Here is a 144179-nt window from a genome sequence, read left to right on the forward strand (position 1 = left end):
CATCCGATTGGCTCTATCATAGGATTCACGTTGCTCCTTGGCCTTGAGATGGATAAGTTTAAAATGCGAAGGCTAAGCAGGAGGCGCGAGGTTTTGGTTAATGTGCGGGCCACACACGGCACCAACATGACACGAGCTTTGTCTGCCTGGTGTGCAGTCCGGTGAGTTGTCCAACACAACCAGGCCCTGCTTGGTATCTGCGCCTCGACTTATGCGTAGAGAAATTAGGGTCGGAGGGAGTACTACTAGTAGTAGTACTACTTTGATGTGTCGCATCAACTCGCACAAGTACGAAACACTTCGTGAACAAACAAGCAAATACTCCCTCCGTTCCAAAATACTACTCCATCCATTCGGAATTACTTGTCACAAAAATGGATGTATCTACAACTAAAATGCATCTATATACATTCATTTCTTGGACGAGTAATTCTGAACGGAGGGATTACTTGATATCCATTTGTCCAAAAATGGATGTACCTATATACTAAAACATGTCTAGATACATCTATATTTTGATAAATGGAAGGCATGTATTGTGGAATGGAGGGAGTACTTGTCGTCAAAATGGATAAAAAGGGACGTATATAGAACTAAAATACGTATACATACATCTCCTTTTATCCATTTTGATGACAAGTAGTACTTCTTACCCAAAGGAACTTTATATCCAACAGACACAAAATATCTATTCGACTGTTGGAAATTACTGATCTGTTGTCAAAGTAAATGCTACATCGCCACCAAAGCCCACCATTTATTAAGCTAAAGTAGACCGAGCTAATCCCTATATTAGCATATTACTAAGATAAACAGAAGGCACTGTAGAAACATTTAGGACTTGAGATTGTCAATCTGAATGTGGAGGGACATTAGCTTAGCCCCGGCCAGCAGCTTGGGCGGAACTGTGAAGAACGTCAGCTCCTGCACGGCGATGTTGCCGGGATCCTTGCTCCTTGTCACCTCCATTTCCACCTTGACGGCGTCGGTCGTGCCTTTGGGCTCCCACAGCGGGCCATTCTCCCACAGCTTGCCCATGTAGTGCGGCAGTGGGGACCCTCCCCCCCCCCCCGCTCTGATGCAGACAGCCGACACGGTGATAGGCGCGCCGATGTCGAGCACGCCGCTGACCAAGAAAAATGTGTAGTCGTCCTCCTCCACGAACAGCAAGAGTTGTGGCTCCGGCAGTGGCACTTGCAGCTCGAGCACCTTGCCATACTGGATCATGTGCATGAGCATGGGATGCGTGGTGCTGATGTGGTGGTAGAGTGCCAGCGGCGGGCCTTCGTAGCTGCAGACGGGCACGGGGCATTTGCAGGGCGCAAGCGGACACACGCTCTGGTGATCGGCGAGCTTGTGGTAAGTGACGTAGAGCCCACAGCCTTCGTGTGGGCACTCCACCCTCACAAACGAAAGGACGGCGTCCACCACCGTGTTCGCACGTCGAAGCCACCACCGTGCTCGCACTTCTGGCACTGTCGCTGGTTCCCGGGGTGCTCTACGTGGCAGTCCCTGTAGGCCAGGTGCCCTCCCTTGCACTGCAAAAATCAATCGAACAACACATCAATCAAGAAACCTGCACCTTGCTCGATCAGCCGAACGGACGAGGTGTATTCGAACCTCATACACTGGAGGCGTCAAGGGGCGGAGGCACAAGGGGCAGTGGAGCACGGTGAGGTCCATCAAGACCTTAGAGAGCTCCATCGTCGGGTCCTATTCTGTCTGCATGATCTCGCCCTCCTCGTGCACAACCATCTCTCGCTTCAGGGCCAGGGCATTACAAAGATTTACCGTCACATATTTATACTACTTCAAGGTTGTCAGGACCCCGACTCAATGCCACATCGATCTAGCATGTAACACCTCATATCACTTTGCGGCCTCACACACGGTATTCCCAGGGGTGTCGCCTTACCTTTGCCCGGGACCGTTTGCGCCTTTTGGCACACGTATATGACAGTGTCGCTAGCATCCATATGATAAGGAGCCCGGGCTGACATGGCTAGTCGTAAACCCAAAGCGGCACAGACTTACAGAGACAGGCATCCATGACCCAGCATCGAACGTGTCGGTCATCAGCGAGTGAATCCAGGCTGTAGCACTGGGCTAGCAGGACTCCGGTAAACTGGGCTGTAGCGGGCTAACAGGACTCCGGTATTCATCGCGTGACATTTCCCCGAAGGGACAGACACAGGAACGAAGAAGGACACATGCCGGCCAGCCTAAGTGTTCCGGAGCAGTAGCAAGCTACCATGGCTCGGTGGAAACACTAGGAGACATTTCCCCGTAAGAGAGGCTACTAAAGATAAACAACTAGATGGTCAGATCCCACACATACCAAGCATTTCAATAACATACACACAATATGCTCGATATGTGCAAATACAACATGGCATCACAACATGACTCTACGACTCAAGTATTTATTCAATAGGCTCCGAGGAGCGAGATATTACAAACATGGGTCTCATGACCCAACACTCAGAGCATACAAGTCAAAGCACAAGCGGAAGCTATCATGTCTGAGTACAGACATCTATAAATGAAAAAGGCTGAGAAGCCTGACTATCTACCAGATCCTGCCGAGGGCACAAGATCGTAGCTGAGGTATCAAGCTAAACGTCGAAGTCCACGTGAAACTACTAGCGAGACCGAAGTCTCTCTGCAAAAACATAAAATAGGCAAACGTGAGTACAAATGTACCCAGCAAGACTTACATCAGAGCTATCTACATATGCATCATTATCAACAAAGGGGTGGTGGGGTTTAACTGCAGCAAGCCAGCTTTGACTCGGTGGCTATCCTAAACTACGACTGCGAGTAACTCTTTTGAGGTGGCGCACACGAGTCCACATATTCACCATATCAATACACCACTATGGATCCGCTCCCGTCTCCCTACGAAAACGCCATCCATAGCACTCACGCTTATCTTGCGTATTTTAGAGTATCCACTTTCACTTGTCTATGAACTGATATAAGCAACCCAGAAGTCCTTTTCCGCGGACACGGCTATTCGAATAGATGATATTAACCCTGCAGGGGTGTACTTCTTCATACATGTTTCCACCACTTAGCGTCTGCACACGACATGTGCTCGGCAGACTTCAAGCGAAAGCCGACGTGGGTGTAGACCACGACCTACCTAAACACTTAAGCCTCTAGTCCAGGTTTATCGCCTATTCAGGTTCCATCCGCAGGGAGTCCGGCCGAGGTTTCCCATACGGCCCCGAACGATGTGAACAGGGTTCCCGAGATACCTAACGGGTATTCGGTACACCCGGCCCCGTACCTACCGCATCACAGCCCACCCCTACGGTCAGCGCTGTCCACGGCCTCCAGTAGGCTACAAACACCAGAAACTACTTGCAACTCCTGGACGGAGAACTAGGGTGAATAAGAAGTCGAGAGGGTCCATTGGTTTCGGGCCCAATGCATGGTAGTAGCTGATTCTTAAATCACACATACAGATCTCAGTGCTTAAGGTCGGCTTCAATGAAACAACCCACCATGTACTCCTACATGGCCTCTCATCGATACCTTTACCAAATCGTGTTCACCACACCACTCTCATTACCGACATAATCATTTCACTCTAGCCCATCACCCAGATGAACCAGACCTGACACGACTCTAAGCATAGCAGGCTTAGGAAGGTAGGAACAACACATACATATGGCTCAATCAACTCCTACACATGCTAGTGGGTTTCATCTAGTTACTGTGGCAATGACAGGTCATGCAGAGGAAATGGGTTCAACTACCGTAACACACAGCAGTTTGAATCGCGTTGTCTTAATGCAGTAAAAGAGAGCAGGAGCGAGAACATGGGATTGTATCGATATGATCAGATGGTTGGTTGCTTGCCTGATGGTTCGTTGCACGGATACGGTTCTTCGTTAGGGTAATCACGGTACTCCTCGGGGACAGATCCTGTCGCAAAGGACATCGATACACAAACATCACCAAACAATATGCAACAATATGATGCATGCATGAAACATGGCAATATGAGTGTGTTGGGCTAATGCAACTAAAACCAGAAGGGTTTGAACAAATTTGAATCAAGGATTCAAATTTCAAATTCAAATATGGCCTTTTAAAGTGCCTTTTCTTGTTCTGATTAAAACATCAACTTAACTTGTTTGATCATGCATGGAAATGGTACAGATGGATAGATTGGATTTTTCTGATCATTTTTCATATATAATTTGTCCAATTTGGAGTTACAGAATAAAAGTTATGAATTTTTGAAGTTTAATTAATATTCTGGAATTTCCTGATTTAATTCAACGCTGTCAGGACCCCGACTCGATGTCACATCGATCTAGCCGGTAACACTTCATATCACTTTGCGGCCTCACGCACGGTATTCCCACGGGTGTCGCCTTACCTTTGCCCGGGACCGTTTGCGCCTTTTGGCTCACGTATATGATAGTGTCGCTAGCATCCATATGATAAAGAGCCCAGGCTGACATGACTAGTTGTAAACCCAAAGTGGCACAGACTTACAGGGACAGGCATCCATGACCCAGCTTCGAACGTGTCGGTCATCAGCAAGTGGGTCCGGGCTGTAGCACTGGGCTAGCAGGACTCCGGTAAACCGGGCTGTAGCGGGCTAACAGGACTCCGGTACTCAAAGCGTGACATTTCCCCGAAGGGACAGACACAGGAACGAAGAAGGACACATGCCGGCCAGCCTAAGTGTTCCAGAGCAGTAGCAAGCTACCATGGCTCAGTGAAACACTAGGAGACATTTCCCGGTAAGAGAGGCTACTAAAGATAAACAACTAGATGGTCAGATCCCACACATACCAAGCATTTCAATAACATACACACAATATGCTCGATATGTGCAAATACAACATGGCATCACAACATGACTCTACGACTCAAGTACTTTATTCATTAGGCTCCGAGGAGCGAGATATTACAAACATGGGTCTCATGACCCAACACTCAGAGCATACAAGTCAAAGCACAAGCGGAAGCTATCATGTCTGAGTACAGACATCTATAAATGAAAAAGGCTGAGAAGCCTGACTATCTATCAGATCCTGCCGGGGCACAAGATCGTAGCTGAGGTATCAAGCTAAACGTCGAAGTCCACGTGAAACTACTAGCGAGACCGAAGTCTCTCTGCAAAAACATAAAATAGGCAAACGTGAGTACAAATGTACCCAGCAAGACTTACATCAGAACTATCTACATATGCATCATTATCAACAAAGGGGTGGTGGGGTTTAACTGCAGCAAGCCAGCTTTGACTCAGTGGCTATCCTAAACTACGACTGCAATGTAACTCTTTTGAGGTGGCGCACACGAGTCCACATATTCACCATATCAATACACCACTATGGAATCGCTCCCGTCTCCCTACGAGAACGCCATCCATAGCACTCACGCTTATCTTGCGTATTTTAGAGTATCCACTTTCACTTGTCTATGAACTGATATAAGCAACCCAGAGGTCCTTCTCCGTGGACACGGCTATTCGAATAGATGATGTTAACCCTGCAGGGGTGTACTTCTTCATACATGTTTCCACCACTTAGCGTCTGCACACGACATGTGCTCGGCAGACTTCAAGCGAAAGCCGACGTGGGTGTAGACCACGACCTACCTAAACACTCAAGTCTCTAGTCCAGGTTTATCGCCTATTCGGGTTCCATCCATGAGGAGATCCGGCCGGAGTTTCGCTCACAGCCCCAAACGATGTGAACAGGGTTCCCGAGATACCTAACGGGCATCCGGTACACCATGCCACGTACCTACCGCATCACAGCCCACCCCTACGGTCAGCGCTGTCCACGGCCTCCAGTAAGCTACAAACACCAGAAACTACTTGCAACTCCTGGACAGAGGACAAGGGTGAATAAGAAGTCGAGCGGGGTCATATTTCAGGGCCCAATGTATGGTAGTAACTGAATCATGGATCACAAACACAGAACTCAGTTCCTGAGGACGGCTACAATGAGACAACCCACCATGTACTCCTACATGGCCTCTCACCGCTACCTTTACCAAATCGTGTTCACACACTTAGCTCACACACAGTAGGACATGTTCACACGCCTCTGATTCATCCCCGATGAATCAGACCTGACTCAACTCTAAGCAGTAGCAGGCATGACAAACAAGCATGAATGAGTAGGCACAACAGGGCTCAAACAACTCCTACTCATGCTAGTGGGTTTCATCTATTTACTGTGGCAATGACAGGTCATGCAAAGGATAAAGGGGTTCAACTACCGCAGCATGTAACAGTTGAATCGGTGTTGTCCTAATGCAGTAAAAGAGAGCAGGAGCGAGAGAGTAGGATTGTATCGGAATGACCAAGGGGGTTTTGCTTGCCTGGCACTTCTGAAGATAACATTGAGTCTTCATCAGTGTCAACGATCACAACGTCGGACATCGTCTACCGAGAGGGGACAAATACCGGCAACACAGAAGGGAACACAATCAATGCAGTGCACAATATGATGCATGATCATGACATGACAATATGAATGTGTTTTGAGCTAATGCAACTAGCAACAGATTAAATGAAGTTGGTTTGAATACAAGATTCAAATTCAAACTCCATATGTGATTATTTAAATGTCATTCACTTCATTTGCTCTAAACAGTAGTGATAAGTTGTTCTAACATGCATGAAAATGGTACAGATGGATTCCTTGAATTTTTCTGATAATTTTTCATATATAAATTATTTAATTTGGAGTTACGGTTAATTTTCTATGAATTTTGGAAGTTTTTAGGCATTTTCTGGAATTTCAGAATTAAGTTAAATCCAGAAAATGAGTTATGACATCAGCACTGCGTCATGCTTGCATCAGCAAGTCAACAGGGCTGCCCCGGGTCAAACCTGACGTGTGGGGTCCACACGTTAGTGACACAGGGACTAATCCCGGTCAAACCCAGCGCTGACTGGGGTTTGACCAGGGGTGGGGCCCGCTGTCAGTGGCCTAGTGGGTGATTAGCGGGGTAGTTAGTCCCTAATGACCGGCCACATCAGCTCCTGCCGGAGTTTCGCCGGCGGCGACCATTCCGCATGGCGGGGGAACGCCGGACTTGCGCTAGGGGCATCGGATCGACGCGCCAAGGGCACCAGGAGGTAGCCCGCGCCCGTGCGCATCTAGGGGGACCAACGGGAGGTGCGGGGGTGGCCGGAATCAGCAACGGCGGCGAGCGAGGCGGCGGCCGGAGCTCGGGCGAGGTCGGGTTTGGCGTTCGGGGGCACGGGAGGGAAGCTAGTGGCGGCTACGGGCTCCTAGAGACGTGTTGGGTGCGGTGGTGTGCTCGGCTTCGAGCTGCAACGGCTCCAGCCACGGTGGTGACGAGGCACGGCGGCGGCGAGCTCTCGGGTCCGGCGGAAAGGCGGCTAGGGTACGGGAACGAGCGCGAGGAGGAGGGGGAATGGAAGAGTAGCTCACACGGGTTGCGACGGTGGCCTCGGGGAGCTCGGGGAGGCACCCGAGCCGACGAATTTGACGAAGATGGCCGGCGGTCCCGAGGTTGAAGAAGCCGGCGGTGGCGACGTTGCAGGGGCTCCCGCGGTGCGCTTCTCGGCGAGGAGGAAGAAGTGGTCGAGGCGGATCCCCTGGGTACTTCGGGTGGCAGCGAGGAGCACGGTGGCTACGGCGAACGGCGTCGGCGACGACGAGCTCCGCTCGGGCGCGTGCAGGGAGGAAAGCAGAGGAGAGAACGGGGTCCAGGGGAAGAGAGGGAGGGCTGGACGGCTCCGGGCGGCTGCGTGGCGTCTCCACGCATGGATAGGCTCGAAGGGGGAGGCCTCCAGCGCGAAGCAGGAGGTGGCCGGCGTCGACGCGCGCCACGCCTCGCCTCTGCTCGTCCTCCTGGCAGAGGAGGAAGAGGACAAAGGAGGAGGGGGTGTGCTGGGCCGGCTGGGGGAACTGGGCTGGCTCTGGTGGCTGCGCGGGTAAGGCCAGGTAAGTGGCCCAGGTGGCCTTTCTCCCCTTTTTTTTCTATTTTGTTTCTCTTTTCTATTTCTGTAGTTTTGTTTCTGATTTAGTTTATAGCCCAAATCATTTTAATAAATCCTGCAAATAATTGTGGCCATTAAATGAATTATTACAGAGGCCCTTAACTATTTTCAGAATTGTTGGAGCATTTAAAAATATTAATAGTATTTAAATGCCCCAATTCAAATACAATATGGATTATTCAAAAATCCATAATGGCCCAAAAATATTGGCATCATTTTTGGTAGAGGTTTTTCACCTTTGTCAAAAATCATGAACATTTTTGAAAGCCATTTGGACTTGCTTGAAAGTATTTTAGGTGAACCTAGTGAATTCCTTTAATGCTAGGGTTTGAGCAATCCCCATTTCAAATTTCATAAAATTTAAACATGTTGCATGGATGCTAAAGCAAAAACAAACAAGGGCTGATCTGGGGCTGTGACAGCTCACCCCCACTAACAAAAATCTCGTCCCGAGATTCAAGCGTAGGGTAAGGTGAAGGGGAAACGCAACTAGTACAATCTTCACGATCCAGGGTGCACTTCATAGGAACGTTGATTCGATCACCATTATTGCCTTGAAATCCTGCTCTGAGAAATCCTGTCAACATGACATGGAGGGAAGAAGACTCTAGAAGGATTAAACTTCTTAAAGAACGAACAACTCAGGATTAACTCACGGAATGGAACATATGACCATCTCTCAGTTGAGACACGAGAGACACATCAAGAGGGGTGGAGAGAAACGGATGACGAAGGTTCACTAGGTAGACAACAATTCCACACCTAAGAAGGTGGTAAACGATTGTCAACGTAGCGAGGAGTTGAGTTGCCATGATACCACAATGAGACACCTTCGGAACCGAGACTCGTAGATATCTCCCCTTAAGTGGCAAAAAGAATTACCTTTGATTCAGAGATCATTGAAACTCTTCATACCAGCATAAGGCAATTCACAACGATCGTTTGGAGGGGGTCTGTAGAATGGCATACTCGGACTTGGATGATGTGGATTACCTTGTTGAAGACAACGTAATGGATGAATTTGCTTATCACCGGAGGTGGAAGAGACCCATGGTAGAATGGCACATTGGCGGTGCAAGCTAGGAACAAAAATGCAAATGCTAGGAATGATTCTAGTAACTGGGGAGAGGCTCAACAATAGAGAGTTATTCCACTATTGGAATGGTTATAGCATAACCGAGGAAGTTGAGAGCAAACCTAGTTAGTGTCGACGGTAACACCTAACGCTTGTGCGTGCTCTCAAGAACTTGAGCATTTCCATATTCATCAAGGTTTTACCAACATCCGTGTCAAGGATCCTGGCAACACAACTTGCTACCATGATGAATGATGATGGATGATGCAGATGCAAAGGAGGATAACATCATCTCAGATTTCACCCTTGACGGGGCCAAGGAGATAGAATCTGGATGATCGACCGAGAGACATTTAGCACTCCGCTTCTAATGTTCTCCTTGATGTGCTAGTGTATCCCATTCATTGAAATGGTTTGGTATCTAGAACATCAAGTAAAAGGTCGGACCTCGGGATCTCAGAAATCCATAGGGGCAACTAGGGAGTAAATCCTACGAAATCCCTATGGGGGGGTGGCCAACTTCCTCAATCAAGATATTATAATAGCAGGTCTTCCGGCTGGGTGTGTTGGCCACGACATCCACTTTACCGATTATCGAGGGACCAATATTATAATTCTTGGGAAATGTTCCATCCATCACATCTGCCTGAGATTCAGATCTGGTTGGTGTCAGGATATTCCAAACTCATCGAGTCTAGGAAGAAAAATAAAAGTTTGCAACACAAATCGACGAGATGACGTTGCGAGATTCTCGGGAGACGAACTACGATAGCAAGCTCCAAAACATGAGCTGGTTCTGCTACAAACATGTGAACATGTTGTCCAAGACAAGCATGACCACAAAGTAGTCTTATAATAAAACACTACCGAATTCAGGAGGGGAACCATCATCGAGGATATCGAAGTCCTTGCATAAGGTATACTCTTAAGAAGGAACTTCTTCTCCTTGAACAATTCAATCAGTGGCTTGGTGTGCTAGGGACACATATAGATTGAAGGTTGCAAGTCTTCAAACCACAGAATTCTTCGCACATGTGCATGACTGATTTGGAATGATTCCAAGAAAACAACATTGACTTTCTCGAATCCACGGCGGCAACTTGCATCAGATGCACATGAATTAAAGGAAGTCACTTCTTTTATCCAAACATATACTTCATGAACGGGCATGAAGTAAATGCTTTCAAAAGTTTCCAACACTAACTTAATGTTCAACAACATCATGGAGGAGATAAGAATGTTGTCAATGGGCTCAACAACAACTCATCAGAATTTCCATATCACTGGACTTCCACCATCGTGTGAACACGGTGATAGCATTGGTCAGCCCCAAAGATATAATGGTGTATGCTCGAGGGATCAACCACGAGTAAGACAACATTACGAACATCGTTGGTTCTGACTTGATTTGACGATAGCCCACACTCAAATCAAAGGATTGATAAGACAATAGGTCCAGCAACTGATCACAGGGACCAATCGATGAAGATATCATCTTTCTTCAATACACACTACACAAGAATATCCCTTTGGAACGAACTAAGTCAGGCAAGCTTTTATCTTCCAACCCTCCAAGTTATTGTTTAGCTTAACCAACTAGCTCACGGATACCTAACACCGATTCTTGGAGAGAAGGTGGTTCACAAGAAACCAACTTGATCACGAGCTCAACATAGCGGTCAGGTGACAACCTGGTAATACTTCTGAGAAGATATTCAGAAAATCACGAGCCACCGGTATGTTACTAAGCTCGAGAACAATCTTGCTTTTCAGGGCAAGACGATATGATCAATAGAGCAAGAATTTGAAATAATCCTAACCCATCGATCGAGGAGGGCACTGAGAACAAGGACTAGGTAGCATGATCAACCTTAGAATGATGATTCGAAAACCAACATACTAAGAATGAAATTATTATCCTTTAACTACCAAGCAACAGAGTTTCTAGCAGTATTGATTTCACACATCACAATTCATTTGTCGGTATTCCGGTTGCATCAACACGAGGGCCGAGGAATGAACAGTGATGGCAAGAAGTATCACTGTACCAAGAGTTCATGGGATGGTGTGCAATTCCTATAATAATCTCGATATAAAATATGTAATACTCCAAGGTAGAGCAGAACCAAAAGCTGGATTGGCATTTGATCTGCGGAATACAACTACTTTGACCCAATCCTAGATATGGATGAGGTACTGGAGTTTTTTTCTCCTAGTCATTCTGCAATAGAATGGCTTGACGGATCACAAGAGTAATAGGCATCGATAAACGAATGCATGCATACTCTTGATATCAATTGATAGACGAGGGTCAGAATGCAACTAAAGAGAACAACTCAAAGGAACATATAACTTTCTGAGTTGTGGATGCATAGATTAGTATGTCGAACCAAGTTCAACATATTTCTTCCGGATAACCCATGCAGAAAGGTAAAACTGGCAGAGTCACGATTTATGAATGGAGAACTCCTCAAGAGTACTCTAATTATGATCTTTTGATCCAATAAACATCTGCCATAAGCGGTTCATAGTATTTGGAAGAAGGAAATACCACGGACCTCGAGGACTATCACAAAGTTACTAATATCCTGAAGGAATTAGCAAACACTATCAACATGAAGTAAGTAGAGTGAATCTCGGGTTCAAAACCCAAGGAGTAGAATACCTACTACTAAGTGGCATCACGGGATGCTTTCGAGAATAAAAGCCAGAATCATCACACTGGGACACAAAACATGGCTAGACTACTAGATGATCCCCTGAGACACCTAGGGTCATAGTAATAACTCTAACATAAAGGTTGAGGCAGTAGAGTACCTCAACTCAACAATTTGTGTGATTAATCTGACCAAAGGCACATCGGAAACAGGAGGAAGGGATTTGCAAATGCATCAGACTGTTTGGAAACCTGGGATGACTCGGACAGCATAACGGCTGTAAATGCTCAGAAAAGATTTGAGACATTCACAAAAATGGTGGCATAACCACTCAAAGGCACAATATCAAGGTTTCAAGATCAACGATTAACATACGGAAGTAATAGGAGCTGAAACGAGGCTTAATTCCAACAATTCTATAAGTCTACGGATTAGTAACACGTGATCCTGATAGAAAGAAGAGATAGCCTAGTTCTTAATCCCCGTAGAAGAGAAGATGATGACTCAGATCAGAAGGCATAAGGTATAAGGAGTAAAAAGAGCCTTACGTTCCATCCCACAATCAATTCCCTTATATAACTAAAGAATTTCTAGACTCAACTTCGACCAGTTTGGCTTGATAATCCTACAGGCAGTCAAGCTCTGATACCAACGCTGTCAGGACCCCGACTCAATGCCACATCGATCTAGCATGTAACACCTCATATCACTTTGCGGCCTCACGCACGGTATTCCCACGGGTGTCGCCTTACCTTTGCCCGGGACCGTTTGCGCCTTTTGGCACACGTATATGACAGTGTCGCTAGCATCCATATGATAAGGAGCCCGGGCTGACATGGCTAGTCGTAAACCCAAAGCGGCACAGACTTACAGAGACAGGCATCCATGACCCAGCATCGAACGTGTCGGTCATCAGCGAGTGAATCCAGGCTATAGCACTGGGCTAGCAGGACTCCGGTAAACCGGGCTGTAGCGGGCTAACAGGACTCCGGTATTCATCGCGTGACATTTCCCCGAAGGGACAGACACAGGAACGAAGAAGGACACATGCCGGCCAGCCTAAGTGTTCCGGAGCAGTAGCAAGCTACCATGGCTCGGTGGAAACACTAGGAGACATTTCCCCGTAAGAGAGGCTACTAAAGATAAACAACTAGATGGTCAGATCCCACACATACCAAGCATTTCAATAACATACACACAATATGCTCGATATGTGCAAATACAACATGGCATCACAACATGACTCTACGACTCAAGTATTTATTCAATAGGCTCCGAGGAGCGAGATATTACAAACATGGGTCTCATGACCCAACACTCAGAGCATACAAGTCAAAGCACAAGCGGAAGCTATCATGTCTGAGTACAGACATCTATAAATGAAAAAGGCTGAGAAGCCTGACTATCTACCAGATCCTGCCGAGGGCACAAGATCGTAGTTGAGGTATCAAGCTAAACGTCGAAGTCCACGTGAAACTACTAGCGAGACCGAAGTCTCTCTGCAAAAACATAAAATAGGCAAACGTGAGTACAAATGTACCCAGCAAGACTTACATCAGAACTATCTACATATGCATCATTATCAACAAAGGGGTGGTGGGGTTTAACTGCAGCAAGCCAGCTTTGACTCAGTGGCTATCCTAAACTACGACTGCAATGTAACTCTTTTGAGGTGGCGCACACGAGTCCACATATTCACCATATCAATACACCACTATGGAATCGCTCCCGTCTCCCTACGAGAACGCCATCCATAGCACTCACGCTTATCTTGCGTATTTTAGAGTATCCACTTTCACTTGTCTATGAACTGATATAAGCAACCCAGAGGTCCTTTTCCGTGGACACGGCTATTTGAATAGATGATGTTAACCCTGCAGGGGTGTACTTCTTCATACATGTTTCCACCACTTAGCGTCTGCACACGACATGTGCTCGGCAGACTTCAAGCGAAAGCCGACGTGGGTGTAGACCACGACCTACCTAAACACTCAAGTCTCTAGTCCAGGTTTATCGCCTATTCGGGTTCCATCCATGAGGAGATCCGGCCGGAGTTTCGCTCACAGCCCCAAACGATGTGAACAGGGTTCCCGAGATACCTAACGGGCATCCGGTACACCGTGCCACGTACCTACCGCATCACAGCCCACCCCTACGGTCAGCGCTGTCCACGGCCTCCAGTAAGCTACAAACACCAGAAACTACTTGCAACTCCTGGACAGAGGACAAGGGTGAATAAGAAGTCGAGCGGGGTCATATTTCAGGGCCCAATGTATGGTAGTAACTGAATCATGGATCACAAACACAGAACTCAGTTCCTGAGGACGGCTACAATGAGACAACCCACCATGTACTCCTACATGGCCTCTCACCGCTACCTTTACCAAATCGTGTTCACACACTTAGCTCACACACAGTAGGACATGTTCACACTTTACTCAAAGGCACAATATCAAGGTTTCAAGATCAACGATTAACATACAGAAGTAATAGGAGCTGAAACGAGGCTTAATTCCAACAATTCTATAAGTCTACGGATTAGTAACACGTGATCCTGATAGAAAGAAGAGATAGCCTAGTTCTTAATCCCCGTAGAAGAGAAGATGATGACTCAGATCAGAAGGCATAAGGTATAAGGAGTAAAAAGAGCCTTACGTTCCATCCCACAATCAATTCCCTTATATAACTAAAGAATTTCTAGACTCAACTTCGACCAGTTTGGCTTGATAATCCTACAGGCAGTCAAGCTCTGATACCAACGCTGTCAGGACCCCGACTCAATGCCACATCGATCTAGCATGTAACACCTCATATCACTTTGCGGCCTCACGCACGGTATTCCCACGGGTGTCGCCTTACCTTTGCCCGGGACCGTTTGCGCCTTTTGGCACACGTATATGACAGTGTCGCTAGCATCCATATGATAAGGAGCCCGGGGCTGACATGGCTAGTCGTAAACCCAAAGTGGCACAGACTTACAGGGACAGGCATCCATGACCCAGCATCGAACGTGTCGGTCATCAGCGAGTGAATCCAGGCTGTAGCACTGGGCTAGCAGGACTCCGGTGAACCGGGATGTAGCGGGCTAACAGGACTCCGGTATTCATCGCGTGACATTTCCCCGAAGGGACAGACACAGGAACGAAGAAGGACACATGCCGGCCGGCCTAAGTGTTCTGGAGCAGTAGCAAGCTACCATGGCTCGGTGGAAACACTAGGAGACATTTCCCGATAAGAGAGGCTACTAAAGATAAACAACTAGATAGTCAGATCCCACACATACCAAGCATTTCAATAACATACACACAATATGCTCGATATGTGCAAACACAACATGGCATCACAACATGACTCTACGACTCAAGTAATTTATTCAATAGGCTCCGAGGAGCGAGATATTACAAACAGGGGTCTCATGACCCAACATTCAGAGCATACAAATCAAAGCACAAGCGGAAGCTATCATGTCTGGGTACAGACATCTATAAATGAAAAAGGCTGAGAAGCCTGACTATCTATCAGATCCTGCCGAGGGCACAAGATCGTAGCTGAGGTAACAAGCTAAACGTCGAAGTCCACGTGGAACTACTAGTGAGACTGAAGTCTCTCTGCAAAAACATAAAATAGGCAAACGTGAGTACAAATGTACCCAGCAAGACTTACATCAGAACTAACTACACATGCATCATTTTCAACAAGGGGATGGTGGGGTTTAACTACAGCAAGCCAGCTTTGACTCGGTGGCTATCCTAAACTACGACTGCAAGCGACTCTTTTGAGGTGGCGCACACGAGTCCACATATTCACCATATCAATACACCACTATGGATTCGCTCCCGTCCCCCTACGAGAACGCCATCCATAGCACTCACGCTTATCTTGCGCATTTTAAAGTATCCACTTTCACTTGTCTATGAACTGATATAAGCAACCCAGAAGTCCTTTTCCGCGGACACGGCTATTCGAATAGATGATGTTAACCCTGCAGGGGTGTACTTCTTCATACATGTTTCCACCACTTAGCGTCTGCACACGACATGTGCTCGGCAGACTTCAAGCGAAAGCCGACGTGGGTGTAGACCACGACCTACCTAAACACTCAAGTCTCTAGTCCAGGTTTATCGCCTATTCGGGTTCCATCCATGAGGAGATCCGGCCGGAGTTTCGCTCACAGCCCCAAACGATGTGAACAGGGTTCCCGCGATACCAAACGGGCATCCGGTACACCGTGCCACGTACCTACCGCATCACAGCCCACCCCTACGGTCAGCGCTGTCCACGGCCTCCAGTAAGCTACAAACACCAGAAACTACTTGCAACTCCTGGACAGAGGACTAGGGTGAATAAGAAGTCGAGCGGGGTCATATTTCAGGGCCCAATGTATGGTAGTAGCTGAATCATGGATCACAAACACAGAACTCAGTTCCTGAGGACGGCTGCAATGAGACAACCCACCATGTACTCCTACATGGCCTCTCACCGCTACCTTTACCAAATTGTGTTCACACACTTAGCTCACACACAGTAGGACATGTTCACACACCTCTGATTCATCCCCGATGAATCAGACCTGACTCAACTCTAAGCAGTAGCAGGCATGACAAACAAGCATGAATGAGTAGGCACAACAGGGCTCAAACAACTCCTACTCATGCTAGTGGGTTTCATCTATTTACTGTGGCAATGACAGGTCATGCAAAGGACAAAGGGGTTCAGCTACCGCAGCAAGTAACAGATGAATCGGTGTTGTCCTAATGCAGTAAAAGAGAGCAGGAGCGAGAGAGTAGGATTGTATCGGAATGAACAAGGGGGTTTTGCTTGCCTGGCACTTCTGAAGATAACATTGAGTCTTCATCAGTGTCAACGATCACATCATCGGTATCACGTCTATCGAGAGGGGACAAATACCGGCAACACAGAAAGGAACACAATCAATGCAATGCACAATATGATGCATGATCATGACATGGCAAAATGAATGTGTTTTGAGCCAATGCAACTAGCAACAGATTAAATGAAGTTGGTTTGAATACAAGATTCAAATTCAAACTCCATATGTGATTATTTAAGTGCCCTTTATTTGATTTGTGCTAAACAGCTGCTATAAGTTGTTCTAACATGCATGAAAATGGTACAGATGGATTCCTTGAATTTTTCTGATAATTTTTCATATATAAATTATTTAATTTGGAGTTACGGTTAATTTTCTATGAATTTTAGAAGTTTTAGGCATTTTCTGGAATTTCCTGAATATTTAGAATTAGAATAATTCCAGAAAATGAATTATGGCGTCAGCAGGTCAACGTGGCTGGTCCAGGTCAAACCTGGCCAGTGGGTCCCATCCGTCAGTGACTAACCTAACTAATCTAATTCAGTTAGCGGCCTGGGGCCCATTGTCAGTGTCTATTAAACTAACTAATATTTAGTTAACACTAATCCTAGCCTAATTAACAGGCCGGCCCCACATGTCATGGACACAGGGGGGGTCAAAGGGTCAAACCCCCTGGTCGGCGGGGTCAACTCGCCGGCGTTTAGCCGCCGGCGAGGCTAAACGCGGCGGTGCAGGTGCGGGTTTCACGTACAGGGCACCGTTCGGGGCGCCGTTGGGCGCTATGGATAGCTGGGAGTGGCCCGCGGCGAGTGGTGCAGGTAGTTGGGTTCGGGGTCGCCGGAAAAGGCGCCGGCGACGAGCTTTGGCGGTGGTGGTGGTCGGTGATGCACGGGCGCGTCGCTACGATGCGTCGGTGAGCAAAAGGAGAGGCTGGGCAGCACCTGCTAGGCACGGGGAGCACCACGAGCAGCATGGTGAGGCCAGAGGGGCATGGAGGCTATGCGTGCAGCAGCAATGGCGGACGGTGGCTTCAGTGCTCGTGGGGAACGGCGCTACAGCACGGGGGCGAGCACAAGGAGTTAGGGGATAAGGTAAGTGGCTCACGGCGAGTCAGACGGTGCAGACGGCGGGGCCGGGGAGGCTCTGGATGCGGCGAATCAAGCGACGGAGATCGCCGGCACCGAGGTTGAAGAAGACGTCCGGGGCGGCGATGCAGCGCTCCCCTGGTTGCTTGGCTCGGGGTGGACGAGGAGGACGATGATGCGGAGCTCGGGGATACGAAGAGGGAGCGAGGGAGTGGTTGTGGCTGCGGCGGTGACGAACGGCGGCGACGATGGCGTTCGGCCGTTCGCGGGAGAGGGAAACAGAGGAGGGGGAGGAGCACAGGGAGAATGAGAGGGGCCAGGGGGTGCGTGGCGTCTCCGTGGCGCAGGTCAGGACGAGGGAGGGCAAGCAGGAGGTGGCGGGAGGACGTGGCCGCGGTCGCTCGCGTGCGGGCACGCAACTGCTTCGGGGCGAGGGGAGGAAGACGACGGAGGGGCTGCGGTGGTGGGCTGGGCCAGTTGGCCAGGCCGCCTGCTGGGCCGGCCAGGTGGGCTGCCAGGTAGGTCCAGGTGAGTTCTCTCTCTCTCCTCTATTTTCTGTTTTCTATTATTTCTGCAACTGTAGGGCTTTATTAAAAATACTTAGGCATCTTAAAAAAATCCTGGAATAATCAAGGGCTCTATTTAGATTATTTCCAACAGCCCACACTTATTTTCAGAATTATTTGGGCATTTAGAATATTTTATAGCATTTAAATGCCCAAATGCAAATAGAGTATGATTTAATTCAGAGCCCAATATGTCCTGCAAAAATATAAATCATTTTTGGTAGATGCTTTCACCTCTAACCAGAAATGTTGAACATTTTTAGAGGGCATTTTGGGTTTAATGAAAAAGATTTTATTTTGACCCTAGTTGAATTCATTTGGTGCTAGGGTTTAGTCAATCCCCATTTCAGGTTTAAATGAAATTTAAACTGTCAGGACCCCGACTCGATGTCACATCGATCTAGCTGGTAACACCTCATATCACTTTGCGGCCTCACGCACGGTATTCCCACGGGTGTCGTCTTACCTTTTCCCGGGACCGTTTGCGCCTTTTGGCTCACGTATATGATAGTGTCGCTAGCATCCATATGATAAAGAGCCCGGGCTGACATGACTAGTCGTAAACCCAAAGTGGCACAGACTTACAGGGACAGGCATCCATGACCCAGCTTCGAACGTGTCGGTCATCAGCAAGTGGGTCCGTGCTGTAGCACTGGGCTAGCAGGACTCCGGTAAACCGGGCTGTAGCGGGCTAACAGGACTCCGGTACTCAAAGCGTGACATTTCCCCGAAGGGACAGACACAGGAACGAAGAAGGACACATGCCGGCCAGCCTAAGTGTTCCAGAGCAGTAGCAAGCTACCATGGCTCAGCGGTAACACTAGGAGACATTTCCCGGTAAGAGAGGCTACTAAAGATAAACAACTAGATAGTCAGATCCCACACATACCAAGCATTTCAATCACACACACAGTATGCTCGATATGTGCAAATACAACAAAGCATCACAACATGACTCTACGACACAAGTACTTTATTCATTAGGCTCCGAGGAGCGAGATATTACAAACATGGGTCTCATGACCCAACACTCAGAGCATACAAGTCAAAGCACAAGCGGAAGCTATCATGTCTGAGTACAGACATCTATAAATGAAAAAGGCTGAGAAGCCTGACTATCTATCAGATCCTGCCGGGGCACAAGATCGTAGCTGAGGTATCAAGCTAAACGTCGAAGTCCACGTGAAACTACTAGCGAGACCGAAGTCTCTCTGCAAAAACATAAAATAGGCAAACGTGAGTACAAATGTACCCAGCAAGACTTACATCAGATCTATCTACATATGCCTCATTATCAACAAAGGGGTGGTGGGGTTTAACTGCAGCAAGCCAGCTTTGACTCGGTGGCTATCCTAAACTACGACTGCAATGTAACTCTTTTGAGGTGGCGCACACGAGTCCACATATTCACCATATCAATACACCACTATGGAATCGCTCCCGTCTCCCTACGAGAACGCCATCCATAGCACTCACGCTTATCTTGCGTATTTTAGAGTATCCACTTTCACTTGTCTATGAACTGATATAAGCAACCCAGAGGTCCTTTTCCGTGGACACGGCTATTCGAATAGATGATGTTAACCCTGCAGGGGTGTACTTCTTCATACATGTTTCCACCACTTAGCGTCTGCACACGACATGTGCTCGGCAGACTTCAAGCGAAAGCCGACGTGGGTGTAGACCACGACCTACCTAAACACTCAAGTCTCTAGTCCAGGTTTATCGCCTATTCGGGTTCCATCCATGAGGAGATCCGGCCGGAGTTTCGCTCACAGCCCCAAACGATGTGAACAGGGTTCCCGAGATACCTAACGGGCATCCGGTACACCGTGCCACGTACCTACCGCATCACAGCCCACCCCTACGGTCAGCGCTGTCCACGGCCTCCAGTAAGCTACAAACACCAGAAACTACTTGCAACTCCTAGACAGAGGACAAGGGTGAATAAGAAGTCGAGCGGGGTCATATTTCAGGGCCCAATGTATGGTAGTAACTGAATCATGGATCACAAACACAGAACTCAGTTCCTGAGGACGGCTACAATGAGACAACCCACCATGTACTCCTACATGGCCTCTCACCGCTACCTTTACCAAATCGTGTTCACACACTTAGCTCACACACAGTAGGACATGTTCACACGCCTCTGATTCATCCCCGATGAATCAGACCTGACTCAACTCTAAGCAGTAGCAGGCATGACAAACAAGCATGAATGAGTAGGCACAACAGGGCTCAAACAACTCCTACTCATGCTAGTGGGTTTCATCTATTTACTGTGGCAATGACAGGTCATGCAAAGGATAAAGGGGTTCAACTATCGCAGCATGTAACAGTTGAATCGGTGTTGTCCTAATGCAGTAAAAGAGAGCAGGAGCGAGAGAGTAGGATTGTATCGGAATGAACAAGGGGTTTTTGCTTGCCTGGCACTTCTGAAGATAACATTGAGTCTTCATCAGTGTCAACGATCACAACGTCGGACATCGTCTACCGAGAGGGGACAAATACCGGCAACACAGAAGGGAACACAATCAATGCAGTGCACAATATGATGCATGATCATGACATGACAATATGAATGTGTTTTGAGCTAATGCAACTAGCAACAGATTAAATGAAGTTGGTTTGAATACAAGATTCAAATTCAAACTCCATATGTGATTATTTAAATGTCATTCACTTCATTTGCTCTAAACAGTAGTGATAAGTTGTTCTAACATGCATGAAAATGGTACAGATGGATTCCTTGAATTTTTCTGATAATTTTTCATATATAAATTATTTAATTTGGAGTTACGGTTAATTTTCTATGAATTTTGGAAGTTTTTAGGCATTTTCTGGAATTTCAGAATTAAGTTAAATCCAGAAAATGAGTTATGACATCAGCACTGCGTCATGCTTGCATCAGCAAGTCAACAGGGCTGCCCCGGGTCAAACCTGACGTGTGGGGTCCACACGTTAGTGACACAGGGACTAATCCCGGTCAAACCCAGCGCTGGCTGGGGTTTGACCAGGGGTGGGGCCCGCTGTCAGTGGCCTAGTGGGTGATTAGCGGGGTAGTTAGTCCCTAATGACCGGCCACATCAGCTCCTGCCGGAGTTTCGCCGGCGGCGACCATTCCGCACGGCGGGGGAACGCCGGACTTGCGCTAGGGGCATCGGATCGATGCGCCAAGGGCACCAGGAGGTAGCCCGCGCCCGTGCGCATCTAGGGGGACCAACGGGAGGTGCGGGGGTGGCCGGAATCAGCAACGGCGGCGAGCGAGGCGGCGGCCGGAGCTCGGGCGAGGTCGGGTTTGGCGTTCGGGGGCACGGGAGGGAAGCTAGTGGCGGCTACGGGCTCCTAGAGACGTGTTGGGTGCGGTGGTGTGCTCGGCTTCGAGCTGCAACGGCTCCAGCCACGGTGGTGACGAGGCACGGAGGCGGCGAGCTCTCGGGTCCGGCGGAAAGGCGGCTAGGGTACGGGAACGAGCGCGAGGAGGAGGGGGAATGGAAGAGTAGCTCACAGGGGTTGCGACGGTGGCCTCGGGGAGCTCGGGGAGGCACCCGAGCCGACGAATTTGACGAAGATGGCCGGCGGTCCCGAGGTTGAAGAAGCCGGCGGTGGCGACGTTGCAGGGGCTCCCGCGGTGCGCTTCTCGGCGAGGAGGAAGAAGTGGTCGAGGCGGATCCCCTGGGTACTTCGGGTGGCAGCGAGGAGCACGGTGGCTACGGCGAACGGCGTCGGCGACGACGAGCTCCGCTCGGGCGCGTGCAGGGAGGAAAGCAGAGGAGAGAACGGGGTCCAGGGGAAGAGAGGGAGGGCTGGACGGCTCCGGGCGGCTGCGTGGCGTCTCCACGCATGGATAGGCTCGAAGGGGGAGGCCTCCAGCGCGAAGCAGGAGGTGGCCGGCGTCGACGCGCGCCACGCCTCGCCTCTGCTCGTCCTCCTGGCAGAGGAGGAAGAGGACAAAGGAGGAGGGGGTGGGCTGGGCCGGCTGGGGGAACTGGGCCGGCTCTGGTGGCTGCGCGGGTAAGGCCAGGTAAGTGGCCCAGGTGGCCTTTCTCCCCTTTTTTTCTATTTTGTTTCTCTTTTCTATTTCTGTAGTTTTGTTTCTGATTTAGTTTATAGCCCAAATCATTTTAATAAATCCTGCAAATAATTGTGGCCATTAAATGAATTATTACAGAGGCCCTTAACTATTTTCAGAATTGTTGGAGCATTTAAAAATATTAATAGTATTTAAATGCCCCAATTCAAATACAATATGGATTATTCAAAAATCCATAATGGCCCAAAAATATTGGCATCATTTTTGGTAGAGGTTTTTCACCTTTGTCAAAAATCATGAACATTTTTGAAAGCCATTTGGACTTGCTTGAAAGTATTTTAGGTGAACCTAGTGAATTCCTTTAATGATAGGGTTTGAGCAATCCCCATTTCAAATTTCATAAAATTTAAACATGTTGCATGGATGCTAAAGCAAAAACAAACCAGGGCTGATCTGGGGCTGTGACAAAGGTGCATTAAATCAACACATGCAAGTATCAAAAGGAGAGTCACGGCATGCATGCATGCGTTGTAATTAATGCATCGGTAGACGCAAATTATTGAAATATATCGAGTGCAGTTCTTTGATGTGTCATGTCAACTCGTACATCAGCGAGAAGTTTGATTATCCTCTCCCTCACGGACTTAACTGCACCTGCCTTTGGCTGTATGACAGGTTGGCCACCCACCTGTTGGGCCCACCTATCATACACGCAAAGGCAGGAGCGTCCCTCCCTCGCCCATGAGCGTGGTGGCTGACAGGACTAGGGGAAGCTTTCGCTACACGCTCTCCCTCCTGCACGCACTGGACATGCAGCAATTCAATCAGTGTCAGATGGCCAGAAGCATACTGTAGTACTCCTTGACTGTAGTAGTACTCCATCAATGTTCGACTTCCCGAATAGGCGAAGAGCCAAGCGCAGCCCGCACGCTCATGTGGCAGTTTCATGTGTAGAGTAGTTTAGGATAGCATGTACCGTTCCTGTAAGCTTAAAATCATTGGGGTCGGCTCCATGCTATGTGGCCGTCTTGTAGTTTTTTTTAAGTTAAAATAGTCTTCCGGCCCTACCTGTCATCCTGGTGATTGTAGTTTGTATGCTCATCTAGTCAAGACAAGAATATATATATTAATCTGTGGTGGGTAAATGTTAGAGGTTGCAGCAAATATATTGTACACTGCGGGTCTTTCAGCCAAGTTTAGAGGCAAGCATGTGGGGCCAGTGCTATGATTTGTCGCGTCAACTGATATGACAAGGAGAAGCTTGATTTTACTACTACACGCCTTCTCCCTCGCCCATGCGCGCGGTTGCTCACAAACGAGGACATGCTTTTACTCCTACAACAAGCTATCCCTCCCGCTTGCGGTGGACGGACATGCAGTAGTGGATTCGACACTGTAGAAGCAGTAGTAGTAACATCATTGTTCGTCTTCTCTAAGAGGTGAAGAGCCAAGGGCAACCCGAACGTGGCAGTTGCGAACATTGGAGCGTGCATATAGCCAGGATCTTGCATGAGACCAAATTGCTATGTGAGCCCACTATTGTAGTACGTACTTGCTAGTATAGCCCTGTAAACCAGAAAGGAGTATTTGCCTTTCTAGAGATTTCAACAAGTGACTAGACTAAACTGAGACGGAGTACATATGGAGCAAAATGAGTGAATCTGCACCATAAATAAATACGTAGTTATCTCGTTTTCCTCTCCGAGGTGCACAATATTGAGTATACTGACTAGTCTCTTTTTGACACGCATTTACATTTTTTTGACACAGTACAGAAGCAAGTGCTCATATACACGCGCATACACTCACCCCTATGAATTCAAACACGCACACCCTACCCCTATGAGCACCTCCAAAAGACTGAGCCGACACTATCATCTTGAAATTTATGAAGTCACCATAGGCACCTCGTCATCGACGGGAACGTCTCCTGACACGCGATAGACGACGCGAGCGGTAGTCGCCTCCATAGGTGCTTGAATGCCAAGGAGGGAGAGGGTAGCGGTTCCTAAGATGTTGAACGGTCAACGATCCTCAATTAAATGCAGAGGGTATTAATTGGAGAAGCAGAATAGAGCCAGCACAATGTCAATGCAACAGAGTTTGGACTCTCACATAAAGGCACCCTACCACTCCAATCCATCTACTCCTAAGTCTCTGCGCAACACTGCTCACTCCAATCCAAGACCAAGTGACCAGAAGCCACAAGCACCTATGGAGGCGATGGACGCGAGCGACAGTCGGCTGTGCCAAATCATCCAAGGCGCCGTCCTGCGGCCCCGCACCGCACAGCGCTTCCAGACGATGCTAGCGACCGTCGGCATCGTAGCACTTGCCGACGCCGGCTTCGCCTCTCACATGGACGACATGATGGTCAACTCCATCCGCAAGTTCACCGCTGTCAAGAAGCGGGCGTACGACCTTGCCGTACTGCTCCAGCCCGCGCTCCCAGGCTCCTCATTGCCTACCACCCTCATCAGCCTCCATGGTGACGAACTCTTCCAAGCCCTGGTGGCCCTGCAGGTGCTGGAGGTCGCGACGAAGAATATGCACCTCGAGGCCGCACTTGCCGCGCAGCACCTCTCCATGCAAGAAACCGTCAACCTACACATCCACGTTTATGAGGAAATCGTCTAGATAGGCCACTACAAGGCAAGCGAGGACAGAAAGACGTTGGCCTTCTTCCAGCGACTGGAATCTTTGTACTCCATTTTTCAGATGCACTTCGACCTGGCCATGAAAGCCGCTGCTAATTAGGCGTCGTTCGGTGGGTCGGCGCCCTGAGTCGAGGAGGTAGACGTCGTCGATGGATGCATCTCTTGTTCTTGCCTCCTGTAACCAGCACTGCATCTCCTTGTGGCCTTAATGTTTTATTAGTATAGTACTCCCTCTGTTTCCAAATATAAGTCTTTCTAAAGATTCCAGCAAGTGACTACTACATACGGAGCAAAATGAGTGAATCTACACTCTAACTATGTCTACAAAAATTTGTATGATGTATTACATTTGAAATAGTATCTAAAAAGGCTTATATTTAGGAACGGAGGGAGTATATGGCATTTTTATTCCAGTCGTAACGTTTTCACTGTGAGGTGGGGCCGCAGTTGAGCAAACCCACCCCGCCCACCGGGCGTCGGCCGAGTTTTTTTAAAGAAGTACATATTTTTCACGCATTTATCCTCCTATATGTACTCCTAGGCTATTTCCACGTGCTCCCATTTGCCGACATGTGGGACATAGAGCATCTGGGTCGTAGTGCATGCACGACTCGGAGCATATGCCGGGGTACTTTACATTTTAGACCTCACGAATTACATGCAAACCCCCCGTAGAAGAATAAATAAATGAATGAATTACTATACGAAATCGGATTATTTTCATAGAAACCGGAGCACATTCATTAAATTTTGGACATAACACGTTTATAAAAAATGACCGGGCCTAAATCAGTCTAAGGGCCTCTTTGATTTTACCCGCAAAAAAAAGGGCCTCTTTGATTCACAGGATACTGAAAACACAGGAATGGAGAAAGTATGATGGCGATGAACCGAGACGAGGAGAACTCTAACTCAGTTAGAGGTTAGAGTTAGATTCTAACCCTGAACTAACCTCGAACTAACTCTAAACCAAAGAGGTGTATGGATGGTAGGGTTAGATTAACAATAAATGCTCTTTCTCAATCATTTGACTACTTTGGACCCTATTTCCTGCCGGATTTGGTGTGGCCGGCTCTTGTTTGGCCTCCTCCCGCTCACAATTGGCATAAACGAACCATCTTTACAAATCAAGCATGCCAAACATGATAATTTTTACTTTGTCCATACATATCAGATATCCCACTTAAACATACAAGTCGTCAATCAAGCTTCACAAAAAAACACTTCATGAAACAAAGCATGAGCTAACTCATCACGGAAGTCATTCACGATAGGGAGGGAGCCCGGAGCCCCTCACGCTCCGAGGGAGGAGCTCGTCATCGTCACTCTGGAGAAAGGCTCTGTAGAGCCCAAGCCCCGAGAACCCCTCCGACGCCGGCGCTTGCAAGTTGAGGTCGACACCGACATGGGTAGCAGGGCCGCTTGCCGCCGACTGGGAACTTAATCTTTGGGCTTCTAGAAATAATGCAAGCCTGAAACTAAAATACCTAGAAAGGTGAACTGAATCTTTGGGCCTCTAGAAATAATGCAAGCCCGAAACTGAAATACCTAGAAAGGTGAACTGAATCTTTGGGCCTCTAGAAACAATGCAAGCCTGAAACTAAAATACCTAGAAAGGTGAACTGAATCTTTGGGCCTCTAGAAAGATTTATTACCTCCTCAAGCAGCATCAAACAATTCCATGCGTGCACCATAAATCTATACCAAGTTTGATCAGGATCTACTTTTCCAAATCAGAATTAGTGCTAGAGCGAGCAAGATCAATGATATGGCTGTGAGACAGAGAAGGAACGAACAAACTCACCCCTCTCGCGACCTCCCTGGTAGATGCGCCGTTGTCGTGCACGGCAGAGGGAGAAAAACGACCGGCGAAGGGGGAGCGGGGTGACCTTCGAAGGCCGGAGGGAGAGGGCAGCCGGAGTAGGGCGTTGGAGGCCAGAAGGAGAGGGCGGCCGGAGGAGAGAGAGGGCGAGCGGCGCTTGGGCGGGCGGCCCTATGGGGAACATAGAGGAGTCGTGCGAGAGGGGGGAGCGATCTGGTGCGGGCAGGGGAGATTTTTTTAGTTCTCTTTTAGTGGGCCCGAGGATAACTAACCCAATTAGAACCTCTCCACCGGGCTAGTTTTTTAGCTGGGTTAGAGCAAACTAGCTCTAACTAACCCCTCCTGTTTCGATAATTTGAGGCTATTTCAACCCAAACTAGCTCTAACTCAGGGATCCAAACAAAGAGGAGTAGTACTGTACATGCTACAGTCTGGACCGTAGCTCATTGTTTTTTATGGCCATATCACCACATTGTTTTCTACTGCTGGTTCACTGGGCTACCGTGGTTCGCACTGCTGGTTCACTGGGCTGCCATGGTTCACACTCCTCTGACCTGGGTAGTAGTAGTAGTAGTAGTATATACCGCATCATTCTTTGCTCCTTCTTACTACGTACTTCACAGACATGTGGGAGAGCCAGCATCCGGGTCGACGTGTCATGCACCAGATTAGAGTGCGGAACGGAAGGGGGGCATCACCTCGGTCGTAGCGCCAGTAATCCATGACTATAGTGAGTAGTCATATCACAAGTCTTTCCAGCAGTAACGCGTCGTCAAATTGCACAGCCCGACCTTTCCAGCAGTAAGTTTGAGAATCCCCCACTCACTCACCCTCCTTGCCCCTCTGTCAAACCGCCTACCCGAAAACTGCCGCACATACTGCCTGGGAAAAGCCCCGCCCTCAACTTTTAACTATGCAAAAATAGTTCGAGCTTGTTCGTTCTATATAAATACTTACTATATGTTTATTCACCCATGGGGTTGTTCAATGAATGGAGGGCCGGGGAGCACAAGTGAACAATACAAGTACTACTAGTAGTAACTAGGAGTCGTATAGTTGTCACCTTAATAGAGAGTTTCTTTTCTTTAATGCCACGTACACAAATTGAAACGCTTGTTGTGGAGAGAAAAAGATAATCACTCCACTATATATGTATGCAGGGGCCTGAGCGCTTGCTTTACTAGGGTTGCTCTGTTCATTCTCTCATCCTCTCCAGATCTAAACAAGACAGCAGTCGCAACATTTTCTCTTTCTCACCGCTGGTCACAGATGCGGCCGGATCCCTTCGGCCAGTGTGTGTAGAGGACTAAAAGGTGCATCGTTCACGCGGTCATCGCCCCCGAGGGAGGAAAACCACAGCTGCCGGCGGGGCCCGATCCTCTGCCCATGTCGTTCTCTCCGACACAGCGCCGGCTCGGGAGGTCCTCCGACCCTTTTTCCTCCCTGCCGTATTATGCGCAAATCGGACCTGTCGCCGCCGAAATCCCAATGAACCTCGGGTACAAGTTCTTCGAAAGCGGCCTTGCTGTACTGCCCCAGCTCCCAACGTGTCTGCATGTGCATCTTTTCCTACTTCCATCAGCTCTTCCAAATCCACCTAAATTTTTAGTATTATTAGAGGTAAAGCTACTTCATGCATTCGAATCTAGGACTTGGTTCAAACAATGAAGAAAGGGGAAAAATCATAGCATGAATCTAGGACTTGATTCAAAGAGGAAATAACAGGGGGAAAGTAGTAGAGACCGGGTACCCAACCAGTCTCTTGGTTGAAAAGGGAAATAATGGGAAAATTCAGTACAAACTAGATAAGGAACAGATCTATTATTGGTTGAAAAATGGATAGAAAGTGGCGGCTGGTGGACAAGTCAACAGAGTATGTCCAGGATTAGATTTGCTGCCCTCACATAGTAAAAGGTCTCCAGGATTAGATTTGCTGCCCTCACATAGTAAAAGGTCTCCAGGATTAGATTTGCCGCCCTCACATAGGAGAAGTTCTCCAGGATTAGATTTGTTGCCCTCACAGAGCATGAACAAACTCGGCATCACCACTTTATGCCTCCTTGTAGGTACATTGTGCTGATGCGTCCACTGTCGCATGTCCTTATACCAACCTTTTGTTGTTGTTAATGTAAGGGCACATGTAAAATGAAGCAATCACAGTATTACCTTAAGGACATGTCTAACCAGTGTTATTGTTAATCTAATGCCTCCAGTGATATGATGCAATTAAACTATGTTAACAAATGGTACTCGTGCTGTATTCCCAAGTATGATAAGTAAGTTGCTTCTTTACGCTGCTGAGTGACCTGGTGTCCCCATGGTCCCATGCCCTTAAACCAACTCTTTAGCTACTGTTGATTTACTATGTCTGGTAAACAAGCAATGCCAGCATTAAAGTAATCCCATATTTGACGAATGTCATAGTTGATCGTAATGCTTCCGGTAACATGAAGCATTGCAGGCGGTTTAAAATTTCTACTGTCCTTGCGTGATTGCCATGAACATAATTAATATGCTTCTTTTCATTTCGTGTATGTTTCGTATATTCTTATTGACCAGCAACTATTTACTTTCTATCTTTTTGTGCAGATAGGGATATCCATTTCACCTGTTGCTATTGTGACCTTTTGGTGAACTGCACAAAACACTTTCTTTTGGAATGAGTGTCTTTTGTAGTTCAACTAAAATGTCACGTGGGCAACATCTCTCAATTTGGTGGAACTGCACAAAATGGTGATTGGAGTTTCCAAAATCTCCATCAAATTCTGCTGGTAATCTCGTGCAACATTTTATTAGCTTTTGCAAGATGAGTCGTCACTGTCACCACAATGGCACTTTATTTTAGTGGAACTGCACAAAAGGATAAGAAAATTATAGTTTCACCTTACATGAGCAGGACACCCAACCTCAATGTTGCTGAATTTTAATGCAACTACAAAGAAGAACCTGCCAGCTCACGAGAGCAAGTACTTCTTGCTAGTTGAATGATGCAATCTTTGCTTCATTTCAGGTGAACTGCAGAAAAAGGAGCATGAATTGAATCATGGATCTGCAGGTTGACCTCATCCGAGTGGAGTTGCAGGTTCACCACATCGAGTCGTGGCGGTATAGGGCCACTCACACCAGTTGCTTAAACTAGTGCCACTATTATAGTAATCATGCTCTTTCTTATCTGTGCAAACAGGAATACTCTACTACAGATGTTGTGATGGTCAAGAGCATTCGCCAAGTTCTTGGGTTGTATGATATGACTAGCCAAGATGGATTTAATACCGATATTCACTTTATCAAAAGGCTCTAATGGGTTGGTTCTGAATCTTGCAAGCTGGGAATCAATGAGATGTGTAGGCATCTTTGTTGTACTTATTATTTGAATCTTATTTGTTGGTTCTAAATCTTGGAAGCTGGGAATCAATGAGATGTGTAGGCATCATTGTTGTACTTATTACTTGAATCTTATTTGTTGGTTCTGAATCTTTCAAGCTGGGAAACACAGCATGATGATGCAGAGGACAGCAACCATAACAAATTGTTCAAACTTGGTAGTATTTTCTGTGTGGAAGTGCGGCAAATGTGCTGATCATGTGCGTCCTTAGAATAATAATTCTAATTGTTGTGCATGTTGATCTTGTGGAACTGATAGAACGAGCCAATGCATTTCTTGTTTTAAGAATACATTTTAATTAAAGCTAATTAAATTTAAGTAAAGTGACCACTAACACTTGTTATTACAGTACCAATACAGACCCACTCGTGAACCGACGTATGTGGCCGGAATAGGTTTCTTAATGGAAGCGTTTGAATGCGTCGAGGGTGCATATTCTGCCGGGCGTGCAACGGGGAAGGAGGGGTAGTAACTGTTGTCGCCTATACACACTCGGTTTACTATTGAATCCAGTTCCCCAAGAGCTGAAAAACGAACTGCTGCTACTGCCTGCTCCTCGTTCACTTGAAGAGACTCCAATGGCGATCCGAGGGGTGAGCCTGCTGGATATGGACTTTAGCAAGGAGTTCACCTTTGAGTTCTCCGCTTAGTCCCATGGCGGCACCAAGTTGAATGTGATGTACACCAACGATCCAGACTTGGTGAAGCTCTGCCTCGCCGAGTTCAAGCAGTACCTACAGGACGAGAAAGCACAAGGTCGCAGGACTAGACCTTGTGCACATCCATTCGTTTCCTGACAGGGACCAGCGGATCACGGTCGCCCAGGTATGCGTGCGAGACGAGGTTCTCGTCTACCACTACTGTAGGGCCATCAGAAGTTCTAGAGCATTCTCCCGTTTCATCGGCAGCGCCAACTGCACCTTCGCTACGGTGGAGAGAAGGAAGAACGCGACGATTCGGCCATCTGGTGCAGCAAGCTTGTCGACATCCAGAAGCAATACAAGATCGTCGGCAATGGGTAGGAGACGGACTCCGTGGTTGACCTCGCCGAGACCATCATCAACCCCTGCTACGCCAACATGAAAGAAGACAATGATACCAAGGAGCTCCACCGGCCACCCTGCATCCGAACAAGTCAACCCTCGTACTCCCCTCCGCCTGCGTCTTCCCCTGCTTCGGTTCGTTCGGTCCACGGTCTCGACGTCGTCCTCCACCTTGGTGCTCTCGCCGTGGTGCCGCCGTCTGTCGTTCCCAACATGGTCAGCAAAACAAGAGGAATCGGGAGACAACTGTTCGTCAAGAGGCTGACAGACCCGGGCCCACCAGGTCCATGGCCTAGGTTTTGTTGTTTAACATGGGCAGCCCACGACATGTTTCAACGTTTTTTGGATCAAGCGGCCTCTGGGCCTCCCAACCTAGCTTGTCTATAACATCAGCAGCCCAAGTTATGTTTGTTTTTTCAAGACGACGCACAGCTCAGTTCTTTTTTCTATAAGAATGCAAAACTGAACCTATGTTTTCCCTTCAATAATAGTATGTGTGTGTGTGTCTATATATAAATAAATATATATATATATATATATATATGATAGATTTGCTATCCACACTAACTCAGGAGGTGGCTATCGGAACCGTTCGTGTGCTTCAGGATTCGCACTTTTTGGTGGATAAGGTTCTGACTTATTGTTTTGTTGAATTTCGCCATGATGAGAGTGGAATGCTGCGTTGGACCTTTATGAGTAGACAGGCCCTGAAACGGCAGCCTAGTGTCTGCGGTCCTCAGAACATGTCAGAGCAAGGTTTCTACTACCTTTCACCTGGCTCGGATGGTCAAGGCCCTACTTTGGGTAAGCGTGTGGATTTTACTAAAAATTTGGACTGCGTCTCGCTGGTTGGGGTGTGCAAATCGTGCCAGTTTTCCTGCCACTTTCGTCGCCCAGAGGATACAGTTCCGCACCGTTACAATTTTTGTGATGAACTAATTTTTCGCCCGTGCCCTCATTTAATTGCTTCCGCATCCATTGGGGAGCGTGTTTCCATATACGACACTCCGTCCTACTGCACTCGTCAGTTATTCGGACGGAGGTTCTTGGAGCTGGCCGTGCAACTCTGTCATGCACATATGCATGTACTCCGAAATGTATGTCGCACGTGATGCGATGCGTCTGTTCAGTAGTTGACTGTATCTCTGAAACTGAAAACAAACACGCTGCCATGTCTTATCTTTGCAGTTGTGACAGTCTACAATGACATCACTCTGTTTCCTCTATTGCACGAGTATATATGCTCACTTGGATCTCCAGAAGAAGGCAAGAACTTGCATCGGCATTAACAATAACCATGTCACGTTTTTTACTGACACTACTAGGCATGTCGACAGTACAAGGCTAAGCAAACGGTGATGCATCGACGAGATATGGCTGTAGCCGCTCACAAGCGCTCCGCTTCGGTGCAAAATGGCATCACCAACACGCTCTTCGACGATGTGCTGAGTGTTCTATCGTCCAGGAATTGTGTGAGTGTCCATTTTTTCCGCTTACATGTTTGTTTCCCTTTTTCTTTCCGGGTATATACTGAAAAAGAGTTTCCTTCCGCTTTATATATAAAGCACCATCATCGATTATAACTGTTAGACCGAACAACGCATACAACGCACACACCCAAGGCAAGATATAAAGGTGCCGTGCACGGACACACCACCCCACCGACAACACAATAGAGAGATGAAACGGACAACAACGGAGCCAGGCCTCCAAAGCGATGCCTCCAAGAAGGGTACGACCATGGATAGTCGCCACCGCCCGATCCGGGAAGATCAGGTTTTCACCCGGAGCAAGGCGACAAGAGTGGGAACGCCGCGACGAAGCCTTCAAGACGGGTACGATGTCAATTGCCACCGCCATCGTCAGCCAGTCAGAGGACTGGGCAAGTGTTGTACCCCGACACCCACACCCCACCGTCGCACCCTAACTCCGTCAAACACCCGCAACCACGCCACCCACGAGGCCATGGTTACCCGCCCACCCGCTGCTACGTGCAAGAAGGGAGATCTGGTGATGTCCGCGGGGGAGATGCCCTCCGTGGGGGAGGGGGAGGGGCTTGATTGCTTTTTTAATCCAGAGAGTATATGTCAATTTGTTGCCAAATCCTCTCCTTACATTCCGGCCCCACTCGTCAGAAAGTGGTTAAACGGGCTAAATCACCTGATCGGTACTTTTTGCAAAATGTTTACTGAATGCGCGGTGATTTTTGCAAATGATTAGCAACCTGGTGGTTTTCCGCATATGAAGCCCCAAATATGATGATTTTTTGCAATTCACTCGATTCCAAAACACGCATGCAGAGAACAACACGTCTCAGCTCTATGAACAAAGGCCCCGGCAAAAAACAAAGCTCTATGAACAAAGGCGGTTTCTAAATCCACTCAGGTGACAGCTATCGATGGTATGCCTGCCTTCCGCATGAGTATCGCCAGTGGCTATATCTGCCACGTGAGCGTGATCACGGACCACCGTTCATGTGTGCCGAGAAAGTTCAACGGAGCACCGACAAAAAACGACAGGCACTCTCTGATCCCCAGATTCCTTGAGCCACCACCGGGGCGTTTTGTTTCGGCGGGTGAACATTTGACCTTTTCCATTAAAAATTTGTTGTTTCTATTAACAACCTATGGTAAAAACATTAGAGCATCTTTTTTTTGAGTGGTAAATGTGAGAGCATCTACAACCGGATCCCATACCCGTTCCAAAGGACCGGGCAGGCTGCCCGACCCAAAAAACGCACCTAAAGGCATGTACAATGGTGCTATCTTAGTACTGACAAGTAGGATAAATGATGAGGTAGAAGAGTGAGAACTCATAAGAAAAGGATTGTCTTATCTTATTTAAGAGAAGACAAGAGATGATCTCTTAGCACAATATGTCTCACCACATTTTTAGGATTTGTTTTGTTATTGAAGAAAAGGCTAAGATATGACCCATTGTAGACTCTTTTTTGTAATCTCTAGATTACATGCAAGGCCTAAGACAAGACTATCTTATCAATAATTATACATGTCCATAACCATGCCCCTTAAAACATGCCCAAACGTCCTGACTGACCGACAGTCTTCATATTCGACTCATATTTGGGGTGGATACGCAGATGTCCAGACATCCCTAGGCACCGTTGCCACGTCAGATCGGCCCACTCTGGCCTACCCCGTCCCCACTAGCTTCCCCATAAAAAACACACTCGCTGGTAGAGACATGTCGTTGTCGTCTAGCTGGACTAGCAAATGAACTGGGCGTGACGAAGTCGTTTTTACAGACGAGAAGGCGGACCTGTAAACCGCCTGCATCCATCCGATCTGCGCCGTTCGAACCACAGAAGCCATTCAACACGGTCCTGTATCGGTCAGCGGGGCGGTCCGGGCGCGTTTTCTCCTGCAAATTGGAGACAAAGTGGGGAGATGTTTGTGGCAGTCCGGACACCCGAAACATAGGACTCCAACACCCTCGGCCCACCTTATAGAGAAGGTTCTCATGCGCAAAAAAAGCGAGCCCTCGGGTGGGCATGCATGGTTCCGCCAATGTAGCACGAAGGTTCTTGTGTAATGTAAGTGTTGCGGTGATGATCTCTCTCTCTCCCTCTCTACTCCTTTAACATTTGATTTAACGCATATGCATCATAAAAGACTTAACAAGGTCGATGGTGTTGGCGGGTGCAGCGACCACCTTATAGAGAAGGTTGTCGTGCGCAAAAAGTGGGAGCCCTCAGATGGGCATGCATGGTTCCGTCAATGTAAGATGGAGGTTCTTGTGTAGTATAAGTGTTGTGGTGATGATCTCTCTCTCTCTCCTTCTCTACTTCTTTAACATCTGATTTAACGCATACGCATCATAAAAGACTTAACAGGGTCAATGGTGTCGGCGGGTGCAACGACCACCTTACAAAGAAGGTTCTCATGCACAAAAAAGGGAGCCCTCAGATGGGCATGCATGGTTCCGTCAATGTAAGATGGAGGTTCTTGTGTAATATAGGTGTCATGGTGATGATCTCTCTCTCTCTCTCTCTCTCAATCTCTCCCTCTCTACTTCTTTAACATCTGATTTAATGCATACGCATCATAAAAGACTTAACAAGGTCGATGGTGTCGGCGGGTGCAACGACCGCCTTATAGAGAAGGTTCTTGTGCGCAGAAAAAGGGATCCCTCGGATGGGCATGCATGGTTTCGTCAATGTAAGATGGAGGTTCTTATGTAATATAAGTGTTGCGGGGATGATCTCTCTCTCTATCTCTTCCTCTCTCTCTCTACTTTAACATCTGATTTAACACATACGCATCATAAAAGACTTAATAGGGTCGATGGAATCGACGGGTGCAACAACCACCTTATAGAGAAGGTTCTCGTGCGCAAAAAAAAGGGAGCCCTCAGATGGGCATGCATGGTTCCGTCAATGTAAGATGGAGGTTCTTGTGTAGTATAAGTGTTGCGGTGATGATCTCTCTCTCCCTCTCTCTCTCTACCTCTTTAACATCTAATTTAACGCATACGCATCATAAAATACTTAACAAGGTCGATGGTGTCGGCGGATGCGACGAGCACCTTATAGAGAAGGTTCTCGTGCACAAAAAAGGAGCCCTCGGATGGGCATGCATGGTTCCGTCAGTAATTGCCCGCGTTCGCTCTGGCCGGACATGAATGCGGGCACTGACGCTCTGGAGCGATGCTGACTGTTTCGGATGGGAAGCGCATGGGCGATATAGGGGGTTTGGGTGGACCATGGCAGTCACAAGCTGACATGGCACCGGTCCAGACGCCTGCAAAGACCCCCCATGTTTGTTTCAGGCTTGCGGGAGAAAACACGTCCGGACTCCCTGCGGACCGATACAAATCCGTATTGATTTCCGCGGTCCGGACAGCGCAATCCAGATGTAAGCGGGCGGTTTGAGGATCGGTGTTGAAGATGTATTTATTTATTAGACGAAACAAGCTAACTATGTGCCTCTTTTTTGAATTATTTGTTATAGGTCAAACAATACCATGAGCAAGTTCTCGAAGCCGTCTGACCCCTGGAGCTAGATAACGGACGACACGACATCGCCCTGACAATGCTAGTTCGGGTGTCTGCGCATCCATGCTCCATCGCAAGAGTCTCAGCGATATGCAGATCATGGAGAATGCTCGTGAGGACCAACCACTCTCAGAACACTAGATGCCAGCCACTAGCGCGAGTATCCGCTGATGGAGGCACATGGATCGTTCTATGCATCTCCTCGCCTTTTTGGTGATCACTATCATGGATTTCCGCAATCACTATCATGGATTACCCATGAACGTAGTGATCAGTAACATGCATTAATTTGCGGTGCCTGCCCGACAACAACTCGCGCCGACGGCCATGGACTGTTTTTTAACGGGAGGCCATGGACTGGCTTACAAGTCTATAGTACACCGGCGGTAGATGAAGGTCAACGCCCAATTGATTCTTTTACTATGAAGCGTTTCTTGTTAAGCACAGTCATGACACATTCAGCGATAAGAATATACGCAGCAACCGCACCAAATTCAGGCAGCCTCTGCCCGGTAAAAGACAGCCGGACCCCCCGTAGTCTTAATCCCCGTGCTACTACATTTCAAGGTCAAAGCAAAATTTACAAAGGCCTTCCTTCAGTGGATAGATAATAATTTCTAAGTTTCATGTTTTTTTCTCCTAGAGCAGGAATTGGTTGACCTTTTTTTGATCAGGCCTTGGTTCCTTTTTTTGTTCTTTTACTACTCACTTCTTTTTTCTTCCGCCCTTCCTTGTTTTAGTTTTTTCTTCTTATGTTTAAAAATCGTCCAGCCGATGGAAAATGCTAATTTTGATTGTCCGATGATCCTTATCTATGAATTATGCCCGAATTGAAGTAGGTTTGTTGCTAGTTCATTGATCTACGTATTTTAGTTCATGTGTTGCATGGATATGAGGGGCCGAATCTGTGGTACAGAGCTGCGGGCATTTGAGGGGCCTATTTTGATGTCATTGTAGAAGCTCTAAAGGGCTGTTTAATTCGTTCACACCTTTGCCTTGTGAAATCCTTGTTGGCATGCCAAATAATAGGCGAGCGATTTGGCCGCCCGGTTTCCGCTAGCAATTTGACGCAAAAGAAATGGGAGGGAGCTGAGGCGGGTTGGCTACCAATATTTTGGAGCCGATCCAAACGCCCTTTTGAAGCCTGGTCAATGACTGATTTTTGGCTGGGTAGCTAAAGGCTCCAAACCAAACAGCCCCTAAGTCTGCTCTCTCTCTCTTTGTCTACTTTGCCCATAGTGAACATTGGGTGCTGTGAAAAGGGCGGCAGGAATTGTCGTGTGATGGGCACGGGTTGACTTCAAACGTGCTGAATATCAGAAGACCAAGAAATGTGCGTGACAGTCAAAGGGCTTGGGGTTGAGTAGTAGTACACCTTAAGGAATACTCCATGGATACAATTAGGAGTCTGCCATGGCCTAAACAACAAGGTCCACCTACGAATAATGTTTGTAGTGCAGGTGCTTACACTATGTGCATAAGGACGGTTTCGGTAGCGGTGCTTTAAAAAAAGAGAATAAACCCCCGGCCTCTGCATCTGGACTATGCATGCGGCATCTTATTAATTATTCACAGAGACCATACAAAATAATACATCAGTGAGCCTGGAGCCACCATCACATGTTTTTGTCACAAAAAGGTCGTAAATGAAAAACAATGATCATTCAGTGACCAATAGTGATGATCGCAAGTTGACATATTTCTTGTAGTGAACGCGCCAAATTCACAGCCATCGGGGCCACCCATGTGCCCGCGGCCACCACACTGCCAGCCATGTAGGTTCCCATCGCCGCCCTGCAGCAGGGGTGCCGCCCTGACTGTCGCCCCCGATCTTCGCGCGTGAGACGCTGCCTCCGCCTTACCGGATCTGCCGCGGCGACCACCCGCCCTGGATCTGCGGTGCAGGGCCCACCGCCACCGTGGCCCTTGCCGACGGCGGCTAGGGATGGAGGACCGAGGAGGGGCTGGTGGCGCGGGATCGGGGGCCCCTGGCATCGCCCGAGGGAAGGCGACGCGATGGGGAGGGGAGAGACCGAGGCCGATCGACTATTCCAAAGGTGGACCTGCTTCCCTTGCCGGTGGTCTCTCGATCGCCCCTAGCTAATGGTGAGAGGCGACCAGGTTAGCGGTGACAATAGATAATCGACGGTGCATCATACATACTTCTTGTGGGCATGATACATTAGCTACCAATGAATACAAAGCAGGAATTCTCATATGCTTGCATCATATAGACTACCTAGTGTCGTGGGCACGCTGCCTGACACGACACTATCTAGGACTAGAAATCGCTGCTACACTCTTTTCTTCAAGAACATGCAAGAGAGTTGTTACACTCAATAGCTAACAATACTTGCATCTTCCTGACAAAAATTCCCATACAAATCCAACATTGCTTTCCCGATGAGTCAAGTGCACACAAATGATTTTAACGCACCGGTCCAGTGTCAGCGAGTAGCGGAATATGGATACACATGGAGGCGGTGCAAGGTTCATAACAACCGGAAGGATCATGATGGAGGAGAGCAACAACGGACTGGATACTGAAAGTGCCACGGTTGATGCCTTGTTGTGGCCTGCAGAATAACACCAAGCAAGTGGCTCGCATCATTTGACTCCGGTGAGAGACCGGTAGCTGAGGCGTGCCGAGCAGGCTGTGCTTGCTCGTGGGTGCAGGCATGATGCAGCCGGATGCTCGGTTCCCGAACGCCGGCACGGGTATCTTTCTAGTGATCGCGCCGTGAACAAGGATGTCACGCTGCCTTCCAAAAGGCTGTGACCCACACAGGGGCCCAGGAAGCAGGTCGTCTTGTCCTGGAGCAGCACAGGGAGACCTCCGCCTGACATTTTATTATAATCCAAGGACAAACTACAACGTCAACAGCAGCCCACTAGAGTACGATCGATGCTACACATGAAAATAAAAGGTGTCATGCAAACCAGGCAGGTAAGCTGAACGAGGCTAGGCCCAAGTCTGGCCACCTGCCAGTGTGCAGCCTATGACCTGCCGCTACTGGGCCGTTTGCAGCGCCGGCGGTCCTGTTTAGTCTATATAAGGAAATAACATTTAATCATTCAATATAAAATAAATTAAAAGAGGTAAAGGGTAGGGACCAGATCCCAACATGAATGAGCGCTCGTGATTGCAGCCGCCCGAGCGAAGTTTCATTGGTTTGCTTTTCCTATGACGGTCTATTCTGTTAATATTAGCAGAATAACAATTCTGCACACCACTTCCGCACTGCACGCTGAACGCAAGTGCACGTCATTCTTTGAACCAGGTGTGCTGCAGTACTCACACGAGTGAACTTCTCGTCGAAAAAAACTGCACGCGTTGTTTTTTCGGTACTGTTTTCGCTCTAATTTTTTGACCATTTATCGGAATGAGGCATGTAATATACCGTTGAAAAGCTATTGATTAGGTGCAACTTCGACATGTTGAACACTTTTCGAGATTCCACACGGTTTAAGATCAGTTTTGAAATTGGCGCGTCCCATGATGAGTGGCAGCAAGCGTTTTTTGGCGATTTCTTCTAAACCACTCGTCGGAATGAAGCAAACGATACGCCTTTGGATAGATATCATCGAGGCGCATCTTTTTCATATATAAATGTTTCTCTAATTCGTTACGGTTTAAGAGCAGTTTCAAATTTACTAAATAGCGGAAGTCTGTTTTTCAAACTTTTTGAAATTTTTGGTACTGTTTTTGCTCTAGTTTTCTAACAGCTTGTCAGAACGAGACGTATCATACGCTGTTGGAAAGCTATGGACAAGGCGCAACTTTCATATGTTGAAATGGTTTTGAGATTTCTTACGGTTTTTAGTTAATTTTGAAAATCATGCGGCTGACTTCGAGAGGCAGCGGCTGTTTTTTCGTGAAATTTTTACGAACGGCTGGTCGGAATAATTCAAATCATACTCCCTTGGAAAGATATCAACAGGACGCAACTTTTTCATGTAGAACACTCTCTCTAATTCCTTATGGTTTAAGAGCAGTTTTAAATTTACCGAAATGCGGACACTGTTTTTCGCGACACCCAAATCGACGTGGGTACTTCATCCGGCTGAAAACCGCACTGCATCGGACGAAAAACCGCATTACATCAGACGGGTAAGAGAACTGCATGGTTTATTTTATTCAAACGTAATTTTTTTCAAAACAAGAAAAGTGGAGTGCACTTCACATCGGGTATAAGTGGACCACAACTCTATAGAGAAGCGAACTGCATTACTTTTTTTCGCTTCCGTAACAATATTTTTGCACTTATGAGATGAACATCAAGCGGCCGATCGCGCTGCTTTAGAATGAAAACCGCACTGCATCGGGCGGGCAAGCGAGCTGCATAATTTCTTTTGTCGGACGTTATTTTTCTCATACGAGTTTTTGTTGTCTTTTTTTCAACTTTCTTTTATGAACGAGAGTGGACCGTAAAGACAAGGGCAAGTGAGCCGCAATATATATCAAAGTGTACCGCATTACCATCTTGTTGTTTCACTATTTTTTTTGCATTTTCATGTTGAGGGCAAGTGAACAACATCACTCTCAAAAGTGAATAGTCTCATCGCAAACACAAAATGAGTCCCTGTAATTTTTATACATAAATCCTCAAAACAAAAAATGCACCATTTGCATTGCTTGATCACATGCTCCAATCTTCATGCTGTGATTCGAAGGAAGAGTGGTGGTGCCGCGCACAGGAGGTCGCCATGGGCCGAGAGGAGCTCCTGGATGCCTGGTTCGGGTAGGGGTGCATGGACTCCTCGTCGGGGGAGAGGAATTGAGCCAACTCCAGGAAACTTGGCGCAGTTTTTCCATAGCTAACTGCAAAACAAATTTCAGTGAGCTTCAATAAAACATCAAATGAACTGCAACAGTTGTAGTAGCTCGTGGACGCACATCCGGGGACCGGCCATGGAGGTGGAGGTGACGAGGGGAGGGAAACTTGCTGCAGAGTGCCATGCCGCTCATGCTCGGAAGCCAACCTCACGACGGCAAGGGACGACCTGCAGCCCGCCGAATCTCGCGCGAGGGGGGGGGGAGGGGGAGTGTCGGCGTGCTGCATACTCCCAGGTAGTGGACTACACGGGCGCCCTTGGATCGACCAGGGCAGAGCCACAGCTGCCGGCGCTTCCTCTGCGTCGCTCGTGGTCCTTCCTCTCTGAGGTTGGGCTCCCTGTCATGGCCAGCAGCCAGTGGAGGGGGGGAGATGGAGACAGATCCGGGGGGTAACCGTTCGCACCGTCCGTGCTGCAAGTCGCGTTGCCGGTGGAGCCGTTGAACTGCGGCGGGGCAGGGGGGAGAGGCAGCTGGAGAAGGGGGTAGAGCAACAGTGGTCGTTGGCGCTGGCCAAATCGCCAGCAGTTGGTCGCCGCAAGAAGGCCATCTGGAGGGGAGATATGGTAGCGACGACCCTCCCCATCGGCGGATCCGGCGCGTACTCCACTGGATGTGGTTGGGTCGGGGCGGGAGCAGGCAGGGCGGTGATGCGCCATGTCGGGCTGGGCGGTGGTGTGTCGTGGGTGGGGAAGAAGGTGGAAGGAGGAAGGGATTGAGGGGCGGCGGCGGTGTCGAGTGTGGTGGCGGCAGAAGGTGGAGAGGTTGGGGATCGAGAGGTGGATGCGGTAGTGGGAGGCGGGGGTGAGGGTGGGTGTCATGGGCGACGCCCAGATCCATGGCCGGGGAGGGGGTGGGTTGGGGGCGCAGGAGATCGGGGGGTTAGGGGTGGTTGCCCATGTTGTGGATGAAAGCAGGGGTGGGAGTGGAATCGTGCGGGTTGGAGTCGGGGTGGGCAGAGTTTGTAGCTTCGGGGTGGGCGACGGGTGTTAGCAGAATAAGCCCCGGGTGTGCAGAATAAGGTCTTAGGTCTTAATGGGGTGTTATCATAATAGACCCACCCTATTATATATATATATATATATATATATATATATATATATATATATATATATATATATATATATATATATATATAGAAACAACATAAGGTTCCGTTAAACCTGTCGTTCGTCCAACCATTTTATAGACCTTCCCACTTCTTTTATTGTTTGTTTTCATTAATCCTATATCTGAATTTTCTTCCTCTTTTCTTTTTCGATGTAAACTGAGTTTTCTCTCAGTACTTTTCCATAGAACCAACTCAACCGTCCCATGTCTAGCCTAAAAAGTAATAATACCCCACGTCCTATTAACTTATCAAATTAAAATGATATTTTATTTTGTAAATTGAAAGTTTTACAAAATAATAATAATAATTGTTTATATGTAACTTGGCAAGTTAACTCCTAGTGATTGCGTACATAAGCTTGCAAAGATTTTACTAACCAATGCAATAATAGACGTGCAATCATGTGTTTATGTTTTATAATATTTCTCCGTCTAGCCCAACATGATATTTTCACACAGCCCAGCAAGTCGCGGATTTCAAGAAAAATGCAAATGGGCTTTAAATTTTACCATATATATAAATGGGTTGCATAGATACTACATTATTGTTTCACCCAGCCCACCAAATGGACTAAAAAACAAATGGACTGGCTGACATGTGGGCCAGAAGGTCGAATCCTAAGCAAGGTGTTGGATTTACATCCAACAGCCAGCATTCTTCTTCAATCTCTCGTCTTCTTCCCCCAACGCTGCCGGGACCGCCTGCTCCAGCCTCCGGCATCCAGCGGTGTTGTTTTGTGCGCCTCGCAGCGGAACGCTACCCCGCCGACGGACAGGCCATCCCTCCACTCCGCACCTCCTGTTATTCTCTGCCGAGTGTAGACCCACCCCGCACCTGAACCAGTCAAGTTTCTCGCTCCTCTCCGTCTGCGACTCCACTGCCGCGTCTTACCCATCTCCGTGTCGTTCCAATCTGGGGCCTCGCCGTCGTCCACCGCCTTGCTGCGCTCAGCACGGTGTGGTCAACAAACGAGAGTCATCGGAAGAGGACTGTACGTGAGAGCCTGACGGCTGGGACCCACGAGGTCCATGGTCGCACGCAAGGAAAGTTCCTCCTTATTAAGTTGTTTCCTTCCCCTGACAGCTGGGACCCATCGGTTGTACCTTCACACTATCGTGTCTTCCCCATCTCCGCGTCGTTCCAGTCTAGGTCCTCTCCGTCGTCCACCGGCCTTGGTGCGCTCGGCACGGTATGGTCAACGTGGTCAACAAACGAGAGTCATCGGTAGCCTCACACCGCAGCCGAACTAGTGAACCATTGTACTCCTCTTCGCGTGGGCATCCACTACCGCATCTTACTCGGCTCCGCGTCATCCCCTTCCTAGGCCTCGCCGTCGTCCACCGCCTTGGTGCTCTCGGCGCGGCGTTGTCAATGTGGTCAACGACCGACTTCCATCGGAAGAGTACTGTACACGGAGAGGCTGATAGCTGGTTCCACGGCCGCAGCAAGGAAGTGCCTCCTTATTATGCGGAAAATAATGATTCCTCCACCTGACAGCAGGGACCCACCGGATGGGCAACCATAGTTCGCGAAAAAAACGATTCGCCCCCCTGACTGTTGAGACCCACCAGCTACATCTTCGCACGCAAGGAAATGCGTCTCGGCCAAAAAAGATTTGCCCCCCTGACTGCTGGGACCCACCAGCTACATCTTCGCACGCAAGGAAGTGCCTGACAGTCGGGACCCACCTGGTCGAAGCATATGTAGCGTTGTCATTCTGGTCGTAAACGTGTACGTACATACTGGTCGATGTAGAGGCGCGCACGTAGCATGTACACGTACGTACAGCGGCCAGGGTGCAAGAAAGTAAATACGGCCACATACGTACATACGGGCGGGGTCTCGAACGCCTACTCGCACATAGGTACGGCCAGGGCTCGTGTACATGGTTGGGTCGGAACAGAGAAACTGCGTCATCGTCGTGTTCATTGGGAGGCAACGGAATGTGTCGTGTTCATGGGGAGGCAACGAAATGCATGGGAGCCAACCGGCTTGGACGGAACAGCCAATGGAAACGAGGCCTGGCAATACCGCAAAATGAAAGAAACGGCCTTGTGTTCGACCGGCCACGTTTGAAACTGGATCCTATTCATCGGGAGGGATCTGGCGTTCTGCAAAATAGATGAAACGGACTTGTGTTGGACCTCCTACGGTCGAAACAGGGTCCTTTTGATCGGGAGGGGTGTGGCGTACCGCAAAACAGAGGAAACATACTTGTGTTGGAGCGCTACGGTTGAAATGGGGGTCATGTTCACCGGGAGGGGTGTGGCGTACCGCGAAACGGGACTCCACGGGGATATTGTTCATCTCCACCGTCGACCTCCTCCAGCCTCCACGGGCTACTGTTCATCCACCGTCGACCTCCTCCAGCCTTCACCTGCGACTGTTCATCCACGGGCTCCTGATCATCCAGCCTCCAGGACGCGCTACTCCACCGGTACTGTTCAACCAGCCCTCTTCATGGGCTCCTATTCGACCACCCCTCCACGAGCTACTGTTCATCCAGCACTCCACCGTCTACTGGTCATCCAGCCCTCCACGGGGTCGTCCTGTTCATCCAGCCCTCCATGGGATCCTGTTCATCCAGCCGCAACCAGCTCGATCGATCAGGGTCCTGTTCATCCAGAGGCAACACCACAGGGTCATGTTCATCCACCCCCACCGGGAACAGTTCATCCAAACCCCCTAGCAACGCTCACTGTTCATCTAGAGGAAGCATCGATCAGCTTCAGTTAGCAGCAGTAGCGAAGGAATCGCTCGATCGGGTTTAGTTAATAGCCATCGATCGATCGCTCGGGTTCAGTAACGCGTAGCCTACAGTGCAATCGCTCGGGTTCAGTAGGCGAACGCCTCGCTCGGGTTTAGTTAGAGGCCAACTCCTTGCTCCCACGCGCGTGCGTGTATGAGAGAAATGCACAAACCTTCATGCATCGCTCGGTCCCGACCACCCAGGGTAATGGGGAACACCCCGATATTTTCCTCGCCCTCGGTTCTACCATGGTTTTTTCCGTCATGGATGGCCCAAAGAATGTCATGCAGCTGCGTCTCCGGCCCGCCCAGGACAAAAAGCCCATTCTCTGTCATGATTTTTTGTCATAGAAGTAGGAGCCCACCACATTTATGATGATACCGGGTTTTGTCACAATTATCGTCATAGAAGTGTCATAAGTATGACAAAAAAATCCGTTCGGCCCAAAATGTCACGGATGTGTCTTTTTTTTGTAGTGCAAGTACAAGAATAAGATGAGAAGCTACGCAAACGGTCGCAAACTAGTAATGATCAAGAAGTGATCCTGAACTACTTACGTTCAAACATAACCCTAGTGTGTTCTCTTCTCGACCCACTCGAAAATAGACTTTCACGGTTACACACGCGGTTGGGTATTTTAGTTTGAATCTGGTGTCAAGTTCTTTACAACCGGATATTAAAAACTCCCATCTGCCACATAACCGCGGGCACGGCTTTGGAAAGATCAAACCCTGCAGGGGTGTCCCAAGTTAGCCCATTACAAGCTCACGATCCGCGGAGACAATCCTCCATCGCGGGACATCCGATCAGACTCGGGATCCCGGTGCACAAGACATTTCGACAATGGTAAAACAAAACCAGCAAGACCTCCCGGCTTGCTGACAAATCCTGATAGAAGCCACACGTATCTTGTTCTCAGGGCACACAGATGGGCAAGACGTCGGGTTGGCTGAGACCCTGGTTGCCCAGGGGGCGCCGGACATCACCTAGGTTGGACCAACACTCGGAGAAGCATTGGCCCGGGGTTGATTAAAAATACTAGGGGTCCATAGAAAATCCCCTATTTAAGTTTTATTTTTATTAGGTAAATGGAAAACCAATGTTGGGCCTTGCTGGAAGAGTTTTATTTAAAGCGAACTGTCAAGAGGGCCCCATACCCCTCACCGTGTTAGGGACGCAAAATCAAGGAACATAACACCCGTATGACGGAAACTAGGGCGGCAAGAATGGAAGAAAACACCAGGCATAAGGCTGAGCCTTCCATCCTTTACAAAGTATATAGATACATTAATTAAAATAAGAGATATTGTGATATCCCGAGATATCCATGTCCCAACATGGAACAACCTGCAACTGCACCTGCAACTAGCAATGCTATAAGGAGGGTTGAGCAAAGCGGTAACATAGCCAAACAACGGTTTGCTAGGACGGGTGAAAAAGGTTAGAGGATTTCATGGCAAATTGGGAGGCTTGATAAACAAGTGGTAGGAAGCGCGACATAGAGATAGCATCGAGACAACTAGCATAGCAATGATAGTAGTGAGATCCAGGGTAACAATCATCTTGCCTGAGATCCCGCTAGGAAGAAGAACGAGTCAATGAATAAGACGAACGGGCGTAGATGAACCAACCGTAGTCGAACGAATCCTCACGATCGCAACGAAACAGGATGATGAGGACATGACTACCTTGGATATGACCAAAAATATTGCATATATGCATATTTGTCATGTGATTTCTAGTGCAAACTATTCAATAATCTACTTATGTTATCCAGAACAAAAATACTTCACACACTTTTGTGTTTTGTCTAATTGCAGGTGTATGGGACATTTGTACAATCCACATATGAAGATAAGGAAGAAAAAGATGTTTATTTGCTGTCCAAAAAGTTCTCTCACGTCACTTTTGGCCCAAGAGAAGATAGAGTCCAAGTCTCTCACGTTCTGGATTCAGATTCGGACTGCACAGACATACCTGACTCAAAACGCACACAAGTTTTTCATACGGACTCCGAATTGGGTGATTCTTTTTTTGTTGGAAACTAGATTTCGTGCACTTTCCAACCCAATTGGAATCACCTTCAAATTCGTCCGGAGCGTTGAGTTGTGGACGAAACAATCTGATGCTGCAGCAGAATCCGAGTCAAACTACAAGTCCAAAGGTGTTACATCACCTCCACTTGGGCCCATTGGCCTTGTATGACCAAGATTTAGTTTTAGGCTGCCTTGGGACGTCCTCCCACCTCCTTGGCCGCCACCCCTTGCTCCTATATAAGTAGATCCATCTAGTAGCTTTTTCTTGGGATTTGTTTAGTTAAAAGTTAGCCATTGCAATTTCGTGTACTTTGTTTGTGTCCAACGACCAGACCAAGACCGCTTTCGGATCCCCACCATTATCAATACTTCATATATATTTGCAATATTCAGATTGCTTTATCATACTCTTGCTCGTTCTTCGATTGCTTGCAGGAATAGACCTTCGTGGTCAGGCTGACCGTGCTTCCAGCATTGTCAGTAACCTCAGGAGGTTGGTTTAGCGATTGCTAAGGCGCAACGTCGTGCACGTTTGTAGTCGGATCGTCAAAGTCGTCTCCACCAAATCGATAGTTATCATCTCATCGAAAGATTGGGACACCCTCGCCTCTATCAAGTGGTATCAGTTTTCAGGTTGCTCGGTGAGAATTTCCAGTTTTTCCTAGATTAGATTTATTTTCTTACCTATTGTCCAAGAAAAAGCCACAAAACAAAAGTTAGATCTATTCATCCTTTGTCCTAGCCAGACTGAGCCTTTGCAATTTTCTTTTCATTGTTTGCATTATTGAATTATCAGTTGCATCGCCGTGTCGAGTTGCTGGTCTTAGTGTCTAGTTCCTTTAGAGTTTTGAGTTCTGTTCACATTAGTCACGCAGCCGCTGCATCATTATCCCATCCGCTGTCCACCATCCCATCCACCAATTTCCACCACGTGCTACGCACTGTTTATTGTCATAATCATAGTTGAGGTCACTCACATCTTCGCCAGATCGAATCTGCATCTTATCTAGTTTGTCTTGGAAAGAGGGAGAAAAAGAAGATAAAGAAAAAAAAGAGAGAAAAAAGGAAAGAAAAAAAAAGAAAAAGAGGGAGAAGAAAAAGAAAAAAAAAGCGTGAGAAAAAAAAGAGAGAAGAAAAAAAATTGGATCTATCTAGAATCAATCTCGTACCTGAATTCGGATTGGAATCTGTTTTGCGCACTGTTCAGTAAAACAGGTGTATCTTCCTCATACGAAGTCCGTTTTGGCTCCGTGAGTATTCAAATTGAAGATAGCGACGAGCCGCATCTAAATAGTTGCAGAAGCTAGTTCAATATTTGACACCTCAAAATCGGCTTCTAAATAGGTCTTTTTGCCCTCCGAAGTTCGTGAACACAGCTTGTTCCAATTTTTCAGGCCAGTTTTAGAATTCTTTGACTCCTCATATCAACTCGGAATTGAGTGATTCTTTTTGCATTGGAAAGCTTGAGTTAGTAGCATTCTTTGAAAGAATTTATCAGAAAATTGTCTCAAACTTTTCAAGAGGAAAGTTGGAGAGAGAATTGTTGTATATCCTGCTTGGCAGTTGTTTTTCATCATTATCTTCACTGCCGTTGTGATCTTCACTTATATCTTGCTGTCAAGAGCTACTTAGTATCCTTCATTGATGCTAGTTGTGCTATGCCGTGACCTTATTAGTGTTCTAGGCTCGCGTCTCTAGTCCGGTCTAGCCTAGGACCAGCACAGTACCGTCGTTGAGCGTTTATTCAACATTGCATCTTTGAATTGATTATTGCTAATCTTTTGCTACCATATATAGCCAACCCAGCTCCACATATTTCTACACCGTGTATACGTACGCTCTCCTGGCAATCGCTTTACTCAATATTCGGAGTTACTTGACACCGCTGGTTGCCGATCACCGCCTGCTGCATGGTAAGAACTTGTAAGACATTGATATTTGCTTTACTGTGAGCGTTTTACCACCACATCCTAGTAGTTATAGGAACATTATTTTTGGGTTTTGTTTCTTGTTCTACTAATCATGACAGGATCCAGAGTCAATTCATGGGCTTTGTCGATCGCGGGAGATGTGCCACCACCTTTGCAAATACCACAACCGTCACGAGAGGTGCACAAACATCCAAATGCACATGATCAGGTTAATGTATCTATACCACCATTTAATGGCCGTTTTAAACCTGCTTTATATATTGAATGGGAGTTCGACATAAAAAATATATTTGCTTCCCATAATTTCGATGAACATAAAAAGGTTAAGGTTGCGGTTGGTTCTTTCACTGGTTATGCTTTGGTTTCGTGGAGTGAATATTGTCGGTTACACCCTGATTATATACCTACTACTTGGGATGATTTGAAACTTGCCATGCGACATACTTTCGTCCCTGCTTATTATACTCGTGACATGATTAAGAAGTTGCAACACTTAAAACAAGGTAGTGAAACTGTAACAAAATATTATGATGATTTACAAACTACCTTGTTGCATTCCTCTTTAGAAGAAAGTGAAGATGATTTTATGGATAGATTTTGGGGAGGATTAAACCGTGATATTCAAGAGATACTAATTCATGAAGAGTGTTATCCTATGGACCATTTATTTCATCTTGCTTGCAAAGCTGAACAGGAAATAAAACGACGTGTTGGCCACGGGGAGAACAAGCGCACGGTGCACATTCCAAGACTTGATATGATTGTTCCTTCAACTACTAGGCATACTATGACAACCACATCCGTTGTTGTCAGGACTACATCACCTCCACCATGTGACACATCGCCCCCGAGAGTGGCTACATCATCTGAGTTGATCATAAGAGGTAATGACAAAGGTACCGATCTTCCATCTCTACATGAGAATGATGAATGCCTTGTCAATTTGAATGCACCATCTGATGAGCTACCCACTACTTTGATCACACCACCTATTTTAGAGGACTAGTTGATAATTTGACTTTGCCATGTGATCAAACAACTGAAATACCAACATTTTTGAGTGCACCCATTGAATTAACTATTGATGCAAAAGAATCAATGTTTAATCATTTTGATATGACCTCTAATCTTGGTGATGATTCTGTGTTGAATGACTTATTGCATGTTTGCTTATTTAAGCATGTTGTAGCATGTAAATTTGATGCAAGTAAGGTTTATTCACCAATGTTGGGATGGTTTAATGATGAACATTGTCAATGTTTTGAAATGAATAAGAGCTTCACTTATATGTGCAAACTGAGTTGCAATATTTTCATGCCTTCTACTTCTTGTGCTAATTTTTTGGCTTTAGATTTTATGAACTATGCAAGTTACTCATCTATTCATGTGTCATATATGCAAAAATCAAGGGAAGTAAAAATGGATGACATATACATATACAACATGTACACCTTGTCTCTTTTGTTAGCCACATTTCAGATTAAGCAACGCCGAGGACGGCTTTATTTTCAAGAAGGGGAGGATGATGAGGACATGAATACCTTGGATATGACCAAAAATATTGCATATATGCATATTTGTCATGTGATTTCTAGTGCAAACTATTCAATAATCTATTTATGTTATCCAGAACAAAAATACTTCACACACTTTTGTGTTTTGTCTAATTGCAGGTGTATGGGACATTTGTACAATCCACATATGAAGATAAGGAAGAAAAAGATGTTTATTTGCTGTCCAAAAAGTTCTCTCACATCACTTTTGGCCCAAGAGAAGATAGAGTCCAAGTCTCTCACGTTCTGGATTCAGATTCGGACTGCACAGACATACCTGACTCAAAACGCACATAAGTTTTTCATACGGACTCCGAATTGGGTGATTCTTTTTTTGTTGGAAAATAGATTTCGTGCACTTTCCAACCCAATTGGAATCACCTTCAAATTCGACCGGAGTGTTGAGTTGTGGACGAAACAATCTGATGCTGCAGCAGAATCCGAGTCAAACTACAAGTCCAAAGGTGTTACATCACCTCCACTTGGGCCCATTGGCCTTGTACGACCTAGATTTAGTTTTAGGCTGCCTTGGGACGTCCTCCCACCTCCTTGGCCGCCACCCCTTGCTCATATATAAGTAGATCCATCTAGTAGCTTTTCCTTGGGATTTGTTTAGTTAAAAGTTAGCCATTGCAACTTCGTGTACTTTGTTTGTGTCCAACGACCAGACCAAGACCGCTTCCGGATCCCCACCATTATCAATACTTCATATATATTTGCAATATTCATATTGCTTTATCATACTTTTTCTCGTTCTTCGATTGCTTGCAGGAATAGACCTTCGTGGTCAGGCTGACCGTGCTTCCAGCATTGTCAGTAACCTCAGGAGATTGGTTTAGCGATTGCTAAGGTGCAACGTCGTGCACGTTTGTAGTCGGATCGTCAAAGTCGTCTCCACCAAATCGATAGTTATCATCTCATCGAAAGATTGGGACACCCTCGCCTCTATCACAGGAACTATCGAGAAGAAGCACAACCGGAAAGAAGCAAACAACATGGTAAACACACAACACATAAACATGGAATGATGCACAATCAAGTATGATGCATGTCCGGTTTAAATATGCATGGCATGGCAAATGCAACAAACAACACTACAAATTAAGTAGAGCTCAAGATGCAACGAGTTGCATATTGACGAAACACCACATGCAATTACTTAGTTTGATCTACCTTAAGCTACCCAACAATATTAGATGTTGTTAAACATGCCAAGAGGTGAAACATAAATAATCTACCTATCTAGGCAAATTTATATGAGGCCGTAAACAACAAACAACAATTCCGGAAAATCCTCACATGCAATTTATGAATTTGCTACTGTTCTGCCCTATACACAATTTTAGATTTGTTAAACATGTAAAGTAATGCCACCATGTTAACCTATGCATTTTTCTACCCCATTTACATATAAAATTTATTTAATTCAGAGCTACGGTTATTTAGTTATGAAATAAATCATTTTAGCATGGCATTTATGCAAAATAAATGCAAACAACATGTTTAAACATTTTACCACGGATGAAAATGGCAAATTATTAATCTACACAAAATTGTAAGCAGTTTACATATCTCTTCCTAATAATAAAGCACAGATTGAGTCTCCGGGTTCACCGTCATCCTTTTTTTTCAATTCATCAATCTGTTTTTTTAGACAAACTCATCAATCTGTTGTTTGTGTTTATTATATGACTAGTAAGCATGCACGTGCAACGCACGTATATTTAAAATAATAAAGTATCGTTATACAATGAAAAGTATGCCTATTCAGAAGTGCATGACAAAAAATCTCACATGAATCCTAAAATTTAACATTCGAAGACCAAAAGATTAACAAATTGAAAGAAGTGGACTTCAAAAAACAAATATGAAAGAAATCTTATACTCGCTCCGATTCAAATTAGTTGTCGTTCAAACTGATATACCTAGTAGGGAGTAATATGTTTATAAAACTATCAAAATAATCATGAGGGAATATTTTTTCTAAAATCTTCTGACTATGTAAAAAGATAGCACGTACATAGTCAAACAGGACATGTGGGTTAAGAAAAGGAATTGGACAACGTCCCACTCTAATAACATGAACGAAATGACCGAAAAGGCTGTTTTGATATAATAATAAAAGAATAAGAAAGTGGACAGCACCGGACGTTGTATGTGTATTACTTTTTGTTGAGCGGCTTATTTGTGTACTGTATTCCCTTTTTTTGTGAGAATATGTACTGTATTCCTGTAATCAAAGTGAAACGCTATCGATCCACCTGAAAAAAAGAGCTATCCATCGGGAAAAAAACTGGACACGCCCACTCCGCCCACTCTCCCTCCTCAGTTCTGCTCACCTTATCTCTTCTATCTTCTATTTGTCTCCCCACCGCTGCCGTCCATGGTCCTCCCATCGATTACGGCGATGGAGTCCCTGGGCGTGCTGCTGCTGCACCCCATGAACGGCTACCTGGAGCAGGAGCTGGACCGCCTCTTCCGCTTCTGGGACTCCCCTCCAGACGGGGGCGCCGAGTTCCTCCGTGCGGTCGTCGGCAACGCCGGATACAAGGCCGACGCCGCGCTCATCGATGCGCTGCTGTCCCTTGAGAACGTTGCGTCTTCCGTGGGGATCGACCGCGGCGACCTCACCAAGTGCCGCGAGCGCGGGATCCATGCTCACCGACGTGCTCACCGATGCCGTCGGCCTCGTCATCTCCGCGGTAAGGAAGATCACGCATGGTGACCGCTATGTGCGCGCCGGCTTGTGGAAGGCCAAGGGGGACTACACGGTACACACTCACCATGCGGGTTGGTTTTAGATGCTTGCTCTTTGACTTCCGTTCATATTTTTTTTATATCCAACGATTGAGTGCATTATTTAGTGATACTCATTTTATAATTTCCCAATTCGTTTCACGATACCTTGTGTCTTTAATTTAAATGAAAAATGATCGAGGATTGCTTGCATTTGGGCCTTTTGGATTGAAATCATGAATCTCATGGTGTATTCTTACATGTACTGAAGACAGTTCATCTGTCCACTATGTCTGCTGTGTTTGCACTATGAACCACCCAGGCAATTAGAACTTCAGAACCAAAGCACCAGTACTCTGATCCTTGCATCCATACTTTCCTTATTTATCATCTGGGAGGAATAGTCGGAGCCAGATAAATAAGGTTCATGTATTGCAATCAAAACTGCACATACAGCTAATAAAATCAATTGATAGTGTAATATTCCTATGAGTAGCAGCAATGATATCTTTTGTTATATCTAAACAGGTCTTTGTGTTATAAATATAGACCAGATTAAAGATCTGATGCTTACTTTACTGTTAAACATAGACAAGAGGCTAGCAAATGATTGAAATGTTGCACTGCTTCAAGTTAGAAAATGCTAAAGTAGTTTTTTTTTGCGAAATAAATGCTAAAGTAGTTGAGGGGCTAAAACTCATATTTATTATAATGGATAAACAATTCCCACGGTTTAACTTACCTATACATCTTGAATCTAGAAATTTTATACTCAGGAATGTATATGTTATTGGACTACCAACTCTACCAGTTCTGGATTAAGATGATTGAAGCTAAAGTAGTAGTTGTGCCACTGAAATTTACAACTCCACACATTTCACGTTAAGAATGAAGCTGGTCTCCATGATTTCAGTGATGTCTCCAGATAAGAAATTTGGAATGCTAACAAGAGATAAACACGCACATAGCAATTAAAGTGTGTTGCTGCCATCTTATATTTAAGCACACTGCTCACTTGTGATGTTATGCTATTGTAGGTTAACATGATGCATGAGTAGTCTCGTGACGAAGACCTTTAACTATGATGTCATCTACTCTCATTTGGTACGTGCATATGCATAGTTTTATTATAAATTGCGGAGACATTTCCTCTTTGATGCTTATATAGTTCGATCTGATCAAAACCTGCAAATGAAAAAAAATGTTAGATCTAAAAGTAGTCATAAATACAACACCATCCAAAAAATAATGGAATAACGCACCTGCCTCATCTCTCCAAAATATCTCTGTAGACAATGTTCTTGGTGCTTTTCCCGGATTTGTCAACCTCCTTGTTTGGCTTGGCCAAAATCCGTGTCGTCTCTCTTGACACTCCCCTTGACAATGCAACATATAGCTGACCATGTGAGAATACAAGCTCGGGAAGGTAAATACCGACGTTTGGGATGGTCTGACCCTGTGCCTTGTTAATTGTCATCGCAAAACTCAGGCGGATGGGGAACTGCTTTCTCTTAAGTTTGAAGGGAAGTGAGCTGTCCTCTGAGGGCGACATAGGGATCCTAGGTATGAACACCCTCTTTCCAGCATGCTGACCACCAACAATCTCCGCATCGATTGCATTATCCTGGAAGGCTCTGATCATAAGCCGTGTTCCGTTGCATAGACCATTATGAGGGTCGAGGTTTCGGAGCAGAATGACTGGACAGTTGACCTTTAATCTCAAAACATGCGGTGGCAAACCATTAGGTGTGATCGAGTTCAGAAAATCAATTGTGTAATTATTCTGCAAGTCATCCTCGATTGAGTCAAAGCTATGGTATAACTTTTCTTCGCCTGGAAACCTGGAGATCATCTTGTCATTGAGGTCATCCACATGATCGTTCTTGGTCGATAGAATTGCACGTGTGCTCATGTACTCTCTTGATCTAGCATTAGCATGCAGTGATGGAAAGACATCTTCGATGAGCTTGTTAATAGCTTTTTCATCATCGGTATAGCCAATCACAATGTCTTCAGGGAGACGCACATAGTCGTCGCCTATTGTCTCTTCTGTTCCATTACCGATCCTTAGGAGGTATTCAGAGAACCAAGGATCAGCCTGTGCCCGCATATTGCGCGTGAGGCGTATCTTGCGGGTCTTCTCCCACAAATAGGATCTCAGGAGTGTAGCATCCGTGATCTGTGCTCTTGTCCCATGTGTGACAACAGGAAGGACTTGCCGAAAATCCCCACCAAAGACGACAACCTTTCCCCCAATGGCAAAGGACACTCCATTATATCCTGGAGCGATCTATCAAGCGTCTCAACTGCTTGACGTTTTGTCATAGAGACTTCGTCCCAAATTATCAAGGACGCCTGTTTAAGCAACTCTGCTGTACCACTCTGCTTTGTAAAACTACACATGCTGTTGTTAGTGAGCTTAATTGGAATTTTGAACCTGGAGTGTGCAGTCCGTCCTCCTGGCATTATCGACGCCGCTATACCTGATGTAGCAGTTGCGATCGCTATTTGGCCCACGGAACGCACCTTTGCAAGCAAGGCCTTGTACAAGTATGTCTTCCCAGTGCCTCCTGGACCATCAACAAAGAATATCTGGCTTTTTTGGTTCATCACATGATCCATTATATCATTAAAACCAGCTAACTGCTCATTGTTCAAACTGTTAAATAGATCTAGATGTTCTTTGTCCACTGTGACTTGCCTCTCCTCTGTCACTTCTTTGTACTCAGAGTCATAAGAACCATTGGTCTCAACCAGATCCGGAAGTCCATAGTTTCTAATATCCTTTCCCATGGATTGTAACATATCCCTAATATCTCTAAGGACCATCTGCTCAAGTGTTGCCTCATCGGATTGATTACGACGGTAATCCTCAGACATTGATGCTAGATGTTTGTCCCACATCTGTCGGATTTCTGTTGCCTCACAGAATACCAGTATAGTTGCAAACAACCGTCTCAGGGCACAAGGCATCTGAAATGTGGCTGCCTCCGTCATGCAATCATCAAGAGTCCTATCGTGCTCAATGAGGCCTAAGTGCTCGCATGCGTCCCTGAAGGAATTGCATGGCTTGCCATTTACTGTTTTTAAATCATCAAATGAAGTGGCACCTCGGACATGACTTAGGAGCACACGCAAGTAGTACCTCTCTCCTTCAGCGGGGTGTGCATACACAAGTCTTCCAATCTGTGATCTCTTACTTTTTCTATTCTGCCAACTCTTATTTCCAGCTATCCATCTATAATGTTCTGGAAACTCTCTGTAAGCCATTTCCGCGCTTCTGGAAACTTCTGGTTCATCCGAAAGTACTCGGTAAGCATGGACTTGGAAGAAGATGGCCGAGCGACAACACCTTCCAGATTTTCACACGCTTTAAATGCAACCGTATGCATGTTTGGCAAATGAAGCTGGAGCTGTAGCACAGATGGACTGACACCAAACATTTTAAAACCGAAAATCCTATAAATAGCTTCTGGAGGAGATACATAGCGTGCATCCCTATACTGTCGGATTTCATTGATGATTCCACCTTCATTGATGATATCCTGCTCGAATGCAAAGGATGTTCGATCTTGCCCTTTGTAGATGTACTTGAACAAGTACTTGACTGCCTTAATGCTCGAGCATGCTTCGACATTAATGTGGCAGTTGTATGTCATAAGTAGATAAGGGTTGTAAGGGACTATCCATCTATTGTCCAAATCAGCTCCTCTGATCCGAACCCTCTGCGCGTCGTCCCTCCTTCTATATATGGGATATGAGTCTTTCCCTTGCTGTGTGGCATCGCAAAAATCTCGCGGGTAATGAAATCGGCATTGTCCCTCAATCATGCAAGGACAACTTTTTTTGAGCTCACCACAAGGTCCGTGTAGCATGTGTTTGACGACCAGATCATGTAGAACGGGGTGTTTCTCTTTGTCAGGTATCTCTGCAGATATCACCCGATCATAGTCATCTGGGGTCGCTAACTTGCTTTTTGCTTTCATGATTAGAAGTATATGCTCATGAGGGAGGCCTCGTTTCTGAAACTCCGTGACATGTACATAAGCTGCTACTTCTCCGAAATGCTTACCCTTAGTCAGTAAGTCCATCATATGTCGTTGTTTAGCTCTGTATACTCTTGCCACCAGGTCTGTACGGTCTTGTGGCAGTTGTCCAGGCAATAGTTCCTCTGTTATCTCCACCCAATAGGGATTGCAAGTCATCGTAATAAAATAATCTGGTTTGCCCCACCGCTGGACAATTGCCATTGTATCCAGGAATCTCCGCTGCATGTCGCGATCACCACCAGGAAATGTACATGGAAGCACGATTCTTTTGCCAGTCCGATCACCGCGTGACTCGCCAGCAACAACGGTATCAACAAGACCCTGTAGTATTAACCAATGTTACAGAAAAACATGGAACATGTATATTGTCGTTGCATTATAATGTGTTAGAATAAACACAAGAACATTACCTGGTAGAGGTCGGCTTGTATAACCTTCTGATTTTCTGGCTTCAAATACCAGTCAAGCCTCATAGACTCAATCTTAATATACATGTCAACAGCCCACTGTTGGAAAAGGCTCCCCCCGAACAAGATGATGTTTAAAAGTTTCTTCCTGACCTGCAGCTTGAAGCAGTAGTACTCCCTTGCACTAACAAATTTCCTGGATTGTGTTGCATTCACCTCATTGTCACCAAAATCCTCATCTGGGTTATCCTCGTTGTCCTCTACAAGATTGACAACATAAATATCAGTGTGCTGGCTGGACTCATAACGATTGACACAATAAGAATAGAAGAATAAGAAATGATGACTGATACCTGCAGGTAAATCAGTGGCATGGTCTTCATGTGCTACAAAGTTCCCAACTTGTTCGCTTTCTCTAATCAAGTTTTCCTCTGATAGATAGATGAAAACAAAAGTTTACATTAATAATAGCAAGCCTAACCCTTGTTAATGAACACATACCTATATGTATATCAATGTATTGGTTTCCTTGTGGTGTAGTATTATCCGATGAATGATGGGTCCTGTCATCGGAGGGACCAACATATGGCATCCAACGATTCCAACCAATCTCCCCACGTGGGAAGAATAGGGGATAAGACAACGGGTCATAGCACCCATAGTATGCTCTAATATACAGGGGGCGTTCTCCTTTTTTTCCATGCACGACAACACTCCTGTCAAAGCAATTTTGTGGGTCGCTCCCTTCAACCCATATTGCTGCCACCTGAGAAGCCGTTGGGGCATTGTACCTTCATTGATCCAGCTTGATATCCGTGTTTAGTGAGATCCTATACTCATCTAGATTTGGAACAGACCCAAGGCTCTTGAAAACTTGCGCATAAGGGTTAGGCTCTAGTATTCGTAGAATCTTCCATATGAGATCAATCTTAAGGTCTGGAGATCTCTTAGCCCTGTGAACCAAGTTTTCATCTGTATCATAAATATAGAGTTGGAAATGTCGAGGGCCATTATCAGCCGGCACCAGATCATCAAGAGCATGGTACAACCCGCCACACGCACGAAAAGTATATACTCCAGTTCCTGCCGCATTGCTGACTCGGCGATCAAGGGTGACTCCTAAACTTGTGAATGAGAAGTGCGAGTTGAAATATCGTATATGCTCTCTGAAATATTTTGCATCCTCGTCAGCTTGACATGTAAACAACCGTTTCAACTCTTCTGGAACCACTGGAGTAAATATACCGACTTTCCCTTTTCTGCAACAAAATGCTGGCCCCTCGAATGGAAACCGCAAAGCCCCACAGTGAAGGCAGTCTGCAACCTTTTTTAGGACATGGTGCTTTGTAGGTAGGTTTCGGTATATGAATTCATCAATATTTGCTACGGGTCCTGCTTGTGCATTCTGGCGTCCAAGCTGGTAGGACTCGAAAGCAACATCTAGCACAGAAGCACAGTAGGTATTAAATTATCACTCAATACAACTAAAGTGTGCACTTGAGGGTGCTAAGTTGGAAAATACATAATGGACATACCCTGATCCATAAATACTCTAGCTTCTTCATCAGGATCATGGTATGCGGCTTCTCCATTCTGCAGTGGCTCCATGTAATCTAGTACGCAATATGTTGGTCAAATATAAATTCCTCAAATTTATGGATGAAGACATTCAAATGGGAACTACAGTATATATAATGTACCTTGAAAATTGGTTTGTTGAACAGGAGGCTCAAATATTCCATATGGATCAGCTGTCTGGTCGTTGCCCACTATGCAAAATTTTAAGATCAGTACAACATAACAATATAGGTGTTCTAGTAGATGTAGGGTCGGCAGAACTACCTTGCAGATTTTGAGTGTTTTGAGCAGTCTCTGTTGTCGATTCTACTCCTCGCCTATCATTAGCCATGGACTTTTGAGGTTGATTGGAGGCATTAAGAGGCTCTATACATTAAAAATGAAAGAGAACCCAGATTACGGTAAACACGCTTGCACTATAAGTAATATTGAGGTTGATTATAGTAATATTGTTCCTTACACTGTACAAATGCCTAATGATATACCTGGTGCAATATCTGCAGTGACATTGGAAATTGTTTGCGTTTCATGACCAAGAGGTACAACAATAGCTCTCAGTCTCCCTGCAATTTCTACCATCTGATATGCATCATTCCTATGCAACCAATTGGATTCATCAATGTTTCCTAATTTATTGTCCTCGTCAGGAGGGATGCCTTCATGTGATTGGTATGAAGTTGGCATGTTTGATAAGCCTGCAAGAAATTTGGTGTCACCATATCAGTGCATATAATTATATACTCCCTCCATCCTAAAATAAATGTCTCAACTTTATACTAACTTTAGTGCAAAGTTTACTTACGTTGAGACACTTATGTTGGGACGGAGGGAGTATCTCTTAATAATATGCGAGATAATAAAAGGCAATGACTATTTTATGGTAGCACACAACCTGCAAATGATATTGTTTGTAGCTGGCTGACACTCGATTGTCCTGTAGCTGGTGTGTGTGACACATTGTCAACATTGTTAACGGTGGCAATAGATGTCTTTGCCTGTTCACGGGATTGGCGTTTTCTTCTTAATATTTCATCCCTGTTCTGTGCATACCGCTCCCTGTCCCTTTGCCTCCTTAACTCTTTAAGGTCTACATAGATGCAAAAAGCTAATTAGTTTCAACATTTAGGGGTGTATGTAATGCGTTGATCGTCATTACCAATGGATGTGGACATCGGTGTTTGTGTTTCATCTTTTTGGGCACCGGTCCCTGCAGAAGCCTGAGACAATTTTTTCTAACTGTAGGCTTGACGTTGTCTTTTTAATATGTCATCCCTATTTTATGAATACCGTTCCCGTTCTAGTTGCCTCTTTTGCTCCATAGGATCTACATCTATGATACATTATAGTTATAATTCAGAGTCTCAAAATGTTACCTGAACAACGGAACATAAGCCAACAGTACAAGGTTATTTATACTTTGGGTCATGGCCAGGGGTGTATGTGGCACACTTTGCTGGTCATTAGGCAGCGCTTTTGGAGTTCCGTTATTTTGGCGTGCATCACGACGCCGTTTGAGAATGGCATCTTTATTTCGTGCATAGTATTCTTTGTCCCGCTGCCTCTTCAATTCCTTAGGGTCTGTATAAATACAAACAAAAAAGTTAGCGCATAAGCAATAACAGTGTTCATCATTCAAGAAAAACTGTAGCATTTAGTAGGCTGTTAATTACCCACGGAGTGGGAGTTGGTTATATCCTGAAAGGGGGTGCGTGCCCCCGCGCGATTGGGAGATGACATACTGCCGCGTATTAGTAGAATCTGCCAAGAGGGTTGAATTAAAGCATATTAGTGGCAAATAGCATTCAAGTACACACAGTATTATTATGAATAAACATGCTTGTTATGTTTATGCAGGATACAGGCTCAAGATTTTTGTTTTTTTAATGTGAAGCAGGATGGTGCGGTTAGTAGATTGACTGTATCATAAATTCTGCTGACCTTAGGCCTTCAGGGACTTGCCGATAGCGAGTAGGCGACGACGGAGGAACGGCTGCCCACGGTGCGGTGCAGGGCGGCGAGGGCGTCGTTCCGGAAGCAGACGATGTTGCCCCAGGGCGAGGGGATCTGTCGGGTGGTGAGGTCGGGGCGACGGTGCTACGATGCAGCGATGGGATAATTGTTTTGTTTCCTTCTTGATGATGATGATGCGTGATTTTAGGTGTTCCCTCCCTGGTATGCTGCAGCGATGGGAAGTTATTTGTTTCCCTGCGTGTGATGATTGATGATTGGGAGGGACGTGGAGGTGATTTCCTCTGCGGTGGAACGGTCCGTCCGTGTGTAAATTATTAAGTGCACCCCAATCAACACATGAGGTTAAGGTTGACCATTAAATTGATTTTAGTGGGCCTAATCGTAGGGTGGTAATAGGTCTGTGTACGTTTAATGGGGTGCGTGAAGAGAAGTTGATGTTTGCTCTTTTATTAGTAGTAGAGATACACACAGTATTATTAGTAGTAGAGATACACACATGAGGTTAAGGTTGACCATTAAATTGATTTTAGTGGGCCTAATTGTAGGGTGGTAATAGGTCTGTGTACGTTTAATGGGATGCGTGAAGAGAAGTTGATGTTTGCTCTTTTATTAGTAGTAGAGATGTGTTGAAAAACTGTCACAAAACCTGGGCCGGCCCATGAAGGATACAATATAATATAATGCAACTAAAAAAAGTAATACAGCCAACGACCCTTGCAGGGGATCGAACACAAGACGTCATGCAAGAAACCACCCGAAAGTACCAGCTGAGCTAGCGCCAGTTATCTACCACCATGAGCCGAATTTTCTTATGTTAATCGACTTCACCCGTATAGCAGAATTTCTAGGTTGATCTATCTTGGCCTCAGTCCGTCCATCCATCCTCTGCGACGTGGCCCAAAAAGGTAAAAATAATTGCTCGATGAAACTCCTAATCCTAACCTCACGAACTGTTCACGAGATAATCCCATATCGTTTTTGTTTACAAAATCCCACCAGTTTAAATATGTTTGTGAGCTCAAGACAATAAGCAGCCTCGAATCAAGATTCTTTCAAAGAAAGAATTAATGGGAGAGAGACCCAACATATATAGGCTGGGTGCGGGACGAGGCTGGCTGCGATGGGAAGACCGCGTGGTAGTTGTGCCTAAAAAAATGCATGGTGCTCCCCAATATGAGAAGAGCAATGTCCGTCAAACAATATTCAACAAATAATATTTTTTGTAACCTAACAATATTCAGTAAATGGGCATATTTTTTCTTTGAGGGAATAAATGGACATATTTGGTAAGCTAGATAAATTCAGAGTCAATCATGCCCAATGTTAGCCCATTTTGTGCGTCTCTGCCATGATTTTCTTTATCTCCCCTTGCAACGCACGAGCATCATTACTAGATTCGAGAGGTTATAGCATGACCACATTAAAATTTATTTTGCTTCAGGTTTTTTTTGTGATGCAAATAATTTGTATTGTGTGAGAGTGTGCATGGTTTCTTCAGCTGTGCATTTGCCCCGTCGTAAGCATGTTCATACTCAATGGAATGTTCCCATGCTCTTTGTTAAGACAGAAGGATATACTCACATTTGATGACAAATCTCTATGATTCAAGTAACCATGTATAGGGCTACATCAAGGTGAGGTGAATGATTCATCAATGTAAATATAGAGTCCTCAACATAGCCCAAACAAAACTAATCAGCCGCATAATATTTGGGAGTGTCGCCTTAGGAAATAAAGTCATGATAACGTTGTTATGTTTCCAGTTCCTCAAATGACCTTTTTAAAGTCATTATCTCACCGCATGACTTGATCAACAATGTTCACATAAGTCTCAATCAAGAATTGCATCGTCCGGTGATGTGAGGTAACCTGATGGTGTGAGAGCATCTCACCGAGAAGACAAGCCGGTGAAAATCGACCCTTGAGAATTCTCGAAAGTTCTTTGGAATGTGGTTTTCAAAATTTTCAAAATAAAGAGCTCCATGGAGCTCGTCCTCTATTTAGTATTTTCAACTAAGAAGCAATCAATTCAGAGAATATGAAATATTACAAAAGAACCAGATCAATTAGCTTAGCCAGCTTCGTGTAATAGTTGCAAATTGTTGTGTGTAGCTACATAACAATCTTTTCGGACAATTGTGAGGCCCTAAATATTTGGTGCAACGACTGTACCATATGCTTATATATGCAAGCTTAACTACTTGGTGCAACGACTCTCCACTCAAATGGATAGATCAGGTAATTTTCTTCAACAAATTCTCTATAATGAATGTCCAATATATTACATTACCGTATATGCTCAATTATTATTTTTTCTTACTAAAATTTGAAGTGATAGGCACCACCAATCACCAATTGGAGGTAGATAATGTGATTGGAACTCGTGAAAATGGTCACCAAGAAGTAGAGGAGGCAGGATGGTCTATGAGCTTTAGTTTGTGTTCTTTTTTGAGGGAGGCCATTCACAATTATTTATTTATTTTCCTTACTAAAATTTGAAGTGATAGGCACCACCAATAACCAATTGGAGGTAGATAATGTGATTTGAATTCATGAAAATGCTCACCAAGAAGTAGAGGAGGGAGGGATGGTCTACGAGCTTTAATTTGTGTTCTTTTTTTGAGGGAGGCCATTCGTCAAATACAGAACAGAAGAAGCCTCGAATGGGTGGTAGAAAAGGTGGAGGCAAAGCTTTACCCATTTTACATGAATATAAAGGTTTATCTAATTTTGACGTCAGTTATTAACATTATACTAAGAGTATGCCTTGACATCTTCCTCTCTCTCATAATTGTAGTGTGCTTGATATGATGATGGAAATCACAAGGGCGTGTGCATGATGATAGTTCAAAGGGAGGAAGAATGACAACAGAGAGGTAAGTAATACGATAGTGTTACTTACCTTAACAAACCAAGCCAAATATTCGATTTTAATACACCTTTTGCAGATATTCGATTTTATTAACATGATAATAATAATAGGCCTTAACATCTTCCTCACTGTTGTGTGCTTGATATGATGATGGAAATCACAAGGGCGTGTGCATGATGATATTTCGAAAAGGGTGGAAGGATGAATGGATAGATGACATTGGCGAGACAGAGGAAACTCACACGCAAATGTAATAAGTGAAAATACATAATTTTGCTATCCCATTGCAACGCACGGGCTCTTTTGCTAGTCTAAATTATGTACATATGATGCACGGTTCTGAAGTTATAATATGCATGAAATACAAGGGGTTTTCTGCAAAACTGTAATTCACTCGAAAATAGACAAAATCGCAGACAGTAAAAAAACATATGCGGGCCGAAACTACCTGGCCCAACCGTGCATAAGAGAGGGCTGGGCGGCTGCTCCCCCATGAGCGTCGGTGGAGAGGCTGAGGCGAGGCGCGGCCCAGGCGCAGTCAACGCGCGGTCGAGCGCTGCGAGCGCTGCTCGACCTGAAGCAGGGAAGCAGGGGCGCGGGGCTGCGGGAATTTGCGTGGCGATGACGCGGCTAACGGCGATGCGAGCGGCGGCAAGGAGGAACAGGGCATCTGGGATGGACGGGACGAGACGGATCCGGTCCCTGGACCACCGATCTGACCGGAGACGAGAGAGGGAGGCGCTGTCAGGGAGCTCCAAGCGGCGGTGCCATGGTTCCCTGTGACAGAAACATGACGATGGGAGAGCTTCAGCGAAGAAGAGAATGGGGAAGGGAGCATGGGTGGCGAGGACGGCCTGCTGGTGACGCCTGGTCTCGGGTCACCGGCAGCGGTCGGTCTCACGAGACGGACGGGAGGAGGAGTGCATCAGGCGGCTCAGCGGTGCGGCTAACTTCGGGCGCACGAAAGGAGCACCTGGACCGGGCTGCGAGGACCTGCTCCTGTCATCGCGCGGATGAAGGCGACTGCGAGCGGCCAAGAGGCGGGGAGGAGGACGAGCACGAGGTGCTCAGGAGCTTGGGATTGGGAGCGCCGGTCGATGGGCGGCTCGGCTGCGAGGGGATCTATGGGAGTGGGTACTGGAGGAGCTCGAGGGTCAGGGCGGAGCTCGGGGATTTGGGAACCGCGGAAATCATGGGAGGTGGTCAGAGGCGGGAGAGGATCTCGATCGGGTGCGGGCTCTGGTTGGTGATGCTGAAAACGAGGGAGGGAGGGAGGCTGGCTGCGGGCTTGGATCCCGAGCGAGAGGGGTAGCGGCGGCCGAAGAGAATGGTGGATGGGACATGCTAGGATCTAGAGTTAGGCGGTATATGTAGCAAGGATTTTGGTTAGACTAGTCACAGTGGGAAGTAACTTAGAATAGTAACATGCATATGTTACTAATCTATGTTACTATCTCCATAGTGGGTAGTAACATATGTGTTGTGTCATAAATCACATCATTTATTAGGTTGTAGACTCATCTTTTTTTGATATGTGTGATGTTATAGTAACTAGCTATGTTATCACATGCCTTTTTTTCTTCATTAATTACATGTCACATCATTTATTTTGCCTAGATAAATGTGATGTTACCACTTATGTTACTTCCACTGTGGTTAGTCTTAGGGGCTAATTTAGTCCATCCGATCGTAATCAAGACGACTCAGAAGAAATAGGCTAGGGAGTCCAATGAAAAAACTGAAGATATTTTAGGGATGTTTGGGGATGATCCGGACCCAACGGAGTCGACTGAACGGTTCGGCTTTGGAGAAGTATCGGACACGCACGAGGTTGCGAAGGAGGGGGTCCATGACTGTGTAGAGAGATAAGGCGGTCAAACAAGAGGGGAACGAGAACCCAGTTGGTCTAAGAAAGGTCAATGGAGACATACGGTCTGAGAACATGCCACAGAGCCAAGAAGAGAAGCGGCAACTACTAACGGCTACGAGTTTTATGAAAACATGCGGATGAAATGCGGATGATGCGATGATGAAATGCAACAAGCAAAAATAAATCATACGGCAAAACTCAGAATAGCTGGAAGTCTTTTGGAGCGTGGGTCTCGGGGCGTCACAACTCTCCCATACTAACAGAGGATCTCGACCCAAGATCCTAGGGATGGCAGCGGAGAGAAATAGAAATGGAAGAGGTAAAACAAAGTTGCTTCTTTGACAAAGGAGTGAAATCATGAACCTTGAGAGGTTGAACAAATTAAAAGAAAAATACAACAGAGATGAACGAGATTGCCAACAATTCGTTAGAAAAGAGGAATAAGGAACATTACGAGAACTTGAAGGTTGCAAAGACATGAATCAAGAGTTTAATGGACAAGATAGAATTCGAAACCACTCCGGTTATAACAAGATGAGAAAGGAAGAATTCGGGCAACACTTCGGTTGAAAAGAGAGGCAAGACTTGATAAGATAAAAGGAACTTGAAAAGCGGACACGACACTCCTGTTAATTGCGCCAGAAAGGAAAAGAACATGACCTTAATATGACAAGATGATGGTTCGAAGAGCACAATATCAGAAAGCCTCTGGAATGAGCAATGGAGTGAAAAAGAACGAAGAAGAAGAACATCTTCTATTCAAAAACATCCTTACGAATAAGGGTTGAGCGGAGTTGTTGAAGAATCAACAATCAAATGATTTACTCATCGTGGACTTGTGCAAACATCTCAAAACTAGAGGTGAAATTCTGCCACTAATGGGAAACAATTGTTGGGATTGAGATCAACAAGGAGGCGGAAAACTTATTTCACTAGGAGGATAAATGAAGAACTTGGGTCATTTATAAGCACCACATATAGCAATAATCCTTAGGGAAAAGCTTTTAGGTTAAATACACCCCAAGACAACTCCAACGAATAAATTGAAGGGATGAAAAGATCTCCTGAACGAAGAAAATGATGGGTTTAAATATCTCATTCTTAACAACTTGTGAATCATGAAACATGAAGGAAATTGGCAAGAATGACACAATACCACTTCAAAAGATAAGGGAGCAAGAATTGCATTTCGGAATGCATGATGAAGAATGCTTGAACTCCTCCAATAAGAATCTTGATGATAACTTCGAGAACGAATGAAATCTTTGATGAACCACCATGTAGAGCCTCGAGGAAGATTCCGGATAGATAACAAGATGATCGAAACGAAAGAAAGTTGAAAGAAGAAGATGAAGCCTTGCAACAACTTAGATGAAGCTTCGTGCCGATATAACCACGAAGCGTTGCAACTCCGGAAAGAAAGATGAATCACTTGGAATCGAGAATTTACTCATCATGAACAAACTCCGGAAGAAGGGATTAAATTACTTGGATGAAACAAGAATATGAATTATGTTATGCATATCCTTCATCAGTTTTAATTGATGACAAGCAATGGATAGGCATGCTACTCATTCTCGTTGAAAGGATTAAGGAGAGACAATCTCAACTTGAAGGTCTTCAATGAACCACCGGTATGTTTTAGAAAGAAAGAATGAATTGATGTGAAGATAAAGGAAGAGGAATCTTGAATGCACTGCCGTAAGAATTGAAAACGATAAAGAAAGAGAACGAATCGCCGATAAGAATTAGAAATGAACAAAGATACTTGAGGGAATTAGATACAAGAGAACGAAGAGATAATGAGCTGGCTAGATAGTACTTGAACGATGCACCAAAAGAATACAGGGACGAACGAAGGGGCTTCAATATAGAATACTTGGAGAACAAAGCTGAAAACTGAGAATGAATAATTGTACCGAAAAAATGATGGTCTCCGGAGAATCAAAACGAAAAGACTCATGAAATGCTTCATATGGGTAAGAAAAGAATTCTCACGATTGGAAATGATTTGAGAGGATGGAATGAAGCTAGAACCACGAATCTTCAAGAGAACGGACCAAGATTTAGGAAAAATTCTTCGTCGGACTTTAAATGTTGAGAATGATGATGAGAACCACCATGACAATTGATGTGACACTCTGGAGCAATGAAGAATAGAAATGTTGAACCAACAATGAAAAACTTTTGAAAAAGATCTTGGAGAAGGAATATGACTGATGATAATTCATTCTTACGTCAAACTTTGAAAAAGAATTTGAGAATAACTCCCGAAAATTTAGAAGAGTCATGTAAGATCCTGGAAAAAGATCTATGGGTTAGGGCCCACTCAAAGATACACCATTGAACGATTTTTGAAAAGAGTGATTGCACCGGTTGAATTAAATGGCTTGAATGAGGTAACAACCTCGAAAGAGCTTGAATTGATGCAGAGTGGAAACACGAATCTTCAGAGATATCTTTAGCACTCCGGGACAATTGAATAGCAAGTGGGGAATGATTACGAGGAGCACTGGCATGTGAAAACATTTGGAACAATGATAGGGATATGATCGACACCGAAAGCTTGAATTGAATCCACCGAAAAGGAATACGAGAATGAAGAATGATGAACTCGAAGCTCCTGAGCATCTTCGCGAGGAAACACCGGATAAGAACATTGAAGGAAAAAATGGAGCGACTTCTCATGAATAAAATGGATACTTGATTAAGATATATGAGTCCTTGAAGTTAAAGGTGGGATGGTGGAAAACAAAGGCAACTTGCGACGGATGAAACAAACACCATTGCGAAGAACTGAGAATTGATCCACCAAATATTGAAAGGATAGATTAACTTGAAGAGAAGCACACTGGTTGGAAAAGAATTTGTCGATGTTCTGGATATGGGGGTATCCAGACTTGCCTGCCTATGGCCCACCACGTGACTCCCCCGATGGCCTGGTACGACCCAGGTTCAGCATCAATGACTCAAGACCCCCGTGAGGGGCCAAGCCTCGCGAGGCGGACGGCGCCAAGACCCCCGAGGGGATCGGCCTCTTCAGGCTTGCTCCCGAGGGGCAGAGAGTTCTATGCAAGGTGCACCTCGCGAGGCTCAGCTGGCGTGAGCCATGATGACCAAGGCCAGGCAGGCGCCAGCAGGCACAAAGCACCAGTTTCCTCTTCGGTGCAAGGGAGACAAGCCGTAGGCACGGAGTCCCGAGGAATCAGCCAAAGGTTTCCATTCTGGTGCAACAAGACCAAGACTGCCAGGGCGGCAGGACGGAGGTCATCACCGAGCCCACCGTAGCATCATGAATAGGAGCTTTTCGCAGGCGAAGAGCACTTTATTCCGGATAAGCTGTAGTACTTGTCCCCTTTTGAACCCGGACGTTGTGGGATCCCTTCCCGCCAACATTTGGGAAGACGACCAGGGCCACTATAAATAGGACTTAGCCACCACCATAGAGAGAAAAGAGGGGGAGAGCAACGGGAAGAGATCCACTCTCACCCGACCACCTCACCAGCTCTCTTGATCTCAAGAACACCTCACCTCCTGAGGCATGCTCATCCACTGTACTAGTTCATCCTCAGCTCTTTGAGGCAATCTACCAAAACGCCGGAGTAGGGTATTACACCGCAAGGTGGCCCAAACCAGGATAAACTACCGTGTCTCTTTGTCTCTTCGAGCTCGTCGCGCTAGGCTTAAGAGGATCGCGAGTAGGCAGGCTGGGTAGGTTGAGATCTTCGCACGCACCCCAGAGTTTAAACCTTTAAAGGGTTTGCGGAACCCGTAGTCCGACATTTGGCACGCCAGGTAGGGGTGCGTGGGGGGGTCCTCTGCTCCGTCCATCAGATCGCGCCATCGGCTTCAATGGCGGCGCTCCTCCATCGACTCGACCGACGCGCGCCTTCGAAGAAGCACTGGGGCTGCGCCATTTCACTTCCTCACTGCGGGGGTTGGAATGGCCGCCCAAGTTCAGGCCCGAGCTATCTCCACGCTACGACGGCATGGCAGAGCCGGCTGGCTTCCTCCAGGCGTACGAGGAGGCAATCTAGGCGGCCGACAGAGACGACAAGGTGAAGGTCAATTGGCTCCCCATGGCCCTTGTAGGAGAGCCGAGTGCCTGGCTGCTCCACCTGCCGGAGTCGTCTGTGGCCTCTTGGGAGGAGCTGCATGGCCTCTTCATTGCGCACTTCACGGCCCCGGCGCCTCCTGTCGTTGCGTCCCTCTTAGGCGGCTCGCAGGTGCCACCTTCTGATCGGCATATCAAGCAATTCTACCGGCAAGTAAGCGTTTCCCAGGTGAGCTCGAGGGCTCCCCCGGGCTGGGCAGCGCCGAAGGCCGACTTTGCCTTCGGCCCAGAAGACCATCCAGCGACCACAGTAGGAGGAGGAGCGCTCCCAATGCTCTGCACCCCCACCATCTACAACGTGGCGGTTACCAGGACTGTCACACCCTGATTTTCATGGCACAACACTTATGATTATAAATCATGATAAAATGTGGTTTGACAAAAACTTTTGAGTGTTTTGGACTTTGCATTGATTGTATTTTATCTGTTGTTGCAAGTGCTCTAAAAATCAAATAAATCCTCCAACTCCTATACTTCATCTCCTTGCTCCAAACTCTTGAAGCAATGATCATGCCATGTGTATAGTACATTATAGAATTTTCTTAAAAAATAATTTTGCCAAAAAGTATAAATTTAGTTTTCCAAAACCCCTGAATTGAGGTTTGCACTGCAAGTACTTGATTTGGGGTATGAAAAATCTTGCAAAGAGTATGTAATTTTAAAAGTTATTTTACTATTTTATTTAGAGGCTTTTTCTTTAGGCCAGAAATGATCTTTAATAGGTTGAAATTATTTTAATGCTTTAAAAATATTTGGAAAACCTAGGGAAACTCAGTGGACATATATTGTCCATATATAAGAGTTTCAACACATGGTCATGTTCAAAATATTGGTTAAATCCCGCAAAAACCCTTTCTCGGTATTTCAAGCTTTTGAAATATTTACAAAGGAAATATTTTCTAAAAATTACAAGAAAATTCTAGCATGTCACATATGACATGTTCGATGATATTGCCAAGTATCATGTCATGGAGAATAGTATAACCCCATGAAATCCCCTCAAAACCATTTCTGTCCATTTTCAAGTTTGAACAACTTTACATTATCAAACTTGTCCAAATGCTCTCAAACTTGGTCGACATGCTAAAATGGTCTGATAAATCATCGAGACCAAGTGGCACAAGTTGGAGAACAAGTTAACTTGATCAAAGTGCCCTAAAACCCTTCCTGTCCAGAACCAAATTTGAACTACTCTGCATTGGCAACTTTCTCATTTTGATCCCAACTTTTGTGGACATGTTCAGAACCTTAAATTATGACACTACACGAGGTGGTGCATCAAGGAGAATAGATTTACAAGACTAAATCTTGGGAAGTCCATTTCTATTGATTTCTAGGGTTTACAAAAGTTGCATTGGCAACTTTGCCCAAATGAACTCAATCTTGGTGGAACCTCTTATTTTATCATGCCATTTGACACTGTCAAGCCTCATGACAAGGGAAGTCCATTTGCTTGCCCAAACCTGCATCAAACACCTTCTGGCAGAAATTTAAAATGCATGTTTTGGCCATTTCCACTAATCTCCATGAGCTAAACTTTCTCCCACAACCTCATCTGGTCCTCCTCTAACCCCTGCATCTTTCCCTGCCCGAGGAGCCATGATGATGGGGGTGAAAATCTCTTTTTACCCTCTCTAGACAACACCATTTCCACTCTCTCTCCACTCCCTCTCCCCTCTAGTGGATCCCAGGGCATCCAATGCCATTGCCACATTGTTTACTCCCCCTGCCGCTGCCAAACGCAAGTGGACACGGCAGAGCGTGCAAAACACGCTCATGCCAGCCAAAAGCCTGCTCTAGGGCGCGCTACAGTGGCGTCTGAGCCTTGCCACCGCACTCCCGTCCACCTCGGGCTGCCCGAGCACACCAGTCGACGCGCCTCGGCATCCGCATCACGATAGAGGGCCTCCCACTTGCTCCCGCGCCCTCCTCTCACCCCTGCGGCGCATGCTCGAGCGCCGCCCGCGTCCGCCAGTGGCTGCCCGCGTCCCTGACCCGCCTCGTGCTCGCTCCTCTCTCCCTCTCTCCTTCCCTGGTCGTAGACCACGCCCAGGAAGACCCCCGACTCGAAGCCAAGCCCTCTCGCGGCCTCCAGCGACGGCCACGGCCTCTCCGGCGCACGACCCCGTGGTGCTCCTCGCCCCCTTCTATTTAAGGCCACCCCAGAGCCTCTCTCTACTCCTTTGACTCTCTCTCCCTCCCAGAGACCCTCTGGACCAACTCATTCATCCTCCCGTGCCCTCCATCCAGCACAATGGATGGAGCATCACCATCGGGCTCCGCCTAAATTCGAGCTAACCCAAGCTCTCGTTCACCCCCTAGACACTCCAACGCCCTCATACCTCCACCGCAAGGCCCTCCATCGCCTCCATTCGCCCCCGGGAAGGCCAGGCGCTCACGGCCAAAGATGGCTGATGGCCTCCTCCGCCACCATCCAATCCATCACCACTACGGCCATCCTCGGCGTGCGTGAAGCACCTAGATGGATGCATCGCAGCCTCCTGAGCATGCTGGTGGGCAGAGCGTCGCCGGGGATGCTCTGTAGCCCCGGCAATCACCGGCGGGAGCCGCTCCTCCCCGCGGCCAGAGCGCGCGCGGGAGGTTGAAGGCGACCTGCCGCTGGGACCCGCGCGTCAGCGACTCAGTGGGCGGGCCCCTCCCTTTTAAGTGGAAACCGCTTCGGTCGAATCCGCCTTCGACGTCGCCCTGTCGTCCGCATCGCCGAACCGCTGGGCCGGCCCAGTGCGCTACGGCACTATGCTGCACCCAGTGTGCATTATAGGTATAAACCCCCCTTCCTTTGTGTTTTCTTTTTCCAAAAACTTGTAAAATCTCCCAAATATTCATATTACCTCCAAATTTGATGATTCAAATTCCTAGTGACCCCATAAATCATTCTCTACCTTAAGGAGTAACTTACACATTTTTCCAGAATACTTTCTTTCACACATGTTTCACAAAACCCCATTTCCCTATTTCTGTGATGGACTTTGGAAAATCACAGAGAGATCATCTTTGATCCAAATGCCATGATTCAAATTTCTAGATGCTTCTAAGTTCATAACTTAGGTTATGAACATTTTTATTAATACTTTTTGTGACACACAATATAATGAGCCATTTCTTCATATTTGTCAACTTTGCAAATTCATAGGAAATTCATTTGAACTCAAAATCTAGTGAAACCAACTCCTAGATGCTTCTAAAATTATGATTTGTTAAATGGGTGCCTTTGCTCATTTTTTAAAAATATATTTTTGTACACTTCTTGCAAATCCACAAACCCCTTGATTCCATCATATTGAAATGTTCAGAAATATCCATTTATCAAATACCAATGAAACCACCTTGGTCATTTCTCATATGACCAAAGGTATCCTAGGAAAGTTAAACTCAAATTTTTAGAGCACTTTTATTTTTGCCTTGTTGTGTGGCTTATCATGATTGTTTCCGACATTAGTTGACAAAGTAGACGGAGTATTTGGAGAAGGACCAGAAGACTTGAAGACTCTGATGAACCAGGCAAGCAGCCCTTTGACCATGATGAACCCTTTTTTTTATCATAGTAGCATTTCTCTCCGTGATTGTTGAATGCATGATATCTTGAATGGCAACCTTGCTAGGTTTGCCTTCGTTGCATGCCCCGTTGATACTTGCATTGTTCATGACTCTATCCTTGTTTAGAGTTGTGTTGGTGGGTTTTAGAAATATGCTATAGTTGTTGGCTGAGCAAAATGGGTCGGAGTTATGCATGGTAAGGAACAAGTGTGGTATGACATACTTGCAAATACCCCCAGTGGGTGCCACCAATGCCCCTGGGAGATGATGATGAACTAGGTCACTACTTGGTGGAGAGCTAGTGTACCGAGGCTTGATGAAAGTGTTGTTTATAGAGACAGATTAGATTTAAGATTTGTTGACTGTCCCAACCCTACATGCGCAACTACTCTAACCTTATATGGGGAAAGGGCATTATTGATTACCTAGGCCGATACTAGCTTGGAGCCCGCATTACTAGTGACGGGGGAGAGTTGGTGCTCTCTCTCGGGATGGGGTCGTGCCAGGTAGGGCGGCCATGACTGTTTTCACAGGGCACCGGACACACCGTTGGTACCCCGTGCTAGTGGTATGTGATGAATATGGGAGCGAGGCTCCACGATTTTAAGATGTGAAATGTTGGGCACGGGGGTTACTACCAATCGAGTGGACTCTATGTTAGTGTCGTCTCGGGAAAGATAGTGATCGGGTGCTTACCCCGGGTACTTGAGGTACCGCGGGTCATGGATGACACGGAAGTTCCCCGGATCTTGTGGGTAAAGTGTGCAACCTCTTCAGAGTGTCAAACTATTCGAATAGCCGTGTCCACGGTCAAGGACGGTTGGGTGGTGCTGCTTAGAATATGTCCATATGTTTCTGAAAAACAGCACTGTTTGGTGATATTGTTGATGTGATTCCTGAGGAAGTCATGATGAGCTTGAGCATGAGTTGTTCATAACTCTTTCTCAAGGCTGGTGTCTGTAACCTCCTGATACTTGCTGCAGACGCATTCATGCCCTTGGTAAATGTTGATCATGCCTGCATCAGAAAAACTAGCTTTCCACAAAAATGCTAATTAAGCAGTAGAGCTTTGCATAATTATTTTGTTATCACTCTTGGGTTGCTTGTGAGTACATTCAAAGTACTCATTGGATTGCCACTGGTTGTTTTATTGTCCAGGCTTGAAAGAACGGGATATAATGAAGAGTACCTTTGTGATGAACATGCGAGCTAGGACGCTTCCCAGTCATAATGCCTATAGGGTTAAGGCAGATGGCATGGGTCCCAGTTATTGATGAAGATTTCCGCTACAATGTTATACTCAAGACTTGACCATAATAGTCATAATTTATGTAAGACGGTATGTATGGATGTAAGACTCTTGCTATTCAGCTTCTGTGTGTTCAGTGAGCATTGATCTCTGGGATCACTGTACACATGCATTCGGTGATCACGACTTATGAGTCGGGGTCCCCACAAGGACCCTCCTCGACGGTGGAGCCGGCCTCAACGTGCTCTCCACGGAGGCGTTCAGCCTGCTGCACGTGCCTCGTGGCCGGCTCCGCCCCACCAAGCCCTTCTCTGGGGTCGGCGGTGGCTTCACCCGCCCACTGGGGTAGATATGTCTCCCCATTACCTTCGGGACCCGCGACAACTACCGCACTGAGCTCATCGACTTTGACATCGCCCATATCGACTTGCCATACAATGCCATCCTCGGATACCCCGCCTTGGCCAAGTTCATGGTGGCAACTCACCCAGCTTACAACCTCATGAAGATGCCTGGCAGCAACGGTGTCCTCACGGTGGCAGGGGACACCAAAGACGTGGTGCAGGACCTCAAGCTCGCCTTCAAATGGGCGGCATCAGCGTTGCCTAGTGAGAAAGGGGGTGCTGGGGCCCCGGGAGCAGCGCCATCCAAGAAGAAGCAATTGTTCTCCCAAGACCGAGCCGAGATGAAGCAAGTGCTGGTCAGTGAGGAGGGGACAACCAGCGCCACCTTCACCATAGGGGCTGGCCTCCCTCAGGACCAGGAGAAAGCATTGGTTGACTTCTTGCGCGCCAACAAGGACGTATTCGCTTGGGAGACCAAAGATCTGGCTGGGGTCCCAAGGGGAATAATCAAGCACCACCTGAAGGTATGCCCAAACGTGCAGCCCGTATAGCAGAAGGCCCGCCACCAGTCCACCGAGAAGCAAGCAATTATCGTCCAAGAAACCCACAAGCTGCAGGACGCTGGGGTCATCAGGGAAGTACGATACCCGGAGTGGTTGGCGAACCCCGTTGTCGTCCCCAAGAAGGGAGGGAAGGAACGCATGTGTGTCGACTTCACCAACCTCAACAAGGTCTGCCCTCAAGATCCATTTCCGCTTCCTCGCATCGATCAGATCATGGACTCCACCGCTGAATGCGACTTGTTGTGCTTCTTGGACGACTTCTCAGGCTACCACCAGATCAAGATGGCCGTGCAAGATGTGGAGAGAAGACAGTGTTCCTGACCCCCTACAGGGTGTACTGCTGCACCTGCATGCCCTTCGGGCTGCGCAATGCTGGGGCTACCTTCCAGCGGCTGATGCATATCGCCCTGGGCACGTAGCTCGGGAGAAACACGAAGGCCTATGTTGACTACATAGTGGTGAAGTCTCGGAAGGATGGGACACTGATAGCACAACTGGAGGAGACGTTTGCCAGCTTGCCGAAGGTGGATCTTCGGCTCAATCCGGAGAAGTGTGTATTCGGTGTCCCCTCTGGCAAGCTGCTGGGCTTCCTGATGTCGCATAGAGCGATCGAGGCCAATCCAGAGAAGGTCAAGGCAATAGAAGACATGAGCCCCTCGCAGACCCTGAAGGAGATGCAAAAGCTGGTGGGCTGCATAACCTCATTGGGGTGCTTCATCTCCAAGATGGGGGAGCCTGCCCTCATGTTCTTCAAGCTGATGAAAAGGAAGGGGCCGTTCGAGTGGACCCTGGAGGCAGACGCAGCCTTTCAAGACCTCAAGAGATACCTGACCAGCCCACCAGTGATGGTGGCGCCGCGCCCTCTTGAGCCCTTGGTGCTCTATTTGGCAGCCACCCCTCACTCAGCCAGCGCCGCCCTGGTGGCGCTAAGGAAGGAGCGCCCGTCCACGGACCCTTAGCAAGATGCTCACCCACCAAGCAAAGCGCAACACCCTCAGGACATCACACGTGGGGCCTCGACCGACCCAATGGCCGATAACCCTCCCGAGGCTGCGGTTGACCCCACAGCTGGGGGGGAGGGCTCCTGAGGACGGACCTCGCGAGACCACCAAAGGCCCGCGTCCTCAAGAAGAACAAGACTCCACCGGTGCCTCTTCCCTTGTCGAGCACCCAGTCTACTTCATCAGCACGGTGCTGAGGCAGGCACGGGCGTGTTACCCCATGCCTTAGAAACTCTTGCTCGCGCTCCTCGCCCCTCCCGAAAGCTGCGCCACTACTTGCAAGGCCACCCCATAAAAGTCGCTTCGGCATACCCGCTGGAGAGGGTGCTCCGGAACCCGAACACCGCCGGGCGAGTTGCAGAATGGAACATCGAGCTTCAGGTGTTAAATCTCGAGTTCAGCACCACTAGGGTCATCAAGGGTGCGACCCTCACTGACTTCATGGCCGAGTGGACTGACATCCCCGACCACGGGGTGAGCGAGGACCGCTCCCTCTTATCTGGGGATGCGGAACCAGACAGGTGGATCATGTACTTTGACGGAGCATTTGCACGACAAGGCGCAGGATCATGAGCCGTCCTCATCTCACCGGCCAAGGACACACTCTACTATGCGGTACAACTCTGTTTCCAGCTGGGCAAGAAGCTCTCCAACAACATTGCGGAGTTTGAGGGCTTGCTCGCCGGTCTCAGGGCCGCGGCGACGCTGGGGGTGAAGCGCCTCACAATCAAGGGCGATTCCCAGCTCCTCGTCAACTTCTCCAACAAGGAATACATGCCAAAGATGAGCACATGGAGGCATACCTAGAAGAGGTACGCAAGATGGAGAAGCGGTTCTTGGGCTTGGAACTGCAGCACGTACCATGAGGGACGAACAAGGAGGCGGACAATATCGCTAAGAGAGCCTCCCGAAGGCTCCCCCGGGAGCCGAGGGTGTTTGAGAAGCGGCTCTTCAAGCCATCTGCGTCTCCCCCCACCGAGGCTCCAGCACCGCCTCAGGAGGAGCTGCCTCAGGTGCCTGTGGCTGGTGCCCCAGCATGCGGTCATCCCACAGGGGCCCGCCTACTGCTTGCGCTCGAGCCTCAAGAGGGGTCCTGGACTAAGGAGTTCAAGGCGTACCTGCTTCAAGGGAACTTGCCAGAGAAGGAGGAGGATGCCGAGCGCGTGGCTCGTCAAGCGACCTTGTACTGCATCCAGGACGGTGAGTTATATCGCAAAAGGCCCAATGATGTCTCGTTGCAATGCATCTCTAGGGAGCAGGGACTGGAGCTGCTAGCGGACATACATGGTGGGGACTACGGGCATCATTCCTCATCACACACTATGGTGGGCAAGGCGTTCAACGACACCATAAAGCTGGTGCGTTCGTGTGAAGCATGTCAGTTCCACGCCAAGCGAATTCACCAGCCTGCGCAGGGCCTCCAGACAATCCTGCTCACATGGCCATTCGCGGTTTGGGGGCTGGACATCTTTGGGCTGTTCCATCGAGCGCCAGAGGGCTACCGATACCTCTACATCGCCATCGACAAATTCACCAAATGGGCAGAGGTAGAAGCTGTTCGCGCCATCCCAGCTGGATCAGCCGTCAAGTTCATCAAGGGCATCGTGAGCCGGTTTCGGGTTCCTAACCGCATCATCACCGACAATGGCTCGCAATTCACTAGCAACCTTTTCAAAACATACTGTGCTAACCTTGGAACGCATATATGCTATGCCTCAGTGGCACACTCCAGGAGCAACGGCCAAGCCGGGCGGGCCAATGCCGAAGTCCTAAGGGGCCTCAAGACAAGAACCTTCAAGAAGAAGCTCAAGGCCTGCGGCAGGGGCTGGCTCGACGAGCTACAGTCCGTGCTGTGGTCCATCCTCACCACCGTGACCAAGCCAACGGGAGAGACACCGTTCTTCCTCGTCTTCGGAGCAGAAGCGGTTCTCCCACACGAGGTCAAGCATCACTCCACGCGGGTCCTGGCATTTGACGAGGGGCATCAGGACGCCACGCGGGGGATGGATCTCGTGCTGGGGGAGGAATGCCGCCGTCAAGCCTCGCCCCGGGTGGCAAGGTACCAGCAGGCGCTGCGGCAGTATCACTGCCGAGGCGTTCGCTCCAGGACGTTAGAGGTGGACGATGTCGTCCTGAGGCAGGTGCTCTCTAGGGAAGGGCTGCACAAGCTCTCTCCCATGTGGGAGGGCCCGTTTAGGATTGCCCGTGTCTCCAGGCCTGGTGCCGCGCAGCTGGAGACACAGGATGGGCTCCCCATCCAGAACGCGTGGAACATCCAGCACCTCCAGAAGTTCTGCCCCTGAAGCAAGGCTCCGGCCTGTGAAGGTCTCCGCTTGTGATAGTCTCACGTAATAATGAGTGGGGCTATACATGCCCTGGAGTCTCCTGAGAGCCGCCCTGGGGCCTCACGAGGGCTCCCTCCCACGTTTCAGTGGCAACACTTAGCTCCGCGCTGGTGAGAAGACTAGATTAGGTTGCAGTCTTTTAGTAATCTTTCAATGGATTTTGTGTTTTCGTGTTTCGGTTCGCCGAGTTGATTTCTTCTCCTCCCGTTCGTTTTCTTTTAGCCTAAGGATAGGAGAGAGGTGGCAGTTGCCTGTCACTCTCGCTCGCGCACCTCGCGCGTGGGGGCTAGGAAGGTGTGTGCGCCTTGGGCCTGCCCTCATGCGTGCACACCGCGCCGAACCCCGCTGCCCTAGTGCTTCGGTCTTATCCTAGCGAGGAGCCCTCAATAAAGCTCATTGGCATCAACACCCCTCATATCCGTGCCCCTGGGGAGCGCGACGTGGTGCATTAAGTAAGAGCTTGTCTATGACAGGGGGCTCGCATAAGGAGGAATCAGGTGCTCGTCATGTTTTCTTTTCTTTAAAAACAGCCCTGCAGCCGTTCCGTGTTGGCTCCCAAGACCCCAAGGCACTTCTAGAGGTCTTTGACCTCCAGCTCCCCAGGAAGGGGACCTTGCCGGGCACCTGATACCAAGTCCTCGCCGGGCACGCATATCAAGCTAAGTTTTCCTATCCTGGCCTACTCAGAGCGCAAACATTACGGCACAACACAAAATAGCAAGCATAGCATAAAGGGCATAACTGCCATAGTCCATTACACGCCCCGGCGGGGTACACTATCTTTTTTTTCAAATTACAGGAGAAAGGAAAGGCTAAACAAAGAAGACCCGAGGATGTACGAACCTGGCACCAGCGCCGCGTCCTCAAGCAGCGCCTCAAGGTGGCCCGGTGCTCCACCAGTTCCCCCATAGGCAACATGGGGCCGCGGCCGGTCTTGAGTCCAAGTCCGGCGGCCCCAGGCTAACGCCGGGCTCCTCTCCAGCTTCACCGGAGCGCTGCGGTGGGACGAACCACCGCCGTCCTTGACCCGAGCATGATGGCGTGGGGGTCGTTCGTAGCCACCACTGCTCAAGCTCTAATCCGAGGAAGAGCTGCTATCGCGAGAAGAGGAGCGCACACCGCCAAGGCCAAGCTCACCTTCGCCACCCTTGTCGATGTTGCCGTCTTTGGGGCAGCACCCCACGCGGCGGCCGTCCCACGTGAACACCCTCACATAGAGGGTCACCAGGCTGTCGTATTTGAAGTGGAGGATGCACCTTCGGCCCAAGCCTCGCGCGTGGGCGAACATCTGCCAGCCACGGGTCAGGACCACGCCACCAGAGGCAACGACCTCAGTCCCGACAATCGAAGCTCTGCTGCAGCAGCCGTCAGCCAGCAGCCAGAGACCATCGAGCCCCGAGGATGGAAGCTCGCTGGAGAAGAAGCACGGAAGCCAGAGCGAGGTGCCGGCCAGGCTCTTCGACCACACCATGAAATCGGGAGCACGTCCAGCGAGGAGAAGCGCGGTCGAGGAGGGCGCACGATCATGGTGTGCCTCCCTTTGTCATGGGGGCTGCTCCGAAGCCGGTGGCCCCCGCCGCGAGAAGAGGTACCATCATGGGTGCCAAGAGAAACGCCGGCCCTGGGGGATGCGCCCCCTGCCCCCTAGGGACCTCTGCGGTGGTTGAGGGGCACTTGCTGGGACGTCCGCGACGTCTCTTGGGAGGCGGAGTGGTTGGTCCCTCCTAGGAAGCCTTCCCCTTCCCGGCCGCTGAAAAGGTCCTCGGCGGCGCCATGGAAGAAAGACGGAGAAGGATGAGAAGCGGGCGACAAGAAGACGAAGGAGAGATGGGCGAGGGGGCTCTGCCCCTCCTCCACATTTATAGCCAAGGAAGGCCAACTGCCGGCCTCCACGACCTCGCACCATGATGATCTTCTACATGCTGCAAAGTTTCGTCAGGTCAAACAGTTCCCGAGGCAGCATGGGGAAGTGGAGACGCCCATGTCCCATCAATCGCCACGCGTCATCAGGGCCGCAGGCGGTTGCTACGTCTTGAGCTTGCGTTGGTTTTCCTCGAAGAGGAGAGGGTGATGCAGCAAGTGTAGCGTAAGTATTTCCCTCAGTTTTGAGAACCAAGGTATCAATCCAGTAGGAGGCTGCTCAAAAGTCCCACGCACCTACACAAACAAACTGATAACTTGCAACCAACGCAATAAAGGGGTTGTCAATCCCTTCACGGCCACTTGCGGAAGTGAGATCTAATAAAGATAGTATGATAAGATAAATATATTTCTGGTATTTTATAATATAGATGCAAAAAGTAAAGATGCAAATAAAAGTAGATTGAAAGCAAATATGATAAGAGATAGACCAGGGGGCCATAGGTTTCACTAGAGGCTTCTCTCAAAATAGCATAAGTATTACGGTGGGTGAACAAATTACTGTCGAGCAATTGATAGAAAAGCGCGTAGTTATGAGATTATCTAGGCATGATCATGTATATAGGCATCACGTCCATAACAAGTAGACCGACTCCTGCCTACATCTACTACTATTACTCCACACATCGACCGCTATCCAGCATACATCTAGAGTATTGATTTCATAAGAACAGAGTAACGCATTAAGCAAGATGACATGATGTAGAGGGATAAACTCATGCAATATGATATAAACCCCATCTTGTTATCCTCGATGGCAACAATACAATACGTGCCTTGCAAACCTTTCTGTCACTGGGTAAAGACACCACAAGATTGAACCCAAAGCTAAGCACTTCTCCCATGGCAAGAAAGATCAATCTAGTAGGCCAAACCAAACTGATAATTCAAAGAGACTTGCAAAGATAACTCAATCATACATAAAAGAATTTAGAGAAGATTCAAATACTATTCATAGATAAACTTGATCATAAACCCACAATTCATCGGATCTCGACAAAGACACCACAAAAAAGAGTTTACATCGAATAGATCTCCACAAGAGAGGGGGAGAACATTGTATTGAGATCCAAAAAGAGAGAAGAAGCCATCTAGCTAATAACTATGGACCCGTAGTTCCGTGTTAAACTACTCACAACTCATCGGAGGGGCAAGGATGTTGATGTAGAAGCCCTCCGTGGTTGATTCCCCCCCCGGCAGAGTGTCGGCAAAGGCTCCAAGATGAGATTTCGCGGATATATAAGGTTACGGCGGTGGAAATTGTGTTTCGTGGTGCCCCTGGATGTTTTCGGGGTACATAGGTATATATAGGAGGAAGAAGTACGTCGGTGGCCGCCCGAGGGGCCCACGAGACAGGGGGGCGCGCCCTACAGGGGGGGCCTCCTATCTCGTGGCTTCCTCGGCTGCTTCTTGACTTGCACTCCAAGTCCTCTGGATCACGTTCGTTCGAAAAATCACGCTCCCGAAGGTTTCATTCAGTTTGGACTCCGTTTGATATTCCTTTTCTTCGAAATACTGAAATAGGCAAAAAAACAGCAATATGGGCTGGGCCTCCGGTTAGTAGGTTAGTCCCAAAAATGATATAAATGTGTAAAATAAAGCCCATAAACATCCAAAAGGGGTAATATAATAGCATGGAACAGTAAAAAATTATAGATATGTTGGAGATGTATCAAGCATCCCCAAGCTTAATTCCTTCTTGTCCTCGAGTAGGTAAATGATAAGAAGAGAATTTTTGATGTGGAATGCTACCTAGCATAATTCATAATGTAATTTTCTTTATTGTGGCATGAATGTTCAGATCCAAATGATTCAAAATAAAAGTTCATATTGGTAAAAGAAATAGTAACACTTCAAGCATACTAATCAAAGTAATCATGTCTTCTCAAAATATCATGACAAAAGAAAGTTCATCCCTACAAAATCATATAGTTAGGCTATGCTTCATTTTCGTTACACAAAGATGTTCCCAACTTCTATATCCCCGATGACAAGCCAAGAAATTGTTTCATACTTTAATAATCTCAAACTTTTTCAACCTTCACACAATACATGAGCGTGAGCCATGGATATAGCACTATGGGTGGAATAGAATATGATGATGGGGATTGTGTGGAGAAGACAAAAAAGGAGAAATTATCACATTGACGAGGATAATCAATGGGCTATGGAGATGCCCATCAATTGATGTCAACATGAGGAGTAGGGATTGCCATGCAACAGATGCACTAGAGCTATAAATGAATGCTCAACAAAAGAAAACTAGTGGGTGTGCATCCAACTTGCTTGCTCACGAAGACCTAGGGCATTTGAGGAAGCCCATCGTAGGAATATACAAGCCAAGTTCTATAATGAAAAATTCCCACTAGTATGAAAAACACAACTTATGAGACTCACTATATGAAAAACGTGGTGCTACTTTGAAGCACAATATATGAGACTCACTACATGAAGAACAAGGGCTACTTTGAAGCACAAGTGTGGAAAAAGAGATAGTAACATTGCCCTTTTTATTTATTTTCTTTTTCCTTTTTTTTTCTTTTTTCTTCTTTTTTTGGGCCTTTTTTTGGCATTTCTTTTTTTTCTTTGGGCAATGTTCTAATAATGATGATCATCACACTTCTATTGATTACAACATAAGAATTACAACTCGAAACTAGAACAAGATATGACTCTATATGAATGCCTCCAGCGGTGTACCGGGATGGTGCAATGAATCAAGAGTGACATGTATGAAAAATAATGCATGGTGGCTTTGCCACAAATACGATGTCAACTACATGATCATGCAATGGCAATATGACAAAAGTAAAGTATGTCATGATGATGATGAGCGAAACGGTGGAAAGTTGCATGGCAATATATCTCGGAATGGCTATGGAAATGCCATAATAGGTAGGTATGGTGGCTGTTTTGAGGAATATAAAGGGAGGTTTATGTGTGATAGAGCGTATCGTATCACGGGGTTTGGATGCACCGGCGAAGTTTGCACCAACTCTCAAGGTGAGAAAGGGCAATGCACGGTACCGAAGAGGCTAGCAAAGGCGGAAAGGTAAAAGTGTGTATAATCCATGGACTCAACATTAGTCAAAAGAACTCATATACTTATTGCAAAAATTTAGAAGTCATCAAAAACCAAGTACTACACGCATGCTCCTAGGGGGATAGATTGGTAGGAAAAGACCATCGCTCGTCCCCGACCGCCACTCATAAGGATGCACAAGCCAGGTACACTTCATGTTTCAAATTTGTTACACAACTTTAACCATACGTGCATGCTATGGGACTTGCTAACTTCAACAGAAGCATTCTTTGAATTCATAATCACCCAACTAGCATGACTTTAATATCACTACCTCCATATCTCAAAACAATTATCAAGCATCAAATTGATCATAGCATCCAATTCACTTCCTATGATAGTTTTTATTATACCCAACTTGGATGCCCATCATTCTAGGACCAACTTTATGATCATAGCAAATACCATGCTGCTCTAAAAGACTCAAAATAATATAAGTGAAGCATGAGAGACTAGCAATTTCTTCAAAATTAAGACACCACCGTGCTCTAAAAGATATAAGTGAAGCACGAGAGCAAAAACTATCAAGCTTAAAAGATATAAGTGAAGCACATAGAGTATTCTAGCAAATTCTAATCAAATAGGCTTCTCCCAAAAGGTTCGTACATCAAGGATGATTGTGGTAAACTAAAAAGCAAAGACTAATATAATACATGGCGCTCCAAGCAAAACACATATCATGTGGCTAATAAAAATATAGCTCCAAGTAAAGTTACCAATGAACGAAGACGAAAGAGGGGATGCCTTCCCGGGGCATCCCCAAGCTTAAGCTTTTGGCTATTCTTGAATATCTTGGGGTTCCATGGGCATCCCCAAGCTTAGGCTCTTGCCACCCTTTATTCCATAGTCCATAAAAGCTTTACCCAAAACTTGAAAACTTCACAACACAAAACTCAACAGGAAATCTTATAAGCTCCATTAGTGAAAGAAAACAAAACCACCACATAAGGTACTGCAATGAACTCATTCTTTATTTATTTTGGCGTTAAACCTACTGTATTCCAACTTATTTATGGTTCATAAACTAATTTACTAACCATAGATGCATTGAAATAAGCAAACAACACACGAAAAACAGAATCTGTCAAAACAGAACAGTCTGTAGCAATCTGTAACTAACGCAAACTTCTGGAACTCTAAAAATCCTACCAAAATAGGAAGTCCTGGACAATTTGTTTATTGAACATAAGCAGAAAGAATCAACGCAAAAGCACGTTCCTGTGATTTAACAAAATTATATTCGTGCGCACAAAGTTTCTGTTTTTCAGCAGAATCAAATCAACTATCCTTGTAGGTTATCCTATAGGTTCTACTTGGCACAAACACTAATTAAAAGATAAAAACACATCTAAACAGAAGGTAGATGCAAGATTTATTACTAAACAGAAGAAAAAACAAAAACATAAAGAAAATTGGGTTGCCTCCCAACTAGCGCTATCGTTTAACGCCCCTAGCTAGGCATAAAAAGCAAAGATAGATCTAACGAGTGCCATCTTTGGCACTAAATTCATAAGTAGCACGCATGATCGATTCATAAGGTAATTTGACTTTCTTTCTTGGAAAGTACTCCATGCCTTTCTTTAAGGGAAATTGGAATCTAATATTCCCTTCCTTCATATCAATAATCGCACCAATCGTTCTAAGGAAAGGTCTACCAAGAATAATAGGGCAAGAAAGATTGCAATCTATATCAAGAACGATAAAATCTACGGGCACCAAATTTCTATTTGCAACAATAAGAACATCATTGATCCTTCCCATTGGCTTTTTAATGGTGGAATCCTCAAGGTGCAAATTTAAAGAGAAATCATCAAGATCATGGAAACCTAGAATATCACATAAAGTTTTCGGAATCGTGGAAACACTAGCACCCAAATCACACAAAGCAAAACACTCATAATATTTAATTCTAATCTTTATAGGAGGTTCCCACTCATCATTAAGTTTTCTAGGTATAGAAACTTCCAAATTAAGTTTTTCATCACAAGATTGCATCAAGGCATCAACAATATGTTTGGTAAAAGCTTTATTTTGACTATAAGCATGAGGAGAATTAACAACGGATTGCAACAAGGAAATACAACCTTTTAAAGAACAATTATCATAGTCAAATTCCTTGAAATCTGAGATAGTAGGTTCAATATTATTGGAAGTTGAGGATTCTCCAATCTCACTTTTACCAAATTTAGCATCAAGATCTAAAGAATCCGAATTTTTTGGACACCTTCTAGGCAAAGTTGATTCATCATCAGTCCCATAATCATCAAAATTCATATTGCAAAACATAGATCTAATAGGAACACATCAATAACTTTAAGATCCTCATCATTATTTTCCTCTAACTTTTTTGGTTTAGCGGCCATCTTATTGACTAAGGTGGCTTGCTTATTAGAAATTTTGGCTATAGCATTTTCAAGACGGGCAATTTGAGCATTAACACCATAAAATTCTTTATTCATATCATCAAGCTCTTTGTTCATAAACCCCAAAAAAACCTTTTTGTTCCTTAAGCTCTTTTCTAAAGAAATTATTATGCTCAAATTGCAAATTCATAAAGCTTCTAATATTTGATTCAATCTCATCCATCCTTCTAAGAAGGTGGTTAGGACCCTTAGGTGAAGCCATAAGGTCAAACAGGCACACAAGCACACAGAAAAAGGCAAGCGAAAAGAGATGAGGAGATTGGGAAAGAGAGGGCAAATAAAACGGCAAGGGTGAAGTGGGGGAGAGGAAAACGAGAGGCAAATGGCAAATAATGTAAATGCGAGGGAGATGGGTTTGTGATGGGTACTTGGTATGTCTTGAATTGAGCGAAGACCTCCCCGACAACGAAGCCAAAAATCCTTCTTGCTACATCTTGAGCTTGCGTTGGTTTTCCTCGAAGAGGAGAGGGTGATGCAGCAAGTGTAGCGTAAGTATTTCCCTCAGTTTTGAGAACCAAGGTATCAATCCAGTAGGAGGCTCCTCAAAAGTCCCATGCACCTACACAAACAAACTGATAACTCGCAACCAACGCAATAAAGGGGTTGTCAATCCCTTCACGGCCACTTGCGAAAGTGAGATCTAATAAAGATAGTACGATAAGATAAATATATTTTTGGTATTTTATAATATAGATGCAAAAACTAAACATGCAAATAAAAGTAGATTAAAAGCAAATATGATAAGAGATAGACCCGGGGCCATAGGTTTCACTAGAGGCTTCTCTCAAAATAGCATAAGTATTACGATGGGTGAACAAATTACTGTCGAGCAATTGATAGAAAAGCGCGTAGTTATGAGATTATCTAGGCATGATCATGTATATAGGCATCACGTCCATAACAAGTAGACCGACTCCTGCCTACATCTACTACTATTACTCCACACATCGACCGCTATCTAGCATACATCTAGAGTATTAATTTCATAAGAACAGAGTAACGCATTAAGCAAGATGACATGATGTAGAGGGATAAACTCATGCAATATGATATAAACCCCATCTTGTTATCCTCGATAGCAACAATACAATACGTGCCTTGCAAACCTTTCTGTCACTGGGTAAGGACACCACAAGATTGAACCCAAAGCTAAGCACTTCTCCCATGGCAAGAAAGATCAATCTAGTAGGCCAAACCAAACTGATAATTCAAAGAGACTTGCAAAGATAACTCAATCATACATAAAAGAATTTAGAGAAGATTCAAATATTATTCATAGATAAACTTGATCATAAACCCACAATTCATCGGATCTCGACAAAGACACCACAAAAAGAGTTTACATCGAATAGATCTCCACAAGAGAGGGGGAGAACATTGTATTGAGATCCAAAAAGAGAGAAGAAGCCATCTAGCTAATAACCATGGACCCATAGGTCTGTGTTAAACTACTCACAACTCATCGGAGGGGCAAGGATGTTGATGTAGAAGCCCTCCGTGGTTGATTCCCCCTCCGCCAGAGTGCCGACGAAGGCTCCAAGATGAGATCTCGTGGATACAGAAGGTTACGACGGTGGAAATTGTGTTTTGTGGTGCCCCTGGATGTTTTCGGGGTACGTAGGTATATATAGGAGGAAGAAGTACGTCGGTGGCCGCCCGAGGGGCCCACGAGACAGGGGGGCACGCCCTACAGGGGGCGTGGCCTCCTATCTCGTGGCTTCCTCGGCTGCTTCTTGACTTGCACTCCAAGTCCTCTGGATCACGTTCGTTCCAAAAATCACGCTCCCGAAGGTTTCATTCCGTTTGGACTCCGTTTGATATTCCTTTTCTTCGAAATACTGAAATAGGCAAAAAACAACAATATGGGCTGGGCCTCCGGTTAGTAGGTTAGTCCCAAAAATGATATAAATGTGTAAAATTAAGCCCATAAACATACAAAAGGGGTAATATAATAGCATGGAACAATCAAAAATTATAGATACATTGGAGACGTATCAATGGTTAGGGCCCGTGGTGCTCCACACTCGCCCTTTGGGTTCGCCTAGAAGCCAAGTTCGAGCACGCCTTGGGCCCGGGGGCTACTATCGGCATTCTGGATATGGGGGTATCCAGACTTGCCTACCGGCGGCCCACCACGTGGCTCCCCCGATGGCCTGGTACGGCCTAGCTTCAGCATCAATGACTCAAGACCCTCGCGAGGGGCCAAGCCTCGCGAGGCGGATGACGCCAAGACCCCCGAGGGGATCGGCCTCTTTAGGCTGGCTCCCGAGGGGTAGATAGTTCTTTGCAAGGTGCACCTCGCGAGGCTCAGCTGACGTGAGCCATGACGACCAAGGCCAGGCGGGCGCCAGCGGACACAGAGCGCCAGTTTCCTCTTTGGTGCAAGGGAGGCAAGCCGCAGGTGTGTAGTCCCGAGGAATCAGCCAAAGATTTCCTTTCTGGTGTAACAAGACCAAGACCGCTAGGACGACAGGGCGGAGGTCATCACCGAGCCCACTACAGTGTCACGACCAGGGGCTTTTCACAGGCAAAGACCACTTTAGTCAGGATAAGTTGTACTGCTTGTCCCCTTTCGAATCCGGCCGTTGTGGGAACCCTTCCCGCCAACATTTGGGAAGAGGACCAGGGCCACTATAAGTAGGACTTAGCCACCACCATAGAGAGAAAATAGCGGGAGAGCAACGGGAAGGGATCCACTCTCACCGACCACCTCACCAGCTCTCTTGAGCTCAAGAACATCTCACCTCATGAGGCCTGTTCATCCACTGTACTAGTTCATCCTCAGCCCTTCGAGGCAATCCACCAAAACGCCGGAGTAGGGTATTACACCACAAGGTGGCCTGAACCAGGATAAATTGTTGTGTCTCTTTGTCTATTCGAGCCCGTCGCGCTAGGCTTTGGAGGATCACGAGTAGGCAGGCTGGGTAGGTTGAGATCTCCGCACACACCCTAGAGTTCGAACTTTTCAAGGGTTTGCGGAACGCGTAGTCTGACAGAATTGTCAAGACAATCTCGATGATCAAGAAGGATTAGTATTCACATAGAAGTATGAGAACACCGCTTAGGAAAGGTACAGAATCAAGACTTGACTTTGAAGCAACTTGAATACCACAACTCAAAACAAAACAAAGGATTTGGCTTGCAAAATAAGCCAGAAACAAACATATGATAGAAATTTCGCCCAAAGTGTTTGTGATGAGGCCCCACGGGCACGGCATACAACGGACATCATTAATGACAAACAAGACATCCCCGAATCAGCATAGCCAAGGATTATTTAAGACGCCTCGCAACCACTGTAAATCGACCATGAAAAGTGACCCACTAGACGTTGGACCCCAATCTCAAATCATACATCTGTCGGAAACAAATCCTGGGTAACTACTTGAATTCCCACCTATTAACTCTCAAAACTTTTTGGTTATGCAATCTAGTGTTGGGGATACACGGAGGCACAAATATCTCACACAACAAACAAATCCTACACTCCAACTGTATCCATCCGTCAACACATAACTAAGAAAACTCCGGAAATCGTGTACCTCGACCTTCGAAAAGCATCCGATATACGAGCTGTGGCAATACTCCCGAACTCCCTCCCCAGTATGGGTGGCGTCGAGGTTATCTCACCACTAACTGCATATAAGAGATTTTCAATGTCGGCGAGCTTAGGTATACCGGAACTGCAACGGTAAAATTGTGACGACAACACCTCGTAGCTCAACACCCCGGGACACTGCCACAAACCCTAAATGTCAGGAGGCACCAAGAACAATGTTCTCGTCACAATAATATCGGAATGATCCCAAGATACCCGCGTGATCCTAAAAAAATTGAGTGAAAAGGATAGACGAGTGGAGAAAGCACCTACGCCAGGAGTCCTTTCCAGAGCAACGAAGGGTATAAGGAGTAAAAGAATTCCTACTCTTCGATATATAACTAGACTCAAAATAGTTTTCTTCTAGACTCAACAACGGCAGCAATTCGATCAATCAAGGGGGCTCCTAAGGCCGGTAAGGCTCTAATACCAACTTGTAGCACCCAAGATGCGGTTCTATCCCAATCACGTTGTTAGGACCCCGATCCTAAGTCACACCAATCTAGCATGTAACACATCATATCACTTTGCGGCCTCATGTATGGTATTCCCACGGGTGCCACCTTACCTGGCCTGGGACCATTTGCGCCTTTTGGCTCACATATATGATAGTGCCGCTAGCATCCATATGACAAAGAACCCGGGCTGACATGACTAGTCATGGACCCAAAGTGGCGCTAACTTACAACGACATGTATACATGACCCAACAATGAATGTGTCGATCCACAAAGTATGAACCCATGTCGTAGCAAGCTACATGGACTTAAAGCAACAACGCGTGACATTTCCCCAAAGGGACAGACATAGGAACGAAGGACACATGCCAGCCAGCCTAAGTGTTCCTGAGCAGTAGTAAGCTACCATGGCTCAGTGGAAGCACTAGGAGACATTTCCCGGTAAGAAAGGCTACCAAGGATGAACAACTAGGTTGTCAGATCCCACACATGCCAAGCATTTCAAATCATACACACAATATGCTTGATATGTGCAAATACAACATGACATCACAACATAACTCTATGATTCAAATTATTTATTCATTAGGCTCCAAGGAGCCAAGTATACAAACATAGGTCTCATGACCCAACATTCATAACATACAAGTCAAAGCACATGCGGAAGCTTATCTTGTCTGAGTACAGACATCTACAAATGAAAAAGACTGAGAAGCCTGACTATCTATCAGATCCTGTAGAGGGCACAAGATCGTAGCTGAAGTAACAAGCTAAACATCGAAGTCCACGCGGAACTACTAGCAAGACTGAAGTCTCTCTGCAAAAACATAAATTAAGAAAATGTGAGTACAAATGTACCTAGCAAGACTTACATCAGAACTAACTACATATGCATCATTATGAACAAAGGGATGGTGGGGTTTAACTGCAACAAGCCAGCTGACTCGATGGCTATCCTGAACTACGACTGCAAGTAACTCCTTTGAGGTGGCGCACACGAGTCCACATATTCACCATATCAATAAACCACTATGGATCCACTCCCGTCTCTCTACGAGAACGCCATCCATAGCACTCACGCTTATCTTGCACATTTTAGAGTATCCATTTTCACTTGTCTATGAACTGTATAGACAACCTAGAAGTCCTTTACCGCGGACACGGTTATTCGAATAGATGATGTTAACCCTGCAGGGGTGTACTTATTCACACACGCTCTCACCACTTATCGTCGTTTACATGACATGTACTCGGCAATCTTCAAGCGGAAGCCCAACGAGGGTGTCGGCCACGGCCTACCTAAACACTCAAGTCTCTAGTCCAGGTTTATCGCCTATTTAGGTTCCATCCATAGGGAGTACAGCCGAGGTTTCCACATACGGCCCCGAACGATGTGTGCAGGGTTCCCAAGACACCAAACGGGCGCCGGTACACCGTGCCACATGCCTACCGCATCACAGCCCACCCCTCGGGTGAGCGCTGCACATGGCCTCCAGCATATAACAAACACCAGAAACTACTTGCAACTCCTGGACAGAGGACAAGGGTGGTTAAGAAGCTGAGAGGGTCCATTGATTTCGGGCCCAACGCGTGGTAGTAGCTGTTCATGGATCACAAACACAGAACTCAGTTCCTGAGGACGGCTTCAATAAGACAACCCACCATGTACTCCCACATGGCCTCTCACCGCTACCTTTACCAAATCGTCTTCACACACTTAGCTTACACACAGTAGGACATGTTCATCACTGTTCCAAATCATCCCCGATGAATCAGACCTGACACAACTCTAAGCATAGCAGGCATGACATACAGGCATGAATGAGTAGGCACATCAGGGCTCAAACAACTCCTACTCATGCTAGTGGGTTTCATCTATTTACTGTGGTAATGACAGGTCACGTAGAGGAAAGGGGTTCAACTACCGCAACATGTAACAGTTGAATCATTGTTGTCCTAATGAAGTAAAAGAGAGTAGGAGCGAGAGAGTGGGATTGTATCGGAATGAACAAGAGGGTTTTGCTTGCCTGGCACTTCTAAAGATGATATAGCTCTTCATCAGTGTCATCGAACTCATCGTCGGAACACGTCTATCGAGAGGGAACAACCACCGGCAACAGAGAAGGAACACAATCAATGCAATGCACAATATGATGCATGATTATGACATGGCAATATGAGTGTTTTGGCTTAATGCAACTACAACCAGTTGGGTTTGAGTTATTTTGAACCCAAGGTTCAAGTTCAAACTCAAACTATGAATTTATAAAGTGCATTATCATGTTTTGATATAATAGCAGGTTTAAGTTGCTGTAACATGCATGAAACTAGTGCAGATGGATAGATTTGATTTTTCTGATCATTTTTCATATATAACTTATTTTATTCTGAGTTATAGATTAATTTCTTTGATTTTTAGAAGTTCAGAGCATTTTTTGGAATTTCCTGAATTAAGTTTAAACGAAAAACTGACTTATTGCGTCAGCATTAGGTCATGCTAACCTCAGCAGGTCAACAGGCACTGTCCAGGTCAAACCTGACCAGTGGGGCCCACTGGTCAGTGACTCAGTTTATTAACTAAGTTAGTTAGTGTTAGGTTAAGCACTAAGGTTAGTTAGGGGCTGGGCCCACTGGTCAGTGTCTAAACTAACTGTCAGGGTTAATTAGCACTAACCTAAACCTAACTAAAGATTTACAGGGGCGGGCTCGCGCGTCAGTGACCCTTGGGGGGTCAAACCCCAGGTCAAACGAGTTAACCTCGCCGGACTTGGTCCACGCCTCATCGCCGGCGATGCCAGAGATGGCAGAGGGCGTCGGGATTCCTCCACCAGTGACCAAATGACCAGCGGAGGGCATCTACATGCTGCTGGTGAACTCGCGCATTGTGTGGAGCAAGCGGTGTGTGAGGGGGTGGCCAGAGATGATGCCGACTTCGAGCCAGGCGGCGGACGGACTTCGGGCATGCACGGAAACGAGGCTACGAAGAACGGCATGAGGATTTGGTGGGTGTGCTCGACTCCTGAGAGTGCACTGAGCACGGCTATGTGCTCGGTTGCAGCTCTAGGTAACGGTGGCCATGACGGCGACATGGCCGGCGGTGAAGAGCTCTCGGCTCCGACGGGCATCGGTGTTAGAGGAAGAAAATGAGCCAGGGAGAGGGGGGATCAACACAGAGCTCACAGCGCGTTGAATGGAGCCGTTAGCGAGCTCAGGGAGGCACTGGAGCGAGCGGAGCAGCGAGGGGGATCTACAGCGGCCGGCGATGAAAACGGAGATGGTGGCGTCACTTTAGGCGTTCCGCGGGGCGCGTGACTTGGTGGAGAGGGCGAGGGCGTCGAGGCGAAGCTCGTGGGCACATCAAAGAGGCGAGGGGAGGTGGTGGCTGTGTCTACGGCGAGCGGCAGTGACGGCCTCCTCTCGGTGAGCACAGAAGCGAGAGTAAGAGGGGACGAGGACGAGCGAGAGTGAGAGAGAGCGGCAGGGAGATGCATGGCACTACCAGAGAAGGCCAGGGCGTCGAGGGGGAGCGGCAAGCAGGAGGTGGCCGGGGCGCGTGGGCGCGCACGGCGGCCACACGCCTCTCGTCCTACTTGCGAGAGGTGGGAGATAACTGGCAGCGGCGCTGCGCTGGGCCGGCCAGGTGGGCTGCATACTGGGCCGTCTAGGTAAGCCAGGTAAGTCCTTCTCTTTCTTTCTTTTATTTTCCGTTTTTCCTATTTCTTTGTAATCTTTAGGGCTTTTCTAAAAATACCTAGACCCTTCCAAAATTCATGAAACTTTCTCAAGCCTATTTTTTAGAATATATCCAATAATAAACATTTTAGTTTCAGATTATTTGGACATTTAAAGTATTTTATAGCATTTAATTGTCCAAATGCAAATAACATATGATTTAATTCAATGACCTTATGTTATCCTAGAAAATTGTGCACCATTTTTGTCAGAGGTTCTAGACCATGGAAAAGATGATGAACATTTTAGAAGGGCATTTTAGGTTCACTGAAAAAGATTTTAGTAAACCATAATTCGATTAAGGGGGTGTTGGGGGTTCTGTCATCCCCAACTCACCCCGACTAAACAAGAATCTCGTCCCGAGATTCAAGCGTAGGGTAAGATGAGGGGGGGGGGACGCAAACTAACACAATATTCATGATCTAGGGTGCACTTCATGAGAACGTTGATTCGATCACCATCATTGTCTCGATGTCTTGCTCTGAGAACTCTAACTAACATGACAACAAGAGGAAACGAAAAAAACTCTAGAAGGAGCGATCTTCTCGAAGATCGAACAACTCAGGATCAACTCATGGAGAGAGACACTGAAACATCCTCTCGAGCTGAGACACGAAGCATACACCTAGAGAGATGGAGTGGAACAGATGACGAAGGTTTGCTAGGTAGGCAACAATCCCACACTTAAGAGGGTGGTGAATGGTTGTCAGCGTAGCTAGGAGTTGAGTTGCCATGATACCATAACAAGACATGTTGGAGGGGGTGACTCATAGAATTATTACCTTAAGTGGCAACAAGTATTACTTTTGATTTAGAGAACATTAAGGTTCTCTATACCAGCCTGGGTTAATTCACCAACAATCGTTTGGCGGAGTACGAAAGGATGACATATTCGGACTAGACTGGATGATGTGGATTACCTTGTTGAAGACAACACAAGGGGTGATTTTGCTTATCACCGGAAATGGATGGAACCCAAGGTAGGATGGCACAATGGTGGTGCAGGCTGGGAACAAAATGCAAATGCTAGGAATGATTCTAGTGACTGGGGAGAAACCCAATAGTAGATAGTGATTCCACTGTTGGAATGGTTATAGCATAACCGAAGAAAATTGGGAGCAAACCCCAATTAATGCCGATGATGAAACCTGGGCTTGCGCGTGGTCTCAAGAACTTAAGCATTTCCATATTCATCAGGGTTTTACCAACATCCAAGACAAGGATCTTGGCAACACAACATACCACCATAATGGACATTGGTGGAGGATGCAGATGCAAAGGAAGATAACACTTTCTTAGATTTCCCTTAGCGACGCCAAGGGGACAAAATCTGGATTATCGACCGAGAAACATTTAGCACTCCGCTTCTAATGTTCTCCTTGGTGTACTAGTGTAACCCATTTATATATATGGTTTGGTGTTTAGGACATCAAGTAAAAGGTCGTACTTTGGGAGCGCAAGAATCCATAAGGAATAACTACGAAAGTAAATCCTACAAAATCCTCATGGGGAGGTGACCAACTTACTCAATCAAGATACTACAATAATAGATCTTCTGACTAGGTGTGTCGGCCAGAACATCAACCTTGTCAGGACCTACATAGTAGATCTTGGAAAAATTCCAACCATAATATTTGCCTGAGACTCAGATCTGGTTGGTAACATGATATTCCAGACTCATCAAGTCTAGTAGGAAAAAAATGAAAGTTTGCAAAACAAATCGACGAGATGACGTTGCGAGATTCTCGGGAAATGAACTACGATAGCAAGCTCCAAAATACGAGCTGGTTCTGGTACAAACATGTGAACATGTTGTCCCATACAAGCATGATCACATGGTAGTCTTACAACGAAACACTACCGAGTTCTGGTTGGGAACCATCATCGAGGATAACAAAATCTTGTACAAATCCTGCTGGTACCTTCAGGACTAGCACTTAGAACTTATTATCCTTGAAAAAATCAATCAGTGGCTTGGTGTGCTAGGAACACATATAGAATGGAGGTGGCCAACCTACCAAACCATAGAGTACTTCGCACCTGTGCATGACCAACTTGGGACGATTCCAGAGGAAGCAAAAACAATCGTTCGCGGATCCACGACGGCAACTTACATCATGTGCACGTGAATTAGAGAATGTCACTCCTTTCATACAAGCATATGCTTCATGAATGTGATATGAAGATAATGCTTATAAAGTTTCCAATACTAACTGGATGTTCCAGACAAATCATGGAGAAGATAACAATGTTGCTGATGGGCTCAACAACAATTCATCCAGGTTTCCATATAAGTGGAATTCCACAATTATGTGAACAAGATGATAGCATCGGTCAGACCCAAAGATATAATGGTGTATGCTTGAGGGATCAACCACAAGTAAGACAACATTACAATTTCGTTGGTTCTGATTTGATTTGATGATAGCCCATACTCAAATCAATGATTGGATAAAACAATAGCGTCGATAATTGATCACGAGGATCAATCGATGAAGATATCATCTTTCTTCAACACACACACACAAAATATCCCTTAAAATGAGCTAAGTCGGGCAAGCTTTTATCTTCCAACTCTCCAAGTTGTTGTTTAGCTTAACCAACTAGCTCGGGGTATCCGACACAGATTCTTGGAGAAGGGGTGGTTCATAGAGAAACCAACTTGATCACGAACTCAACATAGCGGTCAGGTGACAACCTGGTGATACTTCCGAGAAGTCATTCAGAAAATCACGAACCACCGATATGTTACTAAGCTTGAGAACAATCTTGCTTTCGAGACAAGACAATATGATCAAAAAAGCAAGGGATTGACACAATCCTAACTCATTGATCGGAGAGTGCACCAGAAATAAGGACTAGGTAGCACGATCAACCTTAGGGTGATGATTCAATAATCAACACGCTAAGAATGAGGTTATTGCCCAATTAACTACCAAGCAACAAAGTTGCTGGAAGTATAGATTTCACACATCACGATTCACTTGTCGGTGTTCCGGTTACAATAACGTGGGGACCGAGAAATGAATAATGATGGTGAGAAGTAACATTGTATCAAGAGTTCATAGGATGGTGTGCAATTCCCATGATATTCTTACTATAAAGATGGTAATACTCCAAGGTAGAATAGAACAAAAGCTGGATTAGCAATTTGATCTGGGGAGTACGACTGCTTTGACCGAATCCCGAAAATGGATAAGGTACTGAAGTTTGTTTCTGCTAGTCATTCCGGAACAGAATGGCTTGGCGGACCACAGGAGTAAAAGGCATCGATGAAAACGAGTGCACGACTACTCCTGACTATCAATTGATAGACGAGGGTCATAATACAACTAAAGGTGGACAACTCAAGGAACATATGATTATCTAAGTTGTGGATGCATGGTTTAGCATGTCGAACGAAGTTCAGCAGGTCTCTTCCGGATAACCCATGCAGAAAGGTAGGACTATCAGACTCAGAATGCAGAATGGAGAACTCATCAAGAGCACTCTTATTGTGATCTTTTGGTTCAAAAGAACTTCTGCCAAAAATGGTTAATGGTATTTGGAAGAATGGTATACCATGGACCTTGAGGACTATCACAAAGGTTACTAATAACCTAAAGGAATGAGCAAACACTAACACCATGAAATAAGTAGGATGAATCTTGGGTTCAAAAACCCAGGAATAGAATACCTACTAACTAAGTGGCATCACGGGATGCTTTCAAGAATAACGGCCAGAATCAACACACTGTGGATACAAACACATGGACGAATTACTAGGTGATACTCTAGACACCTAGGGTCATAATAATAGCTCCAACATATACATAGAGGCAATAAAGTACCTCAACTCACTGATTAGTGTGGTTAATCTGGCCTAAGGAACATCGAAACTAGATGGAAAGGATTTTGCAAATGCATCAGATTGTTTAGAAACCTGGGACGACTCGGACAACATAACGGTTGTAAATGCTCAGGAAGATTTGAGGCATCTTGCAAAATGGTGGCATGACCACTCAGAAGCACAATATCAAGGTTCTGAGGCCAGTTATGAACACATGAAAATAGTAGGGACTGAACTGAGGCTTGAATCCATCAATCCTAAAAGTCTACGGATTAGTAACACGTGATCCTGATAGAAGGAAGAGAATGCCTAGTTCTTAACCCCGTAGGAAAGATAGGATGACTCGGATTAGAGGGCATAAGGTGTATGGAGTAAAAAGAGCCTTAGGTTCCCATCCACAAACAGTTCCCTTATATAACTAGAGAATTTTTAGACTCAACTTCGACCAGTTTTGCTTGGTAATCCTACAGGCAGCCAGGCTCTGATACCAAAGCTGTCAGGACCCCGATCCTAAGTCACACCGATCTAGAACGTAACACATCATATCACTTTGCGGCCTCACGCACGGTATTCCCATGGGTGCCACCTTACCTGGCCCGGGACCGTTTGCGCCTTTTGTATCACGTATATGATAGTGCCGCTAGCATCCATATGTCAAAGAACCCGGGCTGACATGACTAGTCATGGACCCAAAGTGGCGCTAACTTATAGGGACCGACATACATGACCCAACAACGAACGTGTCGATCAACAGTATATGAACCCAAGTCGTAGCAAGCTACATGGACTTAAACGAACAACGCGTGACATTTCCCTGAAGGGACAGACATAGGAACGAAGAAGGACACATGCTGGCTAGCCTAAGTGTTCCGGAGCAGTAGCAAGCTACCATGGCTCAGTGGAAGCACTAGGAGACATTTCCTGGTAAGAGAGGCTACCAAGGATGAACAACTAGGTTGTCAGATCCCACGCATGCCAAGCATTTCAAATCATACACACAATATGCTCGATATGTGCAAATACAACATGGCATCACAACATAACTCTATGATTCAAAGTATTTATTCATTAGGCTCCAAGGAGCCAAGTATTACAAACATAGGTCTCATGGCCCAACATTCAGAGCATACAAGTCAAAGCACATGCGAAAGCTTATCATGTCTGAAAACAGACATCTACAAATGAAAAAGACTGAGACGCCTAACTATCTATCAGATCCTGCCGAGGGCACAAGATCGTAGCTGAGGTAACAAGATAAACTTCGAAGTCCACGCGGAACTACTAGCGAGACTGAACTCTCTCTGCAAAAACATAAATTAAGCAAACGTGAGTACAAATGTACCCAGCAAGACTTACATCAGAACTAACTACATATGCATCATTATCAACAAAGGGATGGTGGGGTTTAACTGCAGCAAGACAACATTGATTGGTGGCTATCCTGAACTACAACTGCTTGTAACTCCTTTGAGGTGGCGCACATGAGTCCACATATTCACCATATGAATACACCACTATGGATCCACTCCCGTCTCCCTGCGAGAACGCCATCCATAGCACTCACGCTTATCTTGCGCATTTTACAATATCCACTTTCACTTGTCTATGAACTGTATAGACAATCAGAAGTCCTTTACCGCAGACATGGCTATTCGAATAGATGATGTTAACCCTGCAGGGGTGTACTTCTTCACCACTTACCGTTGTTTACACGACATGTACTCGGCAACCTTTAAGCAGAAGCCCAACGAGGGTGTCGGCCATGGTTTATTGCCTATTCAGGTTCCATCCGTAGGGAGTCCAGCCGAGGTTTCCACATACGGCCCTGAACGATGTGTGCAGGGTTCCCAAGACACCAAATGGGTGCCCGATACACCGTGCCACGTGCCTACCGCATCATAGCCCACCCCTCGGGTCAGCGCTACGCATGGCCTCCAACATGCTAGAAACACCAGAAACTACTTACAACTCCTGGAGAGAGGACAAGGGTGGTTAAGAAGACGAGAGAGTCCATTGGTTTTGGGCCCAACGCGTGGTAGTAGCTAATCTTGGATCACAAGCACAGAACTCAGTTCCTGAGGACGGCTTCAATGAGACAACCCACCATGTACTCCTACATGGCCTCTCACCGCTAACTTTACCAAATCGTGTTCACAAACTTAGCTTACACACAGTAGGACATGTTCATCACTGTTCCAATTCATCCCCGATGAATCAGACCTGACACAACTCTAAGAATAGTAGGCATGACAAACAAGCATGAATGACTAGGCACATCAGGGCTCAAACAACTCCTACTCATGCTAGTGGGTTTCATCTATTTACTGTGGCAATGACAGGTCATGCAGAGGAAAGGGGTTCAACTACGCAGCATGTAACAGTTGAATCATTGTTGTCCTAATGCAATAAAAGAGAGCAGGATCAAGAGAGTAGGATCGTATCGGAATGAACAAGGCGATTTTGCTTGCTTGGCTCTTCTGAAGATGATATAGCTCTTCATCTATGTCATCAAACTCATCATCGGAACATGTCTATCGAGAGGGAACAACCACCGGCAACAAAGAAGGAACACAATCAATGCAATGCACAATATGATGCATGATCATGACATGGCAATATGAGTGGGTTGGCCTAATGCAACTACAACCAGATGGGTTTGAGTTATTTTGAACCCAAGGTTCAAGTTCAAACTCAAACTATGAATTTATAAAGTGCATTATCATGTTTTGATATAATAGTAGGTTTAAATAGCTTTAACATGCATGAAACTAGTGTAGATGGGTAGATTGGATTTTTCTGATGATTTTTTATATATAACTTATTTCATTCTTAGTTATAGATTAATTTCTATGATTTTTACAAGCTTAGGGCATTTTCTAGAATTTCCTAAATTAAGTTTAATCCAGAAAATGACTTATTGCATCAGCATTAGGTCATGTTGACCTCAACAGGTCAATAAGCGCCGTCTAGGTCAAACCTGACCAGTGGGGCCCACTGGTTAGTGACTCGGTTAATTAACTGAGTTAGTTAGTGTTAGGTTAAGCACAAACCTAGGTTAGATAGGGCATGGGCCCACTAGTCAGTATCTAAACTAACTGTCAGGGTTAATTAGCACTAACCTAAATCTATCTAAAGATTAACAGGGGTAGGCCCGTGCATCAGTGACCCTGGGGGATCAAACCCCAGGTCAAACGAGTCAACCTCGCCGGACTTGGTCCACGGCTCGTCGCCGTCAATGCAAGAGACGTCGGAGGGCGTCGGGATTCCTCCTCCGGCGACCAAATGGTCCGCGGAGGGCACCTACATGCTGCTGGTGGTGAACTCGCGCATCGAGTGGAGCAAGCGGTGTGTGAGGGGGTGGCCGGAGATGACGCCGGCATCGAGGTAGGGGCCGACCGAAGTTCAGGCATGCACAGAAACGAGGCTACGGAGCACAACCTGAGGATCTGGTGGGTGTGCTCGGCACCTGGGAGTGCACGGAGCATAGCTGTGTGCTCGGTTGCAGCTCTAGGAAATGGTGGCCATGGCGGTGACATGGCCGGCGACGAAGAGCTCTCGGCTTCGACGAGCATCAGCGTTAGATGAAGAAAACAAGCCAGGAGAGAGGGGGGATCGACACAGGAGCTCACAATGCGTCGAATGGACCCGTTCACGAGCTCAGGGAGGCACCAGAGCGAGCGGAGCAGCGAGGGGGATCTTCGGCGACCGACGATGAAAACGGAGACGGTGGCGTCGCTTCAGACGTTCTGCAGGCGCTTGACTTGGTGGAGAGGGCGAGGGCATCAAGGCGAAGCTCGTGGGCACGTCGAAGAGCCGAGGGGGAGGCAGTGGCTGTGTCTACGGCGAGCGGTAACGACGGCCTCCTCTTGGTGAGCGCAGAAGCGAGAGGGAGAGGGGACGAGGACGAGCAAGAGTGAGAGAGAGGGGCAGGAAGATGCGTGGCGCCACCAGAGAAGGACAGGGTGTCGAGGGGAGCGGCAAGCAGGAGGTGGCCGGGGTGCGTGGGCGCGCACGGCAGCCACACGCCTCTTGTCCTACTAGCGAGAGGTGGGAGATGACTGGCAGCGGCGCTGGGCTGGGCCGGCCAGGTGGGCTGCCTACTGGGCCGTCCAGGTAAGCCAGGTAAGTCCTTCTCTCTCTTTCTTTTATTTTCTATTTTTCCTATTTCTCTGTAATCTTTAAGGCTTTTCTAAAAAAAACTAGACCCTTCCAAAATTCATGAAACTTGCTCAAGCCTACTGTTTAGAATATATCCAACAATAAACATTTTAGATTCAGATTAATTGGACATTTAAGATATATTATAGCATTTAATTGTCCAAATGCAAATAGCATATGATTTAATTTAGTGACCTTATGTTGTCCTAGAAAATTGTGCACCATTTTTGTCAGAAGTTCTAGACCATGGCAAAGATGATGAACATTTTAGAAGGGCATTTCAGGTTCATTGAAAAAGATTTTAGTAAACCCTAGTTGGATTAAGGGGGTGCTGGTGGTTCTGTCATCTCCAATTCAAATTCATTTGAATTGTAAACATGATGACACGAGAATCAAGCAAGGCAACAGGGGCTGAGCTAGGGCTGTGACACACGTGATGAATTCATGATCGGGGCACAACCGCATTTTGAGCGCATCACAAGGTGGATATCATTACAACATACCATGTACCGAATAGATGAGAATACAGGATAAAGGCTTACTCTTGCCACAAGTTACAACATTCATACAACAATACATCAATACATGTCATACATCAAGCAGAAGAGCAGGATCCGACTACGGATGAAATCAAACTAAAAAGGAGGACGACATCCACTCTGCTAGCCCAGGCTCCCGACCCGGAACCTAAATCCCTTGATCAAAGAAGAAGCAAAAGAAGAACTCCAAGACAAGCATACATCGTTGTCACGTTAGATGATCGCATTACCTCTAGCTGCAACTGTTATTGTCACACCCTGATTTTCATGGCACAACACTTAAGCTAATAAATCATGATAAATTGTGGTTTGACAAAAACTTTTGTGTGTTTTGGTCTTTGCTTGATTTGATTTTGTCTGCTGTTTGCAAGTGCTCTAAAAATCAAATAAATCCTCCAACTCTTATACTCCTTCTCCTTGATGCAAAAACCTTGCCCAATGATCATGCCATGTGTATAGGACATAAAAATATTTTCTTCCAAAAATAATTTGGCCAAATAGTATTTTCAAAAATTAGTTTTCCAAAACCCTCTAACTTGAGATTTGCACTGCAAGTACTTAATTAAGGGCAGTAAAAATATTTCCAAAAATATATTTGACTCCTATTAGATATAGGACACCCATAAACCCCCAAAAAATACAATTTTAAAACTTATTTTATTATTTTATTTAAAGGCTTTTTCTCAAGGTCAGAAATGGTCTTTAATAGGTTAAAATTATTTTAAAGCTTCAAAAATATTTGAGAAAAATCAGGGAAACTGAGTGGACATATATTTTACATATAAGAGTTTCAACACATGGTCATGTTCAAAATATTGGTCAAAACCCTCAAAAACCCTTTCTGGATATTTCAAGCTTTTGAAATATTTACAAAGGAAATATTCTCTAAAAATTTCAAGAAAATTCTAGCATGTCAAATATGACATGTTTGATGATCTTGAAAAGTATCATGTCTTGGAGAACAATATAACATCATCAAATCCCCTCAAAACCATTTCTGTCCATTTTGAAGTTTGACCAACTTTACATTGCCAAACATGTCCAAATATTCTCAAACCTTGTGAACATGCTCAAATGGTCTAATAATTCATCTAGACCAAATGGTACAAGTTTGAGAAAATGTTATCTTGATCAAAGTGCCCCAAAACCCTTCCTGTCCAGAACCAAATTTGAACAACTCTACATTGGCAACTTTCTCCTTTTGATCTCAAATTTTGTGGACATGTTTAGAACCTCAAATGATGACACTACACCAAGTGGTGCATCAAGGAGAATAGATTTGCATGGCTAAATCTTGGAAAGTACATTTCTGTTGATTTCTAAGGTTTACCAAAGTTGCATTGTCAACTTTCTTCAAATGGGCTCCAACTTGGTGATCAACCTCATTTCTATATGACACTTGATCCTGTTAATCTTCATATCATTTGGAATCCATTTGCTTGCCCAAACCACCATCAAACACCTTCTGGTAGAAACTTAAAATGCATGTTTCGTCCATTTCCACTAATCTCCATGAGCTCAACTTGTTACCACAGCCTCATCTGCTCCTCCTTTACCTCCTGCATGCTTGGCTGCCCAAGGGGCAATGATTAAGGGGGGCAGAGACCCATTTTCCTCTCTGGACAGCCACCTCCCCCTCCCTTTCTCATCTCTCTCTCACTCCTGGCAAGTTCCAGAGCATCCAAGGCCTCCACCTCTCTTGTTTATTCCTCCTTCAGACGCCAGACACAAGTGGGCGCGTGAGGACGTGAGAAAAAGCCGTGGGTGCCGGCCACTTGCGCGCTCTGGAGCACGTCAGAGTGCTCCTGACCGTTGACGCCGCGTCCCCCGACCACCTTGAGCCTCCCCCTTGCACCAGTCGAGGTGCCTCGACGTCCGCAACACGCCACCATGTTGGCCCCCTCCTTCCCCTCTATGTCCTGCCCGTGCCACGCGTGCCCAGAGCCGCCCAAGCCCGCCAATGCGCGCGCGAGCTCGTCGCTCCACCCGGAGCTCGCCCCGCTCCCTCTCTTCGTTCTTGGCGCCCTACTCGACTCCCACGAATGCCGTAGACAGACCCGAGCCTCCTCCCGTGGCCATTGCAGCCATTTCCGCGGGTGCCCGTAGGCCACGTCCACGGTGAGCCACGACCTCGCTATATAAGGCCACCCGAGGCCTATCTCTTGAGCTCTTTCGCCCTCTCTCCCTCCCGTACGTCACCCAGACCCAGCCAACCCTCTCGCCGAGCCCTCCGTTGCTCCCCATGGCCGGAGCCGAGCCGCCGGACTCCGCCTAAGTTCGGGCTATCCCGAGCCTCTCCTCTCTCCCTAGCCACTCCAGTGCCCCCTCACCACCACCACCGACTCGCCCCGCACTCCATCCTCTCCTCCTCATGCCTTCCTCGCCTTGCCAAACCCCGCCGTCAGCCCTGGTCCGCCGCACCTAAAGCCATCCTCTTCTCGGGCTCCCTCGTGGGCGTGCAGCACATGGACGGGTGCGCCGCGGCGCGCTGAGTCCGCCGGTGTGCCGGGCGCCGCTGGAGGTGGCCCGTGCTGCCCGGGAGAGCGCCGACGCCCGCTCAGCCTCTCCTCCCATGCCTCTGCTATGTTCGAGCGGGAGGTAGGAGACGGCCTGAGCACCGGGCCCTGCTCGTCGGCGACTCGGTGGGCGGGCCCCGCCTGTTTAAGTGGAGACGGACCGGGAGTAAACCCGCTTCCCGCAAAGCGAAGGCGTACTCCGTTCGGGGTGCCTTCGACGTTGCCCTACCACCCGCGCAGCTGAGCCACTGGGCCGGCCCAATGCCCATCCCTCGCCCAGTGCGTAGAATAAGGGTATAACCTTTTCTTATTTTCTTTTCCCAGATGACTTGTAAAATCCTCAAATAATCCAAATGATATCCAAATTTGATGATTCAAATTTCTAGTGACTCCATAAATCATGCTCTACCTGGTGGTGCAACATGCACATTTTTCCAGGAAACCTTTTCTCACACAAATTAAATAAATTCCATTTTTTTCATTTCTGTGATGAACTTTAGAATATCATAGAGAACTCATTTTTGATCCAAATTCCATGATTCAAAATCCTAGATGTCTATAAGTTCAAAATTTAGTTTTGGAACATTTTTACTAATACTTTCTGTATCACCTCAAATAATGGTCTATTTCTTCATGTATAGCCAACTTTGCAAATTCATAGGAAATTCATTTGAGCTCCAAATCCAGTGAAACCAATTCCTAGATGCTTCTAAAAACATGGTTTGTTAAATGGGTGCCTTTGCTCATTTTTCAAAAATATGTTTCTGTACACTTCTTACAAATCCATAAACCCCTTGATTCCATCATATCAAAATGTTCAGAAATAATCACTGATCCAATTCCAATGAAACCACTCTGGTTATTTTTCATATAACCAGAGAAGTCCTAGTAAAGTCAAATTAATATTTTTAGAGCACTTTTATTTTCTACCTTGTTGTGTTGCTTATTGTGATTGTTTCCGACGTTAATAGACAAAGTAGACGGATTACTTGGAGGACTAGAAGATTTCAAGACTCTGATGAACCAGGCAAGCAGCCCTTTGACCATGATGAACCCTTTTTATCATAGTAACATTTCCTTCCATGATTTGTTGAATGCATGATATCTTGAATGGCAACCTTGCTAGGTTTGCCTTCGTTGCACACCCCATTGATACTTGCATTGTTCATGACTCTATTCTTGTTTAGAGTTGTGTTGGTGAGTTGTAGAAATATGCTATGGTTGTTGGCTGAGCAAAATGGGTCAGGATTATGCATGGAAAGGAACAGGTGTGGTTGACATACTTGCAAATAGCCCAGTGGGTGCCACTAATGCCCCTGGGAGATGATGATGAACTAGGTCACTACTTGGTGGAGAGGTAGTGTACCGAGGCTTGATGAAAGTGTTGTTTACAGAGATAGATTAGATTTAAGATTTGTTAACTATCCCAACCCTACATGCGCAACCACTCTACCCTTATATGGGAAAGGGCATTATTGATTACCTAGGCCGACACTAGCATGGTGCCCACATTAATAGTGACGGGGGTGACATGAGGTCACTCTCGGGATGGGGTCGTGCTTGGATAGGCGGCCATGACTGTTTTCACAGGGCACCAGACACACCGTTGGTCCCTGCGTGTATGTGTGATAATGAAAAGGGCAGAGTCCCAAGATCTTGATGTTTATACACAAAGGCCGTGTACCAATGAGTGGACCCTATGTTAGTGTCGCCTAGGGAAAGATGGTGATCGGGTGCTTCCCCCGAGTACTTGAGGTACTACGGGATCATGGACGACACGAAAGCTTCCCGGATCTTGTGGGTAACGTGTGCAACCTCTGCAGAGTGTCAAACTATTCGAATAGCCGTGTCCACGGTCAAGGACGGTTGGGTGGTGCTGCTTAGACTATGTCCATATGTTTCTGACAAACAACACAGTTTGGTGATATTGATGATGTGACTCGTGAGGAAGTCACGATGAGCTTGAGCATGAGTTGTTCATAACTCTTTCTCGATGTTGATGTCTGTAACTTCCTGATACTTGTTGCAAACGCATTCATGTCCTTGATAAATGTTGATCATACTGGCATGAGAAAAACTAGCTTTCCGCACAATGCCAATTAAACAGTAGAGCTTTGCATAATTATTTTGTTATCACTCTTGGGTTGCTTGCGAGTACATGCAAAGTACTCATTGGCTTGCCACTGGTTATTTTATTGGCCAGGCATGAAAGAACAGGATGTGATGAAGAACACTTCAGTGACGAACAAGCGAGCTAGGACGCTTCCCAGTCAGAATGCCTATAGGGTTAAGGAAGATGGCTTGGGTCCAAGTTATCGACGGAGATTTCCGCTGCTATGATATACTCAAGACTTGACCATAATGGTCCTACTTGTGTAAAACGGTATGTATGGATGTAAGACTCTTGTTATTCAGCTTCTGTGTGTTCAGTGAGCATTGATCTCTGGGATCACTATACACGTGCATTCGGTGATCACGACTTATGAGTCAGGGTCCCCACAGAGCTGGTATCAGAGCAATCCTGACTGTAGGAAGCCTTAGTTAGCATGGTCGTTAGTTAGGGTAAAGCTATTTTCAAAACTATTACTAATTTTCAAAACTATCTATACTTCTCTTCCCCTTCTGAGTTTTTTGAAAACTAATATATACTTTCCTCTCCCCCTTCAAATTTAATGGTCGCTAGAATCCTTATGCCCCTGACCACGGGATTCCTTGTAATCCTCGTGGATAATCTAGAAGGGAGATGCCTTGCCAGACACTCACCCACCTCTTATGAACACAAGATTGGCAACACCACAGCAAGACGATGCCAACAGAAGGTACGACCTCAAGGAATGAGGACATGAAGACCCAGAGGATGGTGACACCTTTGAAATTTCCCCAGGATTATGAAACCTTGGCCTATGATGACCAGGGCATAGGATAAGCAAGATCATGATATACATCGCTAGTAGAGCAACCCTGCCCTTATCATTGTTGCATCGGCAACCACCGGTGGATGAGAACCTAGCCATTTGGTCCGCCTCACTATAGTGAGCAGGAGAACGGTTCTCTTCATCCCCCGCTCTCGGTGACGATACTGGCAACAGTGTGTCCGGCAGATTGGACCTCTACTATGCGTTGTTAGTGTCATTACATAAAGGATTGCCTACCTGGTACAATCAACACCTTAGAAGGCAAGAGGGATCGTCGTGATTAAGAAGACAAGAGGAGACCAAGTCAATGCCAGCTACGAGGAGCCACACCCCATCACTTCAACATGCGAGAAGTTGATGAAGACTCTTCAGGCTCAACCTGGATCGTTCCATCAAACAACTACAGGAGATGTAGCGACACCTGAGGAAAACTCAGAAGACTGCACGGGCACGGAGCAAAGCATGACTACTGAATCCGAGAACCCCTAGGGTAGGATGAGTCGTGTACCCCCTATGCGCAGTCGAGTACATATGATGGTTCGAATAGAACCATGATTGTGTGTTGCTTGCTTTTAATTGTTTATGTTTTGATATCAGTCGCCCTTTTGCCCCAGGCAACTAGTACGCGGATATATCACCTGCCTTATTTTATTGTTTGTGTTTGGCCCTTCGGCACCCGTTTGTTTGCACTTGGACTATAGAACCCCCTTTAGGCATCCCCCTCCTCTATGCTACTTTTCCCTCTCATCTCTCTCTCCTCAACTGAAGACCGGAAAGATAAGCTACACCAAGGATTCTACCTCGGCAACCAACTAGCAATAAAGACTTCTGCTACGATCTCTACGACCAAGTGCAACCCCGTAGAATTATGTTTAACCCTCCAGATCAGAACCCATCCCTAGACCCTTGGGGACTTCACGAGATACTCCAGCACGAACCCTTAATCATGTGCCTAACCCCCGGAATTGCGAGAGAACCAGTTAAACCTCCATAACCTTGCACTGGGTTCATTATGGAACTAGTGGACATAGTGAACAAGCACATTGACACCCTAATATAGCACAAGGACTGACGATGTCATAGGAAAGACCAATTTGAGGATATATGAATAGAGGACTAATGACTTGATGAGTTTATATTAGTGACCTTGAGGAATTATCTGAGACTCCTTGGTGGATCATAAGGCTTTCATATTGGTAGAAGAACTTGGTGGGATCATGTTAATAAGATAGCATGACTTTCATTACCCCCGAGTAAATTGGATTTAGTAGGACAATTAAGATCGCAAGCTAAAGATTCTTGGCAGTATAAGGATTTGACTTAGCCAGGGGGTATCGAAAGGAGATAGATGATATTGCAATAACGACTTGGGGAAAGGTGAAGAAATTCTCGTTGGACATGAGATTTGGATTTAAGTAGGTGATTCTAGTTGAATATAGATGATGATGTATGTCTACATGGTTCGGAGTAAATTGTATTTAGACTGATGATCTCAATCATGATACCATGTTTCTCGGTGGATGATAAACTAGGAGATTGGATTAATTGTCGGAGTTGATTTAGGGATCTATATACGCCTGACTTTGGAGTTTACTCGACCATGGTAATGGAAATTGGTGGACTGACTATTGTAAGGCTAGACCTTTTCAAGGATTTAATAATTATAGGATATTAGAAGATTTTGTGGAACACCATAGAGATTGGATTTGTAGAACTACCGGATCATGTAGTGATTGGTGTATAGTTGTTGGAGTTGATTCATAGGAAGGAAACAAGGTTTTGGAGTGGCTTACGACGTGTTTCCTTAGGATAGAGATGCTTTATCTTAGATCTTGGAAGAATAGGTTGAGCACTTGGACTGTCACGTTCAAGCTTAGCAGCTTGTATATTCTACCCATGGATTTTTAGGGGTAGGCATACATATGAGTTTGGGGGTTGTAGACATATATGATTTTGTTAGACCTCCTCTCGAGAGTCATGAGGAATAATAATAGCATGGGAAATGATTGGAGTTGACCTACACGAGTTGGTACTTTCAGTGGTATAAGGTGATCTGTTTGGAGGACTAGATAGCACAATTAGCATCTCAGAAACTGTGCTCAAGGATGGGGTGATAAACATTCACTCGCACACTAGAATCCTTGAGACCCTTAAGCCTTACCAAGCCACATCATGGTAGGATCATGACCTTGGGCCTTGACTTTAGGTCGAGAAGACCCTAACTAATACTCAACCGTGACCACCACCGGTACCCCAACCTATACCCTATGTACCCCGTGGGCAACTCTTCACGGAGTACTCGAACAAGCTGGTTGTCATCGTTATTTGAGGACATACCTGTGCACCCGAAGATGGAAGAAGAACCGTTTGGCTGGTTAGGGGATTTCTGAAGACCGCCATGTCAAGGAGGAAAAACTATACCAACCACCATTGTCAAGGAGTGAAATTTCTCGTCGGAGACCACGTGTATCTGCAAGCCCCACCTCTCAAAGGAACCAAGCATTTCCATGTCAAAGGGAAGCTCACACCAAGATTTATCGGCATTCTCCAAAATCACTACAAGACGAAGGGCAAACGGCTACCAGCTAGGATTACCACCTGAGTCACCCAATGTGCACAGTGTTTTTCCACACGACACCACTCCAAAAACGTTTCCAACTTTCTAACTATTCCGGTCTCTACAAGGACATCGATCACCGAGCCATCGACCTCCAGCCCGATCCAACCTGACCTAACGCGAGAGACCCCTTAGCAACTTGGATCAACCGAGAGCGTCATACACGAAGCTACAACACCAGGTATTTCAAGATTCAATGGAGCACCACACGGAAGCAGAAGCATTATGAGGACGTGAAGACTGCCCCGCATCTAAGTTCCGTATTCCTTTCCGCACCAAGTTTGGGAATCTCGGGGACGAGATTCTTGTAAGGGGGGTAGGTCTGTCACACCCTGATTTTCATGGCACAACACTTAAGCTAATAAATCATGATAAATTGTGGTTTGACAAAAAACTTTTGTGTGTTTTGGTCTTTGCTTGATTTGATTTTTGTTTGTTGTTTGCAAGTGCTCTAAAAATCAAATAAATCCTCCAACTCTTAGAGTCCTTCTCCTTGATACAAAAACCTTTCCCAATGATCATGCCATGTGTATAGGACATAAACATAATTTCTTCCAAAAATAATTTGGCCAAATAGTATTTTCAAAAATTAGTTTTCCAAAAACCCCTAAATTGAGATTTGCACTGCAAGTACTTAATTAAGGGCAGTAAAAATATTTTCAAAAATATATTTGACTCCTATTAGATATAGGACACCCATAAACCCCCAAATATATAATTTTAAAACTTATTTTATTATTTTATTTAAAGGCTTTTTCTCAAGGCCAGAAATGGTCTTTAATAGGTTAAAATTATTTTAAAGCTTCAAAAATATTTGAGAAAAATCAGGGAAACTTAGTGGACATATATTTTCCATATATAAGAGTTTTAACACATGGTCATGTTCAAAATATTGGTCAAAACCCTCAAAACCCCTTTCTGGATATTTCAAGCTTTTGAAATATTTACAAAGGAAATATTCTCCAAAAATTCCAAGAAAATTCTAGCATGTCAAATATGACATGTTTGATGATCTTTACAAGTATCATGTCTTGGAGAACAATATAACATCATCAAATCCCCTCAAAATCATTTTTGTCCATTTTGAAGTTTGAGCAACTTTACATTGCCAAACATGTCCAAATGTTCTCAAACCTTGTGAACATGCTCAAATGGTCTAATAATTCATCTAGACCAAATGGTACAAGTTTGAGAAAATGTTATCTTGATCAAAGTGCCCCAAAACCCTTCCTGTTCAGAACCAAATTTGAACAACTCTACATTGGCAACTTTCTCCTTTTGATCTCAACTTTTGTGGACATGTTTAGAACCTCAAATGATGACACTACACCAAGTGGTGCATCAAGGAGAATAGATTTGCATGGCTAAATCTTTGAAAGTACATTTATGTTGATTTCTAAGGTTTACCAAAGTTGCATTGTCAACTTTCTTCAAATGAGCTCCAACTTGGTGATCAACCTCATTTCTATATGACACTTGATCCTGTTAATCTTCATATCATTTGGAATCCATTTGCTTGCCCAAACCACCATCAAACACCTTCTGGCAGAAACTTAAAATGCATGTTTCGTCCATTTCCACTAATCTCCATGTGCTCAACTTGCTCCCATAGCCTCATCTGCTCCTCCTTTACCTCCTGCATGCTTGGCTGCCCAAGGGGCAATGATTAAGGGGGGCAGAGACCCATTTTTCCTCTCTGGAGAGCCACCTCCCCCTCCCTTTCTCATCTCTCTCTCTCACTCCTGGCAAGTTCCAAAGCATCCAAGGCCTCCACCCCTCTTGTTTATTCCTCCTTCAGATGCCAGACTCAAGTGGGTGCGTGAGGACGCGAGAAAAAGCCGCGGATGCCGGCCACTTGCGCGCTCTAGAGCACGTCAGCGTGGTCCCGACCATTGACGCCGCGCCCCCGGCCACCTCGAGCCTCCCCCTTGCGCCAGTCGAGGTGCCTCGACGTCTGCAACACGCCACCATGCTGGCCCCCTCCTTCCCCTCTCTGTCCTGCCCGTGCCATGCGTGCCCAGAGCCGCCCGAGCCCACCAATGCGCGTGCGAGCTCGTGGCTCCACCCAGAGCTTGCCCCGCTCCCTTTCTTCCTTCCTGGCGCCCTACTCGACTCCCACGAACGCCGTAGACAGCCCTGAGCCTCCTATCGTGGCCACTGCAGCCATTTCCGCGGGTGCCCGTAGGCCACGTCCACGGTGAGCCACGGCCTCGCTATATAAGGCCGCCCGAGGCCTATCTCTGGAGCCCTTTCGTCTTCTCTCCCGCCCGTACGTCACCCAGACCCAGCCAACCCTCTTGCCGAGCCCTCCGCCGCTCCCCTTGGCCGGAGCCGAGCCGCCGGACTCCGCCTAAGTTCGGGCTACCCCGAGCCTCTCCTCTCTCCCTAGCCACTCCAGTGCCCCCTCACCACCACCACCGACTCGCCCCGCACTCCATCCTCTCCTCCTCGTGCCTCTCTCGCCTTGCCAAACCCCGCCATCTGCCTCGATCCGCCGCACCTGAAGCCCTCCTCTTCTCGGGCTCCCCCGTGGGCGTGCAGCACATGAACGGGTGCGCCGCGGTGCGCTGAGTCCGCTGGTGTGCCGGGCGCCGCCGGAGGTGGCCCGTGCCGCCCGGGAGAGCGCCGACGCCCGCTCGGCCTTGCCTCCCCTGCCTCTGCTTGGTTCGAGCGGGAGGTAGGAGACGGCCTGAGCACCGGGCCCCGCTCGTCAGCGACTCGGTGGGCGGGCCCCGCCCGTTTAAGTGGAGACCGACTGGGAGTAAACCCGCTTCCCACGAAGCAAAGGCGTACTCCGTTCGGGGCGCCTTCGACGTTGCCCTACCACCCGCGCAGCTGAGCCGCTGGGCCGGCCCAATGCCTATCTCTCGCCCAGTGCGCAGAATAAGGGTATATCGTTTTTCTTATTTTCTTTTCCCAGATGACTTGTAAAATCCTCAAATAATCCAAATGATATCCAAATTTCATGATTCAAATTTCTAGTGACTCCATAAATCATGCTGTACCTGGTGGTGCAACATGCACATTTTTCCAGGAAACCTTTTCTCACACAAATTAAATAATTTTCATTTTTTTTTCATTTCTGTGATGGACTTTAGAAAATCATAGAGAACTCATTTTTGATCCAAATTCCATGATTCAAATACCTAGATGTCTATAAGTTCAAAACTTAGTTTTGGAACATTTTTACTAATACTTTCTGTATCACCTCAAATAATGGTCTATTTTTTCATGTATAGCGAACTTTGCAAATTCATAGGCAATTCATTTGAGCTCCAAATCCAGTGAAACCAACTCCTAGATGCTTCTAAAAACATGGTTTGTTAAATGGGTGCCTTTGCTCATTTTTCAAAAATATGTTTCTGTACACTTCTTACAAATCCATAAACCCCTTGATTCCATCATATCAAAATGTTCAGAAATATCCACTAATCCAATTCCAATGAAACCACTCTGGTTATTTTTCATATAACCAGAGAAGTCCTAGTAAAGTCAAATTAATATTTTTAGAGCACTTTTACTTTCTGCCTTGTTGTGTTGCTTATTGTGATTGTTTCGAACGTTAGTTGACGAAGTAGACGGAGTACTTGGAGAAGGACTAGAAGATTTCAAGACTCTGATGAACCATGCAAGTAGCCCTTTGACCATGATGAAGCCTTTTTATCATAGTAACATTTCTTTCCGTGATTTGTTGAATGCATGATTTCTTGAATGGCAACCTTGCTAGGTTTGCCTTCGTTGCACACCCCGTTGATACTTGCATTGTTCATGACTCTATCATTGTTTAGAGTTGTGTTGGTGAGTTGTAGAAATATGCTATGGTTGTTGGCTGAGCAAAATGGGTCAGGATTATGCATGGGAAGGAACAAGTGTGGTTGACATACTTGCAAATAGTCCAGTGGGTGCCACTAATGCCCCTGGGAGATAATGATGAACTAGGTCACTACTTGGTGGAGAGGTAGTGTACCGAGGCTTGATGAAAGTGTTGTTTACAAAGACGGATTAGATTTAAGATTTGTTGACTGTCCCAACCCTACATGCGCAACCACTCTACCCTTATATGGGAAAGGGCATTATTGATAACCTAGGCCGATACTAGCATGGTGCCCACATTACTAGTGACGGGGGTGACATGAGGTCACTCTCGGGACGGGTCGTGCTTGGATAGGCGGCCATGACTGTTTTCACAGGGCATCGGACAGACCGTTGGTCCCTGCGTGTATGTGTGATAATGAAAAGGGCAGAGTCCCAATATCTTGATGTTTATACAAAAAGGCCGTGTACAGACGAGTGGACCCTATGTTAGTGTCGCCTAGGGAAAGATGGTGATCGGGTGCTTCCCCCGAGTACTTGAGGTACTGCCGGATTGTGGACGACACGAAAGCTTCCCGGATCTTGTGGGTAAAGTGTGCAACCTCTGCAGAGTGTCAAACTATTCGAATAGCCATGTCCATGGTCAAGGACGATTGGGTGCTGCTGCTTAGACTATGTCCATATGTATTTGACAAACAACATAGTTTGGTGATATTGATGATGTGACTCGTGAGGAAGTCACCATGAGCTTGAGCATGAGTTTTTCATAACTCTTTCTCGATGTTGATGTCTGTAACCTCCTGATACTTGTTGCAGACGCATTCATGTCCTTGATAAATGTTGATCATACTTGCATGAGAAAAACTAGCTTTCTGCACAATGCCAATTAAGCAGTAGAGCTTTGCATAATTATTTTGTTATCACTCTTGGGTTGCTTGCGAGTACATTCAAAGTACTCATTGGCTTGCCACTGGTTATTTTATTGGCCAAGCATGAAAGAACAGGACGTGATGAAGAACACTTCGGTGACGAACACGCGAGCTAGGACGCTTCCCAGTCAGAATGCCTGTAGGGTTAAGGCAGATGGCATGGGTCATAGTTATCGATGGAGATTTCCACTGCTATGATATACTCAAGACTTGACCATAATGGTCCTGCTTGTGTAAAACGGTATGTATGGATGTAATACTCTTGTTATTCAGCTTCTGTGTGTTCATTGAGCATTGATCTCTGGGATCACCGTACACGTGCATTCGGTGATCATGACTTATGAGTCGGGGTCCCCACAGTTATTGTAGTAATCTGTGAGCCACGAGGAATCAGCAATCCCATTACCATGGGTATCAAGACAAGCAAAGCTTAATGGGCAAGTAATGGATAAGTGCCGAGGTTGTAGTAAGCGACTATGTATGGTGGCTAACTTACGAGTACAAGAATAAGATGAGAAGCTACGCAAACGGTTGCAAACTAGTAATGATCAAGAAGTGATCCTGAACTACTTACATTCAAACATAACCCCACCGTGTTCTCTTCTCGTCCCACTCGAAAAGAGACCGTCACGGTTACACATGCGGTTGGGTATTTTAGTTCGAATGTGGTGTCAAGTTCTCTACAACCGGATACTAAAAACTCGCATCTGCCGCATATTCGAGGTCACGACTTTCGAAAGATCAAACCTTGCAAGGGTGTCCCAACTTAGCCCATTACAAGCTCACAATCAGCGGAGACAATCCTCCATCGCGGGACATCCAATCAGACTTGGGATCCCAGTGCACAAGACATTTCGACAATGGTAAAACAAAACCAGCAAGACCTCCCGGTGTGCCGACAAATCCCGATAGGATCCGCACGTATCTCGTTCTCAGGGCACAACGGATGGGCAAGACGTCGGGTTGGCTGAAACCCTGGTTGCCCAGGGGGCGCCGAACATCGCCCAGGTTGGACCAACACTTAGAGGAGCATTGGCCCGGGGTTGATTAAAAATCCTAGGGGTCCGGAGAAAATCCCCTATTTAAGTTTTAGTTATTATTAGGCAAATGGAAAACCAATGTTGGGCCTTGCTGGAAGAGTTTTATTCAAGGCGAACTGTCAAGAGGGCCCCATACCCCTCACCGTGTTAGGGATGCAAAATCAAGGAATATAACACCGACATGACGGAAACTAGGGCGGCAGGAGTGGAACAAAACACCAGGCATAAGGCCTAGCTTTCCACCCTTTACCAAATATATAGATGCATTAATTAAAATAAGAGATATTGTGATATCCCAAGATATCCATGTCCCAACATGGAACAACCTGCAACTACACCTGCAACTAGCAACGCTATAAGAAGGGCTTGTCGGAGTAATGGGCCACGGGTAGGCTGAACCGAGCCCCAGAACCTTTTCAAGACATCGGGGCAGGCCGCGCCCCTCAAAGCCGAGTCCCAGATGAGGACTCCCAGATGAGCCGAGTCTCAGATGACGACTCCCAGATGAACCGAGTCTCAGATGACGACTCTCAGATGAGTCGAGTCTCAGATGACAACTCCCAGATGAGCCGAGTCTCAGATGACGACTCCCAGATGAGCCGAGTCTCAGATGATGACTCCCAGATGAGCCGAGTCTCAGATGACGACTCCCAGATGAGCCGAGTCTCAGATGACGACTCCCACATGAACCGAGTCTCAGATGATGAGTCCCAGAGGAGCCGGCTATAGAGAGTCGGCCCACGACTCTACACTCATTGCGGGTACAACCACGGCGTGGCCGTCACCTCCTGCTTGCGAGGAGCCGGCGTGGCTACAGTGTGCCGTACCGCCGGAGATCTCTGGCGTGGCCCGACACTGTAGCCATGCCAGACCTGACCTCGGCCACAGTGCGCGACGCACTGTGGCCACGATGGCCTACCTATACAGCTCAGAGATGGCGGACCTGCCAGTCAGTGAGAGCTAGAAGACGGCGGATACGCCCCAAAGGCGGCCCCGTGGGAGTCGGCTCCCCGAAGTCGGCCAAGCCCCTCTCACGGGTCCCACGCGCCATTAACCAGACAAGATGGGGAGTAACGACAGTGATCGCCCGATAGACGGCGACACTGTTGCCACGATCCAATGACCAAGCCTGCGTCATCAGAGGCACGACTATAGTGCCGAACTCGCCGGCAGGGCCCGCGAGTCGGCGGGCCCCATCAGTCGGCGGAGAAGACGGCGACCTGTGAGACAGACGGCTGGGACCCGCGCCCAGCCGGATTACCATTGTATCCCCGGGGGGTAGGCCTATATAAACCCCCCGGGGCACCCATGCAAAGGGTTGGCATCCATTAGCCTTAGACCAGATCACATAGGAAGAAGAAGGCTAGCCTTGCCTCCTTCCACCTCCAGAATACAGCTCTAGGAGCGACCTTGTAGTCACTACGCTTTAGTGATTGCCGAGACCCCGCAGAGCAGCAGTAGGGGTGTTATCTCCCCGGAGAGCCCTGAAGCTGGATAAGATTCGCCGGCGTGCATGCCTTCGCCTAATCCCGTTTCCTGGCACCGGCGATGCTCTACTCGCTCCCACCATGATAAGCCATCCTTTGGCATATGTCGCACCCAACCCCCGACATTTGGCGCCCACCGTGGGGCGAGGTGCACCGTCGTCCGGACACCTGCTTTGGACGGGAACCCTTTTCCTCCCCCGTGAGCATAGCCAACCCGGCACGCCCGATGGCACTTGCCCTGACGCGCTGCAAAACGTCGACGACGCCTGCGCGGCGAGCTGCCTCGCTGACCTTCTCGGCGAGGTTAGCATCTCCGACGAGCCTGCATCCGATGCGGGCACGGGCGGCCCCGAAAGCCTCCTCGACCATCTTCACGTCGCCGGCGAGCCTGCCGTGGACTTGGAGTCCATAGGCTCCACTGACCCGATGCTGGTCGACTCCGACGGCGTGTCACTTGACACGTTCCCCTACAACGTGGTGATCTACGACGAGCCGCTCCCTCGCGAGGCGAGCGGCGGAAGCTCCATCACGGAAGTGCTCGTCATCAGTCATGGCGAGCTCTCCGGTGAAGGAGCTCATGACCCGCTTGACGCGGCTCTGCGAGACCTGACGACGCCCATTCTGGAGGACGCTGACGCCGAGACGCTGGAGGCACGCCGCCTTTAGCTTGTCGAAGGCGTGAAGAATCTGGCAAGCATGAGACACTTGTCGGAGGCCTACAACGTGAGATGGATCGCGCTGTGGGTGGCTCGCTAGCGCCGATTGGGCCTAGCCGCCTAGGCGCGGTCCGACAACGCGGCGCGGCCGTCGCCAACCTGTTCGGGGCCGATCGCCCCGGATATGCCATGCCTGTGTAGAAATCCGTGCCGCCCAGGCGGCAGCAGACGAGCTAGACAACTTCGAAGGCGAAGAGCGCCGCCTAATGACCGAGCGAGTCCAACGACTCCTCAAAGCGGCTGCGGCACAGAACGAAGCCGGCTGCCGCACGGAGGCGCCGCAGCGACAAAATGACAACTTACCTTCCCACCGAGATCAAGGCACGACGTCTCGGACGCCAACTGGCGGAGTCCGCGGAAGAAAAGAGAAGGATCCGGCTGTCAGCCACAGTCGGACTCGCATCACCATCGAGCGCGACCAAGACGGCCGCCCAAGAGCAGTGGAGCGGCAGGGCGACTACCTGCCTCCCCCACCACGAAGGGAAAGACTAGTCTCCCCGCCGCCTATCGAGCATCCGACTCTCGACGACCGCCTCGGCCGTCGAGAGGGAGTCGAAGAGAACGACGCTCGCCACCGGATCGGCCGACCCACCGATCCCTGGCGCTGGAAGAAGAAGATGAGCTGGGTCCACCCTGCTTTGGGCCCCGCATCCGAGATGAGCCCTTCCCCAAAGGGTTCACGCTCCCCCGAGACAGACCCAAGTACACCGGCTCCATGAAGCCGGAAGATTGGCTGGTTGACTACTCCACAATAGTCAACATAGCCAACGGCAACAAGCGTGTTGCCATGAAGTACGTTCCGCTAATGCTCCAGGGCACGGCCCGGACATGGTTGAACAGTTTGAAGCCCCGCAGCATCAACAGTTGGGTCGACTTCACCGAAGCTTTCATCCGCAACTTCACCAGCACGTACAAGCTGCCTCCCAAGCCACGACAACTCTCCTTGTGCGTGCAAGGCCAAGACGAGTCGACACGCGACTACCTCACACGATGGGGTGAGCTTCGGAACTCCTGCGAGGGCGTGCACGAGGTGCAGGCTATCGAGTACTTCACCGCCGGGTGTAGAGAAGGCACCCTCCTCAAGCACCGGCTCCTCTGCGACGAGCCCGAGACCCTCGACGAGTTGCTGGTCATTGCAGACAAGTATGCCACCGCCGACTCCTTCATGAAGACAGAGATTCAAGTTAGTGCGACTGGCAAAGTGGCCCCTCAGGCTCCCAGAACTCCGGCTGGAGATACCAGTCGGCGACAGGAGCAGAATGATCACAAGCGCAAGGCCCCGCAGCCGACTTCCAGCAGTCGGCAGGTTGCGACAGTCGAAGACCAACAGCCTGAGGGGCAGCCTCCGGCGAAGCGGCAGAAGGGCAGCAAGTCCAATGGTTGCCGGCCTTCTCTTATGAGTAGACTTTGGATGGTCCCTGCAAGTTCCACAGCGGCGCGAAGCCGTCAAACCATACCACCCGGAAATGCCACTGACTCACCAGAATCGCCAAGGGAGACGGCCTCCTTCCTCCACCGCCTGCTGGGCCGCCGCCTCCACAACCGCCCCAGTAGCCGGCGGCCAGGCCAGTCGGCGCCGTACAAGATGAATACCCCGAAGAACATGGAGCTTATGTGGTGTTCACCAGTATGGATGATGATCGACGTAGCAGACGGTTGCAGCAGCAAGAAGTGACCGCAGTAGCATCAGATACTCCGGAGTTTATGCATTAGTCCGAGAAGCCTATCAGTTGGAGCAGAGCAGATCACCCAAAGATGATGCCGAATCCGGGCTCCTACGCCTTGGTTCTGAGTGCTACCTTGGCCACTGATAGGCGGGCCGCTCGCTTCTCGCGAGTGTTGATAGACGGAGGCAGCAACATCAACATCCTGTACAAGGATACCATGGAGAAATTAGGAATCAAGCAGAAACAGCTTCAAAGCAGCCGAACTGTTTTCCACGGCATTGTGCCTGGCCTTTCCTGCTCCCCAATCGGCAAGATCCAGATAGACGTCCTCTTCGGAGACAAAGATCATTTTCGCTGAGAGCTAGTCTGGTTTGAAGTGGTGGACCTTGAAAGCCCATACCAAGTGCTACTTAGCCGACCTGCCTTAGCCAAGTTCATGGCGGTCCCCCACTACGCCTACCTCAAGATGAAGATGCCCAGTTCAAAGGGGATTCTGACCGTGGCTGGCGACTACAGGAAGTCGTCTGCCTGCGCGGCCGAGAGCAGTCGGTTGGCCGAGTCCCTGGTGATCGCAGCTGAAAGGCGGCTCCTTGACCGGGTTGTGGCGATGGCCGGCAAGCAGCCAGAGATGTCGCCCGACCCCAAGGAGTCAGAAGCTGATGGTTCGTTAAAACCGGCTAAAGAAACAAAGAGGATACCTTTGGACCCGGAGCACCCGGAGAGGCACACTGTCATAGGCACAAACCTAGACAGCAAATAGGAAGGCGAGCTCATCGATTTCCTCCGTGAGAATCGAGACATCTTTGCATGGTCCCCTAAAGACATGCCAGGTGTACCAACGGAATTCGCTGAGCACAAGTTACATGTCCGATCTGATGTGAAGCCCGTCAGGCAGCCCTTGCGCCGCCTGTCAGAAGAGAAAAGAAGAGTTGTTGGAGAAGAGATAGCCCGACTCCTAGCGGCCGGCTTCATTATGGAGGTGTTCTTTCCAGAATGGCTGGCGAACGCGGTCCTAGTGTTGAAGAAGAACAAGCAGTGGCGGATGTGTATCGACTACACAAGCCTCAATAAAGCTTGCCCCAAAGATCCATTTGCCCTGCCAAGAATTGACCAGGTGATAGACTCCACAGCCGGATGCGAGCTGTTGAGTTTCTTAGATGCATATTCAGGATATCACCAGATCAAGCTAAACCCAGCAGACAGACTGAAGCTGCCTTCATCACACCGTTTGGAGCCTTCTGCTACCTGACTATGACGTTCGGCTTGAAGAATGCCGGTGCCACCTTTCAGCATTGCATGCAGAAGTGTCTCCTCAAGCAACTCGGCAGAAATGCCCACGTCTATGTGGATGATGTGGTAGTGAAGACGGAAAAGCGGGGAACATTGTTGGAAGACCTCCAAGAAACCTTTGAGAATCTGCGCCGATTCCAGATCAAGCTCAATCCGGAGAAGTGCGTCTTCGGAGTACCAGCTGGCCAGCTCCTTGGCTTCCTGGTCTCTGAACGCGGCATAGAGTGCAACCCTGTAAAGATCAAATCCATCGAGAGGATGGCAGTCCCCCGCCGACTGTTAGATGTGCAGAAGTTCACCGGCTGCTTGGCGTCCATTAGCCGATTCATCAGTCGGCTGGGCGAGAAGGCTCTCCCTTTGTACCAACTGATGAAGAAGACCACCTTTTTTGAGTGGAACCACAAGGCGGATGAAGCATTCCTCGAGTTGAAGAAGATGTTGACTACTCTCCCTGTGCAGGTGGCTCCGACTCCCAAAGAGCCTATGCTCCTATACATTGCCGCCACCAGCCGGGTAGTCAGCACAGTTGTCGTAGTCGAGCGCAAGGAGGAAGGCAAGGCGCTCCCTGTCCAGAGACCGGTATATTACCTGAGCGAGGTACTATCGACCTCCAAGAAGAACTACCCCCACTACCAGAAGATGTGCTACGACGTGCATTTCGCCGCCAAGAAGTTGAAGCCTTACTTTCAAGAGCATCCAATCACTGTGGTTTGCACCGCTCCACTGGCCGAGATCATCGGAAGCCATGATGCTTCAGGCCAAGTAGCTAAGTGGGCCATAGATCTGGCTCCCTACACCATCTACTACCAGCCTTGCACCGCCATCAAGTCACAAGCACTGGCCGACTTCCTTGTCGACTGGGCCGAGACCCAGTACCTGCCGCCAGCACCTGACTCCACCCATTGGCAAATGCATTTTGATGGCTCCAAAATGCACACCGGCCTGGGAGCCGGCATCGTTCTCACCTCCCCCAAAGGCGACAAGCTCAAGTACGCACTGCAGATCCACTTCGCCGCCTCCAACAATGTTGCCGAATACGAGGCGCTCGTTCACGGGCTCCGGCTTGCCAAAGAACTCGGCATCCGCCGGATCCTGTGCTACTGCGACTCCGATTTGGTGGTCCAGCAGTCATCTGGCGACTGGGACGCCAAAGACGCAAACATGGCAAGCTACCGCTTCCTGGTGCAGCAACTCAGTGGATATTTCGAGGGGTGTGAATTCCTTCACATTCCAAGAAATGACAATGACCAAGCAGACGCCCTGGCACGAGTCGGCTCCACTCATCAAGCAATACCATCCGGCGTCGCCCTTTAGCGCCTCCTCAAGCCGTCTATCAAGCCTTCGCCAGAATCAGACTCCATTTTTGTGCCAGCTCCCCCCGAAGAAGTCAGATCCGACTCAAGAGCACCGACAGACGGCACAAGAATCCTCACAGACGGCTCCAAAAATACCGCAGTCAAAGCCGGCCCAGGGACTTCAGAACTCGGCCCCGGGACTGCTCCACTCGGCCCAGGGACTTCATCGACCCAGCAAGCGGCCGCGGATCCCAGCCCGCCGCCTCCCAGCCCAGCCACCCTTGTCCAAGTCGCAATAGTGGCAATCGAAGAAGTAGCAGCACCCTCATGGGCCCAGCCCATCCTCAAGTTCCTAGTAAACAGAGAGCTGCCAGCTGATGAAATCCTGGCTCGGCAAGTGCAACACCGACCGGCAGCCTATACCATAGTCAATAGAGAGCTGGTCAGGCGCAGTGTCACTGGTGTCTACCAATGCTGTGTCGAGGCAGAACAAGGCCAAGCAATTCTTAGAGACATCCATGAAGGCGAGTGTGGCCACCATGCGGCTTCAAGGGCGCTCGTCGCCAAAGCCTTCCCACACGGTTTCTTCTGGCCGACTGCCCTGGAAGAGGCCAAGGAATTAGTCCAAAACTGCAAGGGGTGCCAGATGTTCCATTCCAAGCCGCTCCAGCCGGCTTCGGCGCTCAAGACCATTCCCATCGCCTGGCCCTTTGCGGTTTGGGGCCTGGACATGGTGGGACCATTCAAGACGGCACGAGGCGGCCTAACTCACCTACTTGTCACAGTGGACAAGTTCACCAAGTGGATAGAAGCGAAGCCCATCAAGAAATTGAATGGTCCGACTGCAGTAACCTTCATCACCGACATTACGACTCGGTACGGCATACCACATAGCATCATCACCGACAATGGCACAAATTTTGCCAAAGGAGCCTTGGCCTGTTTCTGCGCTACATAGGGCATCCGACTGGACTTAGCGTCCGTCGCCCATCCGCAGTCAAACGGCCAGGTAGAGCGAGCAAACGGCCTCATCCTATCCGGCATCAAGCCCCGCCTGGTTGAACCACTGGAGCGCTCGGCCGGCTGTTGGCTCGAGGAGCTGCCAGCCATCCTCTGAAGTCTGCGCACGACTCCAAACAAGTCAACCGGCTTCACGCCTTTCTTCCTCATCTACGGTGCTAAAGCCGTCATCCCGACAGACATAGAATTCGACTCCCCGCGAGTCACCATGTACACCGAGGAGGAAGCAGAAGAAGCACGTCAAGACGGCGTCGATCTGCTGGAAGAGGGCCGGCTGTTGGCACTCAGTCGGTCCGGCATCTACCAGCAGAGCCTGCGCCGATACTACAACAGGAAGGTCAAGCCAAGATCTTTCCAAGAGGGCGACCTTGTGCTCTGACTGATCGAGCGGACAGCCGGCCAGCACAAGCTGTCGGCACCTTGGGAAGGCCCCTTTATTGTCAGCAAGGTGTTGGGCAATGACTCCTACTACCTGATCGATGCTCAGAACCCCCGAGCTCGCAAGAGAGACGACTCCGGCAAAGAGTCGGAACGACCATGGAATGCAAACCTCCTCCGAAGGTTTTACAGTTGATTCAGTATGTATCACGCTACCCCTTTGTATTAAAGTACCGAGACTTCGGGCCACCCTAGACGAGCTCGGGGACTGCCCCTTTTGATTATCTGTATGATAAGGATTATGCCTTCAAGTATGCTACTTCTTGCTATGCCGCTTGGCGCCGGGTTCGACTAGTCGGCCCGGGGATTCGCCGTCTGGCGCTATGAAATGTTTCCTGAAGTCGGACAAGTAGTGTGCGGCGCCTAAGCCGTCTCCTGCCAGAAGCCACAGCTCGCAGAGCGACTGTTTGGTAGGCAGGAGTAAGGATGAATGGGCGTCCACACGAAAAAAGGCTAAGGACCCAAAACATCAACATAGCCTAAGCCGGTTTCCAGCCCCCCTTTCTTACAAGCCGACTCGCGAGTATTCGGCTTACTGCTTTCTGTCCAACTTGTTAAATAAACTCCAAAGAAAGGCAAGTACTTGTTTTCCCCAAAGTAGCCAGGCATTTGGCCCAGCGGCAGTCCGCAGAGCGGTTTGCCGGCTGGCAAAGTGGCAACTAGGGGAAGGCGGCAAAGGAAAAAGCCAAAGGAGCAATGAGCAAGGATAGATAGAACTCGGATTAATATTTACATAAGCATAGGACCATTGGCCGAATATTCAGACAGAAGTTTAAAATACACCCCGAGGGTGGAATTGTGCAAATTAACAAGTTCATCAAAGACTTTCTACAATAGATAAATAAAGCCAGAGGGCAGCCTAAGGAGCAGCAGACGGGTTCGAAGGGTCGGAGGAGACGGCGGTGTCAGGCGCCGGGGGATTCGGCTGGGCAGTCTCAGCTTGATCGCCGCCAGCGGCAGTTGGCCCGGTCGGACGCGGCTCGTTGCTAGAGGCGCGGTCGAGCTGAGGCTGGTCGCCCGCTCCGCCCTCTGGCACCTCCGTCTCGCCTTCGTCTTCCGCCTTGCTTTCTTCCTCGGTGCTGGAGTCAATCACCTCCGCCGAGTCCTCGCCATATTCCAGGTTCATCCCGAACCACTCTGGCGGCACTTCCTCGCCGCCTTCAGCCCGCTCGGGGACGAAGACACTGGTGTCCGTGTACTCGGCGATGGCCGCCGCACGCTCGACAAGGGCGCCCTCCACAACCTCCAGCTCGGCCTGGGCCTCTTACCGGAACGCGTCCAGACGGTCCAGGTCCAGCCCCGGATACCACGCCTTAACGAACTCCAAGGCCCGGCGCGCTCCGGCCCGGGCTGAGGAACCCTTCCAAGCTTCAAGACGGCCGGCGGCGACCTTCAGCCAGTCGGCGGTCCGACTGGCGGTGCGTAGAGCCGGCATGTCTGGCCATAGAGCGGCAACCGCCTGGGCGCCGACACGCTGAAGCCGGCGCATCCGCCGGTGGGCCGGACGAAGACGGGCCTCGATGCTCAGAAGCTGCTCATCGACGGTCAAGGGAGCATTGGCGGCAATCACCTCACCGTTTGCCCTTCGCGCCTCACGATCAGCCTCGATGGCCAGAGGGACTGCCTGCGAGTGGCCAGGGAAGAAGTCTGCCAAGACAAAAAAGAAGCGAGTCGAAAAATCAGAAGTCAGCCGGACACATAGTCGGAAATTCAAAGAAAGAAAGCTCACCATCGACGATATCCTCAATTTCATGGAAGCCGGAAGTCAGCATCGCCTCCCTATCGGTCCAGGAGGAGCGCTCGCTCTCGAACTCCGCCAGGAGAGCAGCCTCTTTCTTCTCGGCCTCGTCCTGCGCCTTCTTGAGCAGCTCCTTCTGCTCGGCTAGCTGCGCAGTAAGCAGATCGCGCTCCGCAGCGAGTTTGCTGCACTCCTCCCCTTGGCGCGCAAGGCGGTGTTAACTTCACCCAGCTGCCCCTGAAGAGTAGCGTTGGCCCCTGAAACACGAAAGAAAGAGACAAGTAAGTCGTCAGCAAAGAAGGTCGCCGGGAAGATCCGGCCTGACTGCTCAGTAGTCGGCCCGAATCTCGGGGACTACAGCCCGCGGGTGCGCCAGCGCGCCCCCACGAAGAAGAGAGAAAAAACGTACTCCGGCTTTCCGTCAAGTCGGCAGTCCGCTTGCTCAACTCCTCAACATTGCGGTTGAAGGTAGTGGCGCAGAGGTTGTGATACTCCTGCAAACAGAGATTTCAAACAAAATAAGTACTTGGAACTCGCCAGAGGGAGTTCCGAGTCGCCCGCTCAGCAGCCGGCCCGGAACTCGGGGACTACACCCAGTGGGTGCGCTGGCGCGCCCCCACAGAGAAAAACAAGAGCCAAAAAGAAGAAGGAAATGTACTCGGACGGCTGTCCGCACTGCCAGATGCGCCCTAGTGCAAGTTTGAAGGGCGTCGCCTTCAGCGCGTAGCTTCGCCTGAATGTCCAGAAGCGCTTGATTCAGCGGCCCAATGCCGCCTCCGCGCAACCACCCGATGGGCGCGGCACTGTTTGCCTCAGCGTCTAGGGTTTAACGAGCTGGCGGCGCCGGTCTCCCGAGGTCACAGCGCCGAGGTCGCCCTCTCAAGACGGCGGCGCACCGGCGAGGCGACTTGGAGATGCAGCCTCGCCTCGGACTCGTCCGCGGTCGGCGGCTCCGGCGGACCCGCCGGCTGTTTGCCGTGCGGTCTCCCAGACGGCCGTGGAGGCGGCGGTGGCGGCACGAGAGTGTCCGACATGGAGGCCTCACCGCTCTCCTTGTCCACGACGAGGTTCTCGGTGCCGGCCTCTCCGGTCTGTCTCGTGAACTCTGGAGGCGGCGGTGCAGATGAGAATGGGGGGACGAGCATCGCCGATCAGCGACGCGCGGCCTCCTTGGCTCGCCATCTCGCCGCAAGGGCGACTTCGGCATCCTCCAGCTTCTTCTGGGCGGAGGCGGCCGCCTTCTGCGCCTCCACCTTCTCCAGACGTTCGGCCTCCTCCTCGTTGCGCTTCTCCCGCGCGTTTCGCTCCGTCGCCTCCCGAAGGTCGGCGGCGGGGTCGACCCGCCGAGTATTGGCGGACGTCTCTGCCGACCCCATGACAGAGGGGACGGCGACTCTCTCAAGGGAAAGAGGGGCCCTAAAGAAGAATGGGAGGAGTATAAAAGAAGACTCGGACAAGATTCACCGAAGGAAAATAAAAAAGCGTAAAGACTTACATAGAGACTAGCGGCGGCCTTCTCACTTCCCTACGGAAGCAGTTGGCCTTCGCGGTTACCTCCTCCCGTTTGATCGCGGCGGCCGCCCCCTTGAACTTCTTCAATTTGCCGCCGGGCGCACTCGGCCCGGCGTGACGCCTCTTCGCGCCGCCTTGGCTAGCCAGGCCAGCGGAGGAGCCGGCGCCCGACGAGCCGACCCTCGGCTGGTGGTGCGGGGCGACTTCCCCTTCGGTATCGTCATCAGGCCAGTCGGCGAAGGTGGACGAGGGCCTGAAGCCGCCTACCACCCCTCCTCCCCCGCCTTCGGCGTCAGCTTCCATCGCTGCCACCCCCAAGTCGGGGTCGTCGACGTCGCTCTCCGCACGATCAGGGACAAACTCGCGGGGCTGTCTCGTGGCGCCGGCTGCAGGCTGCATGAGGGGGTTCTAGTTTAGAAGAAACCAACGAGAATCAGAAACCGGATTCGGCCGCAAAGAAGACAAAGCAATAAGGAGATGCAACTTACCACTGGTGGGGGTTGTCGCGCGAGTACGGCTCCTTGCTGAACTGCCAGTCCTCCCCGAACTCGCAGTTCGCGATATGATTCACCATGTTTGCCACCTCCGTGCGGGGCATCTCCTTGGTGCTCATCCGACTTGGGTCTCAGAGGCCGCTCATCTGACAAATGAGGTGAGGCCGACCTTGGAGCGGGATAACTCGGCGCGCCACGAAGGCGGCAAGCAAGTCGGACCCGACGAGGCCCTCCGACTGCGTCAAGACTCGGAGTCGCGCTACGGCGGCGGCTCCGGCGGGAGTCAGCGTCTTGACCCGATGAGACCAGCTGGGGAGCCTTCCAGCTGGGGGGCCGACTTCGTAAGCTGGCAGATTAACCCAGTCACCGTCGGAGGCGAGGTTCTTCACGTAGAAGTACGAGCGCTGCCACATCCTCACCGACTTGATCAGCGAGATGGAAGGGAAGGGGTTGTCGGCCGTCGAGTGCCGCATCGCGATAAAGGCACCGCACTGAGCCGGCACACCGACGACGTGCGTGCTGAGCTTAGAAGAGAAGAATTCTGCCCACAGCTTGATGGTGGGGAGAACACCGAGGAAACCTTCGCACAGAGTGGCGAAGGCGGAGAGCAGCACCACCGTATTCGGGGTGAGCTGGTGCGGTTGGAGGCTGTGAAACTCCAAGAAGGAGCGGAAGAAGCCGCTCGCCGGCAGCCCCAGGCCGCGCATGAGGTGCAAGCGGAAGATGACCCGCTCGCCCTCCTCCGGTGCCGGCGATATCTCCTTCGCTGGCGCGGTGCGGGCTCGCAAGAGGTGTGCGCCGGGGAGCCGGCGTGTCTTGTGGAGGAATTCAATGAGGACGTCGTCGACCTCCGAGCCGTCCCACGCGCCGGAACGCACGGCAGGAGCCGCAGCGGTGGAGGAGTAGCTCATCGCTGGCTGGTGCGGTTTGGTTCTGCTCGCCGGCGGCAAGAAGGAGAGAGGAAGCAAGAGGAAGTGGGGGTCGAGGGAGATGGGCGCGCGTGCTTTGCCGCTCCACTCCCCCAACTTATAGCCTTGGCGGCTGAGAAGCCGAGGGGGCGGGCGTGGGATTAACTGCTCCCAGAGCCCCACGCCGCCCCATGATTTACCCCACGAAGTTACTGCGCGCAGTAACGGCGTGAGAAGCCTAACCGTTCGCGCAGCTGCAGCGGATCCGTTCGCGTGCCGAGGCGCGGTAGTGGCGGGCCCCGCCTGACAGCCCGTCCCGTCACGCGCGTGGGACGGCAGACTGTCCCTGCTGCGTGGCGCCGCGCGATAGGGCCGCGGTGGGCGGCAGCAGGGAAGCGTATCAGGCACGCCGCCTGGTCTCCCGCCACGACTTTCGAGCTCTCCATAGAGCAAGACGGCCCTCTACGAATCCGACTATGGATAGTCGGCCAAGAGGAAGATGGTAAACGAAGCCCAGATTCGACCACCGGAAGAATGAAACTGTTGAGGTCCCCAGTGAGTCACTCTCGAAGCCTCACCAGCATCGGGGACTACTGTCGGAGTAATGGGCCATGGGTAGGCTGACCCGAGCCCCAGAACCTTTCAAGACATCGGGGCAAGCCGCGCCCCTCAAAGCCGAGTCCCAGATGACGACTCCCAGATGAGCCGAGTCTCAGATGACGACTCCCAGATGAACCGAGTCTCAGATGACGACTCCCAGATGAGCCGAGTCTGAGATGACGACTCCCAGATGAGGCGAGTCTCAGATGACGACTCCCAGATGAGCCGAGTCTCAGATGACGACTCCCAGATGAGCCGAGTCTCAGATGACGACTCCCAAATGAACCGAGTCTCAGATGACGAGTCCCAGAGGAGCCGGCTATAGAGAGTCGGCCCACGACTCTACACTCATTGCGGGTACAACCACGGCGTGGCCGTCACCTCCTGCTTGCGAGGAGCTGGCATGGCTACAGTGTGCCATACCGCCGGAGATCTCTGGCGTGGCCCGGCACTGTAGCCATGCCAGACCTGACCTCGGCCATAGTGCGCGGCGCACTGTGGCCACGATGGCCTACCTATACGGCTCAGAGACGGCGGACCCGCCAGTCAGTGAGAGCTAGAAGACGGCGGATACGCCCCGAAGGCGGCCCCGTGGGAGTCGGCTCCCCAAAGTTGGCCAAGCCCCTCTCACGGGTCCCACGCGCCATTAACCAGACAAGATGGGGAGTAACGATAGTGATCGCCCGATAGACGGTGGCACTGTTGCCACGATCCAATGACCAAGCTTGCATCATCGGAGGCACGGCTACAGTGCCGGACTCGCCGGCGGGGCCCGCGAGTCGGCGGGCCCCATCAGTCGGCGGAGAAGACAGCGACCTGTGAGACAGACGGCTGGGACCCGCGCCCAGCTGGATTACCATTGTATCCCCGGGGGGTAGGCCTATATAAACCCCCCGGGGAACCCATGCAAAGGGTTGGCATCCATTAGCCTTAGACCAGATCACATAGGAAGAAGAAGGCTAGCCTTGCCTCCTTTCACCTCCAGAATACAGCTCTAGGAGCGACCTTGTAGTCACTACGCTTTAGTGATCATGCGGAGACCCCGCAGAGCAGCAGTAGGGGTGTTATCTCCCGGAGAGCCCCGAAGCTGGGTAAGATTCACCGGCGTGCATGCCTTCGCCTAATCCCGTTTCCTGGCACCGGCGACGTTCTACTCGCTCCCACCATGATAAGCCATCCTTTGGCATATGTCGCACCCAACCCCCGACAGGGCCGAGCAAAGCGGTAACATAGCCAAACAACGGTTTGCTAGGACGGGTGAAAAAGGTTAGAGGCTGTCATGGCAAATTCGGAGGCTTGATATACAAGTGGAAGGAAGCGCGTCATAGCGATAGCATCGAGACAACTAGCATATCATTAATAGTAGTGAGATCCAGGGTAACGGTCATCTTTCCTAAGATCCCGCTAGGAAGATGAACGAGTCCATGAAGAAGACAAACGGGCGTAGAAGAACCAATCTCGAACGAATCCTCACGATCGTAATGAAACAGGAACTATCGAGAAGAAGCACAACCGGAAATAAGCAAACAACTTGGTAAACACACAACACATAAACATGGCATGATGCACAATCAAGTATGATGCATGTCCGATTTAAATATGCATGGCATGGCAAAGTGCAACAAACAACACTATAGATTAAGTGGAGCTCAATATGCAATGAGTTGCATATTGACAAAACACCACATGCATTTACTTAGTTTGATCTAGCTTAAGCTACCCAACAATATTAAATGTTGTTAAAATGGCAAGAGGTGAAACATAAGTAATCTACCTATCTAGGCAAGTTTAAATGAGGTCGGAAACAACAAACAACAATTCCGGAAAATCCTCATATGCAATTTATGAATTTGCTACTGTTCTGCCCTATACACAATTTTTTGAGTTGTTAAACATGTAAAGTAATACCACCATGTTAACCAATGCATTTTTCTACCCCATTTACATATAAAGATTATTTAATTCGAAGCTACGGTTATTTAGTTAGCAAATAAATCATTTTAGCATGGCATTTATGCAAAATAAATTGCAGACATCATGTTTAAACATTTTAAACAGGGATGAAAATAGACAAATTCGCAGACGGTAAAAAAACATATGCGCGCCCAAACTGCCTGGCCTAACAGTGCATAAGAGAGGGCTGGGCGGCTGCTCACCCATGGGCCAAGCCCAGTCGGTGGAGGGGCTGAGGCGAGGCGCCGCCCAGGCATAGTCAACACGCGGACGAGTGCTGGGCACGCTGCCCGACTTGAATTAGGGAAGCAGGGGCGCTGGGCTGTGGGACTTGGCGCGGCAACCATCAGTGTCAAAACCGGAGGATCTCGGGTAGGGGGTCCCGATGTGTGCATCAAGGCTGATGGTAATAGGAAGCAAGGGACACAGATGTTTACCCAGGTTCGGGCCCTCTCGATGGAGGTAAAACCCTACTTCCTGCTTGATTAATATTGATGATATGGGTAGTACAAGAGTAGATCTACCACGAGATCGTAGAGGCTAAACCCTAAGAGCTAGCCTACGATGGTATGATTGTAAATGTGATCGGCCTTCTAAGGACCAGCCTCTCCGGTCTATATAGACACCAGAGAGGGCTAGGGTTTACATGGAGTCGGTTACAAGAAGGGAAACACAATATCCGGATCGCCAAGCTTGCCTTCCACGAAAAGGAGAGTCCCATTCGGACACGGGCCAAAGTCTTGAGTCTTGTATCTTCACGCTTCAATAGTCCGGACGTTGTACACAGTCCGGCTGTCCGGATACCCCCTAACCCAGGACTCCCTCAGTAGCCCCTCAACCAGGCTTCAATGATGATGAGTCCGGCGCGTAGTATTGTCTTCGGCATTGCAAGGCGGGTTCCTTCTCCGAATACTCCAAAGCAATTATCGAACACTCAAATCGTGTCCGGATTCACAAGATGATCTTTACACACCGCTGTAGAGAGAATGATATTTCACAAATGCAATCTGCTGACAACTTTTTCTGATGACGTGACATGTTATTATGGTCGGATCATTATTCGAACCGTTATCCCACAACCAGCTACAACGCATATTATGAGGCAGTTTCTGTGACACGTCTTGTCAAAGCAGAGATCGTGTCCCCTTATCATGAGATTCTCATCAATACGGGTATGGGTAATCCCAGCACGCCATTAATCGTGGCGCTTGGGAAACAAGCGATTCCCAACGGGCAAGTGGGGAGGCGCACCGCTTTCGGCGCCTGTATAAAGGGATAAGATTTCCCCATATTCACCCATGCCTTCTTCCTCCTTTGCCCATTCTTGCCCCCTCGAGCTCTAGTGCCCAAGCCCAAGTCTTCTCCGCATAGCTAAACATCTCCGGAGCAAGAGGCAAGTGGGTGGCTTCCACCTTCAAGGAGAAGCACATCACAAATCTTCGGGTGGCTGGATACTTGGCCGCGGACATAGCGCACCAGATACCGGACGCCGGGCAGGTTGTTCCGACCCCAGGACTCCACGAGAGGGTCGTATTCGTCGCCCACTTCGTCCGTGGACTGGGATTTCCACTCCATCCCTTTGTCCGCGGGCTCATGTTCTACTATGGGCTAGATTTCCATGATCTAGCCCCAAACTTTGTCCTCAACATCTCGGCGTTCATCGTCGTATGCGAGGCCTTCCTCCACATACGACCTCACTTCGGCCTATGGCTGCAAACCTTCTGCGTGAAGCCGAAGGTTGTAAGCAGCCAACAAGCGGAGTGCGGAGGGGCCATGGTGGGCAGAATGCCTAACGTCACATGGCTCGACGGCTCCTTTGCGGAGACCGTAAAAGAGTGGCAATCGGGGTGGTTCTACATCACCGAGCCGCACAGCACCAACTGGGCAGCGGCACCCGAGTTCCGATTCGGAGCCCCCATGCGGCTCACCTCCTGGGAGAAGAAGGGCCTGTCTTGGGGCGATTCCACGGAGCTGGACGGACTCCAGACATGCATCAAAAGCATGAAGGACAAGAACATCAAGCTTGTCAACGTGATCCAGGTCATCCTTGTTCGCCGGATCCTGCCCTGTGATAACCCACAAGTATAGGGGATTGCAACAGCTTTCGAGGGTAGAGTATTCAACCCAAATTTATTGATTCGACACAAGGGGAGCCAAAGAATATTCTTGAGTATTAGCAGTTGCGTTGTCAATTCAACCACACCTGGATAACTTAGTATCTGCAGCAAAGTGTTTAGTAGCAAAAGTGGTATGATAATAATAGTAGCAGTAGCAAACGTAAAGATAATTGTTTTGGGGGTTTTGTAATAGTTGTAACAGTAGCAACGGAAAAGTAAATAAGCGAAGAACAATATGTGAAAAGCTCGTAGGCAATGGATCAATGATGGATAATTATGCCGGATGCGATTCCTCATGCAATAGTTATAACATACGGTGATATAGAACTAGCTCCAATTCATCAATGTAATGTAGGCATGTATTCCGTAAATAGTCATACGTGCTTATGGAAAAGAACTTGCATGACATCTTTTGTCCTACCCTCCCGTTTTCAGCGGGGTCCTTATGGAAACTAAGGGATATTAAGGCCTCCTTTTAATAGAGAACCAGAACAAACCATTAGCACATAGTGAATACATGAACTCCTCAAACTACGGTCATCACTGAGAAGTATCCCGATTATTGTCACTTCGGGGTTGTCGGATCATAACACATAATAGGTGACTATAGACTTGCAAGGTAGGATCAAGAACACACATATATTCATGAAAACATAATAGGTTCAGATCTGGAATCATGGCACTCGGGCCCTAGTGACAAGCATTAAGCATAGCAAAGACATAGCAACATCAATCTCAGAACATAGTGGATACTAGGGATCAAACCCTAACAAAACTAACTTGATTACATGGTAAATATCATCCAACCCATCACCGTCCAGCAAGCCTATGATGGAATTACTCACGCACTGCGGTGAGCATCATGAAATTGGTGATGGAGGATGGTTGATGATGACGACGGCGACGAATCCCCCTCTCCGGAGCCCCGAACGGACTCCAGATCAGCCCTCCCAAGAGAGATTAGGGCTTGGCGGCGGCTCCGTGTCGTAAAACGCGATGAAACTTTCTCTCTGATTTTTTTTCTCCCCGAGACGGTATATATGGAGTTGGAGTTGAGGTCGGGAGGTCTCCAGGGGGCCCACGAGATAGGAGGGTGCGCCCCCTGTCTCGTGGACAGCCCGTGGCCCCCCTGGCCTTCATTCTTTCGCCAAAAATTCTTATTAATTCTGAAAAGTGCCTCCGTGGATTTCCAGGACATTCCGAGAACTTTTCTTTTCTACACATAAAACAACATCATGGCAGTTCTGCTGAAAACATCGTCAGTCCGGGTTAGTTTCATTCAAATCATGCAAGTTAGAGTGCAAAACAAGGGCAAAAGTGTTTGGAAAAGTAGATACATTGGAGACGTATCAACTCCCCAAGCTTAAACCTTTGCTTGTCCTCAAGCAATTCAGTTGATAAACTGAAAGATCAACTGAAAGTGATAAAGAAAAACTTTTACAAACTCTATTTTCTCTTGTTGTTGTAACATGAAAAGTCAGCATTCAAGTTTCAGCAAATATTATGAACTAACCATACTAACAATAACACATAGGTCTCACAATTACTCATATCAATAACATAATCAGCTAGCGATCGATAATAATAAAACTCGGATGACAACACTTTCTCAAAATAATCATAACATGATATAAAAAAATGGTATCTCGCTAGCCCTTTCTGAGACTGCAAAACATAAATGCAGAGCACCTTTAAAGATCAAGGACTGACTAAACATTGTAATTCATGGTAAAAGAGATCCAGTCAAGTCATACCCAATATAAACCAATAATAATGAATGCAAATGACAGTGTGCTCTCCAGTGGGTGCTTTTTAATAAGAAGGGTGATGACTCAACATAAAAGTACATATATAGGCCCTTCGCAGAGGGAAGCAGGGATTTGTAGAGGTGCCAGAGCTCGATTTTAAAATAGAGGTTGAATGAAAAGTTGAGCAACATACTTTTGCTGTCAACGCAACAACTATGAGATGGCTATATCTTCCATACTACATGCATTATAGGCAGTTCCCAAACAGAATGGTAAAGGTTTATACTCCCCAACCACCAACAAGCATCAATCCATGGCTTGCTCGAAACAATGAGTGCCTCCAACATACAACAGCCCTGGGGGAGTTTTGTTTAATTATTTTGATTTGCTTTGATCTTTTTGGATCAAGGGACTGGGCATCTCGGTTACCGGCCCTTTCTCGTGAATGAGGAGCGGAGTCCACTCCTCTTCAGAATAACCCACCTAGCATGGAAGATATAGGCATCCCTAGTTGAAACATGAGCTGCTCGAGCATACAAAACAAAATTTCATTTGAAGGTTTAGAGTTTGGCACATACAAATTTACTTGGAACGACAGGTAAATAGCGCATATAGGAAGGTATGGTGGACTCATATGGAACAACTTTTGGGTTTAAGGAGTTGGATGCACAAGCAGTATTCCCTCTTAGTACAGGTGAAGGCTAGCAAAAGACTGGGAAGCGACCAATTGAGAGAGCAACAACAGTCGTAAACATGCATTAAAATTAATTTACACCAAGTACAAGCATGAGTAGGATATAATCTACCATGAACATAAATATCATGAAGGCTATGTTGATTTGATTCAACTACATGCATGAGCATGTGCCAAGTCGAGTCACTTAATACATTCAAAGGAGGATACCATCCCATCATACCACATCATAATCATTCTAATAGCATGTTGGCACGCAAGGTAAACCATTATAACTCATAGCTAATCAAGCATGGCACAAGCAACTATGATCTCTAAATGTCATTGCAAATATGTTTACTTCATAATAGCTGACTCAGGAACGATGAATCATCATATTTACAAAAACAAAAGAGGTCCAGTTCATACCAGCTTTTCTCATCCCAATAAGTCCATCATATATCGTCACTATTGCCTTTCACTTGCACGACCGAATGATGTGTATAATAATAAGAGTGCACGTGCATTGGACTAAGCTGGAATCTGCAAGCATTCAACTCAAGAGAGAAGACAAGTAATATGGGCTCTAAATTAAATAAACAATCATGCATATAAGAGACACTAAGCATTTTCAATATGGTCTTCTTGACCCCCAAAAGAAAGAAAAGAAAATGAAACTATTTACACGGGAAAGCTCCCAACAAGTAAAAGAAGAACAAGAAACCTTTTTGGGTTTTCATTTTAATTTCTACTACAAGCAAGGAAATTAAACTAACTAATTTTTTTGTTTTTTCTTAAGGTTCAACAAGCACACAAGAAGAAAGCTAGAAAAAGAAATTTAAACTAACAAGGATAATACAATGAAAGAGTATGAGCACCGACGACTAGTGTGTGAACATGAATGTAAAGTCGGTGAGAAATACGTACTCCCCAAAGCTTAGGCTTTTGGCCTAAGTTGGTCTAATACCAAGGACCGCCGCTACTCTCCCCAGTGTAGTGGGAGGTGTAATCAGGATACCACTGGCTGGTCATCTCTGGATCCCACTGAACAGATGATGCACCATAAGGGTCCAGCTCAGGTTCCGGCTCAGGTTCAAGTTCTGGAGTAAAAGCTTGGGCTAGATGATTGTTCACGGCCTCCGGCATGACAAGACGACTTTCTGCAAGCAAATCAAACAACAGAGGTGCAGGCAAGATAATATACTCAAAGTGTTTCTATAAAAGAGCATCTTCTCTTCGTTGTCAACAATAAACTTATGTGCTACCATGCTCTTGTAATCTAAAATGTGATGAGGTAATTTTGTGTCCTCCTCCTCAAGGTGCCTAATGGGTATCTGAAAATGTTTAGCAAGCCGTGCAACATAGATACCTTCAAATATGTGGCCTTTTGTACGATTCAGGGCTAGTCGTTTAGCAACGACGGCACCCATACTAAAAGTATTGTCTCCCAGCAAAGCATGTTGAAGAATAATAATATCTGGAACGCTCAAGTTTCCACTATTCCCACGACCAATCAAGCATCTACTAGCAAATATGGCAAAGTAGCGTAAAACAGGAAAGTGTATGCTAGAGACTTTTGCCTCGGAACCCTTCTTTGGATCCTCTACAGCGATAGTATTAACAAAGCCATCCACATCTTTACGATGGGGTTCCTCTAATTCTCCCTCATAAGGTATCCTACACACCGTGCAAAAATCACGTAAAGACATTTCTCTGAATTCATCATATAAATGAAATGATACTACAGGCGGTGACTTCTTAGGATAATAATAAAAATTTTGCACGAAAATATTGGTAAGTAAGAGATACTAATCGATTCGGTCGTTCATGAAACCGGTGAGGCCTGCAGTCCCGATTAAAGCATAAAAGTCTTCATGAATTCCGGCTTCTCTCAAGAATTCCTCACACGGCTAGTCACATGACCGTACTTCCGCTAAGCGAGGAAGATTATACTTGGGTTTTTCCTTCTCTTTGTCTTGTTTTTCCTTAGAGCTTTGGCTAGAAGAGCCCTTAAAGAACCTCCTTAACATTTTCTGAAAATTTCTGAAATTTTAGTAACTTCAAAATAAAAGTGAATAAAACTAAACAAGATTGATAGCAACTACTCCTACAAGTGCCTAGAGCCTATATCATGCATTGGAATTGCTTGGGACCTCAAAAATTTAACATGCAAGCTCAAGAACATGGTCACCTATGCAGCAAAAATTTGCAATGAATAAAGCACTAGAACAAAAACTATTTGGACCAATGGAGGAGTCACATACCAAGCAACAATCTCCCAAAGCAGTTTTGTGAATGGAGCTTTGAGCTAAGAGATCGAAAATTGCAGCAAAACGAGCTAGAACTCGGGCTTGAGCTGGATGGGGATTTTTTTGGGTAGAAGATGAAGTGTGTGGGTGCTGCCATAAGTGGAGGGAACCCACCAGGGGCCCACGAGACAGGGGGCGCACCCTACAGGGGGGGAGCCCTCCTCTCGCGTGGCCTGGTGCTTGCCCCTTTTGCAGTGTTTTCAGTGCCTAAAATCCTCAAATATTTCAGAAAAAATCATACTAAATTTGCAGGGCATTTGGAGCACTTTTATTTTCGGACTATTTTTTAATGCACGGATAATTCAGAAAACAGACGGATAATACTATTTTTTCTTTATTTATTCTAAATAGCAGAAAGTAAAAAGAGGGTACAGAAGGTTGTGCCTTCTAGTTTCATCCATCTCGTGATCATCAAAATGAACCCACTAACAAGGTTGATCAAGTCTTGTTAACAAACTCATTTCGAATAACACGGAACCGGTGAAATTTCGAATAACACTAAGTTACCTCAACGGGGATATGAAAATCCCCAACAATAAGAATATCATACTTTTTCTTGACAGTAGGGAGAGGAAATTCAAAACCTCCAAAAATGATAGTTGGAACTTTTTCAATAGAATTGATGCTATGAACTTGAGATTGTTTCCTTGGAAAGTGTACCGTATGCTCATTACCATTAACATGAAAATTGACATTGCCTTTGTTGTAATCAATAACAGCCCCTGCAGTATTAAGAAAATGTCTACCAAGAATAATAGACATGCTATCGTCCTCGGGAATATCAAGAATAACCAAGTCCGTTAAGATAGCGACATTTGCAACCATAACAGGCACATCCTCACAAATACCAACAAGTATAGCAGTTGGTTTATCAGCCATTTGCAAAGATATTTCAGTAGGTGTCAACTTATTCAATTCAAGTCTACGATATAAAGAGAGAGGCATAACACTACACCGGCTCCAAGATCACATAAAGCATTTCTAACATAATTTCTTTTAATAGAGCATGGTATGGTTGGTATGCCCGGATCTCCAAGTTTCTTTGGTATTCCACCCTTAAAAGTGTAATTAGCAAGCATGGTGGAAATTTCAGCTTCCGGTATCTTTCTTTTATTTATGATGATATCCTTCATATATTTAGCATAAGGATTTACTTTCAGCATATCAGTTAAGCGCATACGTAAGAAAATAGGTCTAATCATTTCAGCAAAGCGCTCAAAATCCTCATCATCCTTTGACTTGTATGGTTTAGAAGGAAAGGGCATGGGTTTCTGAACCCATGGTTCTCTTTCTTTACCGTGCTTCCTAGCAACAAAATCTCTTTTATCATAACGTTGATTCTTTGATTGTGGGTTATCAAGATCAACAGCGGGTTCAATCTCTACATCATTGTCTTTGCTAGGTTGAGCATCAACATGAACTTTATCATTAACATTATCACTAGGTTCATGTTCATCACCTGATTGTGTTTCAGCATCAGAAATAGAAATATCATTGGGATTCTCAGGTGTGTCTACAGTAGGTTCACTAGAAGCATGCAAAGTTCTATCGTTTCTCTTTTTCTTCTTTTTAGAAGAACTAGGTGCCTCTAAATTATTTCTCTGAGAATCTTTCTCGATTCTCTTAGGGTGGCCTTCAGGATACAAAGGTTCCTGAGTCATTCTACCAGTCCTAGTAGCCACACTAACAGCAAAATCATTTTTATTATTCAATTCATCAAGCAAATCATTTTGAGCTTTAAGTACTTGCTCAGCTTGAGTAGCAACCATAGAAGCATATTTGTTAACGCGGTGAAGTTCATCTTTAACTCTAGCCAGATTATCACCTACGCGTCCTATCTCGAAAGCATTATTCTTTAACTCTCTCCCAACAAAAGCATTAAAACTTTCTTGTCTAGCCATAAAGTCGTCAAATTCATCTAAGCATGGGCTATGAAATTTAATAGAGGGTACTTCAACTTTATCACATCTATAGAGAGAATTTACCTTTACTACTTGTGTCGGGTTATCAAGACAATGTGGTTCTTCAGGCGGTAAATTAAGACCATGTGTTTCTTCAATAGGAGGTAAATTCTTAACATCTTCAGCTTTAATACCTTTTTCTTTCATTGATTTCTTTGCCTCTTGCATATCTTCAGGACTGAGAAATAAAACACCTCTCTTCTTCGGAGTGGGTTTAGGAATAGGCTTAGGAGTTGGCTCAATTGGTTCAGGAATTACTTCAGGAAATGGCTCGGGAAGAGTCCAATTATTTTCATTAGTCAACATATTATTCAATAGTATTTTAGCTTCGTCGACTGTTCTTTCCCTGAAAACACAACCAGCACAACTATCCAAGTAGTCCTTGGAATCATCGGTTAGTCCATTATAAAAGATATCAAGTATTTCATTTTTCTTAAGAGAATGATCAAGCAAAGCATTAAGTAACCGGAGAAGCCTCCCCCAAGCTTGTGGGAGACTCTCTTCTTTGGTTTGCACAAAATTATATATTTCCAGCAAGGCAGCTTGTTTCTTATGAGCAGGGAAATATTTAGCAGAGAAGTAATAAATCATATCCTGGGGACTACGCACACAACCAGGAGCAAGAGAATTATACCAAGTCTTAGCATCACCCTTTAATGAGAACGGAAATATCTGAAGGATATATAAATAGCGAGACTTCTCATCATGAGTAAATAGGGTGGCTATATCATTCAACTTGGTAAGATGTGCCACAACAGTTTCAGATTCAAGGCCATAAAAAGGATCAGATTCAACTAAAGTAATAATATCAGGATCAATAGAGAATTCATAATCCTTATCAGTAACACAGATAGGTGAAGTAGCAAAAGCAGGATCAAGTTTCATTCTAGCATTAAGAGACTGCTGCTTCCATTTAGCTAATAATTTCTTAAGATCATTTCTATCATTGCAAGCAAGAATTTCCATAGCAGCTGTTTCATGCATAACATAACCCTTAGGAACAATAGGTAAAACATAATCATTGGGGGGACCTTCATCATCACTATCATCAATAATAGGTTCTTCAATATTTTCATTCCCGCTAAATCTAGCAAGTTGTTCATCAAGAAATTCACCTAATAGCAAAGTGGTGTCACGCACAGAAGTAGTTTCATCATTCATAGCAAAAGTGGCATCATCAATAACATGCGACATATCATAATTCATAGCAGTAGCAGGTTTAGGTGTCGCAAGCTTACTTATAACGGAAGGAGGATCTTGTGCAGAGCTAGATGGTAGTTCCTTACCTCCCCTCGTAGTTGAGGGCAAAATCTTGGTTTTAGCATCTTTCAAGTTCTTCATAGTGATCAACAAATATAAATCCCAAGTGACTTAGAGAATAGAGCTATGGTCCCCAGCAATGGCGCCAGAAATTAGTCTTGATAACCCACAAGTATAGGGGATCACAATAGCTTTCGAGGGTAGAGTATTCAACCCAAATTTATTGATTCGACAGAAGGGGAGCCAAAGAATATTCTTGAGTATTAGCAGTTGAGTTGTCAATTCAACCAGACTTGGATAACTTAGTATCTGCAGCAAAGTGTTTAGTAGCAAAAGTGGTATGATAATAATAGTAGTGGTAACAAACGTAAAGATAAATGTTTTTCGGTTTTTGTAATAGTTGTAACAGTAGCAACGGAAAAGTAAATAAGCGAAGAACAATATGTGAAAAGCTCATAGGAAATGGATCAATGATGGATAATTATGCCGGATGCGATTCCTCGTGCAATAGTTATAACATAGGGTGATATAGAACTAGCTCCAATTCATCAATGTAATGTAGGCATGTATTCCGTAAATAGTCATACGTGCTTATGGAAAAGAACTTGCATGACATCTTTTGTCCTACCCTCCCGTTTTCAGCGGGGTTCTTACGGAAAATAAGGGATATTAAGGCCTCCTTTTAATAGAGAACAAGAACAAAGCATTAGCACATAGTGAATACATGAACTCCTCAAACTACAGTCATCACCAAGAAGTATCCCGATTATTGTCACTTCGGGGTTGTCGGATCATAACATATAATATGTGACTATAGAATTGCAAGATAGGATCAAGAACACACATATATTCATGAAAACATAATAGGTTCAGATCTGAAATCATGGCACTCGGGCCCTAGTGACAAGCATTAAGCATAGCAAAGTCATAGCAACATCAATCTCAGAACATAGTGGATACTAGGGATCAAACCCTAACAAAACTAACTTGATTACATGGTAAATCTCATCCAAGCCATCACTGTCCATCAAGCCTACGATGGAATTACTCACGCACGGCGGTGAGCATCATGAAATTGGTGATGGAGGATGGTTGATGATGACGACGGCGATGAATCCCCCTCTCTGGAGCCCCGAACGGACTCCAGATCAGCCCTCCCGAGAGAGATTAGGGCTTGGCGGCGGCTCCGTGTCGTAAAACGCGATGAAACTTTCTCTCTGATTTTTTTCTCTGGCCTTCATTCTTTCGGCAAAAATTCTTATTAATTCTGAAAAGTTCCTCCGTGGATTTCCAGGACATTCCGAGAACTTTTCTTTTCTACACATAAAACAACATCATGGCAGTTCTGGTGAAAACAGCGTCAGTCCGGGTTAGTTTCATTCAAATCATGCAAGTTAGAGTCCAAAACAAGGGAAAAAGTGTTTGGAAAAGTAGATACGTTGGAGATGTATCACCCTGTCAGAGGCGGGCAGTCAATCTGTGGGAGTTCGTCCCAACCGAACATTAGACGCACCAAAAGCTCTACAACATGACACATAAAGGCGCATGGAAGGTGCTGTTCAAGGCCTCCGAAGTTCCTCCTCTCACATCCGAGGACCGCGGGCTTCACGCCGCATGGGCTCCTAGGACGGTGAGTTCTCAGACTACCACCGGACCCAGTTCTTCCTAGTATATTCATGGGAGTGCTTTAAGTAGTTGTGCATATTTGCTTCAGGACTATGTGGAGACAGCAGAGCGGGTCTACTGTCCGGCTCTGCTGCCAGAAGGCCTAGCAAATGCTCTCCTGACGGAGATGTTGGTCCCGGCACCATACAAGGTGCCGAAGAAGAAGGCCGAGAAGAAGGCTCCAGGGACCCGAAAGGGTCTCCGGCGTAAGGTTGTGCCAGAAGCCTCGTCCGAAGACGACGAGGCGGACTCCTCCCATGAAGGGGAGGAGGAGGAAGAAGAAGACGCCCCATCCGAAAAGGATGAGGGGCCCGAGGAGGCGGACAAAGGGGCCGGAAAAGTCCCTCGGTGCAAGGCCGTCATACCCCTATCGTCTGACGATGACGAGACAGATTCCTCCCACGGAGACCGGGGGAATCAAGAAGAAATTCCTCCTCCCCGCACTGGGGAGGGGAAGAAGAGAAAAGCCGCCCCGGAGGGGGAGGCTGGGGCGTCCAAGAAGGGGAAGGTATCCCTTCCAGGCTACTCCGCCACGGCCACTCATAGTGACGAGGGGTGGCTGCCCAGGGGGAAGCCCCCAGCGCGATCGTAAGTGTCCGCATTCTATCATGATTTCACTTCATAGTTTTTGTATTTGTAATGCCGAACATATGTGCAGTCCGGCCAGGGATCACCCCGAAGTGTCTTCTTCCGGGTCCCTGAGTGATCCGGAG

Source organism: Triticum aestivum, chromosome 2B (assembly GCF_018294505.1).
Source record: "Triticum aestivum cultivar Chinese Spring chromosome 2B, IWGSC CS RefSeq v2.1, whole genome shotgun sequence".
NCBI lineage: Eukaryota > Viridiplantae > Streptophyta > Magnoliopsida > Poales > Poaceae > Triticum > Triticum aestivum.